General features: G+C 49.1%; 3 protein-coding genes and 2 long non-coding RNA genes across 8 annotated transcripts; 3 read left to right on the plus strand and 2 right to left on the minus strand.

Moving 5' to 3' along the window:
- The first annotated feature begins 201 nt into the window (after positions 1–201).
- On the plus strand, positions 202–32,412 carry arid4b (AT-rich interaction domain 4B). Of its 3 annotated transcripts, none has more exons than XM_072709484.1 (24): positions 202–419; positions 2,854–2,898; positions 11,886–11,996; positions 14,074–14,139; positions 14,923–15,013; positions 15,105–15,184; positions 15,617–15,705; positions 17,141–17,282; positions 18,479–18,558; positions 19,835–19,911; positions 20,607–20,755; positions 21,751–21,823; positions 21,919–22,013; positions 22,104–22,201; positions 22,691–22,889; positions 23,364–23,587; positions 25,222–25,401; positions 26,365–26,449; positions 26,578–26,779; positions 26,919–28,019; positions 28,192–28,413; positions 29,020–29,208; positions 29,528–29,674; positions 30,083–32,412. In XM_072709484.1, the coding sequence occupies exons 2-24, from the start codon at positions 2,893–2,895 to the stop codon at positions 30,211–30,213; spliced, it is 3,837 nt and encodes a 1,278-aa protein (XP_072565585.1). In that variant the 5' UTR covers positions 202–419; positions 2,854–2,892; the 3' UTR covers positions 30,214–32,412. The 3 variants fall into 3 exon arrangements, with proteins under 3 accessions (XP_072565585.1, XP_072565584.1, XP_072565586.1); XM_072709483.1 differs by having other exon boundaries at positions 203–419; positions 26,901–28,019; XM_072709485.1 differs by lacking the exon at positions 25,222–25,401 and having other exon boundaries at positions 203–419; positions 26,901–28,019.
- A 2,496-nt stretch (positions 32,413–34,908) lies between these two features.
- Positions 34,909–38,016, plus strand: LOC111835675 (mitochondrial import receptor subunit TOM20 homolog). Of its 2 annotated transcripts, none has more exons than XM_023796215.2 (5): positions 34,909–35,154; positions 36,009–36,055; positions 36,297–36,378; positions 36,751–36,893; positions 37,273–38,016. In XM_023796215.2, the coding sequence occupies exons 1-5, from the start codon at positions 35,031–35,033 to the stop codon at positions 37,315–37,317; spliced, it is 441 nt and encodes a 146-aa protein (XP_023651983.1). In that variant the 5' UTR covers positions 34,909–35,030; the 3' UTR covers positions 37,318–38,016. The 2 variants fall into 2 exon arrangements, with proteins under 2 accessions (XP_023651983.1, XP_023651984.1); XM_023796216.2 differs by having other exon boundaries at positions 37,276–38,016.
- Positions 38,017–62,495: 24,479 nt separating this feature from the next.
- On the minus strand, positions 62,496–70,484 carry LOC111835739 (uncharacterized). Its single transcript, XR_002836279.2, has 3 exons — positions 70,294–70,484; positions 63,598–63,704; positions 62,496–63,423 (listed from the first exon to the last, which is right to left on the minus strand). It is a non-coding gene; the product is annotated as an uncharacterized lncRNA (long non-coding RNA).
- A 111-nt stretch (positions 70,485–70,595) lies between these two features.
- LOC111835738 (interferon regulatory factor 2-binding protein 2-A-like) lies at positions 70,596–73,114 on the plus strand. The gene is made up of 2 exons (XM_023796346.2): positions 70,596–71,663; positions 71,986–73,114. The coding sequence occupies exons 1-2, from the start codon at positions 70,850–70,852 to the stop codon at positions 72,699–72,701; spliced, it is 1,530 nt and encodes a 509-aa protein (XP_023652114.1). The 5' UTR covers positions 70,596–70,849; the 3' UTR covers positions 72,702–73,114.
- A 42,862-nt stretch (positions 73,115–115,976) lies between these two features.
- On the minus strand, positions 115,977–127,043 carry LOC111835685 (uncharacterized). The gene is made up of 3 exons (XR_002836273.2): positions 126,703–127,043; positions 125,288–125,590; positions 115,977–116,282 (listed from the first exon to the last, which is right to left on the minus strand). It is a non-coding gene; the product is annotated as an uncharacterized lncRNA (long non-coding RNA).
- Positions 127,044–142,614: the final 15,571 nt, after the last annotated feature.

Consider the following 142,614-nt stretch of genomic DNA (forward strand, 5'->3'; position numbering starts at 1 on the left):
TTGCAGCAGAGTTCTCGCTGCATATTGCCGTGTGTTGGAATACATTTCCCAGCTTGCATTAACGTAACGTTTCTACAGAACTTGTTGGAAAATAACGTAATTGTTTTCTAAGGCCGGCCAATAGTCTGAGGCAAAGGGCGGTGACACAAATATGGTGACCAATGAATGAACATATTGAGAACTGGGTGGTTTTGTGTGTCCGTCAGTCAGTTTCAGAAGGAGATAGGAGCACAGAGAGAAAGGGAGTCCGAGAGGTTGAGTGGTTGTGTTGGTCTCGCACCCTGACACCGACCCGGAGCTTGCGAAAAAAAAAGTCAAAACCATTTAAAAACGCCGATCCTACTTCGAATGTTTTATGGATATTTAAATTGTTTTACGAACTTGGAGGAAAAAGGGATTCCGCAACTTGACTTTCAGAGGTAAGAAATTTGCGGAATTAGTTATGTAGGTATTCAGCTTGTCATTTTAAAGACAGAGAAGTGTTTTAAAAGGTCAGCGCTTTGATAAATAGCCAGGGAAAATGATTAAAGGTGCTGAGTTCGGTCTTCTAATAGCGTAATGGGAGAATCAACATACTATTGGGTTCCCAGCTCCGTGCTCCCATTTCTATTTTACCCCCCATGCCGTTTCACTTTTATTTATTCTCCCCCTATTCTCCCTGATTTCCATCATCAGCAGATGTGGTGGAATTCAGGAAATAACCCACATAAGCAGTTTGGTGTCCGTGGTACCAAACGCTTTCTAGGGGTGGTTGTTGGCAGCCCGATGTTGGGGGAGAAAAGTCTTCGGGCAGGCTTATATAATGCTAAAGTGAGCCACATCGTGATTGAAAACGGGCTTGCGATCGAGCGCGGCGGCCGCAGACGGACCCTGCCGGACGTGTTTTTCGCCGATCGGACCTGTAGCCGGGCTCTTTAATATTTTATGGTTTTTGCGTGTGACTAGCCGCAAATGGTCATATTGGTTTCGTGGCTGCCTTGCGTGTTACGCTTATGCTGTTTGTTTCTTCCCACTCCATCCTCTCACGATCGCGCTGTATGGGTTTTTTTCGTCGCTGTCCTTCCTTGAATGCTTGAATCTCGCTTTTAAGTCGTCCACTTTAAGATCCGTTGTCCTTTTTTTCCTCCTGTAGTCGGCATAACAGTAGAGTGGCGAGAAATGTGGACAGTTAGCTTGATATTACACTGTCTCAACAACCTACCAGCAACAATAACTAGACCAGAGCCGCCAGTCGGCCCGTCACTTGCTTGTTGTCTGGCTGTATAATTCAATCTTTTAATTTTCTGTGCCAGCCAGTCCGGCAAAGTACGACAGGCAGCGCCTGGATTAAATAGTGTGGGGTGACATTGTGCCAACGAGCCGCACTCCGCCGGATGATGCGCTGCTGTTTTTTCCTTCTGCGCTGAACAAGCTAATCGGTTTTGCGAATTGATCGCGTTTTTGTTTGTGATGGTTGTAGGTCCGTAGTGTTACTTTGTTCAGTTTGACCTTGTTCAGAGCGGGTTTGTCAGTTCCCCCCCCCCTCCTCCTCCTCCCCTTCATGGTTATAGTGACAACTCGGTGCACTCGGCAATTTGCCATCGACAGATTTCTAAACGACATCTTTGCAGTTACGAACGGGCTGACACCTCTTATCAGATAAGTTGATTTCACGGAGAGAATCCGCGGGGGAAAAGTCCCGTTTTCTCTGCTGTAACCCCGCCGTGGTGCAAAGCGATCCGTGTAAAATGTCAGCGCACATTTCCCCTCGATCGCATCGCCGACTTGCCTGGAGACTTGGGGGTCGCTTCTGGCCGTGCGTCTGGGGCTGATCTGGGGCTGTGGCTGTCCGTGTACTCGTTATTTTCCGTCTGCCAGTGCCGTGCTGCCGGAGTGTTGATCTGTTTCTCCGGTGTGTGTGCATGTAGTACAGAAATGGCGTCATTCACTTCACTGTAGCGCAGCAGTAGATATCGGGCGTGCGTATCGCGCTGACCTGTTCCTAAATAGTTTGGCTTCACGGATTTTTCTTTCGCTGTCCTTGATTTATTATTATCGTAAATATTTCACTATTTAACTCAATACGTCAGCGAGGACGCCCCTTTTGCCCGTGTTCTTTCCACTTTAAATTGTTTCGGTCGGAGCGCCCTCCCCGAGCCCGTCCTCCCGGCGGTAGTTGCTTGCGAACATAGAGCCGCTTTTTTAAATCCGCAGCTCCACCGATCGGTTGCATTAAACGTGTATTTTTTTGCCCTGTAGGCACAATCTGGGCTTCCTGGGGACACGGAACAAGCGACGGTTAATGTGCGACAAGTCCGATTGCTTGGTTGTCATGTTTGTGGCACATGAGTGTCGCGGATCGGAGGGAGGGAGGGGGGGGTGGATATAACGTCGGATTCGGCATCGTATTTACATGCTGTCTGTTTGTGCTATCTCATGCATTGTTTACGAATAGAGAAATTTCCCCGGTTGAATAATCGGACTCAAAACAGGGGCAAAGCGTAGAGATACGGTTCAGATAATGTTTTGCAACCAACTACTTAAGGCGATTAGATCTGAAATCCTTGCGCCTTCTCTGCTGTCTAATATGATGTTGCCCAGTTGAATAGTTTTTGAACGATGACACAATTAAATTTCGCATGGCAATTGTTTTCAGCAAAACGTGTTACCGTACGTATGGCGTTTCTTTGTGAATAATTCAGTTTCTTTTGACATAATGGCCCGTTAGTAGTTAAAAGCAAAACCGTGATTCATTGTCCTCCGTGGTTCCTAAACAAACCAGACATGCACGACTTATACCGTTAGCCATGCTAAATCAAGACAGTTCTTGTCCACGTTAATTTCCTAACACCGTTTTCTCTATTTTCTGTACAGCTTCGTCTCCTGCAGCGGGACTAGGAAACCTGGCCGGATATGAAGGTACCGACCCGAACCCTAAACCGAGCTGTACGCGCTTCCGTGAGCTGATGGGATTTCACCGTCGAAGGGATGTGGAGAATATTTTCTGTGGCATATTTTATCCATGAAGCGTTTTTTTACGGTTTGCAACCTTTTAAACTACTACACAACTAATGTCTGTGGTCTAGAAGTATTAAGGTTTTTTTTTGCATCAAAGTTGCTCCATTAAAACGTTCATTTAGATGCCCAACTGTATATAACAGGATACCATAATTAAACAACAATAAATGGTAATTTATAAGAACAATAAACAAAATTGTTTTGGCCTGAAGTCACACTCAGCCTGTTTTCCATTTAAGTCTGCGTTGCAATGAATCCCATGAATTCATTGCAATGCCTGAATATCATAAAGATGTAAGTTGCAGTTTCTCGTATTTTATTTTTCTGTATACCATTTAATTTTGGGCGAACTGGTCAGGGTTTATGTTGATGTCTTTGCACTAATGGATTCAGGAGTTTTATTTGTTTTAATAAATTATGTCATAAAAAGGAACATTTTAAAGGCTTGCATGGCCTGTTCCTGCAAAGGTCTTCATGCTGCTCTGCCTCCCTACAGAGTAAAGTTAGAGATTCTTATTTGCTACTTTCTGTCTGGAATGTTGCAGAGAGCTTCTGTTTCCATGGTAACCTACTACTGGGGTATTACCTGAAGGATTTGTCCTATTGGCTGTTGGACTAGCAAGAAAGAGGACAGGAAAGGGGAGGTTGACAGACTTTTTTATTTGTGATTTGCTGTTGCCTGTAGATATCTATCATATATCATTTTTTAGCTGGGCTCAGGTTATGCTTTCCGTTGACTCCATGTAAGTTTTAATGTCGCTTGCTGAAGTTTTGCAGTTCTTTGAAGAGAGTTTGGTAAGCTCTGTGTTTCTGGAGAATCTGTAGATCTGTGTAGAGTACACAGCCGATACCAAGGGGCTTTGTTTTTTGGGGGGGAGGGGTGAGGGTGGGGTTTTAGGGTCTTGCAAACTCAGCATGGCTTTGAGAATCTCCACAAAGGAACAGGTGGTTTTAGCTAAAACCAGCAGCATCACTCTGCCGTTACCGCTGATTCCGCCAATAATGACCAGCTCATGCAGTGCTCTGTGTCCCCCGTGGGGCGCTGGGGCTCTGTGTCCCCCGTGGGGCGCCGGGGCTCTGTGTCCCCCGTTCGGCGCTGGGGCTGTGGGTTTCGAAGAGGTAAGCAGATTGCTGTGTATGTAGGCACTGGTATCGCTGCAGTTCTTTTTAAAATAAGTTATTTAGGGAAAATTTTCAAGACTTTAAAAGATCACTGACACTTGAAAGCTGTGTGCTGGTTCTGTTTTTTCCTGCAAGTAGCTTGTAGAGCAGGGGTGGTGAAATCTGTCATAGTCTTAGGATGTAACTGGCTGAGCTTCACCTTCAGATTCAGTCACTGCTTAAATCAGGAGTTGGGTGTTGCTTTGAGATCCAGTTTATGTGAAATCGACAGCCCCTGTGTGTTATTGCTGGGTTCTGTGATTTGTTATTTGTGCTGGTGTCAGATTGCAACTATATCTGGTGGTTAAATCTTGTTTTTATTATTTTTATTTGTATTTCCCCCCGCTCACTGGTGGGGGCGCTACTCCACAGTGGTCTCACTGGTTAGCCTTCGCCCCTCAGATTGTATACCTCTCCTGCGTTCTTCTGTCGTGGCACCCCAGTCACTCCCGGCTAATGAAAGGCGTTGCCCCCCCCCCCCTCCGTGCCGCCTTGTAGCTCTCCTGAGTGCTGTTGGCCGGTGGAGCCCCGGGCGGCGGCTTTCGCTGCTCAGAAAGGCTGAAGTAGCGCAGGACAGCACAAAGGTCCGATTCAGGGCCGGATTATACTGTGAGCATGGAGTGGCCGATTCGCTCTCGCGTCCCCCCGTCTCTGCGTCCCCCCCCGTCTCTGCGTCCCCCCCCGTCTCTGCGTCCCCGCGTCCCCCCGTCTCCGCGTCCCCATCCTACTGTCTTAAATGCCCTGGAAATGCTGCACGTGCTGAGGGAGCGATTGCATTTTCACTCCACATTCAGGGAATACCACCATCAGTCACTCTGGCTCTCTTATAGCCCCTCATTTTGTTTTTTTGGTTTTTTTGTTTTTGTAAATGTGGTCTTATACACAATTTGCCTTTCAGTTTGCAAGTCTTTGGCTACCATCTGTGCTGTTTTGTGTCAAAATATCTTTTTTTGTCAATTTCAGAGATATGATGTGTGGGGTCATACCCTGAGGTGATTCTTTGTGTTCTTAGTGCAAAAAATATATTTATATATGAAAGGGAGAGAGAGACATAAGACATAGAAATTTAGTGACCCCCCTGCCTGGGAGGACAGATTGGGCAGCCCGCTTGTGCTCGACCCTTTGCTCCTTCGGCACGGAGGTGTCACACTGTTCCCGGGACCCTGTGGGTCCTCTGCGGTGCCCGACAGCGTCACTGAAGACCGGTCCTCTTTTGGTCCCTTTCTCACTGATTTCTCTCTCTCTCTCTCTCTCTCTCTCTCTCTCTCTCTCTCTCTCTCTCTCTCTCTCTCTCTCTCTCTACCTTCTCTTATTCTTTTGCTCTCTCTCTTTCTCCCCTCTCTGTGACTGTGTGACTCTGCCCCCCCCCCCCCTTTGAAAACAGCACCGCAGAAGGTACCAGAAGTGGTTGCTTGTGTTGAGTCTGTCACTTTTTTGATGAAAATTTTAAGACGGGGAGCCCATACCCCCCAGGCGTCACCTGCGCTGGTGGGGAGCAGTGTTCACGGCCTGGAGGCTCTCTGTCCGCCTGCCCAGCATCTTTCATTTGTCTCTGAGTCCATCGTTACTCTCCTACTCGAGTAAAGCAACAGCCTCGTCACCAAATGAGGAAGTATTTCACAAGATATGGTTACTACAATTAAGGCTTGGCAAGAGACCTTCCATATGTTTCCAAGCTAGCCGCTGTTTCCTGATTGATAGAAACATGCCACTTCCTGTTTGGATTGATAGAAACATGCCACTTCCTGTTTGATTGGTGCCCTTATTGGCTTGGGAAGCATTTGCATACGGATCTGAACATTTGAACTGAGCTACAGGCAGCAGTGAAATCTCCACCCAGGAACCCCCATATGCCCCCCCATCACCCATGTGTCTATAATCAGGCAGCAGCGTATCTGGAAAAAGTTTCACAGCCCGGCGTTGGTGAGTCTGGCCCAGAGGAAAAGCTTCAGCCCATGCTGGTGCTGGATCGCTGGTGCTCATGGTTTCTCACGAGAGGAGAACGATCGATTTCCCTCGCTCGACCAGTGCCGTTTCCCTTACATGCCACACGGCTGAACATTCTGGAAAAATGCATGTGACCGTCGCTGCCAGCAAGGCTGAATGGATCTTTTTCTGAGAGTGTTTAAAAAATAAAAGAATAAAAACACCAAAGAATTGCAGGGGGGCTCATACTGTAGGGGAGACAAACTGTTGAAAAGTTTTCTTAAACCCGCAGCATGTAGAAAACAACCTGAAGTTGGCACAGCTTTTCATGGCGGCTTCCCTGCTGTTTATCTGTCATGACCCTGAGTTTGTTGGTTTAACTTCCATCGCCGCCTTTAATACTATGAAGAACCTAACGTCTTTCTGGTATAATAATATCAATATCACTACTCTAAAAAGGGAAATAAACCAAATAGCGTAGTAGTGTGTAAATGCTAGAAACATGGGCTTTGATTGTGTGCTGTCAATAATCTGTTCAGTCATTTTTCATTGGTTATATCGTCTGTTCAGTCATTTTTCATTGGTCACGGTGTTTGCTCAGTCACGTCTCATTGGTCGCATCCCTAGGTCCCAAGGGGTTAAAAAAGGTCCGTGATTGACAGTATGTTGTAAAACCCACTTACTGTAAGTATCAAGGCTTTGTTTTCCCAGCCAGCCACGGGACGCTGTGTCGGGGTTCGATATTGAGCGACGGCCCATCACAGCCATTTGAGCAGTTTTTGTGGGGATGATGTCACCCAACTACAAGTGGGTGAGGGGCTTTTCATCATAGCGTTGCCCCTGCAAACAGTAGTGGTGACCTCAGGCTTATCATCGCACATGAGAAAGCTGTCCAAGGGGATGCCTGATGCTTTGTTAAGTGGGTTTTTTTTTTTTTACAGTCTCTCCTCTTTCTTTGGGGGATATTAAAAATCAATGCGCAAGCCACACATGGTTCAGAAGACCATTCAGCCCCCCCCCCCACTAGCTCAGGCAGCAAATGAGGATGTTTATCCAGCAGGCAACAGTGAGGACGGCTCCCGAGGTTTGGAAGTGAACCATGACTCGGAACTAAAACACAGTAGCGCAAGATGGGCTGTACTGAGGTTTTTTTTTTTCCCTTTTTCTTTAAACTCACTTTAAAGATGAAGATCAAACCACCTTGGTGTTCTACGGGAGTCCAGAAAGGCCATGCATTGTATTATTTTACTCCCCAAAAGTTGTTTTTTGCTAATATTTTCACTTATTGTCAGTTTCTCACAATAACATCACGCATCGTTATGTTGACTTAACCCTCTGCTCTAACCACTTTCTGAAAAGTAATGACGGGAAGTTTCATTGATGAAATAGCCTTTGCTGTTTAGTCTGCATTGGTTTGCTGGAGGGTTGATTGTTTATTATTATTATTGCCTGTTCAAAGTAATATGGAATGTGCTGATGTCGCGTTTCCAGCGAAGACTCAGCCGAAAAGGCTCGACAGCAAGTCAAGGGTAGAGTCACGGGGACGTAGGGGTCAGCGAAAGTGCACAGCGGGTGTTAAGTGTCTCGTGGGGTCCCGGGGGCCGATCGCTGAGGAAGTGTGCGTGGCCTTCTGTCTGAGTGGGACATCATGGGATGAAGGGCGTCGGTGTGAATCCCAGGGATGTCACACTGACGTCACCATTGGGCTCCTGAGCAGGCCCCTAACCCCCCATACCTCTTGGGCCTCTCTGTACCTCCTTTTCTGAAGAATGTTTGTAGCTCTGGATAGAAGTGACAGAGCATCACATTGAGCCAGGGTTCGCAAGGAACTCATGATACAATTTACCAAGCAGGGGGGAGGGGTCCCCCGCAATAACTTCAGAATACCGCGGTATACCCAAAATACCATATAGCCTATTATTGTAATAACAGCCAAGCCCAGCTTGGTCTTAACATGACACATCCCCCCCCCCCCCAGATTGAGGGAAAACTGGATGGTATAAAGCATCAGCAGGTGTTTCGTGGGGGGATGAGCTTCTCAGCGGGAATGTGATCCAAAGCATCATGGAGCTCGAGAAGATCTGTCAGAAAAGACAGGAAACGGCTTCATGCTCATACAGGGTTATACTCTCTAGGAAAGTTAAAGAAATAATCCCCCCCCTCTGAAAGTCACCAAATATTGAGTTTATCACCTTGCAAAGTTTACAGTCAATATATATGGTGTTTTGTCCCATCTAGAATTTACAAATATTTATCTTGCCTTTGGATTTTATTAGTTTGAACATTTTTAACATTTAAAAATAAAGTACTGATTCAGGTCAGCACCACAGTTCAGGCTTCCGGGTCGCCTCTGTGCCCCCCCCCCCCCCCCCAGGCTGCTGCTCTTCACGTTGTAAACAGTTGGGGTGGTGTAATCTGAGACCTACACTTCAGGAGTTACTATTAGAGAGAGAGAGAGAGACCGAGAGAGAGAGAGACAGACCGAGACTGCAGAGTATGGGGGGGGGGGGGTTGAGGGACTGTTATAGCTGCCTGTCTTTTTAGTTGGTACAATTGCACCCACCCCCACCCTGGCTCGTTCTCTGTTGCAGTCCCACAGCTTAGGCTGAGGTTGTCGTTCTCTCTGGCCCCCAGGTCCGGTGGCTTGGGTCGTTTGATGGTAACGCAGTCACGGTATTTTAAAATCTTGCCAAAAATTTTGCTGTTTGAAGAAACATATCATGGGGACACCCCACCCCACCACTTGCCGAGTTTAATAACGGGGGAACCCAGGTGGACAGGGTGTCACCTTTGTTTTTCTGAGTGCTCCGCCCTGCCTGTTTGGGGCTCTGCATCTGCCGTCTGGGGCCCCTTTACTGCCAGGTAACCGTTCCCTCATAAAACAGTCAGTGGCTCTTGGCATATGAAACACAAAAGATCCCAGGCTTGACAGTGTTTGAGTGCATTTTTTGTCACTTAGAAAGCACTTTTTCCCCATGATGCACCAGTGCAGTACGGGTGCATGTAATAACCACACAGCCTCCCAGGAATTATTGATTCTAAGTATCCAAACTGATTTGAGTATGAAGAAATCTCATTTGTTAGGGATCTGTTTGTTTCAGCCTGAGGTTGGCTGTGGCCACAGGCATCCCATCCTGGGCCGCCCCAGACATCTGGGATACGTAATATAAACACAATACTAGTCGAGTTTGGACTCCCACTAATACTGTGAGCATCAGCTACGAAATGAGATGTATGACATTTTGAAGTGTTAAGCCAATCAGAACTTGTCTTATATTTTCAATGATTCTGAGTAGCCTCCTCTGCCTTCTTGAAAGCCTTCATCAGGTGGTCACTTAGGATGCCTGTCCAGTAGTATCCAGCGACGTCCCACCAAAGCTGAGCTCTTATTGGCTGTTTTTCGCTCTCCATTCCAAGTGATCCACACCCATTGGCCACTTTACCAGGTACCCCCTACATAATACCGGGTAGGATCCCCCTTTTGTCTCCAGAGCCACTTCATTGGTTGGAGAGACATCTTGTACTTTAGTGTTGTAGCGAGCTGCTGTTTTTGCACTTGTGGCCATTCTCCCCTGTCCCATCATTACCAGAGAATGTTCAGCAACAGAGCAACGAGTGGCTTCGCGTTCTTCATTTACTGCGCTATCCTCTAAACTCCGGACCCCAGTTCATAACAATCGCTGCACTGGGGCTGTTTCTGAGATGCCTAGTTTGACATCGACAGTCAAGGCTGAGTGTAAAGTCACTGAAGTCGTGCAACTTGGCCACAGTGTAAGTGAACCTCCTGACTGTCAGTGGGCGGCATGTGCTCAGGTGCAGCCACACGATTGGCTGTTTGGAGAAGCAAGCTGTTTGCATTAAGGAGCAGGTGTATCTAATAAAGTGTGTCTCAGCGTCTGCCCTGAGCTGCCTGGGATGTGCACCTGGCCCCCTTGTGGTCCTGACCAAGATAAGCGCCCGACATGGATGGATGGATGCTGTTTTTGTGTTTACGACAGATCAAGTACAGACATGAAACGGAAGATAGCCATCTCGTACTCCAGACATCTTGGTCTAAATATAACGCAGTCGCACATTGTCTGCTCTTTGAAAGTGAACCAAAGGGCCTGTCGCCGGAGGGACACTTAATTCCGCGTTTTGGGATGGCAAACTGCCCCTATAGCCCCCTGCTTCTAATTGCCTTCAGTAAACAGGTGATAGGCGTTCATTCGCGGTTTGGACTTTGTTTACCCTTAGGGGATGACTGTACACATACCGAGTGTTAAAATGAGGGTTTGACCCCCCCCCCCCCCGAAGTTAATATATTCATGAGCATATATACACAGGCGGGCACCAGTGATCCAGATACTGTCCCGCTTTGTGGTTTGTATGCCCGGCACACAATTAACCAAAGTAGCTGCGTGTGGGATATATAATTGGGCGGTGTGTGGTTCAGTGAGTTAGGGTGCTGTGCGTATGATCGGAAGGTCACGGGTTCGAATCCTGGAGTCAGCAGAGTGATTTTACCATTGGAGCCCTGAGCACGGCCCTTGCTTCACGGACTGTCTGATAAAATCATATGTTAAAGTGTAATGTGACGATTAAACTTCTAATCAGAACTGATACCGGAATTAAACCCTATTGAAAAGGACCGCTGTGTTTCAGCAGTGTTCAGGATCAATGCTCAGGCCTGTTGTTTGGTTGAAACTCCCATTAAAATGACTGAACTCTCTAGGACTGAAAATGGCTCATAGTTAATGCTGCAGGGAATCAGAGAACCATGCTGTCTGTCTCCCTGACCCACCCCACCAATAATACCCCCAGGGACCAGCAATTATACAACACAGTATGTGCGGATTTGTAAACACGCGAGCACATGGCAGCTGTCGGCGGTGTCGGTGCTGAAAGCCGCCCTGCACTGGGATTTATATGTCCGTCTGATCAGCTCAGTTACATCTGGATGGACTCGTCTGCTTAAACAGAGGCACCGGACACAAGAGACAGAGAAATGTAAGAGTGAAGTCCAGAGTTCAAACTGGGACAAGGAAAGAGGGTTTTCCCCCTCTGTGTGTCATCCCTCCTCCATATTTAATTCTGTTTCATTTTAAAAGGCATTTTCGCTCTCTTTGACTCACACACGTACAGTGTTTCACTTCCGTATTTGTGGGAGGTGCCGTTGATTCTCACCACCGATGATTTGGCCTCGTCACAACTTTTCTAAGTGTTTTTTAAGACTTGTTTTTGTGGGATCACACCAGCGGGTGTTTGTTTTTGAGGAATCGCTGTGGTGGGGGGAGATGGCGAGGGAGGGGGGGTGTTTGTGAGAATATTTAGCCCCACGGAGATGTCAACCTTGAGTTTGCGCTTAGCGTTTGACTGACGTTGTCAGTGAGGTCAGTGAAGGGGACACAGAGGCACTCATTCTGGTGTTTGTCTTCTACGCCTTTTACCGTCCAGCAAAAACAGCCGTCTGCAGCATCCCATGGGCAGGAGGGCTAATGGAGACGGGGGAGTGGGCGTGTTTAGCCACGGTAGCGCCTAAGTGATGAATAATCTCTCCGCTGGGCTCTCTGTACTGCACTGCCTTCGTTTGAGGAAACAGGATTCCTCACAACTTCCTGGAAGCACTGAGACGCTTCCTTATTTCCTGCTCTGATGAGCGAGGACCTCTTAATTGTACACATACTAATTAATGTGGCTGCATGTTTTGCTGATTCTGGTGCAGGTATTTGACCGTAGGCTGTCTCTGTGTGTGGTGATGTCTTACCATACACCCCCCCCCCCCCCGCCTTTTATTTACTCCCCTCCCCCTTCCGTTTCAGACTATAGAGGAGCCGCCTTATTTGACCGTCGGCACTGATGTCAGCGCCAAGTACCGCGGCGCCTTCTGCGAAGCCAAGATCAAGACGGCCAAGCGGTTGGTGAAAGTCAAGGTAAGCCAGCCTGACTGCGGCTTGCATCGCCGGTAGTTGGTGGCGCCGCCCAGTGGATTGGAGGCTCATTTTGCATGGATCACACTTCAGCTGGTCACACAGGAAGAGGCACACAATGGCATCTGCAACAGCCTCTGGTGTAGTGAAACCCAGACCAGTCCCATCATAGCCAACTCCCAGATGCCCCCCCCCCCCCCCCCACTGGAGATTTCCCTCAGGGCTGGAGGAAACTCGATTATTATTATTTTTCCCCACTGCACGGCTGACAGTGCCTCAGATGAAGCTCTTTCAAGCCGTGTTCGATTCGGGCTCAGAACGGCGCTGCGTAATTACGGGATTACGAGTAACTGAGCCCCAGAAATGACTCACGCTAATTCTGTAATGAAATTGCCAGGCATTAATAAGGAAGGAATGGGAGTTTTAAATAGTTGGCAAATGGGCTCTTTAATGTCCTTCCACAAGCCACAAAGCTGTCCTGTCCCTTTCTGAGCATTCGGGGGTGTTACAGAAGGGCGACTGAGGTCAGGGATCGTCACTGCGTCCGGCTGCTGGTTTGGGGCTGTTTTGGCTAAGTTAATTCCCCCCCCCCCTGCCGTGATGTATTGATCTCCCGGCCATATGCTGCAGACTTTGTGTGTGTTTGAAGAACAGATTAAATAAATCTACACACTCTGTGTCTGACAGGGCTGCCTAACTACTCTAAGCTCTGCGCAGCCGTTATCTGGGGGAGGGATGTGTCGGGATGTGTCGATCACCAAAGGAGAAGGCTCGGCCACTTTTTTTTTTTTTTTTTTTTGCCAAATAAAAAATAAAAAAAAAGCCAAGCATCAAAGCAGGGATACAACATAAATCAAAGCAATGAGTGCAGAGATTCAACATAATTCAGGGGGATTATTGATAAATGCCACACAACTGGGCTGCATCCGGCTGTTGATCCGGTTTGTCAAGGTGATCCAAGCCCTTTTCTCGTACACGACCCGGTCCCCCAAGGTTGTGGGCGGGGGAGCTCGTCGTCCCGCCGCTTTATCGAGCGTCAGGGAAATGTGAGACGGTCCCTGCAGCCCGGAGTGTACGGGTGGCTCCTCACTGCGGCAGGCTGGGCAGGGCAAGACCCATCTGGGGCTTCGACGAAATCTGTGAATGTGACCAATCCGGAATGGAAAAAATGGCATCCACATGGGTCACCTATTCACTTTTCTGGGTGGGGGGCAAAATTAATAAAATAAACGACCTTGTTTTGACTGTTCTTAACTGTGACGTTATGTCATGAAACTGACTATTCAGCTATTTTTAATGAGAATTTTTGTGTGCTGGTTTCCATTGTCAATGTTTAATTTACTGATGTTTATGTCATATAAACACATTTATTTTTAGCTTCCGCCCGCAGTTGTTGTGTTAGGAGATGGCAGCAGTATGTTTGTGGGCGGGATTTCGCTCTTCGGGTTGGGAATCGGTGCCCTTGGCAGCAAGGTTGTGGGATCTAATCCCAGCAGAGTAATGGTGCCATCGAGACCCTTAACCATGAGATCAGCCCCAGGGTCACCGGCCTGCTCTTATTTAAATGCCGAATAAAAATATCTTAATCTTTACTCGTCACTTTGCTTGAGAAACAGCTGCAGGGGCCAAAACATTCCTCTGGTTCAGCACAGGGGTGTGTGCCCTTCGATTTGCCAATCGTTCCCTGCCCTGTGGGATACATACGGCCCCAGTGCTTAGGTCTGTGGATGGCAGGCCCTTTTAACTGTGTGGTTACACATTCTGGCAGGCTGAGGGGGCCCAGCACTGTATAAGGGCCCCAAAATGTACTGCCAGGGCCCCCCTGGTTGGCAGAAGTTTCTGAAGGAACCCCAAATCGGCAAAATTTACTAAGCGGGACCTGCATTTCTTCAGATTAAAAGAGCCAGCCCAAGCAGGGGGGCCCAAGGCGTTTTGTTTTGGAGCCGAGGATTTCTAGTGACGGCGTCGCATGGCGCAGGCGTGGCGAGGTTCCGGGTGACGCGGGCTCCGCCTTTATATTCAAAGAAGAAACATCACCATCCTTATTTATACACTCGCTCTCCATGCTCCCATCTCCCAGGTGACCTTCAAACTGGATTCGTCGACTGTTGAGGTTCACGACGAGAACATCAGAGGGCTTTTGAAGGTAGGTTTTCCAGGGGCCTCTTCCTGTTACCCTTTGACTCCTTCCTGGTTTGTCATTGGCTCATGGTCAGTGGGCAGCTGGTTCATCATTGGTCCATCTCCTCCATTCGTCCCAGTTCATCAGTTCTGCCCAATAATTTTAATCAAGTGTAGAGTATTTCATACCATCATATCTTCCATGCACTACACCCCGATGTATACCACTTTTTATACTTTTTTTTTTTTTAAAGTAAAAGCGATGCTATATTGATATTGCATATCGGTATATTTAAATCTTGCCCATACTGAGTGGGAGGGGGTCAGTCAGCTAATTTTGTCACCACTGTTTCAGATTTCTTATGACAATTTTGATTCCTAAAGGATTAAGTGTTGAAGATGAAAATCTGTCTTTGGCGTTAAATATCAACAGAGCTAACTGAAAATGTGTCTCACTTTAGCTGTAAAATATGCCCCAAGCGGCATCCCTGAGTCATGGACGAGCCCCGTCAGGGTAACATTGGGTCCCCGCTGCCGGTGACCTGCCTCGTTTGGTCCCGTCTTTCCCATAATGCCAGCTGGCACCTGCCACCCTTCCACAGCCATGACAAATCCCGCGTGTGTTTTTTTCTCTCTCATTCTGACGTCCTAAGCAGCGGAGTTCAGGCTCGCCGGTTTGTATTTGGCTCCGGCAGAGCGGCGGAGTGAGCCAGGAGATTACGGCGGCTGTCAGGCATGGAAACGCGGTGCGGTGGGCGTGGCCTCCTTTCTTTCCATTGATTCTCTTTCTCACCGTATCTTCGGACAGGTAGGAGCGGTGGTGGAGGTGAGGAACCAGGACGGGACGTATCAAGAGGCCACCATCAACAAACTGACTGACGCCAGCGTGTACACAGTCGGTAAGGGGGGGGGGGGATTCTCTGCCGGTATCATGTGACCATGCGCTCTTAAGGCCGACACCCTCACCCATGCGTCTCTGCCCCCCCCCAGTGTTTGACGACGGCGATGAGAAGACCCTAAGGCGTTCCTCGCTGTGCCTGAAGGGAGCCCGCCACTTTGCAGAGAGTGAGGTGAGCTTGTTGGCGGGCAGCCCCCCCCCTCCCCCCGCCCCGATGTTTACGAGGCTTACGGGGGCCTCGTTAGCATGTGGCTGCGGGCCGCAGCTTCACGCTTAACTGGCTCTGGAATGTTCCGCCTCTCAGACGCGCGCGAGGCGCGGACGAAGCCTTCTAAAGCCGCGTTGTCATTGGTTTTGGTGTCATAAAGCATGTTTCTGTTATGGAAACAACTGCACAGATTTGCTGCTTGAGGGGGATGATGTGTAAGTGACATGAGCCCAAAGAGTGGCTGGTCATCATGTGACTGCGGATGACTAATAGGAACTGTGATCCCATCTCTCAGCTGCCCCCCACTTTCTTGCAGTAGCACCCATTAGCATTTGCCCTAACTTTAGTCTTCCAGCCAGTGACAGTGTCCCCCCCCCTGCCCCCCCACCATTTCAGACGCTTGACCGACTGCCCCTGACGAACCCCGAGCACTTCGGAACGCCAGTCATCGGGAAGGGCAGCCGAGGCAGGCGCTCCAACCCAGTGTGAGTTCTGGGCCCCCAGTGCCCCCAGTCTGTCTCCTTTGGCAGTGCGGCCGCCAGATTGCATTAGATCCTGCTGCATATAGTTCATTTTAAATTTTTTTTCAAAGCTTATATTATAATTTTATTAACAAACGTGAGGATAAAAAGGCAATGTTGGAACTATGGGGAGCTGAAAAGTTTAGTGGAGGGTTTGGGGGGGGGTGGGGCGGGTTAGCCACCTGCTAGCTGAACGTAGCTATGGTGATTGGGTGGATTTGCTACCCCCCCCTTGGGCTGGAGGGGGTCACAGCAGCTGGGTTCTCTGTGGCCATGTGTGAGGATTCTGTGGGGACACATGGGCCTTCTGGGAAATACGGAGGGCGTTCAGTGATTGGTCCATCTCCCCGCGGGGACTTTGAACACAAAGCACATAGCGGCCTGTGAAATGGTCCTTCCTGCTACTGGTGTGTCAGATGGCTTATTTAAAAACAAATATGCCCCCCAGGGGTGGTCTGCCAATTCTATTAAGGCTTTTAGTTCCAGATTTTTTTTTTTTTGGTTCATCGTATTGTTAAAAAAAAAAAACACACAAATCCTGTAAACTTTATGAAATTCCATCCAGGCGGACAGCCCCCATCCTCCAGCCCCCCCCCCCCCCCCCCCCCCCCCCCCCCGCACAGTGGGGGGGCATGAGGGACAGAAGCCGCGGGTCTCGTGTGTTAATGGTGGCCAGATGGTGTTTCGGGGGCAGCTTCAGTGGTTGAAGCCGTTCTAGCGCCCCCCCTCCCCCCCCCCCAGTTTGGGGGCTGAGATTTACATCATGAGGGGCAGCTGTCAGCTGACGGGGCGCGGGGACTTCTGCCAGGGGGTCGTTGCCAGCAGGCCGCGCCTCGTCCCATTACGCGGATAATTAACGGCGGGATCTTCGCTGGCCGCGCCGCAGCCGCTTATTAGCCGTTGTTTACACGAGTGCCGAGCCGTGACTGCGGGGGGGGTGGGGGGGGGCATCTGCCCGGCCGGCTGCGAGCGCACTGCCCATTAATTGAAAGTGGCTTGTGAGTCGCCGCTTAGGAATGGGCCAATTGGGAGTGACTGGCCACAGATGGGTGTGTGGGGGGGGGGTTGGTGCGAATCGGTGTCCTGATGAGCGATGAGTGTACAGGATGAGCCTGACGTGCCCCACAGCAGTGGGAGAGGCTCTGTTGCATCGATGCCAGCAGATGAGTCTTTGGGACAGAAAGAGGGCGGGGCTGGGGGAGGAGCTACTCCTCAGCATAATCAGAATTGATTAGGCCACGCCCACCAGGACAAGCCCCCTCCTCGGCTGTGAGCCTTGGTGCTTATAAGATACAGACAGATAAGTAAATAGGCTGCGTACTGTACGGTGGGCCAGCTATGACGAGGGGAGCAGCCATCTTACCCAGCATGCCCTGCTGTCTCCGATCTCCCACCCCAGTCAGGAGGATGAGACCACGTCATCCTCCAGCGAGGAAGAGGAGGCCGACCAGCGGCTGAATGACGAGCTGCTGGGGAAGGTGGTGTGCGTGGAAGGCGTGACCACCGGCGACAAGAAGAGGACGACGTGGTACCCGGCTCTGGTGAGACCGGCGCCCGAGCCAGCGCTTTGAAGCCGTGGGAGCTGTTAACGGTGCGGGAGGATCGCGAGGTATTAGGCTCTGTCGTGCGTCCTGACGAGGCCCCGCGGGCTGGGCTGTTTCGCGCTCAATTTCGGGAACCAGCCGCCGCTGCCCAAGCCAGAATTTTTATTTTTTTTTTGCCTGTCGTGACATTTTAAGAGTTTTTAACTCAAAATGGCCCACACACACACACACACACACACACACACACACACACACACACACACACACACACACACACACACACACACACACACGCGCGTGCTCTCATTCCTGATCGCTTGTCTGTCGTGTTGTGGGTTTATTTGATTTGAATTTGGTGGGTGTGGGGGGGGGGGTGCAGGCTGCATAAGATAAATGTTTATGAGTGACCGTCTCCGTGGAAACACCCTGCCTACTGATACCAGCATAGCGTGACAGCGGCGGTCCTGGAAGATTTTCCCTTTGTGATGCGGTGGTCTGGATGGGACGTCTCTCTGCATGTTGTGCGTTTTTCTTCCTGGCGATCCTCAGAAGTTCGGATTTCACACTCTTTATGCAGCCAAGAATCTCTGAAACGGCTAATACAGCAGCAGCTTCCCTCCTCCGAACTTCGCTTCCTACTGCGGCACCTGTTGGCCTGTATATGATGTATAACATGATCCCGTCAAACCCAGACGGTAACAACCAAATGCTGTCACTTGTGCAGAAGGTAAAATGATCTTACTGGTTTTCTGGGCGCTGGATCTGCCCGCCGGGGGGCTGCCAGCCCTGGACGACACCCTTTCTGGTTAATCGTTCCGCCTGTAGCTTGGGGCTCCCTCTGGCTTGTGTTCTTTGGTATTCTCACTCTCCCACCCCCGACCGAGGCCGGGCCATGGCGTGGGGGTGCTGGGAGAGTTGTCGGGTGGCATTGGAAGCCTGGCACAGGCGGGCAGATGGCTGGTGGTATATTGGGGGGGGGTGACGTCAGGACCTTAATTAGCATTTACCCTAGTTAGTGGGATGGTGGGGTTGTGACACCCTCTGGTTTTAGCATCAGGATGGGGGGGGGGGGGCTTGTATCTGGGGAGGGATTTGGGCTCCTCAATCTCTTCTTGTTTACATGCTGCTCCAGTTCATTGACAACAAATGTTCCCCCCCCCCTTCCCCCCCCAAAAAAAAAATCTCTATAAAAGGTCGTCTCCCCCGACTGCAGCGAGGACGTCTCCATGAAGAAGGACAGCGTCTTCATCCGCTCCTTCAAGGATGGCAAATTGTGAGTCCAGGTGTTTTTAACATCCCTCTGTCGCCCCCACCTGACCGTTAGCGGCCCTGGGGGAGAATCGCGTCGGAAAGGAGGGAAATCACATTACTTTTACTAACAGGGTGTAACTGTAGGGGGGGGGCACTGTCTCTGACTCGACAAAGGCTTTGCGAGATGCCAGCTGTGTGGACGTGGCGATGCCGGGATTTCCTCTTGCTCGGAGGGGGGGAGGGGGCGCTCTGGGCCTTCCTAGTACGCCGGAGGCCAACTGAGACGCCAGGTCTGGGTCTGTTTAACGCTAAGGCCCGGTGTGGGGGGTGAATGAGGCAGGGTCCTCACCCCCAGCCCCTGACAAATGGCTGATGGTCACACTATTTGGGGCTCTGATATCCCCAGGGTAGATTTGAGTTACAGGCCGGACAGTCAAGGTGAGCGATCGAAATCTGTGCGACCGTACGTGTCAGCTACAACCCCCCCCCCCTCCCCCCCACTCTGATCTGCTGTTTTAAGGAAGAACATAACAGCCAACGCAGGCAGCTGGCTGTAGTGGCGTGTTGGCATTTCCTAAACTAGTCACCTCTAGCGCCACCTGCTGGGATGATAAAAGTATAATATCAGATGGGAAATATGGGGCTTTGGAGCTGAAGTGCATGTTTAAATTGCGATTCTTACAGATATTAAAAAGAGAGGAAGCCGTTGGTCCTGCTTTATGTAGGCAGTGAGGTTATATTCAACACCTTCTCCCACCTGTGGCGAGGTCATCACACGACGCCGGTCGTGGCTTTCCGACCCCGAGAAGACGAAACCGTATCCCTGCTGCCGCAGCTACGTCTTACTCCATAACGAGAGTCATTCCCAAGAGCTGAAAAACGTGTCCTGCCGTTAATCGTGTCTGTAGTGAAACTGAACAGAACCAGTAGGTGTCTGAATGCCGGACAAGGCGCCCTTGGTGTACTTCAGCACTGATATGCTTTGAGAGCGGATGAAATCCCTCCTAGTGTCACGCTTTCCACTTCAACATATATTGCTCTAAGCTGAATGTTATAAATGTAATGTGAGTAGCCTTTGATGGAATAAAATGATATTCAGTCTTACTTAATTAAACCTCAGTATAATGAAATCCAAATTAACATTTTAACATCTCTCAGTAGCATTCTGTGTAAATTAATGTTTTATAATGAACCTCACTTAAAATAGTTGTCATTAAGTCTGATGGAAGGTGTGTGTGTCTGTGTGTGTGTGTGTGTGTGTGTGTGTGTGTGTGTGTGTGTGTGTGTTCGCGCTACAGCTCCGTTGTGCTGCACAAGGACATCCGTGAACTGGACAGCGAGTCAGTACCGAAAGCAGACTCCGGGCTGAGACAGGGTAAGAAAGGCCGCCCCCTTGTGGTGGGATTTGCGTGGCTTGACGGAGAGAGAGGGATTATGGGATAGCTGTGCTGTGTATGTCCAAAAAGACCACTGGCAGAATCTCCATGTCTGTTTTTCACATTCAGAATTGTTCTCTATGTCCAAAGTCTAACTGTTAGGCAAAAATGACTAATACATAGCAATAGATACTGAGATACGATAATGTAAAAACTGATAAAACTATACTTAAATTCGCAGAATGTTGCCTCCCCTCATTTTTGGTATGAACTGAAACTCCTCAAAGTGCCTATAATTTTTTGCACATCTGAGCTTAACATTATGAACGTGTTGAGGCTGCATCCCAGAGAACCGGCTCCGGTAGGGATCCCTTTCAAGACCCATTTCTCAGGCCTAAAAGCCACTCTCCAGAAAATGATGAATCCAGAGCCGTTCATTGTCAACTGCCACGGTCTATTAAAAAAGTGTCTCATTGACAGCCGATATTCACCGAGTCAGAACAGATCCTGCTATTACAATGTGGTCTTATCAGGTCGCTATAGTTACTTTCTCCGGTTAGGCATCACTAACACCGCACAGCCACCAGGGGGCGGAAGTCACCGTATCGCCCTCTGGGTCACAGGAACGGCATGTTCTGAGACTTCAGATGTACCGACTGCGATGGTGTAATGCAGCTCTCTTCTTTCGCATCAGCCCTGGACGGGGCGCTGGCCTTCCAGCGGTGGGGCACGGTACCCAACACCTGGAGGACGGAGGTGAAGGATGAGAGCTCCAGCAGTGAGGAAGACGAGGGTGACGAGGAAGAAGAGCGTGAGGAGGACACCAGCAGCGAGGGGGAGGAGGTGCTGTCCGGCTTGCGTGCTGTGGGGCGTCGGGGCCCAGTGGTTTTACAGAAGTTGTATAAATTAGTGTAAAACTAAGCAGCAGCAAAGTTGAAGTGATTCTCGCAGAACTCGACGGCGAAGAGGCGAATCGCTAATCCCCGGCGGATACGGCATTCTCCCGGCCGCCACGAGTCTTCAGTTAGAAATCTCCTTAGCGGCAGTTCAGCTGTGTTTTTACGGCATACAGACGTTCTGTGGGGGGGTATTTAAAAGTTCTCGGGCAAATTTAAAAACAAGATTACAGAGTTCAGTCGGCTGAGCTCCGCAGAAGCTGCCCTGGTATTCCCTTCTTTGGGGAACCCCGGCACCGAGGCGTAAATCTGACATCACGCTGTGGGGAATCCCCCTACTCCCCCTGCTGGTGTAATTTTGGCCTTTTTTCCCCACACTTTCAGGAAATGTTTTTTTTTTTTTTTCCCCCCCCAAAAAAAGACAGCATCTTTAACAGAACACCCCCCCAGCCCAGCTTCCATAGCCTATTACTTATTACACAAGTCAGCAAGTAGTTAGATCAAAGGAGGCTTGTGGAGCATTTCTGGGTGGGGGGGGGGGGGGGGGGTTAGATGGGAGGATGGTGGGACATTGACGTCGGCCCCGGCGAGGTCATGGAAAGTGCTTCTGCAAAAAGAGAAGGGGTTAGGGTATCAGAAGTAGCACATTCCTCATTTTGAAGTCCTTCACATTACAACTCAGCACATCATTTTCTGCTCCAGAAAAACTTCATGGTCCTTTTGCACTCGCAGTTCTATAATTTGCACCCCCCCCCCTCCCGCTGTGTGGTTAAATGACTGTAACTCTGCCAGCCACTTTTCCTTTACTCGTGCACATCTGTGGGGGGGTTGGGTTTGTAAACATGCCCACTGCCTGATTCATTTCCCAACCAAGGAGAAGGGGCTGTCCCTGGAGTGGGGGGGGTGGCCCGAGGTCACCTGCTCTCCATTTCCTGTCCACAGGAGGAAGTGGAGCCCTTCCCTGAAGAGAGAGACAACTTCGTACAGCAGCTGTACAAGTTCATGGAGGACCGGGGTGAGTCTGCGATCTGATTGGCTGTGAGTCGCCCGGGAGATGTGTTGCCGTGGCTGCCGGATTTGGCACCTTTAACCACGTCTGTTTGACTCTAGGTACCCCCATCAATAAGAGACCTGTGCTGGGCTACAGGAACCTCAACCTATTCAAGCTCTACCGGCTAGTGCACAAACTGGGGGGGTTCGATAATGTGAGTGTCTGACCGCTGGGGTTCTATTCTTTTCGGCCAGTCCTGGGCCCTGCAACGGACCTGAAGTGCTTTTCTCCCTCCCCCTCCCAGATTGATAGTGGTTCGGTCTGGAAGCAAGTCTACCAGGACTTGGGGATACCGGTGCTGAACTCTGCCGCTGGCTACAACGTCAAGTGTGCCTATAGGAAGTAAGCCCCTCCCCCGCCCCCCACCCAAAGCCAGCACTGTGTGTTATACAGTGACCATGGCCAAAGTCTGCCCCCCATTTAATGAGGGTGATGCCTCTTTGGAGGAGCGATGTTGGCATTAGGCTGGTGGACGGTCCCCCGCACTCTGGCACTGTAAACCAGCTGCATGCAGACTGTGCCGCCAGTTTTCACCCCCCCCCCAGCGACACACACACGCGATCCCAGCAACAAGAGCCCCTCTATGCCTCAATCCTCGCAGCAGCTCAGCACCAGTCGGAGCCGGCCGGCAGTGCTGGACGGGGTCCCGTCCCGCCGGGTGCTCCCGCTTCCAGCTGGCCGGCCCAGGCGGCGGCTCGGAAAGCTGCCGGCACGTGCCGGGATTCTCCCGCAAGCGTCGGCACGGCATGATTCATTCCCTTGATAAATGAGGTCAAGTTAGGAGGGACTTCCTGATTGGCTGCTTTGTCTGATTTGGTCTTTGGTCCTTAGGTACCTCTACGGCTTCGAGGAGTACTGCACCTCCGCCGGCATCTCTTTCCGGATGGATCTCCCCCACAAGCTGGAGCGGAGGGCGGAGCTGGAGGCGGGGAGTAATGCCCCCGCGATGCCGAGGAAAGAGGCGGAGTCAAAGGAGCAGCGGCCTATCACCGAGAGCCAGACCAGCGAGACACAGCCTACTGTATGCAAGGTAAGCATTCCCCCACCCCCCAGCATCCCCCGTGTTCGGTTAGCTTACCGTCCGGTTAAGCAGTTTGAAGTTTAGTCGGGCAAAGTGTGGCTCAGCAGGTTAAGATTCTGTATCTTTGCCGACTGTAGGATTCGAACTGGTGACCTACTGATCAGAGTGACGTTACCGTTGGACTCTTGAATAGGGCCTTTAATCCACTATTGCTCCAGGGAATGTCTGACCCTGCTTTCTCACAAAATGTACATCGCTTTGCATAAAAGTATCTGCTAAAGAAGTAACGTGGATTTTAGCCGTTTCCTTTCACAGACCCCCATTTATACAGCATTATTATATTATATATCTTATATTGGTTAAACGTGCTCCTTAAAGGTACAGCAGCAGTAACCTCATGGGACACTGCCATAGAAAGTAAGTCCACTTGCTCTAATAAAGAGAGCATCACGTCTGTGAGAATCACCCAAGCTCCCCCCACAGGGCGAGACGGAGGCCAGGCCGAGCCAAGCGGGGGCCGACGAGGACGAGGGCGAGAGCCCGAAGGCTGAGGAGGAGCAGAGGGGTGAAGGACAGGTGGGGGGCGAAGAGGAGGATGAGGAAAAGCCTTTGGGCCCCCGGGAAGAAATTGTCAAGCAGGAGCCTTTGGAGGAGGAGCAGGAGGAGGAGCAAGAGGAGGAGCAGGAGGAGGAGCAGGACAAGTCAGGGTAAGTGGGTGTCCTGAGGGTCGCCCGGCCCCAAGAGAATCCAGGCGGCTCTGAGGGGGGTGGTGTTGGCTGGGGGGGGGGTCCTGCTTCAACTCCCCTTTGCTCTGGGCGTGCTCGACGCTTCAGCTTTCCATCCGCATGACGAAACTACTGACAGAACTCAAAATCTGGAACCGAGCTGGGCAGCGCTGGAACCTCTTCTGCCCAGATGGGTGCTGGCGAGTGCTAGCGGGGGCCTAGCAGGGTCTGGCTCCGCCCCCCCGTGGCCCTTCCCTGTGCCAGGGCTCTCTGCTTTGGCCGCCGGCCCCCGTCTTTGTCCCCCCCATCCGTGGGCCGAAGCTCCGTGATCTCAGCCTCTTTCCCAGGCTTCTGTCTCTCTGACTTAGCTGGATTCTGAGCTCCTGCTCAATACAAAGGCTGCACTCTAATTGGCCGGCTGGGGTCCTTTCCATTGGCTGTCGGCTCGAACCGCGCACGCACTTCCGCCTTCTTGCCGAACCAGCCCTGAAATCGGTCAGTGTGGTGAGCGATGTTTCCGTGGTGATTGCCGAAGGAGATTCTGCTTAGTAGATTATGGGATAGGCCAGGGGCTGCAGAAGACGGCGATGTGGCTTGTTGCCGTGTCAGTAGTGAGATGTCTAGATGTGGGAGGGAGAGGAAATCGACTGTCTGCAACGTCTTCCGGGTCATCTGAGGGCCAACGATCAACAGGGTGACACCCCGCCCCCCCACCAGTACCCGTTTCTTGTTCTGGATTTAGCGGCGACATTTCAGTTCTCGTGATGGCTGTGTCAGAGTGTGCTGTGTGTGGGCAGGGGAGGCTCTGATTGGTTCATAATTTATGTGCATTGCTTGTCCAAACAACAATTTGCATTTAAATCCACTCAGAACTCAGAACCCTCCAGAGCTGCTTTATGTTTTTGTATTTTGTACAATTTACTGGTGGACAGTATATTAGTGCAGGACAAGGGCTACAGCAGAACTTCTGGGACTCGAACCTGCAGCCACAGGCTGGCGCGACTCGTCCTGTGGTGATGGGGGGGGGGGGGCGGCTGTCTTGCAAGTTGATCACAGGCCTTTTGGCACAGCTAGCCTGTAGCAGTGAGGTCACCTGAGTGAAACGGAAGCTGTCACACATCCTATTTTTGTTGATCTGCCCCCCTCCCCCCCCCCCCCCATTGGCTCTTGTTGCTGCAACTGTCACGCTTTGCTTTGTAAAATGGGTGCAGAGTGTTCCCTCCCACTGCTGGCTTGCTAACTCTCCATACTGCCCCCCCCCCATGCTTTAACTTTGAAAGCTTACAAAAGCACCCCCCCCCCCCACAGTAGCAATAAAAATGGATAGTATATGTTTAGCAGTTTATATGGAGGTATTTAAAAAGCAGTCCATAGACCTAAGTCATGAATTTATATAGGAAAAGTGTAGCGTTGTGGGAGTGAGAGAAAGTCAGCCAATGGGGAGAAGAGGAGGGCGGGACTAGGGTGGAGCTAGAGCAAGGATAGGATGCAGGCTGATGACCCCATTGTGGCCTTTTAGACAGGGAGTAAGGTTGGGTGCCATGAGGGTGGGTTGGGGGGGTGTGGGTGTGCCAGAAGGGGCCAGATGAGGGAGTGCCCAACTGTCTTTCTTGCAGGGATGACAGCAGTCAGGAGGGGGAAGGGGAGGAGTTTGAGTGTTACCCCCCAGGGATGAAGGTGCAGGTGAGGTATGGGCGAGGCCGCAATCTGAAGACGTACGAGGCCACTGTCAAAGAGTCAGACCTGGAGGGGGGAGAACTGCTCTACCTGGTGCACTACTGTGGCTGGAACGTCAGGTAAGGCAGCACCTGGGGGTCTCTTTACGCTGCTCGTCTTTGTGCACCCGCAGGGGTTACCTTCAGACAGGACCCCCCCCCCCCCCTCCCGCCGTATCACCGAGTCACTGCACACCTCCCTTAAGCACTTCCTCGTTTCCTACTGAAAGCAGGCTGAAATTAATCCCTGTTGCCCTCTACTGGTCAAAAAGGAACATTGAAAAATGGCTGACTGGTGGATCATTATTTTTTTTCTTCGTCTTCATTAAGAAATCGTGATGCTTTCACTTGACCCCTTCAGTTGTCATTGTATAAGGAAAGCTTCACTTCATTTGAGCATTTCTCCGCAGTTCTGTACAGAGAGGCCACCCTTCACGCCTTTCACATAGTTAGAGGCAGTACTTGTGTCTTGGCAGATGACTTGGAGGCGAGGCGAGGCTGTGTGATGTGCGCTGTCTGTTGGTCAGCTGTCTCTCTCTGATTCGGTTACGCTGCCTGCTTCTGTTCAGAAGTATTGCTGGGAATTGGCTTCGCTGCTTTGTTGTCTTGTCGTTGTCTTGGTCTTTCTGGTCTTAGCGGTTTGACCAAATGAGGTTATAAAATCTGACTTTCCTATACATAACTCCTAAAAAGATTTAGGGTAAAAGCTTTATTGCGCTTTTTCCTTTGAGTGGGTGGGTACCTTACTGTTTACTTGTCCTACTTTCAAGGTACAAATGAAGGTCCCTTTTAAAGATTGGCAAACTTTTGGTTGCTTATACAGCTCCTTAACAGCTAGGTGACTCGCTGTTCCGGACATGTTTTCGTTCCTTTCACAAGTGCTCAGTGGTCTGGACTGGACCATTGAACCACTTGATTGTGTTCCTTGGCGTGTGACAAGTTTGATTGCATGTACTTGAATTTGATGCATGGGTCGATTTCCGCCACGGAGCATGTTTTGTCGTGTTGACTGATCCCATCCTGTGCCTTCTGTCCTCCAATTAGATATGACGAATGGATAAAGGCAGACAAGATAGTGCGGCCAGCCAATAAGAATGTGCCAAAAGTGAAGCACCGGAAAAAAATCAAGGTAGGCCGCCTAGAGGTAGACTTTCATTTAATGAAAGGGTTTATTTTGCATGTTCAACAAAATATCAGTCAGCCGTTCGGTTGGTCATGGACCTGATGCGTCTGCTCCCTCCATGGGACCCTCAACAGAACAAAAGTGAAAGAGACAGGCTGGAGAGAATGTCCGACAGGGAGGACTCCGTTCCCCCCAAGCCCAACCGATCCCATCGCTCCCCCAAGCCCAGTGCCGCCCACGATGGCTTCTCCAAGCCAGAAGCCAACTCTGAGAAAGGGGCGGATTCATCTCCGGCGAAGGGCGGCGACACTTCCTCTGCCTCCAACGGGCTGCACGGTAATCTCCATGGCCGGACGCGGTGGAAATATGTCTAATGAGGCACGGGAAGAGGGCCAGCTTGAGTCGCTTGATGATGGTTTTTAATGTATTTTTTTTTTTAAATGTACATCTGTTGTAGCCTCTGGAATCTCAACAGATGAGAGCGACCGAGAGGATGAGGAAGCAAATCAGGAGGAAGACGGGAAGGAGGCCCTGCAGGACTCTGAGCCCTGGGCGGGCGGGCCCCCCCAGGAAGGGTGCAGACCAGCTGGCTCTCCTGGACCGGAAGCCGAGATCTGCACCCGGAAACGGAAGGCAGAGAACCCTGGGGAACATCTACAGCGGAGTCATTCCAAGAGCAGTGCCAGGGGCCGGACTGTGGAGTGGCTGCCCACTGGCTCCCCCAAGAGACTCGAGGACAGTACTGCAGCTCCCGGAGAGGAGGGGGATGCTACATCCAGCATAAGTAGTAGCTCAGAGGATGAGGGGGCTGCTCCTTGTGAGGCCCAAGATGGGGAACAGGCTCGTCCCAAAGCCAAGGTCTCACCATCCAAGAAATACAATGGGCTGAAAGAGAAGGTGAAGGCCAGCCGTCCCTCTGGGTTCTGGGAGGTTCCGGAGAAGCGGGCCAAGGTGTCACAGAGTACAGACGAGAGGGTCTCCGCCGGGAGCAGGCCTAAGGGCCAGAAGGATGTCTGGTCTAGCATCCAGGGCCAGTGGCCCAAGAAAAAACTGAAGGAGCTGTTCTCCGACTCGGACACAGAGGTAGCCAACTCCCCCCCAGCGGCCCTCCCCGCACCCGAGGAGCCAAAGGCCGACCGGGGGCAGGTGAACATTCCGGCCGGGGAGGAGGAGAGGCAGGAGCCGGAGAGGACCCAGGAGTTTCCCAGCAGTGGCAGCAACTCTGTACTCAACACCCCCCCCACCACCCCCGAGTCCCCTTCTCTGGCGGCCAATGGTGGTAGCGATACCACGGAGGCCCCCAAACGGACCCAGGAGCACGCCCCTCCCCCGCCACCCCCGCCTCCGCTGGCCGCTGAGCCACCCGCCGTCCCGTCTCCGTCGCAGCCCACACAGGAGGAGAGCATGGGGGGGCGCAGCGAGACGGACAGCACGGTAGAGGTGGAAAGCCTTGGTGGGGAGCTGCAGGAGTTGCCCCGGGAGGAGGGGGCCGGGTCCCCCTGCACAGCCTTCGATGGCAGCCTGTCCTGCAACAGCAGCAGCAGCAGCCAGCTGGAAGGAGAGCAAGAGGTCAAAGGTCAGTGTGGAATCATGCTCTTGGATTTACCTCTGACTTTGTCATAATTTGAACATTTGTTAAAAAATTGTTATAATGAATTGAAGCGTTTTAGAATTCGTAATAGTAATTTGATTAAAATAATTTTAAAACGATGCGTTGATTTAAAATACTGATGTCGACGCATTTTCAGCATCGACGTCGTCGAGTACGTCGACTAACCGCGGCAGCCCTAAGCACGACGCTTCGCTGGTGGCGGGGGACGCAGTCTCGCCTTTGGATTATCTTCATCGGTGCCCAGTGGCGTCGGGGGGCCAGAAACGCCACAAGGACGCAGAGGAGAGCGGCCCGGTGAAGAGGCACAAACGCAGCCACAAGAGCTCCAGCGTGCATCCGAAGAAGGGCCGGAAAACGGGTGAGAGGAAAGGATGATGGATGATGGCTGCAAGGCCCAAGGTGTTCTCTTATGTGTCATGGCTGCCGCGTGTCGTTTGCGTACCTACGCCAGGAAGTACCGCTTCACCCTGGGGGTAGTATGGTCAACCTTTGTCATGGGCCTTTGTGATTATATACGAGACAGTTTTAGTATTAAAGTAGCATCTGATTTATTTTTAAGAACGAGTGACCAGCGGCAAAGTACCTGTACGAAGTGGAGCAGTAGATAGAATATAGAAAAATGCGAAATTAACAAAATTAGCAATACGCTGTGGAGACAGCAAGTGTTCAAAATTTTATTCCACGACCTCATACTAACAAGTACGACTGGATATGAAGGAGGCGACCAAGCTGGTTTTCACTTACTGTCCCCTGGTGGACATAACTTTTAATTCTCCATATTGATGTAAACTACACCTGCAAGTATGAGTAGCGACACTGCTTACTCAGCAGCAGCAGGCCTAAGCGTGTGTATTGCAACTGTCGAGTATTAATTGGCTCTAAGGAGTTGGTGGCACTTTGTAGTCATGCTGATAGGCAGGAGACCAGTGTCAATCATACTTATTCCCTTCTCATTGGCCCACAGCACACAGCAGTGACAGTGAGGACCAGTCCACCAATGAAAACGGCGCCAAATCTCCCGCCTCAAAGGCTCCCGGAAGGACGCCCCCTTCCGGTCACAAATACCACAAGCATGGGGATCCGGATCACCAACATCAGCACCGGGAACCTCAGAGTCGCTCACCACGTGTGTACAAATGGAGCTTTCAGATGTGTGAGTGTCACTCCCCCCCCCACAGTACCCAGCTAGTCAGACAGAACAAAACTTATTGTGTTTTAGAGCTTCAGGATCTGCTAGTTACAAAGCCAAAGATCGGGCAGAACCAAAGTCCAAAAGAACTGAAATGATATCACGTCAGGTTTAGTGTGTAGCTTTTTTTCCCCTTTAATAATTCTTGATGGAAATGTAGTACTTGATCATAATCATAAAGTGACTAGCAATTGATTGTAGGTTCACTGCTGTACCCCGGTAGAGGCAGAGTTGAGGATGAGGCAGGGCAGTCATGTGACTTGTGTCTTATCCTCCACCCCAGCCGACCTGGAAAAAATGACCAGCTTGGAGAGGATCTCCTTCCTGCAGGAGAAGCTGCAGGACATTCGCAACCACTACCTCTCGCTCAAGTCGGAGGTGGCGTCCATAGACCGGCGGCGAAAGCGTTTAAAGAAGAAGGACCGAGAAAGTGAGTCATCCACCCTTCCTCTGTCCTGATTGGCTCTTCGCATATCACTTTTATTTGTTTTTCATTCCTCTGGATAGCCTATTCTTTCAAGATCTTTCCCTGACTGTTTAGGTTTTAAGGGAAAAGGCTATATTGTGAAAAGCTTCGCGTCGTAGGCTGTTTACCCGTGACATACCTATATACTTAAAAATTAGCTAAACCAGGTTTGACACTGGATGCCCACGTAGAAATCCGCTACCATCAGAACTTGCATCCAGGTTTTTCTGCCATCCTGCATGCCAACAGTAATATACCAGTGTTTCCTTCACTCTAGCTATGTTTTATTTCTGAATTTTTTGGCCTAATTACAAATTTATAAGGTGACAAAGGTGATAAGTGGCTTCCCGCCGATGTGTCTGCGTCCTCCAGGTGCCGTAGCTGCCTCCTCGTCCTCGTCACCCTCCTCCAGCTCGCTGACTGCGGCTGTCATGCTGACTCTGGCCGACCCACCCGTGGCCGGGCCCGCACAGAACTCTGGGATGTCGGTGGAGTGCAGGTGACACAACATCCGGTGACCCAGAAAACTCAGCAAATGAACGACAGGCACTATATATATATATTTTTTTTTTTGTATTGACAACTGTTTTTCTTTTTGGCAAGCTAACTGCACTTAAGTGCACTTTCATGAAGGGAGCTGGGAAAACGCAACAATGGACTTGCCGTGTCTTGGTGATAAAGACATTAAGTTGTTTTCTCAGAGCAATAATTGTTTTCACCTTGATTTGTGTTTTGAGGTCGGGGGGAGGGGTACGGTCAGTGAATTCTGAGGGGTCCTTCCTGTAGTGTGTCCATCAACTGTAACGTTTTGCGTTTACCTGTGACGCGTTAAATGTAACCGCTAAAGTCTGCCCCCTTCCCCTGTTCAGTAGCTTATCTTCTGAACATCCCCGTGTCCTGTGAGTGAAAGGTACACCCCATGTCCATCAAGCAAAGCTGAGCTGAAAAAAGAACAGGAATACCCCCAAAACATTCCGGGTGGTGTTCCCCCACCCGGCCATAGAGGCTGTTGTTGTTGTTATTATTATTATTATTAAAATAATAAAGCTGTAAGACCTTGAGCCACAGAGGTACCCTGTAACCTCACTGTCAGCTGAACTTCAGAGTGATACTCTTGTGCCTTGTTGCTCTTCTCGGGCACATTGATAGACGACACAGTCCACCTGGTCCTGTTGTGAGCGTGTTGGGTCCGGCGATGGCGGAAGACTCCCAGGAATTTAACTTCCTGTTTACAGATGACAGAAGATCCTCGCGTCAGCAGCTGAGAGATGTGAAAAGGGCTCTTTAAAGTATTCGGTGACGATCTGTATCTCTCGGAACATGCCTAAAAGGGTCATTGGTGATGAGGCTCACCTTCGAAAAAGAAATGGAAAAAAGTTGCACTTTAAGAAATGAGAGTAAATGTATTTTGCTACTGAATATGAATATACCAGTAAGAGGGAATTTCAAAGAGATGTCTCACTTAACAGTGACTGTAAATGCACTACAGTGGAAAATAAACGTAATCACGGTTCGGTATAAACCCTAAAATGAAGACCCCAGTTTTGTAGTTTCATTGTCTTCCCAATGATATTTTCGCCCCATGTTTTGCTTATTGGCTTGCCTTCATGCAGCCTAACAAATGTGTATTATTACACTCGGACACTGGCCAGGCCGATATCTGTCACGGCAGGGAGGAGTTGTGGGTAAACAGCTGTGTAGTCAGTCTTATCAGTATCATGCAGAAGCTGATGTTTACTGCAGCTGGTGGCATGAATGAATTGTGGGAATTCTCTTGGCGAGGGTACAGATTTAAAAAATAAAGGATTATTTAAGGGAGGAAAACGATGAAAGGCATGTTGTTAAACCTAGGAAACCTAAGTTCATCTGTACACTTGGTACTGATACATCTCACTGGGAACATTGGCTGTTGCTTTGCTACATCTTATCGGAGTGTGTGTGTGTGTGTGTGTGTGTGTGTGTGTATGTGCGTTGGAGGATCCATCAACCAATGAGCTTGTTCACAGGTCTGATCGGGGTGTGCCCTCTTAAGTGTCTGTGTCTGTGTGTGTGTGTTTGTTTTTCTTTGAGTTTTTCCAATCAGGTAAAAAGTTACAGTTTTGCAAACATGCATTTATAACAGAGATGGATGACATTGGTGCATTCAGTTCTTAAGAGAACTCAAGTCTGTACAGACTCCCTGTTGTATGATACACCGAAGCCCTTTTTTGGTTTTGGCACTATGTAATTGTATGCCTTTGTAATACATTTGTATATCAAAATGTGTTTGGAGTCAAGCTATTTAATATGTTGCACTGTTAATACTGTGTATTTTTCTGTACAGACTTTTACTGTTTTAACTGTAGTTTCTCTGTACATCTTTAGAGGGTTAAAGCATGTTTCCTTTGTTTTATGTCTTTGCCTTCCCTGTGGGACAGTTTTATCCAGTTATTTTTCATACTTTTTCTAGAAAAGTCAGCATTTTTTTTTAGTTTGCTGTCATATATGAAGCATTGTGTTTTTGAAGGTGAGTTCAGAAGTATTTTCCAACCTGTACATGGGCTTGTAAAGTTTTATCTTTACAAATAAGTTCAGAGAGAAGGGGTGCAGTGAAAGCTCTAAAGTATTTATTAGATTCCTCGAAGGATGGACATTGTGTAATTTATTGTACAAATGTAAGCTAAAAGAAGCCTCTGTTTGAAATAAATACCATAGTTTGTGAAGGTCTTTGTCTACTGCTGTTTGTTTTCGTTAGTGCTGGCCTGCATAGTCATCCACAGGTGCTAGAACACAGCATAATATTTAGGTAACTTTCCACATATTTAGGTCACTTCAAATGTTGAAAGCCAGTGTAATTACATCCTAATAATGCTGCTTATTTTATATTTATATGTGCTGTGTATCCTAATGCAGAAAAAAGGTGGGGAAACACTGTCCTAAGGGAAACTTCCATCCATCCATTTTTGCACCCACTTGTCCTATTCAGGGTTGTGGGGGTGTGGAGTCTATCCCAGAAGCTATGGGCACAAGGCAGAGAGAACCCCAGGATGGGGCACCAGCCCATCGCAGGGCGCACACTCGCACCATTCAGTCACGCACGCACACCTACGGGCAACTTGGAAATTAACCTCAACATGTTTTTGGACTGTGGTGGGGACACTGGAGTACCTGGAGGAAATGTGGGAGAACATGCAAACTCCACACTCATGGAGCCATGGTGGAGATGGAAACCCTGGTCTCAGAGGTGTGAGACGACAGCGCTAACAGCTGTACCGTCCTCCTAAAGGAAATGTCATTTCTAAAAACAAAGGAGCAATATTCATATTTTTCCATAGCTAAAATTTAAAGGCAAAAACTGGTTGCAACAGCAGTCAACTTATTTTTTTGTTTGCCTAAGTCGCCTATTGAGCGGGCTAGCTCTGGTTTTGTCATCTAAAATGGTTTCTGCGAAAAGCCAATTGCAAAAACATGATCACAACAACCGTTTCCATGTGAAACCAAAAAAGTGCGATAGCAGTACCTCTCCTAGTCATTTTTATTACACCTGTTCTTGTGCTTTCTTGATCCGCCAATGACTGACCATTCAGAATATGAGTCAACAGGCAAAAATGAGCCCATTTCTTGAGTAATTTTCCTTTTTGGTTTATGGACAAGGCATTGATGTACTCTAAGCGAGAGCCACTTATTTCCTCCCTTATTTCTTCAATTTGAAAATGCCGACTTTAGTAAGGACAGATTGATCGACGAAGACAAACGCAACTACACAGTGAGGAAAAATGGTAAGATCCCGAAAAAAAACTGATTGATGCAATTTCATTTTTGGGCCGACAGGGTTTGGCATTTAGGGGACCTGATGAGAGTGATAACTGACAATAAAAAAAAATATAGGGAGGTGAGAGATGTGTTTTGCTTCTACAAAGATGTTCTGAATCTGTTAGTGCATTTCTGTCATCTACTCGTACTTTAATCAAATCACTCATTAATTTTACTTGTAGGCTATTTCTATGATGGCTGCATTTCAGAAAAGTGTGCACCTGTTGAATGCTGTTACAAATAATTTGAAGTATGAGCTCATTCGTGCTTGTGATTACAAGGCTGTCCTTTTCAGGACACTGTAAAAGAGCTCAATTTGCTGCCAGCGCATTGTCTCTTTCTCCACGTCTGGCTCGAGTAGACGCCACGATATTCTCCCGCTGCTACGAGGTCGGCATTAACATGCTGCCTGTAGCGCGCTGCTTTTCTGTCCTTGTTAAAGGCATCTAGGCAGGGGTACCTCTAGAAATTTTGAGTCTTTTAGCTGTTAAAAACAGACTGCTCCAGTCACGTGATCATGGATCCTGTTAAAGATAACCCTCGCAAGGACCTTAACCTGCACTGTGTCATCCCCCTGTAGTTGCCACAGTGACAGTCCAGCTTGGAGAAGTTCACCCTGGACACCACAGATCCCTGCAGCCTTCCGTACCTCTAGCTGGTTTATCACCCTAACATTCTCAGTGAGACTGGGTGGTTCACAGCTAATCACAGGATCAGACCAAAGAACTGTAGCCCCAGATATGTCCAACTTCCTAGCTGGAAGGCCAGCCTTACACATCTGCTCCAAGGAGCCAGCCCAGTGAGTCATAACTGCACCATCCAGACTGTGACCATTATGCAACCATTTGTTGAAAGTGTGCGAGTTACAATTTCACGTGGCTACATCTGTGTGAGTGTATGATCATCATTAGGATGTTTTGCTCTGGCTTGGGTACTGTGTTTTGTTTTTTTTTTTTGTTTGTTTTTTGGCTGAGTTGAGATGTGAATGCCCATAAGCCTGTCCACTGCCTTGAAGCTGTGCGAGATGTTTTTGTCATGGCTGGAGTGCCAATCTCGCCACATTTAATGCACATGAAAGACTTGGTGTCGGCGATGCCAACCTTGGTATTTGAGGACAAATTAGCGGCATCGCCCATCCTACGGTAAGGCCGGTAAACGGGGCAACAGGCTGCGGCTACACAAAGTTTACATGTTTATGGGAGCCAGGTTAACAGCCCGCTGTATCCATATGATTTTTTGGAAAAAAATGTGTTCCACATATGTCACAAAATAAGGACAAATACTTATATATAACATATTTAAATTTGCAAGCATTCGTAGATTTGAAGGTGAATGCGACAAAACCATTTCTGGTTATTTTCATCGTTTTCCGTCAGGCGATCAGCGAGGGCAGCACAGCTGTCATGTTCTCGGGTCCTTTTAAAGCCACGGAAGGAACTCGGTCAGCCGATATGCTTCCAATAAGCTTTTGGAGCGGCTTGATGTATAATCTCTCCATGTAACGGCAGTGGTTTGCTGTTAGGAGGCGATGATGGGCAGCAGAACAAGCGCCCTCGCCGCCGGGGTATGCGCTGCTTTGTTCATTGGCTACTGCGTCTACTTCGACAGGAAGCGACGGAGCGACCCTAACTTTAGGAGGAAGCTGCGGGAGCGTAAGGGCTAGCGCGCCGCGGGGGTTTCGGGTCGCATATCTGTGCTCAAAATAAAGATGTGGAATGTCTGCCACCTCGCTGTATGGTTTGGCTTATGAATGATGGTGGACTCTGGAGATTTTCCTCATCTAAATTCTTCATAGAGGGTCGCTTATATCATTACAGCCTGTAACGTGGGCACAAGTCAGGATTCGGGTATCGTGAATCAATTCCTTGCTTTCAGGCAAGAAGTTATCAAGATACCCAACAGCCTGTTCTGTTGCATACAACTCCAGTTATGAATTATTGCATTAAAACAACAAGGGATCGTTAGCATTGAAAAGCTAAAGTAGGCCGGTGTGGTTAATATACATGACAGTTAGTTTTATAATACGGATCTGATTGTAAGGATTTTCATTTTTACTAGTTGTATTAGTTGTCAAAGATTAGACGACAGGCCAATGTTGAGGGTACGTGGACACATTAGCTTCGTCCAGAAATGTAACGTACCTGAACTTGTACCTGATACATGTTTTATAACGAACGTATATTACAGAAAACCTGCCCCGTGATTTGTTGCATATTTGACTTGCGCCATCTTTTAGGGCAGGGGTATCAAAATCAGCCCTGCACATTTCTTGGATTCACCCTCATTTAACACACCTGATTCAACTCCTTGTGCTAATTACCACACAACTCTTGAGCTGAATCATTTTGGTGGAATAGGGAAAGAACTAAGCTACACAGGGCTCCGGCCCTCCAGGACTGGAATTTGACATCCCTGCTTAAGGGGGTCTGATAAATCTGGACTTGATCTCTATGAATCTTTTTAGAACTGTTAGAATTGATTTCTTTTTTAAATGTTCATTTCTTAGGACGACGAAAGCAGAAGACTGCAGAGGAAAAATCAGATCTGTCAAAGGTACTTTTTTTTTTTTTTTTTAACTTCATTGTAAACTTGAAATGCTTCAATCCAAACCAGTAAAGTGGCGGCGCCTTTCTTCTGTGAAGTTCAATCTGCCTTATATGTTTTTCAAAATATAGAATCATGAATATGCAAATTTATGTAATTTATTGACAACTGAAGATAACTGTTTGTTATGTTGTGTCTATTGGAGATGTTGTATATGGCTAATCCAGTGTGCCATTGTGGGGATCCTCAGGTGCTGGACCTGAAGGACCCTGAGAAGATCCAGAAGTTCTTCTTGGATGAAATCCAGCTAGGAGAGGAATGTTTGGCTCATGGTATGCCTTCTACTACAGCGAAAACGTATCATCTGCAGCGTGAACTGTGGATCACGGAATAATGTGCCATTGTTTCCAGACCTCAAATTAAAAGTAATTGTTTCTTAGGAAAAGTACTTGGCTACTAATTTTTGCTTTTCAAACAAGGGTGCAAGAATGATAGTTACAATAATATCCTGTCGGGTTTTTATTTCATTGCTAGTCTGGAACATTCTCCATTTAAGGTCTTGGATGTGGGTTCATTACATTATCTGTAAACATTAATTAGAAAGGTGTGGGTTGCAGTTTGGGAACATAAATTCTTCTTGAGGTGTCCATCCTGTTTATTTCTGAGCCACATGCTGCCTACTCTCTCCTGCCCACCCACCACAGGGGACTATGAAACTGGTGTGGAGCACCTAACCAACGCCATCGCCGTGTGTGGACAGCCCCAGCAGCTCCTTCAGGTCCTGCAGCAGACCCTGCCCCCACCTGTGTTTCAGATGCTCCTCACAAAGTTGCCCACCATAAGTCAGGTAAGGTCACAGTTAGTGTTCTGTGAGGTTCAGTGTAGGACTTCAGGAACCTCTTGTAACAAAGTCGCTACCATTGACCCTTCCACTATCCAGTTGTTCATACTTCCGGGACAATGTACAAGCAAAAATTATACCTACTTTTTTGTTGTGGCATGTTATCATGTAATTTACATATTCCAAAATGATATATTTTAAATTTCAAATGTAATTTTAATAAATGATTCATTGACTTTTTTTTGACAAATTATCCTGCCATGTACTTGAAATGTTGGTTAGGCTCACGTGTGCCCTCTACTGGGCTGGTGGTTTTACTGCATCTTAGTCACCTTTGACCGATGGCAGTTCTCATTCACCATCATCCTGTGTTCTCCTCCTCCAGAAGATCATCAATATGCAGAGCCTGGCTGAGGATGATGTTGAGTAAGCCAGTCCCCTCCCCACCCCACTGTCCCCCCAGGACCCTACTTCTAAAATGAATGTGTGGCCATATTGGTTCCTTTTGTTGCCAGTCCTAGAGTTTTTGCATTTAAAACCTCTTGGATTTACTAATGTGTTAACCAAAATTATTCCTGCCATTTGTTTTTTTTTGTTCTGTATTTGTACATCATCCATAGCTAACTTACCTGTACATGAAACAGAATAACCAAGAAAGATGACAAACAGGCACGTTTCTCACACTGTGGATTTCATCCCACAACACATGGGCATTAAGGTAGAAGGTGCAAGTGACGCGGCTCCCCCTGTTTTGTTTTCTTCTTGCAGTCTGTAATATGCACTAAATAAGCAGCCCATGATGGTCATTAGAGGTCGCTGTAGAGTCACAGCAAGACTGTTTAGAAGTTCCATAGATTTTTATGGATGAAATACAGCAAATGTGTGTAACAGCCGGATGTGTCTTGGAATTCCTTTGTATTCTGTGCACTGTGGGTTTGAATGGGCTGATAACACATGCCAGCTCTACTGTAACTCATCTCAATGGCTCTTACCTTTTGAAGAGTGAGTTTGATTGGGGAGGTGGGGCAGGCTCACCTTTTCAGTGTCTTTTTAAACCATTAACTCCAGTCCTCCTGAAGTGTTCTGTTTATGAAACCGTTATAATAAAATATTGGATAAAACAACTTAACACCAGTCATTTCCTGTCCCCTCTGTCTGAGTTTCTTCACTCTAAGGTATCTGATCTGATTGGTGCAGCCTCAAGCGTGACAGTGGCATCAATTAAATCAACTGTATTCAACAGTGTTTCCCAGTCTGGTCCTTGTGGACTGTCTGACAGGGAGCTTGGAGGGAGCAAAAACATGGACTGGCTGAGGTTCCCGAAAGACTGGATTAGGAAAACTGGTATATGATATTTTAATTGTACAATATACCATAAATGGTGTCTATTTGCATAATTTTTATTGGGGTTGACTGCCAGCCCCTGGATTAAAACAATAAAACTCTTAATGAAGGGTTTAAAAATTAGTATTATTTTTAGCAATGTTCCAATTGTTTTAGAGGTTGTTTTGTTGCATTTACACTCAATTGCTGCTTTATTAAATACACCTGCTTGTCAATGCTGAAAAGCCCGCTGCTTCAAATGCCGAATCACGCGTCTGCGACTGAATACATACAGCATGCAAAATAACCAGGGGTGGCTCTAGGGTCAGAGGATGTCCAGGACTTAATGACAAAATTGTCATGCAACGTGACATGGTTATGGTGATTAAAAAAAAAAAACTCAGGCTTTCAATAACATTTGGGGCATGGTGGTTCCACCATCACATAAAGAAACGTCTTCCTGGGGTGGTGACTAGAGTTTACAAAGAATGGTGTGTCAAACATAAAGGTTCAACCAATGATGTTTCCCAAAAACAACTTGCACTAATTAGGTCAGCGAATGGTTTGTTAAAGTGAACAGGAGAGACACAAGTGCAGCTCAATACAACACTGGTGCACAGGATGTCTTCTCCGAATTCTGTGATCTCGTCTGACCTTGAAGCGGTTCTGGAGGTAATAGTGGCTCCTACCCAGTACTAGCTATATGTATCGAATAAAGTGTCACGTGATTACCAATGGATGGAGGCCCCTGGACACCGCAACCACAAGGTGGCAGTAGCACTCCGTGGAAAATCGCCCAACAGTAAAGCAAGTTACACCGAACTTCCTAAAGTGCACGTTTGTTTTTAATGATCAAACCTTATATTTATCACGCTGTTTTATCACACAGAGATCTATAAAGTTGGTATGTAAGCAAGAGGAAATGACAATAAAATGACTTTACTTAAAAAAGTGGAGAATTTCATGTGGACGCTAGGTGAAATATTTTCCCGTAACCGACTGTTCAGACGTTGACAGCAGGGACACGAAATCCCGCCAGCACCTGGAAACGCTTTAACCGCCGGTGACTCACTGTACTGTAAATTTAAACCACTTCTTCAGCCCCCTCTTTTCTGGCAGACAAGGTGAGTCTCGCAAACGTTACCAATTAGGGAAAGTGCTGTCTGTAGCCCCAGTCTTGTCCCGGCCGGGAGCCCAGTGTGGCTGGACCGCCGGCTTGGCTGTGAGGGGAGATATTTCTCAGGAAATAATTAAAACATAATGTCGTCCCCACAATAACTCTCTGTTCAGTATTTGAAATGGATTTTACATTTTCCTGGACTGGGACCGTCAGCAGTTCCGAAGTCAGGTGTGGTCGCCGTTGATGTTGTATAGTAACGTGTTCCCTATAATAAGAGGTTAAAAAAGCAACCCCCCACCCAGTCAAACCCTGTCCGGCGCAAACAGAGACGCAGTCGGATGGAGATCACTCTTGAGCAACCTTTGACGGTTGTGAAATAGATATAAAAAGACAAAAAAAAAACAAAAAACACTGAGGCCCAGGCATGCTGATTTGCGCCAGCCTTGTTTGGGGATCACGGGCAGGGGGCGGGGGTAGGGTCGGGCGCGGCAGATGTCGAGAGCAGAAGTCAAACGGTGCCAGTGGGTGATCTGATGTGTCCTGTCACTTTGAGCTCCTCTTATCTGCTCAGCTTCCCATCTTCAAGGAAACAACAACTCTCAGCCCAGTCCTGGACACGTCATAAATGGCTGGGGGGTCTGGATGCTCCTTCGCCAAAATCTGATTGCTTATATGTATTATTAATACGCTCCCTTTCTTGCTTTTAGCTCCTAATTTGTCCTTTTTTCCTCATTATGCTGCAGCCAGTCAGGATCAGCACCCCGTTCAAGGGTAAAATGGCAGTTGTCCTCGTTTTTAAACCTGCAGACTCTTCTGGTTGTAGTCCCAGTTTTTTTCTTTTTCTTTTTTTTACTGCCATGCCACTTGCTCCCCCCCTAGGCGGGAAAGGGCTGACAGTGTGGGGGTGTGTTTGGGCGAGCTGGCAGGGGGGGGTGGGGCGGTGGTGAGTGATGTGTGTCCTGTGAAGGTCACGTAGGCTGCCTGGGCTCCGGGCGACAGCCCGGTGCAGATGGCGGCCTGGCTGGCGGGAGTGAAATTTCACCCTCGGCCGGTTCCCGTGTCGCACGGCTGCCCGCCCGCCCTCCTGCCTTACCCCGCCAACAGCTGACGGCGTCAGTTGCGTGGAGTGGCCGGCTGCTTTTGGACACACGGCTGGACGTTATTGGGCCTCGGGGGTGGGGGGGTTGCAGTGGGGGGCGTCACGCTGCAACATGGATGGCACCGGAGCCCAGGTCTTCAGCTCTGAACTAAGCCATGGGTATACAACCTGCCCCGGTGACATCGCTGAGTAAACGCCAGCAGTTTCCCGTGTGTGTGTGCGCTTACGGGGGTTTCCAGCATGTAGGTAACGATCTGGGGGAGCAGGCTGCGGGGGTGGGGCTGGTCACCGTGGGGGAGATTATCTGTCTGGCCTGTGACCTATCTCATCACGGCTTAGTGTGGCGCATCTAAGACACAGCTGCCGGTGGAGGACGGCCAGGCACGGGGGAGGTGGTGACGGGGGGGGTGGGGGGGGGATTGCGCAATACCCAATTCCCGGCATGTTGCTGAGCCGCCATCACACCATAACAAATGCCATTGCCCTGGGAATTAATTGCATTTAATATTTCAGTATGCTGAAGCTATGACTTTTTTTGCGTTCACTAGCCCAAGAAGTGGCTTCATTCCCAGTTGCCGGAAGATGTAAATTGTCTGACAGGGTGTTTCCGTAAACTGAATGGAAGGACAAGCTCAGACTCTTTTGTTGGGGATGCATTTGCCTACCAGCAAATCACTAACCCATAGGGCCCTCCCCTTGCATATCCTTTCACACAAGGTCATTAGGAAACATGCGATACACTGCAGCCTCAGGTGTAGCTCCTGTGTAGAGGTTTCTGGTAAAGACTAATCTGTGCAATAATTGCTGAGCCCTAGCCCCCCACCCCCACACCGCTGTAAGATTGCGTCAGGGCTGCCGCCGCCTTGGTGCTGTGTTATGTCTTCGTACTGTGGCGCCCAGACGCCGCCATAGCGTGCAGGATGCGGAAGGAGAGCCGTTTGCAGCGGTTGCTGAGTCAGCGCATTTACTGTACCCTGCGCGCTGACTCGCGTCTGCTCCCCGGCTCCCATTCATCAGAGTCCCCGCTGTTACTACCACATGGTCCGGTTGCCATGGTTTCAACGTCGCTGGGGAGACCATGGCGACGCCCCGCGGTGTTTCCCCAGCGACGAGGAGGGGAGCGAAAATGTGAAGCAGAGGCTCGTGTTCTCTCAGGCCGTGGGAGAGCCTTCGGCACCATAGATGCGTCGTGGGTGCTGGTTTCTGGGCCCGGCCGCATGCAGCCTGGATGTTCTGCACACTTAGCGCAGGCCCAAACCACACGAGTCATGCTCCATCTAGCCTGTTGCGTGTTCTGGAGAGCTGGTGAGCCGGGAGTGCGTTTTATTTCCCCGCTCGCATCGGTTTGCCGGCCTCCCTGTGGAAGAAAAGTAGAGGTCTAATTATTTTTATCCCCGCCTGCAGCTGGCTTTTTTACAAGCTTGGCAGCAGCATCCTAGAGGCGTGGGGCTGCCAGGAGACAGGAACTGGAAAATACTTTGGACAATAGGAATAAAATATGAAAGCTGAACCGGCGCCCAGAAATGTCAAATGGAACCGAAACGGCAGGCAGCGTTTTCCGTGAACTCATACGCTCTCATTCCTGGGCTTGTTATTAAGTTCCTCGTTGTTTTTTTTTTTCCCTCTTTTTTTCCATGGCCGTCAGGAGAAACACACATGGCATGAGAGAGGACGGGGGGGGGGGGGGGGCGGATAGCGTAGAGGTTTCCAAAGTGAAGAAGCAGAGCCTTGTTGTACAGACTCTTCCAGGGGTGGGGTTAGGAGGGCAAGTTGGGATGGTTAAGCCAGTGGGGTTGGGGCAGGTATGGCAGCTGGGTTCAGGTCTGCTCACAGCTCCCATGGAGCCCTGGACTGGGGTGGGTTAGGGGGAGCTTTTGGACGTTCCTCAGCTAGGCCTTGGGTTCTCTGGTAAACAAACATCTCATGTTATGTGTGCGTGCTGCCTTGTGACCCCCCACCCTACGCAATCCCTTCCCGATCCCCAACATCTGCTGCATGCTAGCATGTGCCTATGACTCACGTGGGGTGGGGTGGGGGGGGGGGTCAGTAGGGAGTTTTACAGTGAACCAGGACTATGGCTGGCCTCGTTCAGTAGGGGTAGCTGGCGGTCTGCAAAGCCCGGCAAACTCATCGACCCCAAAGGCCAAGGGAAGAAGATGCCCCCCCCCCCCCCCATTGTGCTGGAGCCTCACTGCGCTCAGTGACCAGGAACAATGGAGGAAACATAAGGAAACCTCTTATCTGAGAGGGTAGCCAATAGTGTGCCTCCCTCACGGGTTGTCAGCATGCTGACACTGGTACCCAATGGGAACACGGATCAGGTGCTGCAAGCTACTGCAGGGGACAAGTCAGGCCTGCACTGCGACAGTCTTTAGTCCAATTTGGCATGTTTTAGTCTGATTGCTGAAGCACTGCTTGGCTAAGAGGATCTGTAGCACTACGCTTCAGGTTCTGCTATTTGAAAATTAAATTCTTTGAATCGCAGACTCATGCCGTCTTCCTGTTGCAACATACCTCAGAATCTAGTGAAGCAAACGTCGGTCAGATCCGTCAGTGACATTGGTGACAGCTCAGTGGCCGTCTGAACCGCAGTGCGGACACCTGCAGCATCGCCTGCGGAGCGATCCCCTTCGGGCCAACGTCAGCGAATAGAAAGGAATGGTCGCCGTTCGTTGAGCTCAGTGTGCAGTGCAAAGCACGTCACCATTCTGGCACAGAGCGGCCCATTAACAGGGTTCAGCACGCAGGGAGCTCAAGTAGACGGCATCCGTACGATTTCGTCAGTGCCATGTCAATCCAGGGAGAAGGACGGAAAATGAGACGTCGTGGTGGAGGTGCCGACCTCACCTTCTCCTTGCCAAACCCTAAGGTGTCTCCAGGAGACAGGGTTGGATATAAGGATGGAGACAAGAGGCAGGATTTTTCAGACCCGTGTGGTGAGCAACCCGCCACAATTCATCGCTAGAATTCTCGGCGAGGTCCTAAAAATACGGCTGTCTGCACACTGCCTGCCTGCTAACTTCCACTCGGGTGACCCATTTTTCTTTTCAAAGTGTCTGGATATGCGTGTGTGTGTGGGGGGGGGGTGGTGGTGGTGGTGGGGGGGGGTGCTGCCATCAGAGCCGTCATGTGAACGGGAAGCAGCTGACGAATCTTCCCGGATTGCAGCGCGCTGCGCAGTAATTCAGCCGTGCCTATTTATAACTCCCCTCCCCGACTGTAATTTAGCCTTTCCGTCTCCCCCACCCTGCAATGCACCCCCCCCCCCCCCCCAATAAACTCTTCCTCAGGGGCCCAGCCGTTTGTTCAGGTTCTTTGTTTACATTACCTCAAGGCAGCATTAGCCAAGGGGTGCCTCCCCAAACCTGATCCTACCCTCCCCTCTCCATAAAACTTTACCTCCGGGCTTCGCTGGCGGAGGCTGCAGACTGCAGATGGAGAGATCTGACCTGCTCCGCTCACCGCTTCAAAATAGTTACTATTCAGCCGTCCCTCCCCCCAAAGAGACGCAGGCTGCATACATACGTTCTCCTGCCACCTTTGTTTTCCTTTACTGTTTGGGTTTTTTTTTGTCTTATCCTCTTTCGTTGATTTATATTGACGCAGTCAGGTCACGACTCTGCGGAGCTTTGCCAAGTCGGCACTGCGGCAGCAGGAATGTGTGTTCCACCAGGGGACCCGAAAGCCCCCGGGGTGGGTGGGGGGGGGGGGACTGTTGGGAACGATTTCTCCCTTTTTTATTTTTCAGATGGGAGCTCTGATGAAATAAAAGTTAGCAGATGGTGTTTTTTGCCAAGTCATCAGGGTGAACGGGTTCATCTGGGCTGGAGCGAAATACCGCTTTTGGTCAAAAGCAAAAAGAAAAACACAGATCCCTGGTGGGGGAGGGAAGGTGGAGGGTAAGGGGGGGGTTGTGGTCGAGGAGTATGGGGTTAAGTAAGCAGGCTGTTTTTTAAACAACGGCCTTCCGCTTGTGGGCGGGGCTAGCCAGCCGCTTTGAAATCGTGAGACAGGCGGGATTGTTTAGCATTCCGGCAGTCTCCTGCGTCGACTTGTAGCAGATCCCAGCAGCTGCAGACTAGGACTCACGTCCGGGTGGGGGGGTTGTGAGGGATTATCGGAAGGCCGAGCCCATTGCCAGCTTCCCCATTGTCACGGTTTGGCTGCTCTGTAGCAAGTCACATGGTTGTTTGGGCGGGGGGCTTGCCTGGGCAAGGATGGAGAGTGTGTTGCTGTTTTCCATTTGGCCTGCTTGGAACTAAAGAAACAGATGACTGGATGAGCAGCAGTGGGGAGAGACGGGGGGGGGGGGTTTCGGGAGGGGGCACAGCGGGTGGGTGGACAGGAAGGGGGCCTCACTTTTGCACAGACAGACGCATTCTCTGCTCTGGAGAGCCCTGGTATTCATCTGTGAGCTTCGACTGGAAAAAGAGCCCTTTTTTTTGGGAGGAAGGCCTTTCTACTCATTGTGTCTGAATGTGAACTTTAGCGGCTCTGGCTGTACTTGCAGAAATGCGTGCAAAATCACTCTTAGCCCCTGGATGAGGTATTTTACATCCACATATATTTTTTGGCTTTGGCTTTATCGTCAACCTGAAGTATATGCAGGAATTGAAGGGCAGTGGGGGATCTATAATGTCTGTTATTTCATAATGTAGGACTTCACTTCCACTTTAGCCTGTGCAACTCGGTCTGTGGAATACAAAACAGGAGGTGCTGCTTCTCCTTGTCCCCGAAGCCCACTCCTCCGCCTCCCATTTCCTGTTTGGGTGGCCAGAGGCATTGAGATGATGATGCAATGCACCACCACCCCCCCCCCCCCACCCCCGCTCCCTTTCATCCCCCCCCACGGCTCAGACACGCTACGCTCCCTCCCTGTCTTGCTTTCTCATCTTTTACCCCTTCATTTAAATTTTTCCTGTTTGATGAGAGACTCATAGGGGTTGAGAGGTGTGTGCAAGGGCTTTGGAGAGCTAAATGAACCCGTCCAATTTAGCTGTAACACCCAGCCAGGAGTTTGCAGCCTCTGTCCCTCAGACACGCGCAAGCTCACTTTACACAGCAGCCCCCCCCCCCCATGTCCCCGCAGCCTGACACTCTGGCTTGGGGGAGCCAAGGAGGAGCACAAGGGAGGAGGTTTATTTTTAAAGCCCTCGACCACGACATATAATTGCTGGTAAAATGTCACCACGCACCCCCCTCCGCCCGGTCCTCATGCAGTGATGGAGGATGTGTCCTTTTAGTGCAGCTCTCCGCATGGTTGGGGTTCTGGGCGTCCTTCGGTGGCTCGGATTAGCTTGAGCTTCGCACCTAGGCAGTCGGAATCTGACTAGGCTCATGTGGCAACCTGGGATGCGAGCTTGTTGCCAGGGCAACAAAGTTCCTGCACCTCATTACAGAAACCTCATAGTGGGACATGGTTCAGCGGCCCAGACAGGCGGGCCCGCTCCACCAATTCTTTGTGGTGCCTTTATGGACGTGGGAGGGGTCCCATTGAAGATACCACGCAGGACACTTCCAGAGCTTGGGTGGGGTATGGGTTGTGTTTTTCACAAGGGGACGGAGATGTGCGCTGTGACATAACTAGTGATATTTATGGCCTTTAGTAGTATAAGCCATTTTCCCACATTTATTTAATGTGCCGAACATTCGTCGTCGATGTTCATGAGAGCAGCAAGGTGACAGGAGGGGTATTTACAGACAACAGGGGGGGACATTTTTAAGATATGACGTGCAAAAATGATAACTTTTCATAATTTGCTGCATAGCATACAAGCCAGTTGTGCTGGAAGGCATATTTAGAGGATTGCTGCTTTCTTATCCATAGAGAACCTACAGTGTAAAGTCTAGGCCGTCCTTCTGGGTGCTTGAGGGATTCTAGTGCAAATGTGCACAAACATCTGGATTTGTGCTGAGATTCTCCAGATCCAGCTTTTTCCAGTGAAACGGGTCCATAGTCTGAAGGAATGAGAACCATGTGGGCCTTCAATTTAGCAAAAGTTAAGAGTTGTGTTCGGATTTTGGTTCCCTTAACCAATAAAGGGTCTTGTTCCCATTCCTGGGTGCATGATTATGTAATGATATCGTCAGGATAAAAGTTTGTGTTTTGTCCTCCCACATCTGAGTTACTCACCATGATGGAATTTTTGTATTGGGTCTAAGCTTCCTTTAGCCTCAGGGTCTGGTCGTTGGCTCACTATCCTTTTACTCTAGTTTTAATCTGCCGTTAAATGGGTTGTTGGAGCTCGCTCCTTTCCCACATGGTGTGGACAAGGGGCCAGCAAGGCCCCCGTCCTGCGTGCTTCCTGACCGAGATGTTATGCCGGGAACCGCTGAATGATGGAGAATGTTACACCAACATCATCAAGCTAGGAATCTAGCCTCAGCAAAAATGCAACTCATAGCTTCGAGTGCATAATAGTATCTCCAAAATGCCTTTTGAAAGCATCATATTGATACCTCATTCCATGGTACCATCTGCCCACATATGGAGCCTTTCCTGAACGTGCGCGAGACTCCTGAAAGGTCTGCCGGCTGTCTGATGTCCACTGTCTGCCAGCTGGTTCTGTGAGTGTCCTCTTCCATGTAGTAAAGGCCTTTGAACTGGCAGTGAAGCTGGCGACAGCAGGCCTCTGCTCCGTCTCCAGCATGCAGAGCCATGACCGTCTGCGCCCCCAACAATGTAAAGAACTCACTCCTGCTCTTGCGATAATGTCAGATTGTGACAAGCTCTTTGTGTTTACCTTAAACTATATACGGTTTCTGACTTTACATATACAAATACTGTCATATCATTCAGGGCTTTTTTAGCTTATAAATATACCCATTTCTTCATTGATACTTTCCTTTTATGAGAGGAGGGCCAAACTAAAAGCAAGGAGACACCTAGCATTGCATCGTCATCCGGGATCCATCCATTTGCCCATCAGCTCACCCCTGTCAAGGTCGCAGGATTTTTCTGGTATTTAATTTCAGTTCCTGTTATATAGTTTAAATTTAACAGATTAATGAATGTGGTTCAGTTTATTTAGAACATTTTGTTTTCTGGTGAATGCAACCAGGCAGTTGACAGATTTTAAAATAGAGATGGTATAAATATATTTCTCCTTAAAAATGAAATCCAGTTAAGGGAGCAGATTCTCATGCAAAAGGAAGTGTGTGATTACGAAGATCTGGTTGTTCCATCAAGTCAGTTCTGGAAGGGATGAAAGAGATAGGATTCCATTAAGGCTTGGCATCTACACCAGCTGATAGAAATACCAACTCACCATCCATGTAATACTAGAGCAAAATGGATGTGAGTTCATCATCTTGGAGGGCAGTGCACTGTGGCATCCTTTGCCAAGTTATCGCCCAGGAAGTCAGTGACCTTTAAGTTCTCCATGGCCTATATCACTCTCCGACTCTCCCCCTTCCATGGTATCAGCCAGCCTGCTGGCATCTCTTCAAGGGGTTCCCGGCATCCAAACCAGACTTGGGGGGAGGGTAGGCGGTGATGTCATTTCCAGAGAGAAGCCATTGAACCAGCCTGGCAATGACATCAGCTGTTTAGTATCAGTTTGATTCATGATAATGACTATCTGTTCTCTTTTTTTTTCCCCCACCACTGCATGTCTTGGGGAGTAGCTATCGAAGACCCCTCTCTCCCATAATACCTCCCTTAATGGCTCCCACCACACAGGTGGCTGCAGGGGGAAGGGGGCGCTGTTATTTGATAGAGAGATTGGATAATAGTTTTTGTATGCCGTTAATGCCCTGCTGTGGAGTGCAGATCCCGCGGATACGAAATTGGCCGGCTGTGCCGCTGAGGTGCCTGTTCCTGCTGAACCAGCACTGATCCCTTCAATTCACTGCAGGAGCACGGATCCTGGTTATTCCGGCTGTTTTCACATACAGCAACATTCAAGGACTTTTTTTTTTTTGTTTAAACCAAGGATGTGTAAAACGGTGCAAAGGCCCAACGGTCGACAAATCCCTCAACATGCATCATAAAATTTGAGAGGATTCTTTCACTCGTGCGTCCTACAGATGAAGGGCACGGGCCTCCACTTCAGCGCTCTGCTGCGCTGTGCAGTGGGACGTTTGCAGAAAGAGATGCGGCGTTCAGAGTTCCCGGGGAGGTGTGTGAAGCCTTTGTGTACAGTCAACAGTTGGAGATGAACAGCATTGACCTTATGCTGCTGGAAAGGACATTTGCCATTGAGAAGACCATCGCCATCAAAAACTTCCCTCCAGAGCACAAATGTCTCCTTTGAATTGCCTCTTTCTCTGTTCTCTCTCAGTCCCTTTGTATAGTTACCTGAGTTTTGTAGGTGCCTTGGAGAGGATCACGCGTTCCCTTTCTTTGGCGTCTGAATAATTTATGCTGTGAAACTGAAGCGAAGACGTGGACTGGAAGCAGAGAGAAAGGGCAACTCATTTGATATGGAATCAATTGATCCCTCATGGAGGAAAGGAACTGGGTAGCCATGACAACCATTTCAGAACTACCAAGCATTTTGGTGATATGATGAGGTTTGATGCATGCAGTTTCCTGCCTCTAAAAACCTCAAAGGATTGTTGAAAGGAAGGTCTTGCAAATCAATATATTGTAAAAAAATTAACAAAAATATGTCCATCTAGAGGCTGCACTATTCCATATAGAGGCACTTAAATTTGAGTGTCAACAGTAGCCTTGTTTAAGTGCACACAGCATTGCTTTATTTTTAAAGAGGGAAGCATGTTTGGGCTTATTGTAATGTTAAGCTTATTGCTCGATGTGCTTGAAAAGCCTTAAAAAAAAAAAGTTCACAACCAAACAGCAAAGACTAGGACGTGGGTGGGGGGACAGGGGAGGTGAACGGTGTACATGCCAGATGCACATAGTCATTCTGGCTCTTCAGAACATCCGGAAGATCAAAGGGGTGAGGCGGGCAAAAACACTGGCACATGTGTGGACCCAGTTGCCGTGGCAACAAGGTGTTCCTGACTGGGGCTGGGTTGCCGAGTAACGGCTGGGTTACGTGCGTGGGAGCATGAAGGTTGCGAACGCATGGAAGAAGAAGAGCAGGTGGGGGTAGTGGTGGGGAGGCAGATCATGTGTGGAAACAAAGAGAGAGTCTGACACATGGAGTGAAAAAGGAAAAAGGCATCCAAATGTGGGGGGGGGGGGGGGGAGAGCAGGAGGCTCTTTGATCTGTGACTCTCAGCATGTTTGTCTCTCGCTCATGTTAATCACCAGGATGTGTTCCCCCACGTGGCCCCTGTGACACCATCGCAGGCAGAGCCCTGACACCAACAGGAACATCTCTGGGCCCCGGGCCTGCAAATCCCCATCACTGCCGCGTGGTCACATGACGCGGCACCGTCACCCTGCCGGGACAGGGACATGAAGATGGCACTGAAAGGCTCGGTGCTCTTCCTGAGATGGATTGTGCCTGCTTTTACCAATATGGCTGACTTGGTCTTTTTCTACAGCAGAACACAGTACCGCAGCTAGACTGTTGATCTTCAGCAATAATGCTGATTATATTTCAAGTAATCCGTGAATTGCAATTAAATTTGGTTGTCATCATAAATTTATTTTTCCATTACTCAGTAACACACTTTATGTTTCTCCCTAAAAGTAGGAAAAAGCATAAAATATTGTGACATAAGCATCACATAAAATGTAAAATATGGTCCTTCCATTCTCTCCCAGTAAATGAATCATTATCTCAGAGAGGCTGAGCTTTGTTGGCCACAAGCACAGGGGAGCACATGATCAGCCCAGCAGCAGGGAAGGCACTCGGCGCGTCTGAGAGGCATTGGTCACCATGGGGACGGGCCAGGTGTCTGCTCGGACCCTGCGTGGCACGCTCCCCTGCCATGCAAAGCCGATGACTCACTTTGCCGGGCGGCAAGAGCTCCTTGGAAACCGGTTAGAGGAGACCTGGAGAAGAGCGGGGAGCAGCGTGGAAGGCGGTTGTGACGCATCCCAGATTTCACAAGGAATCTTCACCGGCGTCCGTGTGCATGCGGCTGTTTGCTCATCTCAAAAATCAAATGTACTCATCAGGCCAAAATACAAAACAGCTGAACTGTAAATGAAATTTGTAGCTCATGAGGTTTGCTAAAAAAAGTTAGATTTCTCTGTTTACAGTAGAGAGCTCACAGGGTAGTTGTTACTGGTTAGTGTCTTTTTTGTCCAAATTGCTGTAAAGTCGCTAACTGTACTATCCTCAGAAATGGTTAGACACCACATCCCTCTGTTGTCTTCGGAGCGCAGTTACTGTGTACATTTGGAGGGGAACCGGAAGGATACTCAGGGCTCTGTCTGCCCTTGCAAGGATCTCCTTGTCCCAGTGCATCAGCAGGCACTGCACCAAGAACACCTTACATAAGACCCGTGTCACAGTGATGTCACCCCTCCACCGCAGAAAAAGTGGGACATCTGCCAAGGCAGATCAAACAGGAGGTGTTTCCCGGAATGTTTTCCCATCGTATGCAGTACGACAAAAGTTCATAGGGTGCCCAGGTAGCTATACGGAAAACATCGTTCATTGTTGACGCTAAAATTCAGCAGGGCCGCCTCCTGCAGTGACAACAGGCTTCTCGGACCCCACTAACCATGACTGGTGTTTAGGGAGCCCTGGCAGACCCAACGAGGGCTGAAGGTTGTGCGTGTCACAGTGTCCGGTCAACGGGAAATGCCAGCGTGCTACGGAGCCTCAGCTAATCAGCTCAGTCTGCAGATCATTGACATTGGGGTCTTCTGTACACTGTTCCCAGTGTCCATTGTCTCTGTGTCTCCTACAGAAGAACCCCAGTTTGGTGCAGTACTGTCTTTGACAAAAAACCTTGCTTTACTAGCACTGTGAAGAAATATGGGCTGTGGGCTCCTCAGCTTTTGAACATCAACACATACCCAAACAACAGCAATACATGCATTGTAAGGATGTGTAGGAACCTGTTGCAACCTTCTGATTGCCTATTTGAACTTCTCATTTTCGTTTGGCCCCGGTTCAAGTGACACACGTAGTTGGAACTAAACGGTCAGCTGACTCAAGCCCATAACATTATGGAACTGGACGTTACGTAAGCTGATCTGAATAATGCATCCGTTGAGCAAGAGCAAACGCAAAGCGCAACGCACTGGTCACTGTTCACAGAGTTAATATTTACAGTCTTTGCCCTGTGACGAATTTCATTTTAGGTGGTAAAGCAGGATAATAAGATTTCCATTATATTAATGGACATTAATGGTGTTTTTGTTTGGTTTGTTTCACTTGCATGTGTCCGGATTATGTCGCTCCCTTTCCTTGCAGTCTAAAAGGGCCCTTTGTTCCTTAATGTATCTTAAGTGCTGAGCAGTGCAGAGTTTCAAACTGCAGAATGCTCAGCTACACAGTGCAGTGGTAGGTGTGGAGGGGTCAAAGGTCAACCCCCTTTCGGGGCAGTGTGCCCCCAATCACCTGCTGACAAGGATGGGGGGGTGGGGGCTTTGACCCACACTTCCTGTAAAACATTTTAGTAGATGGAGGGCGTTTCTGTGGAAGAGCAAAGGGTCTCTGGAGCTTGCAGGAGACGCCCAGATGAAAATGGGCTTCTGTTTTCAAACGCACCCTGGGGGAAAGGAAGGGAGAGCTACAGGGTGTGGGCGTGAAATGACAAGAAGTTTAGTCTGGAAGTTGGCTCTCAGTCCAAAGACCTGACTCAGTGCTGAAAGCTCAGGAAAACTGGTGGATGTAAGTGAGAGGGGTGTGAGCTCAGTGGTGAATAGATTCTCTCCATAACGAAGGGGTTTGCATCATAATGAGCACCGGCATGTAAAGAAGAAGCAGATCCACAGCACACCAGCCACAGCAGCGTATCTGTGTAAAACATGACGCTCTAATGTACGGATCCACTTCTCCCATTTTCCTGTGATAAAATCCAGCCCGTTCATCCAAGATTGTTAGCAGGATCTTCAACGAGGCTTATTGACTGTAAATACTCAAGGCTTTTTGCTGTTGTTTTGTAGGCAGACTTGTCTATGTGTTTGATGGTCTACTGGTGTGCCTGGGCCTCTCATTCAGTGCCATTTATTACTTGACAAACATATAGCCATTTCGTGTCAAAATAAACAGATGCATACGTATTTTCCCTTCAGAAATATAGCGTGTCTGACCGCATATTGGTGTTGGCTGGGTTCGGTCAGTATATTAAGCACCATCTGGCGTAATTAGCGGAGGAGTTCACACACGGAGCGGCATGGATGTCAGGAAATGAGTCCCGGGGCTTTCATTTTTCTGCCACGGAGTTTAATGTTCCGCACATCTGCTCGTCCGCGTCCCTTGCCGTCCGCGTCCGGGCCTTAGCGGCTATAGGGCTACAGGAGCTGGCGAGCAGAACGGCGTTGACGTCCGAAGCTGCGGGCGCGCTTTCGTTAATCCCTCCAGCGAACAGTCCAGTTTGTTTGCCGGCACACGTCCAAGAAATAATAATGAGTCTGTCCCTGTGAAGCGGGGAGGAAACGCGTCTGAGGGTTGTGTGCGTCGTGGGCTCCGGCACCGGGAAATGCCAGGGGCGAAGGTGGAGGCGGCGGCAATGAGGACAACAACAATGATGGCAACTCGTTGACCTCATGTAAATAGGTTGCCATAGGTGACTGCATTCGGGTGGGGAGATAATATCAGGCTACGTGGTGCCGGAGTTTCCAGCCGTGTGCCTTGATGAAGCAGGTATGAAAAGATGCTTTACGTTCATAAATCAGTGGGAGCTTAAAAGAAGGAGAGGCAGAACAAGGCATAAATGGATGGGCCTGACTGGGCCTGACCCAGCTGTAGCGAGCGTCAGCTGACTGGGTGACCTGGTGCTGGCCCCGGTCTGCTTGCTGATTTATCAGCTTTCATCGTGACCTTTCAGTCTCTGTGGGAGTGCCCCACCTCCGCCCTCCAGCTCCCATCTGACCAAGCGCCGACAAGCACCTTATTCCCTGTCAGCGGTTTATCCACTTGGTGTTATTTAAACTATAATTTTTTTTTAAATTTCCACCCACCCGGTGCTACCCATTTATGAAGATGCATAGGCCGGTTTGTTTTCTCCTGTCCTCGGGGAGGGGTGCGGGGGTGGGCAGCTCTTTCCACAAGAGGAGAATCGCGTCACAGGCCGGTGGAGGGCGAGAGACCCGTGTGATGCTCGCGCTTGTTGTTAAACCCAGACCCCTCAGCGGCCATATTTAATTCAAGGTTCCAGCCTTGACTGTCCTCACATGGCGGTCCTGTGCACTCTACCTCCCTGAAACAAAGACTCGTCCATCTTTTGTTCCTACTTCAGTATGATCTTGACAGCACAAAACCGAGATCATAAGGCGTGATTCCAGTTGGTGCATGAGGGTTTTTAGATTTTTGGCTTACAGGGAATGAGCAAAATTTTAAACAATATATTATTATTATTATTATTATTATTGTTGTTGTTGTTGATTTGTTGTTTTATTATTAAAATCATGAAGCATATTATTGAGCTGACAGGATAAGCTGAAGAATGCTGTGGTGTTTTTGTTGTACAAATTTTGCGTCATGTAAACATTTCATGATTTTTAATATAGCATGGTTTCTGTCTTCCTTCTGTCCTCAGTTCATGACTTCCTACACCTCCATACATAACAGAGGTTCAAATTAGGTTCAGATTATTCATGCCTTGGTGATTTTTGTAACTCGCAGCTGTACGTGTGTCAGATGACACACTCATGAGACCGGTGAAGCACTCAGTGTCCCATGGTGTTCAGTCTATGGTTTCTGCCAGTTATTGTATTGGTGGCTGAACTCCGGCATTGTGGAAGAGTGTTCAGGGTTTCCTGTGCTGTATATACGAGAGACAGGTCCTTTCCAATGTGTCGATCTGAATCCAAGAGGAAGACAGGAAGTAGGACCCGCAGCATATTTATTATAGACTTTGCAGCTTTTTTCCCCGTCAACTAAATGGTATAATCATTGCCATTATGATCATAAACGTCTTTTCCTGATATAGGAAGTCTTCAGGAGATTACCGTAAGTGTGCGAAAGCACGGCATGATTTAGAAACTGCCGGACTGCTTTGGAGGGTAATTCAGTGCACAGTGAAAGAGTAGTGAGCGCCAGCAAGCCTGCTTAGAGGATCTTGCGTCATCTTTATCCCAGCCTCCATGCCACAGTCTGGGAAGGAGCTCGGTGTAATTATAGAGCCCTGTCTGGTATCTCTCCCGCCTCCTGCATTAATATCCAAAAATAGTCCCATCCCGTCCACTAGAAAAGGCAAAAAGGGTGTGACACGAGAATGCCCCTCCCCACCTCTGAACCACCACCCAAAAGCTAACCCCTTCATGTTATCCTCAAAAAAAAAAAACTCGAGCATGTTGCCTCATGATCTCATTGGTCGGTGGAGGCCAAAAGAGGGTTGTCAAAGTGGGAGTGGCGGTGGCGGTGGCGGAGGAGATCCAAGGGACCGAATGTCTCAGAAGGTAGCAGGGGGGCTGTGGAGGTTCAAACCCCGCATCCCTGTCCTCCCTACTGTGAACAGGTAAATAAACCATCTCTTTGGAGGGGGGAGAGTCTATTTGTGAAAGGTCAGCAGCCTTTGCTGTGACATGGCACGGAGGGGTGGGGGTTGGCCTTATATCCGCCCCCTAGCTGTGACCATCTGCAAAGCGCGTCTGTCAGACCATTTTCATGAGACAGCAGGGCAGTGATCCAACCTGTCACCCAGATAGGATGGAAGGAGCAGAGGGACACAGGTATCTCTCTCTGGGACTGGTGTAGCCTCCAATATACAGCCAGCGAGCTTAACCCAATCTACCGCCGTCAGTCAGGCCTGCTTTGGTGAGATCTGTCACCTGCTGGCACGAAATCACATATAAATGCTATGCTATTGGTTAATTAAACTATTTTTTATCTGTTTATGCCAACACATATTTATGCAATAAATGTATCTTAAATATATATGGGCCTATATATTTGTGTACATTTAATAGACGGACGTATGTCTGACTATCCCACTTGCTATTATTTTCTTCTTGTCATTTATTTTTGCTGATAAACAGCCCGTTTTATGTAGAGGGCAAAGCATCCACACCAGAGTCACTAAAGAAGCAAATGAAAAAGCAGCGGCTTGCAGCCGTCCGGTGGGCGTGTGAGCGGCGCTTTATCATTAGGCTGGAAAACGAGGTTCTGGAAGCCGTCGCAGGCGAGTTGACTTACCAGGTGCAGCCTCGATGCATGCGCCTGCGCCCTCAGACGCCTCCGGGGGGCGCCGCTCAGCCTCGCGGGGCCCTGTGAGGAAACAGAAAGCGAAAGTGCCCGGCACCCTGACTGAGCTCGCGCTGCCACGTGGAGAGAAAAAACAGGCCACGTTTCCCGCCTCTGCAGGTTTGACGCCGCAGGGTGGCCACTGTGGGGAGTACTGGGTCCAAAGCTGGGATTCAGAAGGGCCATGAAGGTATGAAAAAATGCCCCCACCTTTGGGCCCGCCCCTGCTGAGCAGGAAGCCCTGTGCGTGTGGCTGGAACCATCTTCCTTTAGACTGCCATGCCAGCAGGTCAGTGAGGGGATTTCCGTGAGTAAGAAGTCACTCCAGCGTCTGTGTGTGTCTGGTCTGTAAAATGATCTTAACGCTCTGCTCAGTAGACTGGATGGAAACAGCCTGAGGGCAAAGCAGCACCTTCCCAATAGATGGGAGGGTCAGCCATGTTGTCATGGCACGGCACTCTGCTTTCTCAGAGCATGCTCTCAGGGAGGGGCCTCCCCCCCCCCCGCCTCGAGCAGTCAGTGCTGCGTGGGTAGACTGTTCCGCTAGGTGTCTCTTTATCTCGCCATGTGACCTTCAGCGGGGGAGGGTGTACAGCGTCAGGCGAATGCGGAGAGGGGGGGGTACATCACATTGCTTCTTGGCACGGCCCACCGAACCCATCCAGGGTTGCACATGGATTCATGGCCAGCTGGGGGCGGGGGGGGGGGGTGTTTCCTTTTTTTAGCAGAACTCCGATACTGGCCAGTTGGAAGTAAACAAACGATGCCCTTTAGCAGCGATACCACGGTCCCTGACTCAGGCCGCCCAAGGCTGAGCTAAGCGCGTTGTTTTCGCGCCGCTGAACGGAGCAGCTGCACATTGGTGTCGGCCCCCAGTTTCACCGCCGTGAGGCTGGACCGGCCGGTCGAGCGTCGCTAATGACGCAAGACGTCGCGGCTCGGGGTTCGAGCCGTGGCCGGCCGGGAGCGTACCATTACAGAGAGGGTGGGGACTGAGCTTAGTTGTTAGACCAATATATATACCCCTACACCCCCAACTGGATGAGGAAGGGGGAGGGGACAATGAGGGCTGAAGGCTGGCATGTGTCGTCATGACAAACCCTGGAGAACTAACTGAAACTGACAGTCGGGAGCAGGAAAATGTCAGAGAGGAGGCCCTGCAGCTGCGAGCGGCTAATTAAACACTTTGCCTCCTTTTAAATTGTGATGACTTTTTTTTTTTTGCCTTTTTGGTTTGTCTGGCATATTGGGGTATTTTCATATTTCTCTCCTTGGCAGTTAAGAAAGAAAAAAAAGCTGATAACTCAAGGAAAGTCAAATGAGAGGCTGCTTTAATGGATGTGAGGGGAAGGGGAGGGGGGGGGTGAGGTGAAAAGATTAAAAAACAAATTATTTCTAGAAAGCCCAAAATAGGTAGTGGGTTTTGGGAAGGGTGGAGCTGAATGTTTTTTTTTTTTGGCTTAGAAGAACGAGGATTTGCATAAGCCCATTACCCTAAGTATAAGACATGGAGATTTCCACCTTGGACAGGTGGAGAGGACCACCTCACCCCCCCCCCCCTCCCCACCCCATCTGGACGGAAAGCCAGGGTTGGAGATAAAAGATGGGCGTGTAAAGACGGCCGCTTTCAGGGGATGATGAAAAGGCAGCGGCCTGAGTGAAGCTGCTGGTTTCACTATGGTCTGTCAGCTGAGTGAAGCCTCCTTTTCAGCCGGATTTATACAGCGCCCAGGTGTGCCGCCTCTATAGACAAACTGAAAGCCGTGAGTCAGCCTCGCCTGAGGCTGTATCCGCACCGAGCCAGGAGGCAGGGGCCCTCGGAGAGGGGGGGCCGGTCTGCCGGCGGCCCGAGCCTTGCTTTCTCAGCCGCCCGGACCCAAGCCGGCAGAGGGACTGGGAGGGAAGAGGCCCAGGGGGAGGGGGATGCGGTGCCGGTGCCTTGTGGGACTCCAGTGGGCCGGGTTTACCGTCATTTTGCGGCGTGTGTGTGTGTGAGGGGGGGGGGGGCGGAGGCTCAGATGGTGGGTGGCATGACTATAAGTGATGGCAGATGTGCAGGCAGGACCCACAGGCATGACCCACAGGCATGAATAGGTACGGCCCGGCTGACACATTCCGGCCGGTCATCTCGGCGAAAGCCAGCATTCTGACGCATGTCCAGGGAACAAGTCGATGTCCGCCCAAGGGGTGGGGGGGGTGTTCATGCCTGACGGGGGCCTTTGTGTGTCTGTCTTGCTCACACTGAGCCCAGACTTGATTTTCCGGCTTCCCTCCTCGCCTGACCCGGCCCGGTAAGACGACACGGCTCAGCCGACGAGACCCAGCTGTTCCTGTTCCCCGATACACACCGCGGTGCTGCCTCATGATGCCCTTTGACCCCCGCAGAGAACGCCCACCCACCACCACCGTTTTTTTTTAGGTTTTTCAGAAACCACTCTGGTACAGACAGTGTAAACAGGAGCCCCTATGTTAGAAAACAAACAAGGATATTATATTTATCACCTTGAGATGGGGGGTGGGGGGGTATTTCTGAAAACACAGAAGGGTGCCCCCCCCACATGTCTGCGGGTGTATATATATATCCCTGGGTGAGCTTGGAAGGTGTTACTGCCCCACCGCTGACAGCCCTAGTGACCCCCCCCTCCGTCATGGTCTCTGTGCTGGATGGTCTGTAAGGTGAGGCAGACTCAGCCCCCTGCTCCTCACTGCTGTCACCCAATCCGCTGTGAAGCCTCCCATCAGCCTGTCTCACAAGATCCGGTTGCCTGGATGCCAGGGCCAAGCGAGGCTTCAGGTTCCAGGACGTGACAGCCTGAAATGAGAATCCACATTGTTGTACACCAACGCCTCACCCCCCCGCCCTCCCCAGCCAGAGGCCAGGGGGATTCTGGGATGGATGAACAACAAAGGGATTCTTAGAAGCACGCTGAAGCAGAGAAAGCAGAGAGGCACAAAGGGAGCGGGCAGCTGAGCCGGCACCCCCTTCCCCCCCGTGGGTATCTTCAGGCTGGCGAGTCGAGTGCCGCACCCCCTGGTCCCCCGTGGGTATCTTCAGGCTGGCGAGTCGAATGCCGCACCCACTCGTCCCCCGTGAGTATCTTCAGGCTGGCGAATCGAGTGCCGCACCCCCTCGTCCCCCGTGGGTATCTTCAGGCTGGCGAGTCGAATGCCGCACCCACTCGTCCCCCGTGAGTATCTTCAGGCTGGCGAATCGAGTGCCGCACCCCCTCGTCCCCCGTGGGTATCTTCAGGCTGGCGAGTCGAGTGCCGCACCCCCTCGTCCCCCGTGGGTATCTTCAGGCTGGCGAGTCGAGTGCCGCACCCCCTCGTCCCCCGTGGGTATCTTCAGGCTGGCGAGTCGAGTGCCGCACCCCCTCCTCCCCCGTGGGTATCTTCAGGCTGGCGAGTCGAGTGCCGCACCCCCTCGTCCCCCGTGGGTATCTTCAGGCTGGCGAATCGAATGCCGCACACCCCTCAGCCCGTCACATGACATCACCTTCCCCACATGGTGCAAATGAAGTGTGCTTGTGCAGACAGAGCGACTGGCACATTTGGGTTTACCTGTGGGCCGGACGCCATTTCTAACATCACCGCTAGTCTGTAGTCTGGCTTTTTTTTTACATAGATTTTTACTACTTATAGTAGCTCTTACTCTCTTTCAAAGATGAGTAGCGCATATGGAGGTGCGCCTCCACTGCACCCCCACCCCTCTCCTAGCCGGACCCCCCCACCGGCCAGTCAGCTGTGCTCCCGGGGAGCCAACATTGCTGATGGGCTTGCTGAGTGAGCAGAGGCTTTCATCATCGCTGGAAGCAGACAGCGTCACACCCATGCATGACACCCCCCCCACCCCAAATGAACACAGCTCCTCCCCCCGCTGGCTTTCCTGTCCAACCAGTCAGCCCATGTTTATTTGCTGCAGAGTCCTTCCTGGCCAGATTAACACAGTACAGGTGCAGCACATAACAGACCAGGAATGGGGTGCCACAGCCTTTAGTCACCCCCCCCCCTCCCCCCTCAATCGTCACAGTTGGGTGACAGAGGACAGGTCCATTACATAAAAGATCAGTGCTGGAGACTCCTGCAGACTGCAAGACATGTTGCAATTAGCATCCAGCTGACATTTGACGCACAGTGAGGGGGGGGGGGGGGTCAGCAGAGAAGCTGTGGGTTTGCTAATCTCAAACCCCCCACCCCATCCCCCGAATGGCACAGTCATGGCAGAGAGGCACTCTCTCACTAGACGAAAAACAAGGAGCAGATCTACATCAGGCCAAACCTCAACCTCTTCGTTGCATCACTCTGTCACCAACGGGCCCACTCAAGGTCACCCGGCACCGACAGCATATATCTTCTTTTAATCCAGGCCTCTGAAACTAGCAGCCTGTTAGTTCTGTTTGTTTCTCTCTTTTTTTTTCTTTTCCTTTTCACAGAGCCGTCGTCAGAATGAAAAAGGCTGCAGTTTGCCTGCGGCCTGTATCCTTCCCAGGGCCAGACGGCCAGATAGCCCTGCTGACTCACGCGCCAGCGTCTGCTCCACAGACACGGCAAGCGAAAACAAAAAAAACACGCAGTGCTTGGCCTGAAGGAAAAACAGTGAAGCGCATTGGGAGAGCACGGTGGGGGGGGGGGGCGTGGGAGCGAGAGAGAGAGACCCACGTAGCGGGCTGCAGCCACGCCTCATTTGGGAGACGCTGTCTGTAATCTACCTAACCCTGCTCTGCATAAATGCCTTCTCTCCAGTGGTACTTTTCCACAGAGCTCTGTCCCCGGTGTATGGGCACACCCGCGTGGCACAGAGACACACACAGCGCCTTACATTTCCCAGTAAATTCTGTTATAGTCTGGCTCACACCACCACCTGTAAAACTGCCCAGTCAGCGTTAAAACAGACGCGTAGCTCTCCACACTGGGGGGCCCCCCACCCTTCCCCCTCCAGCCTCCTCAGATTCAAACCTAAAATGCGAGGAAACCAAACAGCCCGGCTACCGTCGGCACGGTCGCTTGGAGCGGGGTGACGTTCGACTCCAGGAGCTGCGAGTCTCACAGAGGGATGGGAAACATCATTAGAGCGGCTTCCAGAGCCTGTATGGCTCAGCGGGGGTGGAATGACAGGACTGGGGTGGGGGGGGGGGCTGGTTCTTCTGAGCCCTAATGACCTGAATGAGGACCAGCCTGGGCGCCATGCTCGACTTCCTTGGTGCGTCTCTTGGCACAACAGGAGCTGCCCCTCATTCCTCAGACTCAAATCAGACTTAGGGAGACGCAGCATTACCACAAAGTTGTTGGCCAGCCTCTCTGTATATCCCCCTCCCCGCCTTTCGGGGAATCATTAGCCGCCAATCCGGACCCTTTTGGTTCAGCAGAAAGTTGCTTACAAGACGAAACGTGGCCCATTAGCCGGTCGGATGGGAACCGCTAGGCCCCATTATAACACGTAGCACGTGCCAACATCACGGATAATGTGCTCGTGTCCTTCCTCAACCCTGCGTCCATGGCGGCAAGGCCGTGCCGAAGATGATGCGGTCGCCCGGACGCCGGCGTGAGAGCACGTTTGTTGTTTTTCCTACCGGTCCCAGTCGCGGATGCCCATCAACGGATCTCAAGAACGGGTTCCTTGTTCAGGGGCCCTTCAAAGCAGTTTGTGCAGAACAAGGTTCATCTGTTTTCAAAACGAGGTGGAAGCCATTGGCTAGGACGTGTTTCCCGCTCTCTCTGTGCCAACAACAACTCCCTGCATGCAGAACTCCCTTACAGTTATCTTCACACACCTTCACACCGGGGAGCAGGTTAGCCACTGTGTATTTTCCTTGGAGGATAGACTTTGTCGGAGCATGCAGGGATCACATGCTTAGGCACCACGCATTTCTGCAATTGGCCCTGATTACAAAACCTGAGTCACTCATGCAAAACACGCTTGGCTTGGTTTGTTTGCCTTGCTGAGTCATGGCTCCACCCTGCCTGGACACACATCACTGCGAATTAACTGTCTGCCAAGTACGTTGACGTCCTTGGTGCTTCCATGCTGAGTTAAGGGGGGGGGGGGCTTGAGCAATATGACAGGGTCTATATGAAGGGTGCGCAAAAAGAAAACAAAACCAGCACAAGAAAAGCACCAACCTCAACAGGAACAGTGCTAACTGCAATATTAATGACGAAATATGGTCTATGTCAAGATTAGCATGACCAGGCAAAAAGGAACACGTGAAAATGCCAGATGTTTTCACATAGCCGTGTGTGCGCTCCACCTGATTAGACAGGCATGGAGGAATCTGGAGCTTGGGAGTTAGGTGGATGGGCCGGCTTGTGGGGGTTGGGTGTCAACCTTTGGTCAACCTTCATAAGCCCCATGGAGAAACCCGGAATAATTTAAACAATCCTTTGACTGACTTTTAAGATGCAAGGGGTTTAAAATGTGTCAACAGGATTTGAGTGATTGAACGGCAAAGTCAAATTGTGCTCCTTGACAGCCAATTTGTGATGAAGTGTGTCTGTATGGCATCGAGAGCTGAGCAAGGTCCACCCACCGGGGACCTTAAATGACCCTTCATTCCAGCCAGGGTGCAAAATATGCACTGCGATTTGCTCATACACTCTGGCTGAAGCATGAGGGGTGATTCCATCTAAGGACTACTGGTTGATCTCCTATCGTTGATTCCATTGAATACAGACTAGGTATTTAAGCTGGGGTCCTTCTCTTTTTTTGGGTGACCGGCACAGTGCCTGATGCAAAATATCCTACTGAGACCCAAGGAAAAAAGTGTCCTTGAGTTTTAGGATATTTGTCTTTGGAGGAAATAAGACATCTTACAATTTAGATTTTTTCTAATTTATTTTTATTTTTAATTTGACAGCATGTCCTCTTTAGTGTACAACAGGAATAAATATGTTTCCTTACATCAGTGAAAAGATGCAAAAACAAAATGTCCACTACAATGGACATAAATGAATGGACCGGGTCTCAGGGGGATAAAGTCCATTGTGGATCAGAACTGGATGGCTCCTGAGCCCGATCCCTCTGTACAGAAGCAGATAGTGAAATACACATTCGGCTTTTTCTGGGCACACACAGGCTTGAATGCCATGCAGGTGAAACAGGTTTCGCACCTAATAGGGTGTGACCATGGGATTTCAAGCGATAAGAGAATACAGCACACAGCAGGCCTGTGCAGGAACCCCGCTCGAGTGTTGACACTGCGGCACACAAGTTCGTTAAAGCTGACGAAGGGACCCATGAAGTGCCAGACGTGAGAGCGTGAAAGTCACTGGGCCTGACTTCCAGTTTGCGCGATTCTAAGAAATCAGTGGGAGGATCCCTGCACGAGAATGCAGGCCGTGGAAAGCGTGAGAACATTCTGCTCAGGAAGTTGTTTTCATTCATTTTTTTCAGCTCTGTAAAGTCTTTCTTTCACATCTGGTCCCAATTATAATTCAAACGAATAGTTTAATCGTGACGGCAGCACTGTGAGGTTATCGTAGTGAGAGGCCTGCTGAAATGGGGGGGGGGGGGGGGGCGATAAACAGATGCTCAGATGGGCTTCAGGAATTTGTCCAAAATATGTAGCATTGTTGCTAAAGGGGGTCAGTGGGTTTGCCTCTAATACAAGAGGACGCTGCAGGCCGCTCTGCACACCTGTCACTCGTGCTGGAGCAGCAAGGATGAGGCTTTTCCTGCAGCCCCCTGGATTCAGGCCCATGTTGAAATGCATTGGAAGTCTGAGTAGAGTGAGTGTGGAGCTGAATCCATTGATGCTCTCTCTCTCGTGATCCATTCTGTGTGATATCGTAGAAAAAAATGTCACTGAGACGCGCAAAGTTTTATCATACTTTATGCAAATGAGCTTACATCATCAGAAACCTTCTGGCACGTAAACACTGCAATCTGATTTGATGGGGGAGGGTGGGGAAAATCAGTAAAGGGAGTATCGGGATACGGAAGAAACCCACAGGAAATGCCACGGCAGCATGGAGTTTGCGAGGAGTGCTTTTCCATGTGGTGTCATGTGCGGAAGCTGCCGGCATCTGGGAAAGGAAATCTCCGTTGCTGGCCAGGGCTGGGAAGAGAAACGGAAAATCCCAAGATGGTTAAGAATTGCCGAGTGGAAGATGGATGTGCAGTGCGACTGGATGATGAACCACAGACACGTATCGCAGTGATTCCCCCCCCCCCCCCCCATTTCGGAACAGCTGCTTCCTCTGCCCACCCAGCCAGCTCCGCTCACAGACACGGGAGCAGAAAGGCAATAGCCGGCTGTTGATTAATCCGTCGGCGTGGTGACAGAAGCGACGGTTGTTAGCAGTAAGTGCAGCGGAAACTGCAGTGGGGGGGGGGGGGGTTTCTGAAGGACGAAGGACCAAGACTCAAAAGTCACTTTCAGGGTGATAATTAACAGGGCTGCTGTGTCACCACATCCGGTGCTGTTTTTCTCACCTGAGCGTGACATCGACTTGGGGACACGGTGTCCGGTGACAGCTGCACGACAGCAGGCGGGGCCCACGTCCCCCACCTAACGGGGCCACCAGCATCAGCACACACGGAGGTGACACATCAGCTCTCCCATCTCAGAGCGAAGGCCCCCCCCGGGGGACTGTATAAACGGAACGCGGTGACGTCCCCTCTGTCCCCACCCCTGACCCGGTCCCACTTCTGAGCAGAAGATGTCACTGCTAGGTAACTGGCAGCTTAGGGGAAGTAAGCAGTGACCTGTGGCATTAAGAGAGATCTCAGACAGAACATTAACCCTCACCTTGCATGGAGACAAAGCTTAAGCCGGTTACATAAAGTATATATCATCCGGGGGAAACTATTTTTAATATTTTTCCCAATAGTGCTGTAAACATCAGGGTTTCCGCGCCTGGTTTATCCCCTTTTGCGGTGGCCTTTTGTACGCGAATGTGGCTTCACATATAATTTGTGACGTGAAGCGCTGCTTTCTGGACTTCATGTCCTCGGTTCTGTTGTTCCAGCTCCTGAAGTGTCCGGCTGTGCCGTCATTCCCCTTGGCAACCAGGGCCTCAGATGGTCTGGCTTTTGCTGCGCTTTCAGACTGTCGAGACGTGCGCACAGCAAACCCTGAACAACAAAGCACTAAAATCCATGTCCCCATTTTGCCTTTATTAATGGGGTGTGTTTGTGTGGGGGAGGGTGTCTCTGCTGCCTGATCAATATTGAAACTGTCCCAGCAGCTTTGGCTAAACCACATAATTTGCAAATGGCTCTTGGCCTTATTTAACATTGTCACAGAAGGGATATTCTGGGTGTGTGTTTTTTCTTCATAATTTGTGCAAAACTGATTTTTTTTTTTCAGTTCGGTGCTGATTGTCTCCCTTGACGGGCAGCTGTGTGCGAAGTGGATCGTTAATCCTCACACATGTGGCACATCTGGACCCAAGCCTAACTCGTTACTGTTTTTTTTTTTTTTCCTGTTCCAGTTTCTGCTGCCATGGCAACCCCTGCATGTTTGGCAGAGGGCCTTTGAAGGCTGGGAGACAGAAAGGGGTGGGGGGAGCTCAGGGAGGGAGGGGGAGGGTGTGCGTGTGTGTGTGAGAGAGAGAGAGACCGAGGGAGCTGGCCTCCATCCAGAGTAATCATACTGCAGGGTTGAAATGCGGCCTTTGGCTGCACACCAGGTTTCAGAGAACAAAGATGTGAGCGTCTAATGTTGGCGGCGAGGCTCACTTGGCACTCTCTGCCGTTTCCCATCAGCCCCTGTGCCTTGGCTGCCTGCCACCTCCCTCATTTCTCCACCCCCTCACTCCAACACCCCAGGGCTGCAAAGAGGATTAGGGAAGAAAAAAAAAATGGGGGGGGGGGGACTTGTTTTTCTCTAGCCTCCTAACCCTGCCCCAATGACATCACCTCTCCTGCTTCCAGATGCTGGCCGGCCAGTCGCGACCTCCCCCCCGCCCCCCCCCCAAAAGATTCTTCCCCTTTTTTTTTTTCTTTTTTCAAATCCGTCTTCCATTTTATAATTGCTGTCAGGGGCTGCGTTTTTCCGTGAAGGCCGTGGCCGTCCTCGGCCCCCGCGGAATGCCGAAAACGGAATTTAGGGTGTCCCGCACATTCTAGCATACTAATCCCCTGCGCCAATTTGCCGACCCAGAATTTTTCACGCTGTTATTTCGCTATCTTTTTTTTTTCCTCTTCTTAATCTCCGTGGTGGTTGCAGTCTGAGCCAGAGAGCTGTCAGTGCAGCACAAGCCATTTAGGGACACAGTTATTTTCAGGGAAGGGCTGTCTGAATTTTTTCCAGCTAACAAAATAAGGCGGCCTTTCAGAGCAGAAGCTGCGGAGCTCACATGGTTGGAGATCTTGCTTTTGAAACATGTGCCGCCCTTGCATGGCGTTTCAATGTGACCCTTTGAAATCCGCCTGTTCTTCTCGCTCTCCCGTTTCCTTTTAAAGGACTATGAGCGATGACAACGTAAACTGGAAGGAAAAAAAGAGAAACTAACTACCCAGTGTTGGCTCATGTGGAGGCCTTATGAAATATTGAGAGCCAGAAAAACAGGCATTGCGGTCTAGTTTAGATACCACTCAGGAGTGGGGGCTGGTGCACTGTGCTTAAAATAATATTAGCAAGCATGCACTATGTGTTACTTAAAAAAACTGTATCATACGTGCATCATTTCACTGTTTTTACTGAATGGGAGTGGTCTGAGAAATCGAACTTCCTTATTTGTGTGCAGATCTCAGAGTTGTAAAATAAGGCCGGGGGGGGATGTCTACAAAATCGCATCAACGCCATAAACAGGATGTGGTTTGTCACTTGGGGTATCCTGGCGAGAATGAGATCTCCATGGTAACGCCTTCCTGTGGCAGATACAGTCGATGATGAGGAATAACAGACCAGCATCTCTCATGACACTGAAAGGGGAAGCGTTCGTCGGCAGCCCGCTTGCGACATCGCTTGAGGAATGTGGCCGTTTTCCTTTTAGACCCAGCAAGCAGCCTTTTGATACTTGCAGCTTTCATCATTAGGCACATCGTCCAAAATTCGATATCCTCCTGCCATATAAATATCTGATGCTTCTTCCTGTCCGTGCAAAATGCGTATCGGACTCGGACGGGGACAGGGGGTTAGGGACGATGGCAGCACAGATGCGATTTGCCTTCGAGTGCGCAACTAATGCGAGCATGCATTTCTCTGGCGGGGTCTAAGGGCTGCAGTGCTGGAGGGGATGTAGGGGCATTAGCAATCTGAGGAAGCAGCAGAGGTTTGGGATGCACAATGACCCACCTGGACCGCTAGGGCGCCTGTGTAAATGTATTTTTAAAAATAATTAATTATAAAATGATAAATAAAAAAACATTAATAAAATCATAAAACTTGGCATTGCAACAATGACATTAATTTGTTATTAGTATTAAGTTTTATTCAACGGGGATTTAATAGCAAGATATCACATGGTCCTCGATCCAGAAATATACGTCTCTCAATTAGGATACGGCTTGCAATCCCTGTGTTATACTAATTATACAGGCCTCTGGACCACCAGCAAAAAAAAAAAAAACATTAGAAAAAAGTTTTTTCTTTCAATTGCTTGGTGGCACAAAAAAATGTATCCCCACATAATCGTTTGCATAGAGGAGTATGTCTTTGGGGAAAAAGAGAAAAAAATCAAAATATATCTGTTGTTGTTTATTAACATTTTGCTAGCTAAATTTGGCTTCATCAAGGAAGCGCTACAGCAGCAGTGACAGGCAGCATTATTAATCATGGAGACAGGGCCGTTAATTATAGTATTAATTCAAAAAAGTATATAACTATATACATGTATTGAGAAGTGCAGAGGATCAGAGCCTACACGCGATGCATTAAACGTGAGAATTGCATCCTGCAGTACTTTCCTGAGATTTAATTTCTGTCTAAACAGTTAAACGACTGTATTGAACTGGATGGAATTTGAATTACTGACCAATATTACAAGGCCTGACTGCTTTTTTAAAATCCAAAATCGATTCTCGAAGGTGCAATAGTAAGCGGCATATAAACTTCTGCTTTCCCTGGCGCCAAAGTCACTTCCAAAGGTGCCTCCCTGTCCCCACCCACGGTACCCAGGGGCTGGTCTAAGGGAACCCTGCCGCCACAAAAGGCTGAGCTGTGGAACACGTGTGAACGCATGTGGTAGCATAATGCTAGAGGTGAAGGAACCGCACAGCTAGTCTTTCATTTGCCCGTTTAAAACAAGGGTTTCTCTTTCACTTATTAACTACTCAAAAGTCTGACAGACAAATGATTCAGTCATTTCAAACCGAGAAAGGCCATTTCACTCTTTATCGTCGTATCGGCACAGCAATACAACTCAGGAATCACGCAATACCATTCTGATACCGTTTAGCTCATGATTAACCACATGCACATAATAAACATATATGTTTTCTTTTAAAAACAATAATCACATTTAAGTGATTTTTAAAAAGCAAATACTGTAACAAAAAAAATACATTCACATTCTGATTACCACCGGTGAAAATGATAATTTTAAAACGATTATTTCATCAGTGACCTTCCAAATTAAGAGTTTCTTTCCTGTGTCCGTTAATAAACTTGTAAACGAGCAGTCCTGTAGACAACGCTGCACAAAATGTACCCATACTCGTATACTTTCATTAACCACTGCATTTATGCACTTGTAAAAGGAGCTTTAAGTTAGCAGAGAAAAACACAAAAGTATCAGAGAAAGTGACACCGAGAAGTGGGAGGCGGAGCATGAGGTTTTCAAATATCTATTTATGAAATTCGGGTTCTGGATCTGCACATGCCCTTGAATAGATGGCCGCCAGCCAACAGCTTTAGTTTGTTGTTCTAGGGATGGGCGAGGTAAGAAATGGGTACGTGACTAAACATCTAACTTCCTCTTTCAAACGTCGTCACGAGGGCTTGCAAAAACAAATCCCGCTTTGTGTCTGCAGATTTCAGACGCATTGCCTCACCCGAGGAACTGTACGTTAAGCTGCAACCGCTTGGACCGAGTCCAACGCAAACAAATTATGGATTGTTTTTTTTTCCTGCCCCAATTAAGGTTAACGTACAAAGTATCCAAACGACTACTACCGAAATGTGCTGAGCTCAAACAGTAACCATGCGATCAGACTTCCCTCTCTGTTGGGAAGAGAAAGGAAGGGTGTTTGTGCTGTCTGTACACTGGCTGCATATTTCCCGTGTCGGGCTGACAGGCTCCTTCTGTCTGTGCGCCATTTGTAATTACACACGTGTAAACATCCCAAAAGTGCGCTTTGAACTCCGCAGCAGCTCGAATGGAGGCGATATGACGGATGCCGGCTGTGAAATGTGACCACGCTCGGCTCTGCTGCGCTCTTACACATGCGGACATGCAGTGCGCATTTGTACTGTTTCGGGATCCTGGGTTTAAACGTTAATGTTTTCATAACCAAAATCTTTACGTCTATCCCAAATCAAAGGCAAATAATGCGTAGGTTTTTTTTTTCGTTTTAAGGTCCACAATTCGCATAGCTATCAACTAACAGAACTATTTCTTAGACTATTTTACTTTCACAATCATTCAATTATGCATTATTTTGCATTCTGTCGCATGGTGACACGGTTTCGGCGGTGACAGCCGTTAAGTGAATTTGCGGTAATCTGGAGGACGCATGTGGCGTTTTAAAAAAAGACCATCTGGAAATCCCCACGTACTTCGGCTGGCCGAAACCATAGCTCTAAATATTTGGCTTTTCTGTATAATAAATGCGGAAAACATTTTCGGTATATGGAGGAAAACCGCCCACTTGCTTTTCAACGTAACCAGGGGTGGGGTTTTTACCGAAAATGTCCGAAACATACCTAGCCAGCTACTTAGACTAACTGTTAAAACTACCAAGTGACAAATTACATTATTTGTTGCCACTATAGTTTATCGAAGAGCGTAGTTTTGCTTATAAAATAAACTCTAACTTACAGATAATATAATGCATCCCAAAACGTATACTTGGGAATAAGCGCAAAGCTAAACTTCTGCCTTAACAGAATGGATTCGGTTTAAGTGTCAATTGATTAAAAAACGTGCTGAAACACAACAAGACACTTCTCCTTTAAATATCCCGAAACGGTTGAAAGGACTGAATCTGCCTTGGTAACATGAGCTGTTTAATGCACGGTTGGCTGGGGGGCAAGTATAAGGTGTGACGCAGCGCTGGCATTCTGACTGGAATGTGGATTTGCTAAATGGGGTTCGGAGTGCCAATTACTTACAGTCACGTATTTTGTGAGCATGCGTGTTGCAGCAGGGAGCTGGAGCAGGTTGGTGACGCCACCAGCAGGCTGAGACTAGCCGATTAAAGGGTATTAACACCTTGAGACCAGGAACAAATCGAATCGGCAGGAGTTTTCATTTTTGCTTATTTTAAAATGATTTTCTACTTAAATTCGTGTATACAGTGTGACGCCAAAAAATTAGCCACTTTCCCGGCTACATTCAGAAATAACAAGCCGAATGTAATTCCACATAAGATGTAAGATTTCCGCTTACACACAAAAAAATTAACTGAAATAACATTCATGCAGTCCGAGGGTAGCTCTTCCCTATGCATAAACCTCCACTCTCATCCCTCTGAGTGCGACAGGAAGAAAACATTTTCCGTCCCAATTGCCAGTAGTTAGCAAGTAAATAAGCACGTACTCAGATGAACATCCAAGATTTTACTAAATCTTCTCCGTCGCGTCGTCCATTAAACGGTGGAATATAAATAGAATATTCATTAAACGTCAACATAACAAGACACGATAAAATAATAAACGCATCCGGACGTTCCCAAACCGTTAAACGAGTATTTTTTTTAAATCTTGGTCCGAGCTTGCATTCCTGGCACAAGTTCAATTGATTTAATAAAAAGGGGGCAGAGTCTGTGTGAGTGAGCATGCGCTGGAGGGGGGCCGTCGAAGAATCAAGTAAATAGAACCGGAGCTGGAACCGCAAGTTTAGTGTGCGGCGATGACGTCACTGCTCCACATTGAGCTCGCCGAGTAGTAGTGAGAGAGATAGATAGAGGCGCGCCGTAGTAAAGTACACACTGCCATGAAGTTCTGTTTGTTAACTACTTAATTGTTGTTGCTAGCAGTCAGGAGAGGAAGGCTGAAATATCTGAACTTGTTACATTGGTTTTTTGCTTGTGTAAGAGTAACACAGAATCAGTGGGCATTTGGGGGAAGGTTTTTTAATATTTTTTGGAGAAGCGATGTCGTCCGCGGCGGTTGCTGCTTCAAGAAGGCAGTCATGTTATTTATGTGACTTGCCCCGCATGCCGTGGGCTATGATCTGGGATTTTACCGAGCCCGTCTGCAGGGGATGTGTCAACTACGAAGGAGCAGACCGAATTGAGTTTGTGATTGAGACTACGCGGCAGCTAAAAAGGGCACATGGCTTCCAAGAAGGTAGATCTCCGGGACCGGGTAAACCTCAGCTCTCGGGGAAAGAGATTCAGTCCATCAACCATACGACGGGAGATCCCGGATCACGACCACCACAGCCCCTGGACCGCTATCCCCTAACCTCTGATCGGCCGCCAAGACTTGGTCCAGAATATCCGTCTGGGAGGCAGGCTAATGGAATTCCTATTCCAAATGGATTCCCCAAACCTGACGATCCCCCGGAGCTGAACCGGCAGAGCCCTAACCCACGCAGGACAAGCACGGTGCCCCCAAATTTAGTGCCTTTGGTTAATGGGAACATGCATTCTGTACACGCTGTCAACGGCAGACCCGGACAAATGGGACTCCCTTCTGCGTTATCGGCTCCGAATCCTAACGAACTGGGCAGCAAGAGACCGGCCTCTGTCTCCAGCACGGAGCATGAGAGGGAGGTGAAGGACAAGCACAGACCAGACAGCCTGACACCGGAGATCGAGGGCCACAAGAGCAGACCGGACGATTGGATGAATAAGGGCAAAACCGTAAGGGACTTATTACCGCTCCACCCTTTCGACAACAGGTTCAAAAAGGACCAACAGAGAGCAATGGGCTACGACACGGGCGCCGTCCCCTCAAAACCAGGTAAATATTTCAGTGATAGACTCCCAGAAGTGACAGCATGGCTTTCGTTTCTAACAAAACCCTTCTGAATGAGACAGACGCACTATGAGTCACCCCCCTCCTTTTCAGACGTGCTAACGGCTATTTCCGCATATAATAGCGATCCAGCTCATGGTGTATTGCATTGTTTCACACATATTTTAGTTTCGATTCTTATTTCCTGTCTATTTCCAAAATGCACTTATGTGGTGTTCTATAAAGCTTGAGTATGCATCATAAACGTTACCTTTAAGTGGTCCTTCGTCTTTTATTAATAAGCTGTTTTGCTTCCTGTATAAACCAGACCGAGGAAAGCATCCCCGGAATATGAAGAGAAAGCCCTCTCCGGAGCCCGAAGGGGAAGGCACGGCTGTGAAGCACAACGGAGAGGGACAGTGGGCACAACCGCCTGCCGAGGTCCTGAAGATGCCCCCGGTACCCCCGCCGACCTTCGCTTCACAGCCCTCCACCATATCGCCTCATTCCCGCACCACCCCGCCGGAGGCTGCGCAGAACGGACAGTCTCCTATGGCGGCGCTTATTTTAGCCGCTGACAACGCTGGTGGAAACAGCTCACCCAAGGACGCAAACCAGGTGCACTCCACCACCCGCAGGAACAGCAGCAGCCCCCTTTCGCCGTCCTCCATGAGCCAAAGGAGACTGGCCCAGAGGGACGTGTCCAGTGCAGGGACGCCGCACGTGCCCGGCATAGACCAAGTGCACCCCCAAAGCATTCCAGACTCGTCGGTGCCCAACAGCATACCCCTCTGCTGCACCCTGTGCCACGAGCGCCTAGAAGACACGCATTTCGTCCAGTGCCCGTCTGTGCCCTCGCACAAGTTCTGCTTCCCGTGCTCCAGGGAGAGCATCAAACAGCAAGGCGCTACCGGCGAAGTGTATTGTCCGAGCGGAGAGAAGTGTCCATTAGTGGGCTCGAATGTTCCATGGGCTTTCATGCAAGGTGAAATAACAACCATCCTTGCAGGAGATGTTAAAGTAAAAAAGGAGAGGGACCCCTGATTTTGTTTTAATGATTTTTTTTTTTTGAAAAAAGAAAAAACTAAAAATATAAATATATATAAATATGTCACTTGCATACCGTCAAAACAAAACTAACGGACTTGTACATAGCCTATTGGACACAAGGGAAGTGTATACTTCGTAAACATGGCTGTATAATTTTTGATTTTTGAATACATTGTGTTTCTATATTTTCGAAGATAAAGGTATGTACTCATTATAATGGACTACTTCCTTTTGTTGATGTTTTAGCAGTTTCTGATGTATTTTTAGGTTTGGTGGCAGTTCCTGTTAAACGTAGGTGTGACTAATGCTACTCATCGAGCACTTGGCAAAACTGAAATGCTTCTAGCTGTACTTGTAATGCACTTGTTAAAAATTGCCAAATACAGTTTCTGACCTTGTAATAATAACTTAGTGTCTGTGATTGCTTATTTTTGTTGTCGGGTACGTGGAAGCAAGGTTTCCCACGTATTTCTACATGTTCTTAATGCCCCGATGCAATACGCTCGGGGTAACGTGCCTATTGCGTTCGTGGCTGCAGTTACTTCAAAGTTACGCAACTTAACATATTATCGACGTAACTACAACGATGATTAAATCACTTAAGTTGCTCTCAAAAATGTCTTGCGAAATTTGCTTTTAATTTCTGGAGCAATAGGGCGCCAATGGTTCAGTTCAATGACTGAGTTCATTTACAAATTTGCTGTCTGGGTCAATTTGATCGTGTCTTGATTTAGGGCGTTAGGAACACTGCACTTATCCGAGACCCAGTTTCTCTTATCGGCTCAATGATTAATCATCTTGGAGTTTATCTACACACGTCTGTTGCCAATGTATAGTAAGATAATACACGTAATAGTACAGGGTAAGGTGAAAGACCGCGTACGACCTTGTAGGGATCCTGTTAAAACCGCAGAGTCAGGTATAATCGAGAACACAAGTCACAGGGTGTCAGTTTAACTTACACATAAAGTGACCTACGTAGCTTGCAATACAGTTCTGTGAATATTATGCGTCACGTGGTGTAACTTACTGAATCAATGCGTACCGCCTGCAGCCCGCTGGACTCTACGGCAACCAAACAAATGGTGCATATTTTTGTCTGGACAGAGACAACTATGCAGTTTATATGCGATTGTCTTGCCTGTCACGTTTTGTTGGGAATGGGTATAGTTTATTATATAAACAGAAGAACATGACGGTTTCCATCGAACATCTAGGCTACAATGTAATCATAACAAATGCAACGGTAACAACATAATGTACCACAGGGAGTCTATCACGTAATATGCACCACGTGTCTGTGGTTAAAATAGCTAACATATAACCTTCTGTATCTTTGATATGAAGATAACAGGCTTAACTTTTGAAGCATACGAATAAATATTTATATGGAGTATTACGTCTTTGAACAGGCGTTTTAAAATCTAACTGATATTTTGCTTGTTCATATAGTAGCTTTCGAGGTAAAAAATTGAAAACATGCAAAAACCAATGTAATCAAATTAAAGATGTAAACGATATATTTATATAACATGTTGAGATATCATTCAGATGAAATCGTCGTACGCACAATGCGTTTTTACCTTACTTTTATGATTTTAAGCGGCAATTGGTATTTTAGCAGAAGCGTATGTTTATTTGCCCGATCGAGCTGAAACTCGAAGGTGAAGAGGGCTGAAACGTGGGAAGGATAAGCACCGAGGGGCGATACGACGCACACGCCTCCGTTCACAATGTTTACCTTGGGGGGTTGCAAAACCTGATATGCAAGAAACAATTTCCGCGGCCTTACGAAACAGCAGGATCACCGGGAAGGCGAGGCGGTCACGTGAGCCGCGGCGGAATTCCTGAGTCACCGTCCGCTGTCTGCCCTTGTGCGGGAGCCGCGCAGGATGGATCTACAGGCGAATCGAGCCATTACGCACCAGGCTATAGCTTTGGGCACGGTTATGACCACCGGTTAACTCATCAGTAACCAGTCAAGAGATTGGAATGAGGTCTAAGGAAGAAAACATCGCATTAAACTTACATCACTGACCATTTTTTTTAACTGTTCGACCTACATTTGGAAATCTGTTTTTGAAACGTTGTATTTTCACCGATTCTGGGGGATTCTTTCTTGATGCGACGTGACTTAAAGCATAAATAAAAATAATATTTAAAGAAAAGAATATGTATGTATATGTAAGTTGTATTTTTTTGGACGAGATCCACATGTTTTACATAACGTATCACAGTCGTTGTCGCAAAGAGGAAACGCTGGTTCCGTTTAATGTAGGATAAATGTCTGTAAATGGTTTAGAGAGCGATTAGCCTCACATGCTATCATCTACGGGGGAAAAAACGCGTGTAATTCTTGACTTCATGCTAGCGAACGTGTTAACCCTCCCGACATCTTTCAGTAGGATTTCCCTGTGGTTGTCACAATCTAGTAATAGCAACTACGCGGGTGGCCACGTAAGTTAATAGAATATACAGCACAGTGTGAGTATATACTCAGCCTATATATAGGCCTATTGCAGATTAATAATTTCCCCTGGATATTCAGAATGGCTCTTTATTATCAGTCGCGTACATTCTTGCTAATAGCAATACATCATATACAGCATCGTAGTAGATAAAAAAACAGTTTGTGGCTTAAAGAAGAGACGACTTGGGGGCTTTTTTTGTTACAAGAACAGGTCAGCGGCATTGCCCGCGAGGCAAATGTTTGAAATTCCAGTCCAGAAAGATCATTTCTTTTCTGAAACACCTCTGCAACAAAAAACAGCAGCCACCACAAGATTACTAGGTTAACACAAATTATTTGGAAAAGTCAAAAGCGATTAGAAATCATTTTCACCCGGCATTGTTTTGCGTTCTGTGGTTTTCACAAAGCATTTTGTGGATTTGACGTTCCATTTTACTTGTGCATGTATGATGCTTTGTGAGCAAAGGATGACCGTCCTATATTAATGTAATATGTTATGTATCCAAACACACGAAGTGCAGACGCATTGCCTTAAGGGCTACTGCGGAAAGCAATTTCCGGACGAGAGGGGGAGACGCACCAGAATCGCTCAGCGTCATCATACGAACCCCCTTAAAGTCTAGTGCAAACAGATTATATTTAACTCTATCTCTGCTGTGCCTCACCCGATTATAGTTTATACCATAATGTTAGTGTTTCAGTTAACAGCAGAAGGTCCCCGTTTCCCCATATACTTAATATGTAATTTGCTCTGTAAAATCGGCCAGCATGAGTCGTTTCTCAAAACCATGACCGTCCCATAAATAATTTCTCCGACGTGTTGACTTAAACATTTTTTTTCTCAAGCTCACGGTAAGCGATGCATAAAGGAGACCAGTTCTCCGTTTGACTGCCGCCCAGTTTGCACACACTCTTTTCCAGAATGTCGGCCTTTGTACTCTCAGCCCAGCGTCCTCCTCCTTGCCAGACATTAAGCCATTTGCACGCCCTCACTTTCCAAACCACCCGAGAGCCTCGCATAACCATAACAAACTTATGTAAATATGGAACTATCAAAGGGTTTTGTCGTATCAGATCAGCTGTATCGTTTGGCAAATATAAAATATTACAGGCCTACAATTGCCCGGAGATTTAATAGGAAATGTTCTAAGTTCTTATGGATGGATATTTTATTGTGACGTTTATGGACCAAAACTACAAGCTACTGAACAAAATCCTAATACGGTTTAATCAAAAATCGGGTGCAGGAGAATGATTTGGGAGATTCTTTTAAGTTCAAAACTCATTGGCGATCTGGTAGGTCTGTGCAGGAACGCATTTCAATAAGGATACGGTCATGTCAATTATTTGCCTTACGCATGTTTTGACTATGGGGTGGGGAGCAAGTTCATGGTGAAAAGGGGCTGTCACACTGGTGAATCCGAAACAGTCCATTTCATTAGTCTGTGGTTCTGCGAAACGCCTCGTAACAACCTGAAGGAGTGAAAACGTTCCTTCCCGCATTCCAGATCTTTGCAGCACCGTCAAAGGAAATCACCAAGAAGGACAGGGAGGGGAGGGGCGAGAGATTCTCCAGCCTCACTCCCTATAATTAGACAGTAAGCAGGCGAGCCCCTGCCGCCATTAATCACTGTAGCCAAGTCCAAGAAAGGAATTTGTGTTCTGTTAACAATAGGTCTTTATCTGGGTAGGTTTATGCTAATCCAAATATAGTGATCGGATCTTTGGAACCCGGATATGTCATAACAAATTCTGGTTGCCGGGTAACTTTCAGAACAGTGTACTGAAGGCGTCTGGATGTACCGTGTCAGTACAAAGACAGGGGACGCCAGCATTGCCTGTTTGGTCTGTCCTTTTCGAAAGGGCAGAAATGTATACAGATTTTTTTGTTTCATTTTTACCTTGGTTTGGAGAAATTGTACTCCTGAAAGGTATAATCATATTAATTATTAACAATTTTGTAGGGGTAACTCAGCTATAGCAGCACCAGCCTACTGAATTATTGCGAAGATTTTATAACAGTGTACGGCGACAATTATTAATGAGGTTCCTGCGCATAATCAAAGATTAATCGAGCGATTTAAATTAAAAACAAGTTTTTTTTCCCCCAGATTTAGACAGTGATTGAACAACATGCAAGCGTGGCCACTGTAGCATGGCTAATTATTTAACCAGTTACCCAATAGGAGTACATGGACAATAAATTGCATCATGATTTTTCTCATTATTTCGAATACCGATGTTGTCGTCCATGGAATGAGATAACCTATCAAAATACAGATTATGTAATACTATCTGATGCACGTGTTGTTGTTTTTTTTGCAAACCATCAAAGATTCGTCATTCTTGTTTGAATTAAAATATATCACAATTAATCAAGTTACAGTTAAAACTTATTTCAAAGGCTAAAAATTACGAAACTGGTAATCAAAAGTACAAGCAGCTAATTGTCTTAAAGGACCGAGCGACGCTAACCTCACTTGTTAATATGCAACTGGCCTTCCTTGACAGAGCGAATGTTTGATTACCAAAGCACGATCCCCAGTTATTCCTGGGAGAGCCTTTGGACCCTGGCGGTCTTCTGATTGGAAATGACGGGGGATTGTGAAACTGGGGCTGGGGTAATTCTCCTCCCGGCTACCTGAATAGTTTCAGTAAGGTGCTGGAGAGGTCCCACGCACCTTGTGTGCCGTGGGCATGATTTGTATAACCAGCCATTTCATGAACTGCATTAAGGTACTTCAGGGTACACGATGAGAAATCTTTCCCTCATAAAGTCTGCGGTCAGCAGCAGAATAATTAATTACGTCCTGCTGAAACAATAAATGGCATCCAGACGCAATGAGGCATTTGTCAGTAAAGCATTTTGTGGCGAATGCGATCATCATCACCTGATCAGGGACGTTTGTAATCACATGCTCCACACCTGCTTAAGTATTTTCTGTGACTACAGTTTAATTCACCTTACATTTCAAACTGCTATGCTAGTTTTCCCCATTAGTGTGATAAAAGGGAAGCCCTCACTGGGGCAAATTGTAGTTTACATTATTATGATTTTTTCGTTTCTGGGTAGATGGTTTTGTTTAAAGTGCTTAAAATATCCCAGGGATCCACACTGCTTTGGCAAAGGTGAAGAAATCGGCCCTCTGATTGAGACTGATGCTGGAAAACCTTTAACTAGAGTTCATCTGCCATTTAAAATAAACCGGGGCCCAGTTTACGGTTCCGCTTGGCGATTCTCAAGTTCGCCGTAGTTCAAGTTGAGATGGCTTCTGCTGATGGCTGATTTGTTTATTAGTGTTTCTGCTCTCGCTGCGGGTAGTTGGGTTGGATCAAAATGCACGCCCACGCCGAGCATCTGATCGGGACCCTGCTGACCACGACCTACAGTGACGGTGAGTGAGCTTATCGTCAGATATCGTGTTGCCAAACTCTGTTGAAATGCACGTTTCAGTTCCACTTCGTCAACGGCTCCTGATGTGCTGATTAATCAAATCCTTAACGAATCTTTGTCTAACTGATGTTTCTTCCTGGAGTGCAGACATTGCTATTCATGCCTTCTGTACATTCAAACAGCATGGTTCTTCATTTAATGCATTGGTATAATGTAAGTATTGACGCATTTCCAACTGAGGTCATAATGAAACGTGATGTGTCCTCCGGAGCTTGTGTGTGTATTTTTAAATTTTTTTTGCACATTGCTGGCATGCCAATGAAGCTCACGCATTAAACAGCGATGCCAGATGTTAAACATCCCCAGACGCTTTTGGAAGGGTGCGGGGCACTAGGATAACTATAAGGGGGGGGGGGGGTTTACGTGTGCATGCTCTTTGGTTTATGGAGCAGAATGTTCCCTTTCGCCAACATCCTTCCCACAAATTTTTACATTTTTCTTTAAGCATTGGTGCTCCACTATTGGTACTTTGTCCTGCGGGGGAGGGAGGACATTCTGTTTTTAAATTTATAAATCCACAGATGAAAAGCGCGTACTTGGATAGCAGACTTGCCTTGGGTCGGCGGTGTCACGCTGACACAAACACACGGGCCTCACTGCTATGCGAGTGACGATCTGGAAGCTTTTAATCCAGGGGGGGGGCAAGGTTGGCTTATGCCGTCGGATCTTCCCTTCCTTCGCTGCGGACCAGCTGCGGGAAAGCAGGCCTGTGCTTGAAGAGCAGACCATGTGATGTGCAGAATTTTGGAAAGTGGAACCTGGACTTTATTAATCATATCTCTCCTTTCCAGGGGGGAGGGAGGACAAGGAGGAGGGTGACAACGAAAAAACGGGCAGACAAAAGGTGCCATTTTGCCAGGGAATGGAAAACTGAGCAAAAATGGCTCACAGCAGGGCGATGGGGAAGATTAACCTCAGCTTGGGTCTGGACTTAGTGGCTGGTGAAAACACAGACATGCACACAAACACACACACAAACACACACACACATGTATACGTCTGTATTCAAATCCTAATTGCATCAGTGACACCTTAACCCCTATTCAGCCCTAACCTTAACCATTAGTAACCGAACAAAATGCAAGACTTTTGGCATTTTTATTTTTTGATTGCAGTCACAGATTTGTTTTTTTTTTATATATATAAAATTGAGTTTCCCTTTGTGGGGAATGAAAAAATGGTCCCCATAATGTTAAAATAACAGTTTTTTTTATCACATTGTAGGACCATTTGATCCCCATAATTTAATATATACATGACCCACACACACTCATGCACTCATGTATAACCTGGACAAAATATGTTCAGGTGGGAATGAATTGATGTAAAGCGTTGTGATCACATGACTCACCCCCACCCCCCAAGCCCAGATAGTGCCCCCCCAGCTTTTCACCAGTCTAGTAGTCATCATCTGCAGGTGATTGTTATTGGGCCACAGTCTGGCTCTTTTTTTGTAATATTTATACATAGGGATTTGCAGCATTAATGGAAGAAAGAGGGTCTGCCAGAAGACATGCCTTTCAATGGTCTTGCCCCATTAACTGGGACTGACAGAATGCACACTTGTGTAATGAACCAGATAAGTAAGCAAGCTGCCCCCCCCCCCCCAACCGCTGTCCCTCCACCCATGTTGATGTGAGGTGACTAGTGGGGTTCATGTCATGGGGGGCATGCTGGCCGTAATCGAAAGAATCGAGCCTCTGGTGTCTGTTGCCCATCCGGTGCGCGACGCGTCTGGGGTATCTGCCCCTGTGAGCCCCCCCCCCCGGCTCCCTGGCTGTGGGACAGACAAGCAGGAGTTTCTGCTCCATCTGCCATTGAGAGTGTGTGTTTTGGTAAGAGGACAAGAAGGCTTTGTGTTCATTGTACGTTTGTCCAACTTGCGTTGGGAGGGGGGGGGATTAGTTTTTTGCTTCATTTTTTTTGTCCGTCTCGTGAAAGCAGTGTTGTTTCATGACCGAGCCCTCTATGTCCCCCAGACGACATTTCCAACTGGAATGCAGATGTTGCGTGAAGTTTTCCAAAGATCTGTCGATGGCAGCTCGCCCTGGTGGGGGGGGGGGGGGGGGGCTGTACTGAGGGAGGGGGATGCAGCCTTGGCCCAGCTGCTCCCTTACCCAAAACAACCCCACGCGCTGCACTTTAGCTGTTTAGCTGTGACAGAAAAATCCTGGCTTTTGGACCATCTGGCCAGGCGGGGTGAAGCTGCAGCAGCAGAATGTGGATGTTAGCTTAGCACTTAAAGGACGGTGAGACGACGAGGGATTAGGGCGGGGCTTTTTTTCTCCCTCCTGAGATCCTGCACAATCCCTATCCAGCAGGTAGAGAGGGTCTTACACGGTATAGCAGAAACATTTAGCCTGACGTCCCTGAGTGTCTTGCTGCTTTGAGAGGAGTGTGATGTAATTACAGCAGTGTGATCTGTCTGCGGGGACGATCCCATATGCTGGACTGTGTGTCTGTGTGTGCGGCCCAGGCGAGGTGGCAGGGGGGGCAGCCGGCTGTGATTACGGCAGCGGCCTTTACAGTCCGGTGCTGCCTTCTCCTCTGTCGGGGCTCAGTGGTGCATCATGGGAAACAGGAGTAGGTGGGGCAGAATATGGGCATGCGAGAGAGCACAGGCTCATCTCTTATATATAGGGTACATTCTGGGCACTGACCCCCAGCCCACTGCAGCCACCCTGGAAGAATTTTCTAGAAGTGGATCTTCAGCTAAAACCATTATAAGGCAATACAGTAGATAATTATCTTCAAGAATGACGCACATGCATCAAAAAGGGATAGCTGTGTTTGGTGTTCGGTGGAACGACAACAAGAAAGCATCCTCTGACAGCCCCCCCATTCTGGACACCTGCCATGTTGCATCAGCACTGAAGCTCCAATGGCGTGAAGTGTTTTAATGGAACTGGGGCTCTGCGTATAAGTGGAGCCTCCTGATTGGCTATAATATTCAACCTGGATTCCCTGCCAGAAAGCAAGGCGTATCTTCCCTGACTGCATGCTTTGGCACTTACACCTGCCTGTACGTAAATATGCACGCGGTCTATGACATCTTTTAATGGGAGCACGTTAAATTGCCGTCGCCTCGGGAACAGACGTCGTACCGGCACGAGGAACCAGATGCATGTCTTCGGCGATTCTGAATATTCGGCCTCATAAATCACGAGGCACGGATGCCACCATCGGCCGCTCTGGGGAGGGGGGCAGTGGGGAAATTGGGTGCGTATGCATCTGATCCGCTTTTAGGTCCATCTGCCGTCTGATCTGGCACATGGGGGGTGGGGCGGGGCCACAGGGTAACCTGCAATCCTTAATTGGGAGCACATGAGAACAGGGACTCCCGCCTGCAGCCAATGAGCAGCAAGCACTGACAGATTTCATCATGGGAGGGGGCAGTGAGATTTCTTGTTTCCCCTTTGCCCCCCCCCCCCCCCCCCCAGATTGGAACGTGTGCCACCTGCCGCTTAAATACCAAGAGGTAAAATATATAGCAATCATATGGGAAAGAGGCAAAGATCTATATTATATATATCTATGTTAAATGGGGGGGTCGGCCTTGTAGAGAGAGCGAGTCCCTCTCTGCGTTTTCCGCAGGATGGAGGAGGTTCCTGCTAAAGGCCCCCTCCTCGATGGCGGCTTCTGTTTAAGGAGCCTTATCAGATGGAGGCTGGTTCCTAGGGGATGTCGCTGCTGCTGATGTGGGGGGGGGGGGACATCTCACACGATGGATGAAATCACTGCGCAGCTTCGAGGGCAACCCCCTTGTCCTCCACTTTGACAAAAAAAAACTGGGATAATAAAAAAACAAATGAGATATTATATCCTGCTCTTCTCCCACTCCCTCGCTTCCTTTGTCATCTGCCTCTGGGAGTTCTCCCCCTCCGCTGCATACGCTCGCTCTCTCTCTCTCTCTCTCTCTCTCTCACTCATATCACTGTAAATCGAGTCTGTGAAATGGTAAGGAGGATCCTTTTCTTTCCCCTGAATATCGGAACGAGGCTGTTTGTGCTTCTGGAATGTTTTCCTTTTGGATCTTGGAGTGCTGCCAGATCACAAAACTAGAGCGAGGAGAGAGAGATAGAGAGAGAGAGAACAACGGAGGGGGGTTATACAGTGAGGGAGAGAGAGAATAACAGGGTGGAACGACAACATGGTGAGACAGGCGCAGTGAGAGATGAGGGGGAGAGAATAGAATGGACACAAAGACGCTATTTTTTTCTTCCAAAGAAATGCCCCTGACACAATCACCTTTCATACTTTCAGATACTGTCCAGTGCCTGCAGCTTTTACTTCAGTTAAGACCTCAGCGTTCTTGCAGCAAACATGATGGGTCTGCATCCCAATATAGTGCCTCGGTCTCTGCAGTGTCTGAAGTACATAGCTCTCAGGCAGGGCACAGACACCTGTGCTGGAACTGGAAAGGGGTCCTCTCATTTCACGCAGGCACCTGACTGGATGCCTCGCTTCAATCTGTTCGTCTTTCAGCCCCTTTACCAGGAACGACATGGAGGCCATGGTAATTAACAGAATCCTTGCTGTGTTCGCATGTCACTCTAAAAATAGGCCTGGATTTTTTTTTTTGGGGTGCTGTGACAGGGCTAAGAGGCAAACCTAATCTGTGGTTTTAATAAGGACTGGAGGGCAGTGTTCAGATGAGGGATAAGCAGTGTGTAACCTTTACTGAGGTACAGCCAAGCCTGATTTTCAGATTTAATCTCTGCGTAGCATTGAGGGATGTGTTTATTCTGGATGACCGGCGAATTACCTGGATGGAGGCTTTATCAGATGCCACGCTTCAAATGTCAGGATGCGCACGGTAATAGGAAACAGCCAGAAACCACTTTGAAAATTAAAATAGGAAAAAATCTGAATAGAGGAATAAGACGGCCTTTTAGCTGGAGTCCAGGAGGCTTCATTAATCACAAAGCCACACAATATGGAGGAGTTACCATTGGGTGACGGTAAAGAATGGACCACTGCAATGGTCCCGAGTGACATTGTGGAAGAGCATTGAGGAACAGCGATTTTCGCATCATTCGCACATCCTGCATGATCATTGGTCAATGGTAACCAACCATCGACCAATTAGTGTTCAGTCAGTAACAGGTGCATGATGAGCTTGATCCCAGCCTGACCGTTCCTGCTTCGTCCAGACATCACCCCTGTTTGTTGTTTGGAGAAACTTCTGGGCTCATGCAGCGCATCAGTGTGACACAATGATCGACTCTATACCAGGTAGCATTAAACTGCCATATTCCTTTCTGGGGTCACTCATGTGCTTTTGGGTGAGAGATCTATTTTAATGTAAATGGATCTATTTAAAAATTTACCCTGGATATGGGTGTTGGCCTTAATTAAAGGTAATAATAGTAACATTATTAATATTTCAGCTGGATGCTTGAGGAAGATCAGAAAATATCATAAGCTGACGTCAGGTGACTTGGTTTTCCAAGTCCGGCTGAACCCTTGGCAGATCCTTGGAGGATGTCAGGAGAAGTTGCCTCACAGCGGCGCTACAGGTGCCTCCTGGTGTCCTCTCCTGCTGGATGTACAGTCAGGATCAAGAGGGATGTGTGTCACAGGGAGATTAATCTCCAGGGCAACCGCCGCGGCCTCTCGGAGTAACGGCAGCGATCAAGGCGATCGACCTCTTCCCGCTCGCCCTTGAGGTGTCGTCGTGGCCTGCTTTTGAGTTGACGGATTGTGCTTTCGGGGACTTATGGGAAAAAATAAAGGTGCCACCCTCCCTCCTAATACTTCCAGGCATCGCTTTCCCCGCCAGGAGGAGGATGAGGAGGGTCAGGCTGGTTGGGGGAGGGTTTTACAGGAGCTTGGTTGCGATGAGTCACCCGTGCAGCTGTAGTGGCAGGACGAGCAGCGGCTGCTTAGGAAGCTGTATTCCGAATCCCCAGAAGGACGTCGCTGCTGTGTTCTGGAGGGTCGGATTTTAGGCGAAATAAATATCCAGCCTCACTGACTAAGACAAAGGAATGCAGGGCCGCCTCCGAAAATAACCGAGGTCCTCAGCGCCCCGGGGCTCGCCTGGGGAGGCGTTCGGGACCCTGCACCTGCTGGTTTTACTGCCCCCAGTTCTTTGCGTAAGGGTTCCAGGAAGCATCTGGAATGGAATGGGGGCCGGAGCGTGGCCCCCGGCTCCTCCCCAGCAGCTGGGAATTTGGCCGTGAGGGCTGGATGTCAAATGTCAGGGGACGAGGGGGCTCCGGGCGGTGATGTCATAGCAGCATCGCCGGCACCACCTGGACGAGTGTCCGGCGTGGAGCTAAAAACGCGACGCTCTCACCGGGTTCTCGCGCGTTACGTAAGCGCGCGAGTGGGAGCGCCGCTTCCGGGGGAATCCGCCGCTGCGGCGCATCAATCGGCCCGGAGCGGCTCTCACTTCCCCCGCCGACGCGCTGCACACTCCAGTGCGATTCTCAGTACCCCACACCCAGCCTGGCAAGGCGGTTAACGGTGATTTATGTAACGCGTCTGGCAGGTGGCGGCCGCGTTCTGTCGCCCCCCCCCTTTGCTGCTGCGTTGATGTTTTTTTCTCTCTCTTTATAAATGCGGATTTTTGATCTTTGATCCCCTCCGCTCACGCCGGAGGAATACCCAGGCCTTCCACATCCAGGAAGATGCTTAAGCTAAACGGCTCCCCCTTGCCTCTGTGCTCAGCCCTGTAATGAGATTTGGGGCGACCCCTCCCTGCCCTGGGGTGGTGTATTTCTGGTGGGAGGGAGGGCTGGGTGGGGTGGGGTAGTGACGAGTGCGGGAATCGACCCTGTGGCTACTAATAACAGGCTTTGCCTTCATGCTCTTCCTTACTCACATCTGGTATCCTGTAATGGAGGGAGTCAGAGGGGCCGGGGGGGGGAGGGGGGGGGGCAGCTCGTCCTCCCACTTGGCAGAGGCGACGGGGCCATCAGGGCCATCCAATGTCAGGGGCTTGGAAATCACTCTGCTGAGCCAGTCAGTTGTGTTCAGCTGGGGGATATTTCTGTTTGGGAGGGGGGAATGTTCGAGTTGGCTGGGCGCACCGCCAAAGGTAGAATAGAGGAGAACTGGGAGTCGGGGGTGGAGGGGGCAGGGGTGTCTGCGGGGTGGAGGGGCAGATGTAAGGGAGAAGCTGTACGCTAGACTGTTTCGAAAGCATACGGCAGCTTCTGGAACCTTCTGCTGCTGAGGCCCGGTAGACCGGCAAGTCGATCGTGTACATTGTAGTGCTCAAGGTTGGGCACAAACACTGCGGTCACATGGCGGCAAACGACGTGAATGAAACATTGAAAATGCGGCTGTTTATCCGCCTGCCTTGCCTTACAGGTCCTTGCTGAAGCCGGCCCAGGCCTGACCGCGCTCTGGAAGGATGATTCACACGTTACGCGCACGTACGCCTTTCCGGCCCCTTGAATAATAAAAGCAGGATCTAGACTGGTAATAAAACAGGAGAGTCCTGCGGCTGGGACTGAGGTTACGGGATGGGGTCACATTGCCAGGGAAGGAGCCCTGACCGCATCAGTTCCGATTGATCCGACAAACACGTGGGTTCAGATTTCTGATTTTGGGATGGTGTGGAAAGCGGGGGGGTGGGGGGGTGGGGATAGTGGAGTTTCTGGATTGGTGCAGTAACCAGCCAGACATCGACTGATACCCTGTATAGGTTTGAATCCCTGGGGGCGTCTTTGGGCCTGTCTGTAGGTGCTGCCATATTCCGTGTCATAGGTTCACAGCCCAGAAGAGAGGTGCTTACTCACCGTCGTTAAAGTCGCTGTATCTAAGCCATCAGACACGCTTTTAGCGGTGATAGCCAGTGCCTGCGTTCAGTCGCGTCTCCCCAGGCGAGGGGGGGGGGGGCGGTAAGGAGTGGCTGGAGGAGAGGAGCTCTTTGTGGGACCAGTGGACCCTCCACAGGAGTTAATCCGCCCTGTCGCATGCCGCACCCCCCGCAAGCAGGTTGCATCATAGCACATACTGAGGGGAGGCATAAATTCTTGCATGCTGAGTGTATCGATTGTGCTGGAGATAAGAAGCAGATGCATGACTGACAGGGAAACGGCTCCCAGACTCGCAGATGGATGCCATGACGGAACCCTGCTTTTTACAGAAGAAGTGGAGCAGGGAACCCGAAGCAGGACAGCATTCTTCGGCGGGAGACGCGGCGCGACGCGAACGCTGGCGGACTTGGCAGTGAGCGCGAAACAGGATTCCGTGTCTTTGACTGTCAGGCCTGGGGGTGGAGGGGGGGGGTGCTAACAGCGTTCTGTAGACAGGCAGCAGAGAGAAGAGAGTCATGGTGATCCTGTTTGGGGGGGGGGACCTTCCGCTGGGCATGGTTATGTGTAGGACCAGTAAAGGCAGAATCCTTATAGCACCTGTGACACCAGACATTCCTGTATTGGTGGGGGGGGGGGGGGGCGCCTGGATTGTAGCTTTTATTTGACAATTAATTCAGTTGATTTTGTTTGTAAATTGCATTTCTGCTGTGAATGACGACACTGCATGACCGGACTCATTGTAAAGTTCACTCTCCTACCCCCCAGCCCCCCCCCCCCCCCCCCCCACCCTGGAGGGAGTATAATAATAAAAAGAGTATGCAAAGGGGGGCTGGGGGTCATCGTGTTTGGAGTAGCACAGTGATGAACTGTTTCCAAAAAATCAGCACAGAGTGGGATGTGGGATTAGAACAGTGTTTAGGAAACTGGGGGGGGGGGGGGGGCAGCGTGGAAATGTACGGAAGGAAGGATCTGGAGTGATGCTTCTCTCGGAAAAAGAATGCGTCGGACCAGCTGTTGCCATGGAAACAGCAGCTTCGCATTGAGTGTTGAAGTTCTCCGAGAACATGAACACACACACACACACACACACACGGCGTCAGATGCCACTGAAGGGGAAGGTGATGTCTTTGGCTGTCTCCGGGACCTGTTAGCTCGGGATGGGTCATCACGCCACAGAAGGTACCGGAAGGGTCTGCAGGATGAGCACGACAACTCGGCTGTCATGGTCTGTTTGAGGATCTGGGAACACTTAAGAGAAAAACGGTGAGAGTTATTGTTCTGGGGCTTCAAACGTAATGAATTTTGATTTTTAAGACGGTGCCCCCCAGTGGTCACGGTGAGCGTGTCAGCCCGTGCCTCGCTGTGTTCTGAAAATAAAAGAGTCTGCCTTCTGATTCCGGGTATCTGGCTCCCGGCGGAGCCGTCAAAATCGCTTCTGTCCCCCGGCGAGTAATAGCGACATCTCGCTGAGCTTCGGGTTGGGCTGTAATCACCAGCCGCGTATCCGTGACTTTTGGCAGCTCTGCCCACGTCCCCCCCCCCCACCCGCCCACAGTGTGCACACATGTCTTGTGCCCGACTATGATCTGGCATCTCTGAGATACCCTCTGCCTTGAAGTCTGCACCCTGATTAAATGCATTCATCTCCAAATATCCTCCTTTCAGACAGCTGAGCTCGGCCCTAATTAAAATTCCATTCACTCTTTGGCAAAACTGGGCCAAGGTGGATCTCTTTCCATCTTCCTCTCCCTCTTTCCATCTTCCTCTCCCTCTTTCCTGCCATCATATGTGCGGGTGATTTTTTTAAGCACGTGGAGAGTCGTAAGAAAAGAAGTTAGCGGAACCCTTCGGAATTATGCGGATTTCTGCATGAATGGTTCTGAGAATCCAAAATGTAAACAGATCTTCGTGTAAGACAGGGTCTCCAACCTCTCCCTTTAACCAGGGACCGAGAAATAAAAATAGACCAGAGCAATCAGTAATGTGTGATTTTATAAATAACTAAGAGCTCAAGGGTTATAAATCCAACTAAATGCTTTGCAGTCTTATGAGGTTCACAAGCGCCTCTTCTGAAATCCTCTGAAATCGCTGTCGAATGGGTTATATTGCACTTAAAAAAGAATTTTCCTGTGAAAGGCAGGTAACCAAAACTGTTTTTTTTGTAGGGCAAGGCTGTTAAAGCTCATGCTTGAATTGATTACCTCCAATTACCGTCTTTTCAAGTGGTCGTTATCCTCAAGGTTCATAAAGTATCAACGGCACGACGTCGTTGTAGCTATTTGTTCAATAAAGTCGGGGGAATGTAGAATGTCGCGTGTGTCCGTTAAATTAGATTGTCGTTATTATTTCAACTTAGTTGAAGATCAGATCACATTTCCGGCGCGTTCACAAACTTTTTGTTAGAGGTGTTGAACGGGACCTTGGTTTTGGGGAATGTGACTGGATTGCAGATAAGGTTCCTCACGGTAAACTTCTTGCCTATTGCATAACAGACTGAACCCCCCCACCCCCCCACCGTCCGCAAAACACGGCACACACAAACCAGTGAGATTAAGTGCCCGTAGGGAGTCTTACTGGATTAACTGTTTAACGCTTGTTGGCTTTCTGGGCTCGTCACCCAAAGGACACCATCCTTACTGCAGCCTGAGGGGGGGGGGGAGTGCTGTCAAGATGGTAAGTGGTCAGGCGTATTTGAATGTTTCAGCTTCTGTACCTGCCTGTAGGGCAGGGTTATTCAACTCACAGTCCTCGAGGTCCGAGCACTGCTGGTTTTCCAGCCTTCCTTTACCTGTCAGTCAGGTGTGAAGCCTCTGACCAATCAGAATCTCCTATCATTATTAAACTAACTACCTGGGAGAACTGAAAACAAGGCCTGGATTTCGAATCGAGGTCCAGAGTTGAAGAACTCTGCTGTAGGGGAACGTGGTCCTGCTGGGGAGGGGGATTCCTTTGTTTGAAGTCATCCATCCCCAACACCTTCATTGCAAAAAAAATCACATTGCAGCTAGTGTTGCTGGGGGGGGGGGTGTACAAAGTGCTACCTTTGACACCACAGTGACTGACCTGAATCTCACCCTATACTGCAACTGAGTGTGTTTGGTCTTGCTGCTTATTTCTCAGCTGAGAAATGAAAATGTTTTTCTTTTTTTTTAATGACTATCAGGTGTTTCGTCTGAAGACTTGGCCGTTAGAGGTCTCTCTTTACGGCTGCTCTGTTGGTTAGCTGTGACTCATTTTAATAAGGCTTCCATGAAGCAAGGAATCCATCTTTCTTCCAGCTGATTGTCAGGGTCATGTGAGCAGAGGCTGTCCCAGGCAGCACTGGGCACAAGGCTGGGGTGCATCCTGCATGGAATGTGGGTGCCACACAGGACACACACTATGGACATCTCAGAGACAACATGCAGCTGCATGCCTTTGTGAGGAAACATACCAACTTCACACATAGAACAGAGGCGGGATTCGAACCCCAGGTATGTGAGGCAACCGTATTAAATACTGAGCCAACTGTACCGCCCACACACAGGAAAAAATATCTGTTTGTGCTGGTATTCATATTCATGAACCAAATTGGTTCCCAGGAATCTGAGGTCAATTTCCCAAGACAAGCCTTCTCCTGAGGCTTAGAATAGGAACAAAGGCTCGGGGTCAAAGGTTGACATGTCAGGTACTTCCTGTCTCTTTCATTGACTTGACGTTAAGGTCGTTCCAGCTTTGTTCCGCGATGATTATGCCATACATCAAGGCAGAGGGGTGTGTACTTTCTCAGAGTATGGTTCGCCCACATAGCTAGGGGCCTTCATGCAAGCTCGTGGAGTGATTTCAACATAGTCAGTGTTGTTCTCACCCCTGTTTAGGATGGGGGGGCTGGGGGGGTGAAAAGTGGTGGTGGATTTGGATGCCAGGAGTTCTTGGAACGTTCTGGAACGTGGCCCCCCTGATGTCTCCTGCGAGTGGAGCAGCGACAGCCTCCATGCCTGGACTTGCTCGGAGATGCATAGCGGGGCAGAGGCGGCCAGTTATTTTTGGATCTGTGTTGCAAACAACTTTGGGGGGGGGGGGGTTGGGTGTTACCGGGGGTGATCTTGTTCCCATGGCTTCCTAAGCCTCAGTATCACACCAGACACCCCTGCTGTTCATTCGCTGTATACTTCTCTGAACATCAGAGCATGGAACGTAGGATGGTGAAAAGAGATGGGGGGGGGGGTGATTTCAGCTTGTCAAAGGGGACTGTTTGGAATTGCTACATCAACGATATTCCTGGGTGTTTCCTGTTTTCATGATGCCTGTACTCAGACCCCAGAATAGCTAACCTTACATACATAACCTTATGTTCTTTGTAAACAGATTCTGTACTGTGCCGCTTTGAACAAAACAGCTTGGAGCGAGTGTATATCACGCGCTGAGTGAGATACTGCAGCGCCCGTGCGATCTGACAGGTCGATGGTGGCCTGTTGGGGTCTGAAACCAGCTCTTTCCCCCCAATACAGTCAGAGTTCCGCGCCAATGGGCTGTGGAGCCACAAGCTACATAGTTTCACTTTTGCGACCTGAGCATTGCGAAATCTCTGCGTTTCCCAGAGCCTGTGTCACCTCCTGGATGTGCTTACACATATTATAGCTGTGTGAGCAACGATGAGGTCACATGGTACTAATGCACGAATGGCGTTCGACCTTGTCATTGTTATATATATGTGTTTATATGTTTGTATATATAGCTATTTCAAATAGTATGACTACTAATTAAAAGATCCTTGTTAATCATTATGTCTCAAGGGCAGGCCGGTTCCCTCCGGTTTTCCATGTGTTTTTCCTGGTGTTTTCCCAGCAAGGCCATGCTGGAATGCTGAGAGAATTTTCCGCTGTATGTTTAGCTATCATATTTCATCCTTGAGGCAACGTCAATGGTTACTCTTCGAGAAGGATTGTCGCAGTGTGTCATTAATTGCACTGGAGCCATGCTGCTGTTTATCCTGTAATACTGAGGGCGAATACAGGCCGACTGGCTGTAACTGAATAGCCAATAAGAGCTGGTTTTGGTGGGACGATTAGCCAAACAGCACAGCCGTGACATATCTCATTTTTGAAGTCGTTGGTCACCTCGGATGAGGTGATGTCGTTCCTCCGTCCGTGAGAGTGTGTCGTCAGGCTGCCCGGTCGACGAGGAGAAGAGCGCTGTTTCCGTGACAACGTCGCAGATGCTGACGTTGCATCACCGGTCGAAGTCCTCCTTTCAGTCCGTGGCAGTTTGGCTAATTTTAGCCCTCAGACGGGTGTCCTTGCAGAACGAGGATCTTGGTGCTTCGCTGTGCTGCCGCCTCGACGTTCATGTGACCCTTAACCCCCACCCCCCCCACCTTTCCTTCCCCCTAAACAGGGATGAATTGTTTATAGAAACAGAACAAGCATTTAAAAAGAGCACCCCAAGTCTTTTTTCTGCCCGCTGGATGCATTCTGCAACACAAACAAAACAACTGCTTTGTTACTGCTTAGACAAAATGCCTTTGTTTCTTTCCCCCCCCCCCCCTGGCTGGTGGATGACATCTCCCCGGCCCAGCCCCATCAGCTTCCATCGATACGTCATGCTCTGGCCGGGTTAGATATCATCATTTGGGGCCATGGGATTTTTATTCGACTTACTCAGTTCATGGCTCAGTTCAGGGTTAGATGTTTACTGAAGTCACTCAGTAAATACTATCGATCAAGGGTCGGGCAGTTCGTCTGGGTTCCGTCCTGGTCTGTGACCCCCCCCCGCCGTGCCACGTGGACGTGCTGTGAGGCACATGGATGCTGGTGCACGCAAGGTTAAGAGTAAAGACCTGTATGCCTCACCTTGCCGTTACAGGCCGGTGTTTATTATCGGACCGTCTCGCCACCGCGGCCATGGCGTGATTAGGATGGGGGCCAAGGGTCAGTGCCAGGAGCAAGGCATGATGGGACAGGTCTGAACGGAGAGGGGAAGGTATGAGGAAGGGACGTGTGAAATCGGCTGCCGCAGGGACATTGTCTGTTAAATCTCTGCAGGAGCCGGGGTGGGGGTTACTGATTTACGGGAACTGGAGTGAGGAGCAGGGAGACACACGGGGGCCATTTTCTTGTCATCCTTGGAACGTCAAACCGAGACTCTGAACAGGAGTCTGTCAGCTTTGGAATTCTGCATTTAGCTTTTAATAGTGTGGCTCTCACCAAATCCAGAATGGCGGCTTCCTGTGGTTTGTAACAAAGCCGATTCCTCTCTTGAGCTCTGAGCCCAAAGAAATATGTGTGTGTGTGAGTCTGTTATTTAGTTCTCTCTCTTGCTAACGACTCTGTTTCTTGGTGTTGGTCATCTTGAACGGCAGTGGCCCCCGGGGAGAAGTTTTCTGACCTGTTCCTATGGAAACGGACCTGGTGGTGGCACCCAGGCTGCCTGCTGAGGGCTGGTAAGATAAGGCCCCCCCCCCCCCCCGTCACCAACAGCACTGTACATTATAGTACAAATCGACCGGGGGAGTGGTGGGGGATCTCGGTTCCGCCCGTGACCCGGGGAAAGGTGATCCCCAGCGCGGAAGGGGAGCCAGACGGCCGGCTGAGCGAGGCCATTCTGGGGACAGTCTCGGAATCCTGGGCATTCCGGGCCTCTGCTTCACCGCCAAGGGGGCATCAGAGCGTAGGGGAATGTGGGGGGGGGGGGGAGCAATGCACATTCCCTCGGCTATGTCGCGAAAACACATCCAGGGGCCTGGGTACCGAATGACGGTATCAGCCGATAGGCTCTGACACGCCACGCATGCTGAGACTGCGCGCTCCGCCTGATCCTCTTGGGACTGATCTCCATTTTGATAAAGCCTCGGAATTCGTGCCGCCTTTAAGTCGCTCGGCACTAAAAATGCCAGCTGTCCGACGTAGGATGTGTTTTGTGAGCGCGGAAGCCCAGCCTGGGTGTTTTCTGGGTTTATGCGCTGATGTCACGCGGCCGCTGACAGAGCAGGCAGGGATTTGTATCGCTGCCTTTCCTGCCTCGGTACCTGTCCTCAGGCTGCTCTGGGAAGGAGTCTCCCACATTTCCTTTGTAAGGCCTAATCCCTGCTGAGCCCTTTAATCTACACTCAGCTCCCGCCCCTGCGCCCCCCCCAGCTGCCCCAGGCCTGGGGGTGAGTCTCGTGGATGTGATGAGGCTGCAGCTTGCTGAGGGCCCTCCCAGACTTTGACAGAGAAGGGCCAGCCTTCAAAGTCATTCCCTCTCACCCCCCCCCCCCACCGTTGCCGTGGCCATTACAGCTGCAGGATCGGCCACACCCCCGCACTTCGTTTCAGCAAGAGGACTCCTTCTTAGGGGCCATACCTCTGCTGAACATCTGCTGCGTTACCTACTCTGACCTGGCCTGCCTGTGTTGACTGTTTTGAAGCCAGTTGCCTAGGGAGGGCAGAGATGGAAAAAACCACAGAGGAGGGGTGGGGGGCGTAGCTGCAAGTTCATTGCCCCCCCCCCCCCCCTCACTCAAGAGTTTCCTGGTGGTTGGAGGTGGAGCCTGAGGAGGGCGGGGGGAGGGTGGGGCAGGTAGCCATCTGCACCAAGGCATGACCATGCAGTTGAACCTTTCTGTTGCCGGAGGGCAAATTGTTGCTGATACCGAGTTGACATTTAGGGAGCCCCTCCCACCCCACCGGGTTCTGTTCAGTGAACTGTACACCAGGGGGGGTTTGGGGTTTCAGTCCAGGGCATTGAGAGGGAGACCAGCAGGAGGTATGTTTGGGGTGGGCGTGTTGGGGGGGGGGGGGGGACTGGGGACAGGTGGTGTGTGGACACTCGCGTTTTTCCAGGAACTGGGCCTGGAAACTGGAGCCCCTCAGGGTGCCAGATCCCAGTGGGCAGGTGGCCGGCTGGACCCCTGAAAATGGAGTGCCCGCCCGGCCTCAGTCGGCAAAAGCCCCCCTCCCAGAATAGCCACGGGGCGTTCCATGGAGAGGCGGGGGCCCCATGGCAACCCAGACCTGTTTGTGTGTAAACATCTCCCCTGGCTGCGCTCTGGAGGGCTGCTCAGCGGTCTTTCCGTCCCTGTTCAGTGGAGACCTGCACGGTGACACGCTCTCCAAAGCCTAATGTGGCTGCAGAGAGCGTTACCATGGCGCCTTGGCCCGAGCTCTCCCACCTGGCTGCTTAAGTCTTCTACAAACAGCGCAACTGTATTAAATTGTTCGGTGGTCTAAAATTAGTTGCTCATCATCCAATAATATGGGCATTTTCTTGGCAAATACTGTTTTTACAACAAGGGTGCACTTTGCCAATGGCCTGACTTAGCTACACACCCGAAACCTTTGTGTACATTGTGGCCAGCTAAGTCTGAGGGGAAATTGGCCCCTTTAAATCTGTCCATGCTCATACGAATGGTTCACTTGTGTGGAGTTTCGGTGACCTAACCTTTTTCGTAATGACTGGACAGACCCATTGCAGGCTGGTTGGAGCGATGCTTTGGTCACTGAGGCCTGGGATGAGTCACAAGCTAAGAAACCCCCCCCCCCCCATTCCTCCAAATTTGAAATGGGCCTCTTTTGGCTAGTGACATTTTCAAATGCGCTTTGGAAAAGGTGTCAGATGCGAGAAATTCCTAGAAAAGGGAACAGCATCCATCTGTCTATGCGGAGCCCGTGACTCACTGTGTAGCGTGGCCACAAACACTGGAAAGTTGTGTGACTTTAACATTTGTGTCCCCCCTCCAGACACACACACACATTTTCCAGAAATTTCTGCCCTGCTGCGTTCCATGATGTTCTAGTCGTCATCAAATTTCTCAGTGATGCGAAATGTGTTGAGGAGCAGAGTGATGAGCTTATTGCATGAAGGGGACTGCCTCATTTACTCTTACCCTATAATTTTATTTTCTGTTGCTAGTTAGTACAAAGCTGGAGGGAAATGTAGCAAAAACGTATCATTTATTCCATGTGCAGTGAATACTTAAGATGTATTTAGAAGGATTTGTAAAGGTACAAGCTATGAAGCATGTGCAGGGGGATGAGAGAGGCAAAATAAGTAATGAAATGCATTTAATCCTCTTTTATCTCTCGCGTCCCTGCTGGAGTCTCCGCAGTAAGGTGCTGCTTCGGGGGGCAGCTGGATCATGGGACACGATAGGCAGGGAATCGGGATCTGCGATCTGTCGTCTTAATTCCCCGTTTGATGCCTGTTTTAATAGATAATTCATTAAAGTTGTGCCGCATAGGGGGGCCAAGCCAGGTGTGCGATGGGATTTGTTGTCGGTCCGGGTCTCTGACAATGTGGCTGCCCCACCCCCCCACAAAGCCAGCCTTCATTACGGGGGGCAGTGGACTGGATAGGGCTCATTTTTAAATTTTTTTCCTTGGAGGTGACAGCCAAGGGAGACTGATCAGCAGACCTACTGGCGCTCAACCATCTCTGGAATACGAAAACTGTAGGTGAAGCCAGGGCACCAGCTTTGCCGTTAGCTTATGCTAATAGCATGAGTGCTGACGCCGCTGTAGAAAATGTCACTGTATGGGGGAAAAAGTACTGGCTAAGAGTGACTCTCGTATGACATACGGCTCATGCATACATACAGTCACGCGCTGAAATATTTACTTATTTTCAGGTTCCAGCACTGGGGGTTTGGGTCTGGAACCGAGTCCATAGAGTGAGATGCTTGTGCCTGGTCCCGATTTGTTGTTTGAAATAATGAATCACAGAGGAGCCGTGAAAATGAGAAAAGCAAAAACGGACAACAAAAGGATTCCGCGGAGAGCCACCGAAGACCTGAGTCAGTGGCAAAGCTGCCACTGGCGAATCTCACGGCACCCATGGTGACGATTGCCTGTCCAGTTCTTAGGAAAGTTAATTACGAGAGCACCGGTATGGGGTCTAGGTTTACCGTCACTGATGGCGCAGTGGGATTGTGAATTAGGAACCTTGCTGGTCATCAAGAAGTTACGATTTCCAGGAAATCTGTGGTCCACTGGCCAAATTGTTTCCTCAAATAATGTTGTGCGTTTAAGCGGCCATCTACGTGACCTAGAAGCTCCTCAAGTTGCCATTGGACGAAGACATCTGCTGAACGCATGGCCGCTTTAGCCCCAGCATGCTTCTCGTTTCTTGTGGCGATCCAGTTGAGTAAACTCTAGAAAGGCAGCTTTGAGGATCGGGGGGGAAGGTGATCTTTTGCTCTGCTTAAGGGCTTTCTCCTCAGACACCTAATTAGGGGATATGTTAGAGTCATAACCTTTCCTTGAAATGCCCTAGGATTTAGCTATCGTTGGCCATCACAGTCACTGTCTATTTATGTTAAGGGTTGAAGAGCGTGCAGAAGACCATAGCTGCTTATTATGTCGGCTGTAATTAGCATCTTTCCACATTTTTCAAATGACTTTAAAGCTAGATCCACCCGCTAATTTGCCTACTTAATTCTAGCATGTTACTGTGCAGAATCTTTGGGGGCTCATAGCTGGAATGCCATGACAGCGGAGTCTACATTTGTCTGTGACGTCTAGCCTGGGGATCTGGCCTAGAAAGGTGACAAACAAGTTAGTTGCTCTCTAGGGGCCCCTGTTTTTGGTTTCCATCCCCTCGTGTGCTAATTTCCTCGGCCGCCGAATCGACCGGCAAGGCCAAAGCATCCAATCAAAAAAGGTCGAATACCCGCCGCCCTTTGGCCTCGGGGACACAGAAGCCTCTCTCTCTCTTGTGTCAATTGGGTTTCCATCCTGGTTTCCATGCTATCCGCTGCCTCCATCAGTGACATTAAATCTTGCCCTCCGGGTGTCTCTGATAAGACATCAGTGCTCAGCAAAGCTCAGGTGGGGGTAGAGGAGGGAGCGTGTGGTGACACCGTTTCCATCGTGATTCTCCGCACGTAGCTGAATCCTCTCCCTCCCCGGACATGGACTGACCCTTTATCCCCATATCATCAAGCCGATTGAAAAGCACTCCCTGTTTTCAGTGAAGTGTTCACCACTGGTAAGGTTTCACAAACCCATTTCGCTGCCAATCACGGTGATGTCAAAGAGTGAGAGTAGAGCTTCACTGCAAGACTGGAGTGATGTGCACAGTGACATCATTCATTCCGTTCAATCCATTTGAATCCTGTTGGTGTATTTTCCCAGAATGCTTTGGTTTGGAAGCAAATTATAGCTGAGAGATAACAAGAGAGACACTCGATTAATTCTTGAGGGTTAAACCTCAAATCAGTCAGAGATACCTTCTTGCAGCAGTGGCTCCTGACTGCCACCTTATCTCTTTGGTATTCCAGACTTTCCACCTTCTGTTTTTGTGCCCTACTTTCCTGGAGGTACCAGGAAAAAGTACCCAGTACCACCACAAAAAGCATTATAATGCACCAAGTCAATGGGAGCCATATATCTTCCTCTCACTCAACACATTTTGAAAACCAGTATGTCCCTAGTCAAACCTCCCCCCATCTCTGTAGCAAGGTGTACCCACTGAACTTCCTCGAATTTTTAATTTTGAAACCACCGATCACACTTTGGGCTGACACTAAGTTCTAAGCAATATATCTATAGCTCTTATTCTCAGAACTATATCACATTTGTTACAGGTCACTGGTTGGAAGGTCAGCCTAACAGATATTTGGTTGTTAGGTATCATTTGTCTCACTCGTACGTTGCTGTAGATGAAACCTTCTGTCAAATAAATAGATGTAAATGTAAGCTAAGGCTGAGGTTTGGTGTGACGCTTTCGGTCGGGGGGGAAGGTTTGGACGTGTCTCTCAGAACGTCCAAACATAATTGGTCAGCCCTGCCATAACGGTCAGGTTCAAACCCGATGTGAGAACAAAAAAAAAATTTAAGAAAAAAGGGCATTTAAAAACATCAGTACTGGCAGTACGTCAATTATTCATGGGGAGAGAAAGTTAAAAATCACGCTCCTCTTTAAGAATGCTCTTTACGGCCGGAGATGCTACTTTTCAGTCCCCTGATGGATTTATTTTGCACCAAAGGAGCAACTGATATGAGGACTATCTTCATGAATGAAGCGTGACATGTCCTGACAGAGCAGCCTAGGCGGGAAGTGGGAAGTGCAGCGCTGAACCTAGGAACTGGCAACACCAGTAACACCAGTGCAATCATCAAAGCCCCATCCCCGAAGGACCAGAACATGGGGTACCGACAGAAGCTCTGTTTCTTTGCTAATCCCAGCCTGGCATGGTTGCATTGCTAGGAACCATTATCAACAGATAAGAAATACATCCTTGACCAGGATAAGTGGTTAGTAGATGGATAGATAGATCGATCCATGGCCGGGATCATATGATCGTGTGGTCTGGCTTCCTGGTTAGGGATGGGGAAGCAGGGGTCAGGAATGTCCAACTGCATATTCCCTGTAAAACTCCTTCGCTCGGATGAGCATTGGAAAAGGCAGGTAAAAGGTCAAAGGTCATGCCTTTGAATGTGCTGCTATTGCCATACTGGTATTTAATCAGAAGTGATGAGGCAAACTGGGAGGCAGCGGGTTGAGATCCTGCCATAAATCAGCTCTGCCACTCCCCTAGATTCCTGGTTGACTGTACTGGAGATGAGGTCACCTTGTCACTGAAAGGAGTAGCTGTGTCTGTGCCGTGCCCCCCCCCAGGCTATAAGAGGGCGTGTTGGGGCGGCAGTGCCGGTTCTAACCTGCTGACTGGCAGCTCTGCGATGACTGTTGACGGGATTTGTAATGGCTCTGTGATTCATGCTGCCTGTTCACTAGGCATGCCTTTGCAAACATTCCCTCTTGCAGAAAAACTTCTGGCAAGCGCTGCGTCCGGCTGAGTGTGCGAGCTTGTTGTGGGTGTGTCCGCGTTTGTGTATGCTGGATCGCAGTTTCACTACTGGCGAACTCACACGTTGACTCTTTCGTCCTCACTTGTCTCACCCGCCGAGCGAGTCTTCTGAGTTCTGTCTGCACTTAACCTGCTTTTTTTTTTGTTTGTTTTTAGGTCCTGTTTTGCATGCCGTCATGTGTAATTTCCACCTCGCTGAGCTCTGAAGGGAGACCAGGCCCCGATGCTGTGACCTCTCCCCGTTGTCTCTGCCAGAGTGTCCACTGAGAAAAGGAGGGGGTTTCAGGTGAACGAAGAGGGGGGGGGGGGCACATGGTTGGCCATCACATGCCTGATTATCGAGGGCTTTTAAAAACACTGTCTTGTTTGTTCCTCCTTTGACACAGGCGGCCCTAATTTGCCCCAAACAATGAGGCTTTCATTTGCCTGCCATGGAGTGACCCAGACCTAAGCTAATGCAGAAAATTGGCGCTAACTCGCTAGCCTTGTCAAAGGCCCATCAATCTCGGAAGGAGCGTTTGCGTTTGTCTTTTTCGCCTGAAAAATAACCCAAGCGTGCATCAGGCACAGGGGTCCAAATGGCCCTTGTGCTTTTAGCAGTGGGGGTGGAAAAACCAGGTTAATAGTCTTTGTTTATCATCGAGTGAGATCTAAATATGTACCAGCTCGCCGAGGCTATTTTGAGCTTGTTTTTACAGCTGTCCACAGAACCTTCTGATATTGCCCAAAAGCCCTAAAATCCAGTTTCAGAGGAGGTACAGAATGCAAACTGGGGGAGACAGGCCCCTCCTCAGGTACCGGTGTGGGTGTCGGGGGATTGTGGTCACATTTCACCCTAGTGTATGACTCCATCTGCTCTCTCTGTTTGGGGGAATTCCAGGAGGAATCCCCCCCCCCTGTTGGAGCTGGAAAAGTGGGTTTGGGGAAGGACATAAAAGGACACCTTGGCTTAGCAGAGTGACAAGACTTTGAAGGGCAACATGAAAACTCGCTCGTCCTTCACAAAAAGTAGGGGCATCTCTGTGGTCCCCTGGAGGTTCACTGTGGAATTTGGTTTGTTTGGTCTCTTCCCTGCTGCTCCTCCTGCATCTCTCTCACTGTTACCCCCCTCTCCCCAGCCCAGACCCCCCCCCCCCACTCTTCTCGCACTAGCCACTAATTTTACAACATACAGAGTAGATGTGCTGAGTTGGGGGGGGGTGGGGTTGGGTCGGGGGATGTCAGCACAGGTGGATTCAGCGAGAACATGAGCTGATGACATCCTTGCGGGAAAGAATACAAAGAATGTGGCTGACAGGCCGCTCACACGCTAGCCCACGAATGACGCACAGGCCAAGCAAGCGAGGCGGAAGCCGTGAGGCAGCAGGTGTTCGACGTGTGACCGATTCCAGACCTGTGACGGGGAAACTGGCAATTTGTACTGGGTTAAAGGTCAGGCAGCCTGGCTCTGTGTCATTTTGTTCGCCACAATGCTAATGCTACAGAGGCGTTGCGCTTCAGAAAAGTCAGGCAGTGGCGATGAGGTTGGGGATGGGGGGGCGGACGCACCAGACCATTTTTGACCTGACATTCGTCGGTCTGGGTTTTGGGCTGCATGGTTCGAGGGGCTGGCTTTGATCAGCCTCGCCGGCGCCCCCCCACAGTGCTGAAGAGCTTTGTGTTCTGTTTTGACAGCTTGCACTGCTGAAGGTTCCCACTGGATGCAGTGCCGACTGCCAGCTGCTGTCCTTATTGCGACACAGCGGAAAACGTGGGGCGTGTCCAGCAGCCCCCCCCCCCCCCCCACACTCTCTTCCCCAGGCTGATGTGCATATCCGTGAGAACAACCTCAGGGTTGTGGTGTGTGTGGAGGGGGGGCACTTGAGAGTGATGAAATGAGAAAAAAACGGAACGAGTGAATCACGGTTGAATTGCCCATGAGTAAACAGGACTTCTCATGTTTTATGCCATGAGTATACACACACACACACACACACACACACCCCAGCCCCGCAGGGGACAGCGATTTAGGGAGGGGGCTTGCAGGAACAAACCAGGGAGGCGTGAATGTACAGTGCCGAAACAGCGCGAGGGAACACGTATGAAACGCGGATGCTTTTTAGTTAATGAATCATAACGAGTACATGTGCGCATTTGAAACCTGCGACAAAACCACTGAAAAGACTGACTCGCGAGAAAGCATGAAGCTCTCTCTCTCTCTCTCTCTCTCTCTCTAAATGGCGAGGGTTTCCTCTTTAAGGGGAAATTCCCTCTAGACAGTGAGCATGGCTCCGAGCAGAACGGGCCGGCGCATGGCGCTCTCCAAGCCCGATGTGCCGGCACATGTTCCCTCCGAAGGCGTTTCTCGTAGATGCCCGTCAACAATGCCTCTCTGTTGTCATGGCAGTTTTTTTTTGGAGGGGTTGGCCTGTGAAATGCCCGTGTGAAAATATTGCGCGGCAGGAGTCATTTGCGTTGCATAACAGCAAAAAAAAAAGGCAATGGCGGTGACACAGACGCTGGAATGCCAGGAGTCATGGGTCACAGTAGCGTCGATTTAACCCTATTATGATGCGGGCGGCGAACTGGACGGACCTGAAAAGCCGTTTCTCTACAAAGGATCCTCCTGTAGGACCTTTCATGCGACAGCAGAAATCATGGCAGGGCGCGTACTGCCCGATGCCAAGACAATGCATCGTCTGGTTTCATATCCCCGTCATTGTTCTGAAAGTCCGCTTCCACCCCCGATTCGGAGGATTTTAAAAAAAGAAAGGAGCGAGGACTTCCTTGAACTTAAGCGCTGGCAACCTGAAAAACAAGAAACAAAAGCAAACAGGCCTGCCGGTCTGTGGCAGTTTAACCGAAGAGTATGAGACCCTGGCAGGCTCTCAGTGGAAGGAGGAGACTGTGAGAACAGGCATTTTCACGCTTTCACACAAAGTCAGGTGCTTCTGGGTTGTGGGGGGGCATCCCTGTCTGGCTGATGACACCACCTGCTGCCGTTCCACCTCCTCAGCTACGTCCTGCATGTCTGTGGCCTGCAAGCCCCATCTTAACTGATGGGAATGTCCGTTTTGAACTTTCATACCCGTCTCTAACATTGGGATAGACCTGAAATTGTATTTTTCTGTATATTTTTTTACTTCTCCATCCATATATCATCTAAACCATTCAAATAAAAATATATTTTTACATTCAAAATGGCTGTTTCAGATGTTGTACACGTCTGACATTATTTCTAGACCTATTGGGTGCCAGATGCCGGGACTGACGGACAATTGTGGAAGAACAAACAGGTTGTTTTTCTCGGTACTTGCATGTCGTCGGTTTTACAGTACAGACACTTGAAGAGTCGCCAAGATGCAGAAATGAAAAAATGCAGAAGTCCCAGAACGCCGGCACGAACGCCACTGCCCGAGTCACATGACTGACCCCAGAGCGGAAGTGTAGTCATGCTGCGGTTTGTAACTGATTCTTGTTGATTTTTTTTCTTTTTTGCTAGGGAGTCATGTCAAGCAATGCTGACGGATGGAAAGATTTTTTGAAAAGGACACAAAGAAAAGACGGATGGGGTAAACGATGCGTGTGCCCAGGCTTCTTCGTGGGAGCATGTGGGTTCTGTGGCGCAGAATCAAGATGTGAACTTGCCACAGGATATGGGCATTAGCGTAGGGGGTACCGATGTGCATTTGTGGGCTGAAATCGATCCGCTGAGGTACCTGGGAGCAGCGACCCCTATGGTGCCCAAATAAAATCGCACTAGTGATAGCCCTGCTAGAGAGTGACATTCAGGTAAATACTGGGTCTCCGTATTCATCAGTCATGGATCTAATTGGCCTTCATCGCGGACATGGACCCTGCCGCCCTCTAAAGGCAGACTCCCCTTAAATAAATCCCTGTCTGCTTAGTTTTTGGACAGAGAGGAGCGGCAGGTGGCAGATGGGTTAGAAGGGCGAATGAAGGCTCCTGTTGAGATGGATTGTGATGAGTCAGCAAGCCACAGGCCTGTCTTTGGGATACCTGTGAATTGCATCCTCATTAATCAGTTATGCAAATAAGTTTTTAAATGAGCGCCCCTTCATTCTGTTTATTTGCATTCCGTGGCAGAGCATTGTGGGTAAGTGCACCGCCATGTTTATCGCGTGGCCCGCATTAAGCCTCACTTTATCGTGCACGCAGTGCCTCTGGTGCGTGTCACGGGAACACGTGTTCTGAACACTAATGACCCCCCCACAGGTTAATTACGCAGTCGGAGGACACCATGAGGATTACGGGTGGCATCAGGAGGCATTGGGGGTGAGGGGGGGGGGGCGTCAGCGTGACACGTCAGTCCCGGAACCACAGGTTGACAGTCTTTCTGTGTTCGCCGCTTTTAATTGGTGAGGAAATGAGCCTGACCCCATTTACACGGCTATCCAGCTTAATCCTCTCGGTTGGTTCTTAGTGTGACTCTACCGCCGCCATCCTCGCGGTGTGGATTTTAAAAGCGGAGCACGTGGCATCAGAGCCATGCGGGAAGAATAAGGAAAAAAACACCACTTATGTAAGCCATTTTGGTCTCCATGGCGACCCACGGCACTCCAGCACTGGGGGTGTTTGATCCGCTTAAACACCCCCCGTGGTGGGCGGTTTCTATGGCGACATGGGGAAAACGCTCCCTGCAGTGACCCCCGCCGCTAACACCATGGCACCTCGAAAGCTTCAGATGACGATCTCAGGAGTGCAGGTCGCGTGCTTCCGGAATGTTCTCCTGAGCCAATCAGAGCACCGGCTCGGCATTTTTAGCCAATGTCTGACCTTGCCTTGAAAGCCTCTTTAGTCTGAGCTGTCTCTCTGCGCATGGATGCCCACCGGTGGGTTTTAGCACCTTGGGGAGACTGGGGTTGCCATAGATAACATTCAGCTCACCGCTGCTGCAGAGCATCACCTTAGTGACGATTCGAGGCCGTTTAGCACCCAGCTACCCATGTCTGGTTCTGCCCAAGGGTCACTGCGGTCTGCCCAGCGGCCATCGGTGCTAATTAGCAGACCTCGTGTCCTCCCCTTTGGGCTGGTTTGCCTCCCACTGGCTCCTCTGCATCGCCCCCTGTTGCCTGTTTATGCTGACTGACCACATTCTCTTCCCTTGTAAGTGAAGCCCAGAACTGTAGCAGTAACTCATTTTGACTCACGTGTAGCAGCCGTGGAAACGGTGCCATGTACACAGGTGCAAGCATGTCACTTCCTGTGGGTGCAAGCATGTCACTTCCTGTGGGTGCAAGCATGTCACTTCCTGTGAGTACGTCTTTTCGACTGCAGCGAACCATCCAAGGCGACCATCCACCTGCCAATTTTGCTGCCTTAGCGCCCCCACGTTTCGCTGCCGCCATTTTCCTTCTGCACTTTGGGCTACGGTTTGTTTACGCAGAAAACGCCCAGCGCGGAATGAGTCGGGCGCGTCAGTGGGCTGAGTGGTCCAGCCGCGGGATGGCCGGCCTAACCGGAGAGCGGGATGTTGAGGGCTGGCTGACTCACCCATCTGGCAGTTTCTGAGGTCATACCCTGTTTGCTCTCTCTCTCTCTCTCTCTCTCTGTAAGCAGCTGCTAGTCGTCGCTCTAACATGGCTGCTCTCTTGCTTTCGATAGCTGGTGTGGTAACTCACTCCCACAGAGAACAGAAAATGAGACTGGCACCAGTAAGCGGATCAAAGCAGTTGAGAAAGTGTAATTCCCAATGAGTCAAGTCGAGCTCTGGGCGGGGGGGAAGTGGGCGGGTTATCGTGGGGGGGGGGGGGGGGCTTGTATGATAAAATATTGTTTCATCACCCTACCTTTTAACTACAGGAAATTTTGAAACCGTGTGCCCCTCTCAAAGGGCATTTTTCGTTTTGACTTAATGAAGTGCCCCCCCCCCACGCACAACACTGCTGTACTTGTTCCACCAAAGTTCCCGTCACGTCACCGGGGTGGCCTTGTATCGCTGTCTGTGTGACGCCAGTGGAAGGCGTCACAGCGCCTGTCTTTGACCGTTGAGTGCAGCCGGAAAACCGCGGATTAGCTGGGGGGCCGCCGTAGCTCAATCGGAAGCGGCCATGCCGATATATATGTTAATCTAGGACCACAGGTATATCTGTCACGTGTGTGCACGCGTGCCAGTCGTAACACATTCAGGATGTCTGTGCAAAATTGGGGCTCCACACAATGGGTCAAAAACAATCGATGGAGGAAGATGCCCCCAACCCTCCGCCCCAATCCCCCCCCCCCCCCGGCCTACATCACACCCGTTGGTGTCCGATTACGGCCGGGCCGGCTAGCGCTCAAGGTATTTATTTCATTACTAGTAACTGGAGATGTTCCATTTATTCACAGGCAGATGCAGATGAGAAGTCCACTGCTGTTTTTTGTTCTTGTTTTCTTGAATTACACTGGAAAACAAAGGGGGGGGGGGGAATTTTTCATGTAACGTGCAGGTGCCAAGTGGCCCGGTTCATCTAGAAGTCACCCGCATGTTCGTCTTCTGCAGCCTGGGTGTTCCCTTTAAGGTGCAGGGGGTGGGGGCTCGGGGGCGACGGCAAAACAGCTGATGAGTTGAGTTGTGTGATGGGGGTGGGGGGGGGGGGTGCTTGGCTTTGTATGACAGAAGTAAATCAGAACCGGGTCTGAGTGCAATGCCGGCGTGAGCAGGATGTGTGGCCGCGGGCGCTGATTTAGATGAATGGGTTTAAGAAGCTGAGGACACATTCTTGGGGGTCACATGACCGACCCAGGAGACTTCCGCGAGTACGGCAGTCCTTCATTGCCATTGCTTTGCCGATTCGGCTCGACGTCACAGCCTGGTTAGCCATCGGGCTGCCACCCGAAGGCCGTGAGTCTGATCCTTGGAAGATGGGCCGCGCCTTTGAATGAGAAGATTATTAACAAGCTGCATTTTTGCACCTTAAGCTGGGTAATGAGTCACAGAATGCTAAACGGTAATATATAAGTTTGGGTGGGTGGGGCTTTCAGATTATACACTGAACCGCAGCATACAATCAAGGTAAACCTCGGTCCGACTGGGCAGATCCACTGGTTGCCGATGCCTGCTTTGCAGTCTGGCCTTTAGCTTCTGACGGCAACAGTCATAGTTTCCCTTTGTGAGCTTCGACTGGCCTCCTCTCACATTGCATGTGGTTTTTATAGTGTCAGATTAGAATAAAACGCAGTGCGACCTTTTGCCCCAGTCTGGTGTCTGTACTCCCCCAGCGTATGGGAAAAGCTGACCAGTCTTCAACCTGTCATTTCAGAGAGTGGCTCGTTTTCAGTTAGTGCCAGTCACCCTGAGCTTTTCTGTGGGAGTGGGGGGTAAATTGCCAGTAATCCAGATGAGAACTGGAAGCAAGATCACGCCCAGCGGGGGTCAGAGGTCACGATGGGGCCTGGGCCTTCGCTTTTGGCGAGAAATTAGAGCAACAGCGACAAAACAAGCCGGCTGTTTGGCAAGCGAAGATGTGCAGACGGTGTTTCGGTTGCGTACTGTGTGTTCGGCCTCGTGCCCCCCCCCCCCCCCCCCCCATGATGTTCCCTTTTCATAAGTCTGGCATATGCCCTCGTTTCCTGCACATCGTAACCCTGACACGCAGGCTGCTGAGATAGGAACTGAGAGCGCTGTAAAAGAAGCGAAATTTTTACCCCAGGGGGGATTTCAATGACGTTTTGTTGGGGGGGGGGGGGGTGTCACAGAAATCTGCACTGTTTCCTCATGCAGAAATTCTTTCAGAGGCATGGAAATCCTCATGCCTGCGTTCCTCAAAATGATGACCCTGGTCCACACCAAAACCAACAGGAAGTGTAGCGTTCCGTGAAAAATCCCTCTTTAGAGGGCATCCTAACGGCGGATTACAGTGACATCGAGGCCTCCTCTTCTGAGTGTTCCTTCTGCGGAACGTGGAAGTGTGCTTTCTGGTTAGCGATATCTGCTATGGAGAGAGCGAGATTTTTTGGAGAAGCTTGGGGTAGCTGGGAGAGGAGGGTACAAGGGCGACCAGACATGTGCAGAATTGGTTTCCTCCCGTATTAAGTGGAACCTTTATTTTTCAAGGGTTATCGCTCACAGCACCTGAGAACCAGAGAAGGGATCTTAAAGACACAGCGACCGAAGGTGGATCTGAGACGCGAAAAGGAGACCCGGTGCAAAGAGGCATCCATCGCCCAAACCATTCACTTGTCTGCCAACTCGGTGGGTGACGGTGGGGGGCAGGAGAGCGTCCTTCAGAGAGGGCACACAAGCAGTGGGCATCTTAGAGATACCAGCTTTCCTAGCTGCATATCTTTGGCCTGTGGGACCAAACCAGCATGCCCAGTGGAAACTTCACACACACACAGCAGGAGTGAAATTCAAACCCCCAGCCCTGGGGGGTATGAGTCGGCATTGCTAATCACCACAGCTCAATTCCCCCCCCCCCTCCCCACCATGTATCCCCACCATTAGCTGCAGGCCTTACGTGGCCTTTTTTTCCTGTTAGTGGCTGATTTTTCTAAAATTCTGTCTGTGTGCCTTTTATGAGCGCTGAAGTCATGAGACACTGCTTCACTAGCACGGTGATGTATTTGTGCAGACTGCGGCATGAGTGAGTCGTGGTGGTGTGCGGCCAGTCATTTGCTGCGTGTCCTGTGGCTGATATTTGCATTCCCAGATACGGGACTTATGTTCCACTGGTCTATCTAACGGAAAGATGAGATGCAAGGCGAGGCTGTGGGGGGGGGGGTACCAGGCGCTCCTGGAAGGGATGGCGCCTTGGATTTGGAGCACCTTCTGCACGACGCTGGGTTTTCTGGGTTCCGGAGGGGTTCCATGCCATGCCGCTGCCCTACCACTGTGAAGATGACTCATGCCCTCTGCCCTTCCGATGTGTGTGACTTATCAAGAGCTCGACTGTGTAAACAGATTAATTAATCTGAGTTGATTCAGAGAGAAATCTCTTCTGCACGATTAATGCTTGATCCAAGTGTGTCATTAACGTTATCAGAGAACTTTCTGCACGGCTGCAGAGAGTGGAATCGGAGGCGGAGCCGATCCGAAACCGTCCCTGGGAGAGATCCAATCGATGGCTGCCATGGTATTAATGGACTCGCGAGTTCAAAAGCTTTTAATGCGTGACATCGTTGATCCAGAGCCTGACGTCGCTTCGCCGCCTCTTCGACCCACCGCTGCCTCTCCCCGAGTGCGAGGGAGTCTGGGAAATTGCAATGAACTTCTCTGTTGTTGATTGTTTGTTTGTACATACTGCTTGTGTGGGTGTGATGGGGTGGGGGGGGGGTGTTTTTTGTGGTATCCTGGGGGTTAGCATGTTAAGGAAAACCAAGCGCGGTTTAGTTTCATTTGTGGTTACCGGTCACCCCGATGGCGTTGGCCAGTGTGTTTACTTCTGCTGTCTTGTTTAATCAGTGTGATGGTCTGGGGCCAAAGGCTGACACGCGGTTTTTAAATGTGTTTATGTACACATTCAGCACCGTTTGACTCAGCAATGGCACAAAGTTCTGCTTTATAGGAGCCATGTTTATTGCCTCCGGCACGGACAGAACAGCCCCCCCCCTCCGCCCCCCCGGCTGAATCGAGAGGCTTAGGGACGTGCAAATGGGCACGGAGCGATTCCTGCAGACTTGGGGGGTTGGCAGTGAAGCAGCTCGACAGAGCAGGTAATAGAGGCCTGACAGCAATGACTCAGCACTTCCGTTTAATTTGAGCTGCGCCAGTCCCACTGTAACCAGGTCCCTCTGCCAAGCTTTGCGGACTTAACCCCTTCCTGCCTGCCCCGCCGCACTCCGCAGCAATGACACTCTCCCTTTCCCTCTTTCTCGCTCTCTCTCGCCTCCATTCTCACTCTCTCCTTTTTCTTCTCCGGCTCCCACTGATATACCCATGAAGGCAAATTCTGAAAGTTGCCTTTGTGGTCCGTCGCCGAATTTCAGTAGTAAGTGGCAGGACTTGAAAAAAATATCAGGGATTCTCTTTGTTATTTGGGGGCTATCGTAGCCTCCCACACCCCAACACTGTTGATCATCAAAACATTCTACAGAACCTCATTCAGCATCTGGGGGGGGGGGGGGGTCCAAGGGCATGCATTAACTTCTGTTTGTTATATATTGACGAAACGTTATTTGCTTAGTAAGAGCAGTACTTGTGCCATCCTTACTGCTTAACTGTGTCCAGCCTGTTTTCAGCCCCTGTGTGTGATCCCACCTTTGGTTGCGAATGGAAAAGAGAGGTCAGTAAATATCTTGCTGCCCTTGCAGTAACAGCGGGGCCTGCGTGGACAGGAAAGACCCCCGCCGCTGCTGTTGGGGCAGAGGCTGGACAGCGGGGGCGAGTGTCCTGACCGCTGCGATGAGCCGACGGCTGCAGGAGACCCAGATAGGGGAGGGAGAGCCGGCAGGAGGGTCTGAGCGAGCCTTTTCCTTTCTGCTCCTGATCCCTATCCGCGCAGTGATGCCGTTTGAGGACCAGACCTGAGGAGGCACCTTGGCATGTCACACGCACACTGGTGCCAGGCCAGTGACCTTGGAGCCACAGGACCTGAGCAAGCACAGTGCCCTCGGCCAAGCTGTTTCCGTGGCTGGTTGCCGTGGTGACCCGGTGCCACATCCCCGCCCCCCCCCCCCGAAATGTCTCTGGGTTAGACTGGGGTGGTGGGATTGTAGGGTATCGCTAAAGGATACAATGACACCCAATTACGAGTCACATCCGTCTGATTCCTCGCGCGAGATGCGGCAGCCACATCATAATTAAGGATGGTTTTAGCCACCGAGCGCTCCTGAGATTGCCTCCGCTCCCTCATTAGTGATCGTTTCCGCCATTTCCTGTCACGGCTGTGGGGGGGGGGTCACCACTAACGCTCACGATGTCCCCCACCTGCCCCCAGCTTCTCTGCAGCTGTCCTTGTGATGCTCTCGGTGTCCAGGCGTGTCCTTGTTTATGAAAGCGACGGGCCTGCTGTCGTCATCGTCGTCCCCCCCCCCCCACCACGTCCACCCCGCACCCTTGTTTTCTGGAAAGCCAGGTGCAGAAGGATGAGTCAGAGATCTGCAAAATTCCTTCATCCCCCTCCTTTCCCAGAACAGTGAAGCAGCAGGGTCCCAGGACTGTGTGTGCATGTCTGTATATGTGTTAATGTATTATTTCAGCGTGTGTGTGTGTGTGTGTGGCGGGGGGGGGGTCTTTCAGTGAATGCCATTGCCCCCCTTAGGTCTGTCATTCCCTCCCAGCCTCACTTTGTTCTCAGACTCTCAGACTGTGAACCCGCTGACCTCAGGAAGAGGACGGGTCACTCTGGCCGCCGCTAAGCTTGACATGCATGAGGATGGTTCTGACTGACGACATCCACATCAGCTGATCGTCCTGCTCCTGCTTTGTCAAGATGCCCGAATATGATGGCAGGAAATCAAGGCGAACTGAAATTACAAGAACTCTCAAGTCCTTGAGGCACCCAGATCGTCATAAATAAATTCTCAACAAATACGGCGGCCTCTTGTTGGAAATGCCATTAATTTCCTGCTGCATTTCCAGATGCACACGGCGAAAATGATTTTCCAAGGCAGGGAGAGAGCCGGTTAATGAATGGCCGATCAGATAAGTGGTGGGCCTGTTTTGTCATCAGCGCGTACCCTTGACCTACCTGAACGGTGCGTCCACACACACCTCTCTGGCTTTTCCTGCACAAACAATGGCACTCGTGTCAAATAAAAGGTCTCCTGCTGGCTGGTTTCCCACAAGCTTCGTCTGAGCCGGATTCAGCCGGCCGACACCCAGGTCGGGTCGAGAAAGGGGCGTGTCGGCATGATGGGCGGAGAGAAAGCGAGAGAGATACAGATATGTGTCAGCGTCCCCAGCTGAGTGGATTCATTCGTCTGCTCCACCTGAATGTGCACCCGAGTGTGTCGGTCACAGTCCCGGAGACCAGACCACTTAGGACTGGGACTGAGGGGGTGGTGTCCTCCTAACCTCAGGAAAACGCTCCCGACTGTCACCCGCTTACGACAGAATGTCATAGCAGACATACCCCTACCCCCAGCACCGGTTAAAAGCCAACACCTTGACATATTTTACATAATAATCTCCCCTCCGTCCTCCTCGGCGCTCGTAGGAGAGGACGATGCGGCAGGTGTTTCTGCCGAGAATGAGGGAGGAGCGGGAGGGAGCAGGGCGACGGGACTGAGACTCCGTAGCCACCCACCTTCCTTATGGAGTGGGTGTACGCAGTCTGTGTGCTGACATATAAAAAAAAAAAAACGCATAGAGATTAAGTGGAAGTAGACTAGCATGAGATCATGCGAGCGCTGGCTCATTAACTACACTTAATATAGGCTGTCGGGGGAGCCATCTGTTCCTGGCCGTCTCTGCCAGCGACGATGCGCTTCTGGCCTCCATGTTTTCCCTGTTTATCTCTCATTTTTAAAGTTCTTTATATATATTTTTGGAGGGTTGGATGCTGATTTGATTAAATACAAGGCAGCCGTGTTGGACCCTCTTTGAGTGACCAGAACATGGCTATTTGGTCCCTTTTTTGACTTTTTTAAAGCCCATCTATTATGTTTTATCTTTATATTCCTTTATTGTTGGGCTATCAGAGGGTCCATAGGACTCCGCCTTCTATTCGGTGCATTACATCATCACACGAGGCTCCCTGCACCGTCATAGCTCGTCAGTATTGGTACGTAAGCAGATATACTTTATTGGTCCCTGGGGGGGAATTACTCACATACTCATGTTTCTCACCTCACCTGCTTGCAAGCTACAAACGTGCATGATTGGAATAAATTAATTGGATGTAATTAACGGCGGTGCGTGTTCAGACCAAAGCGAAGGAGACTGTAGACTGACTGAGACTGTGTTTGCATGGTGAGGCTGTGCTTCTCTATCACTCGCCTTTCCCCCCTCACGTTCGTCTTAAAACCGGTTTTATGTTGCTTCCCTCTCACCTGAAGTTGGGTTTCGACTTTGTGTATAAAGCTACTTCGACTCGACGTGATCAGAGAGTCTCGAGAACCTGTCTTGGGTGCCAGTGAGCCTTGCACCAAAAACCTCCGTTTCAGCCGAAACTCGGGAGAGAAATCGAATGTTTACAGGTAGTAGCTGTGAACCCTGGACCTGCAGTGTTTTGGGCTGCTCTGGGAAACTCCCCTGGTTGGGAAAGCTTAGACGCCACCTGACTGAGGTCATTTAATGGAGCAGGAAAATTGATTTACTGTCATATTTAGAGTCACAGACTGAATGCATCTCTGGCTTATTCTTTATCAGCATAGACCAGTTATCATATCAGTTGTCTCACGTCGGCCAGTGAAGTGTCCCTTCCCAACCGTTTTTCTCATTCCACACGATATCCCAGGAAGACGTACACTGCCTAGGAATATTCCTTCCAGTGAAGGCCGATGGGTCACTGTAATTTGAGGGTTTTGCTTACAGGTATGGTGGTCTGCTCATTTTGTGCATGGGGTTCTGGTCATGGTCAGTAGTACCTTTCCAATATTGAAAGCCCTGTGGAAGTCTTGTGTAAGTAATTACATGGTTATGATAGAGTTCATTATGTGTTTTATTTGCTTGTCTTGTTATATAATTTCTGAATTCATGCCAGTCAGGCATCTCGATCAGATTCTGGTTAGGTACATGGCACCTTCACCCCCTTACTCTAAACCCCAGGCTGCCAAGACACCCCCCCCCCCCCATCACCAGACAACTTGCTCCTACTTTATGGAATCCTGAGTAAATGCCGTGGATACTAAGGCGTTTAGCTGTCCCTCCCTCCAGCCGTAATCCCTTATTTCATAATCCAGATACATTAGCATTTATTCAGTTACTTGAGTCATTGAAAAAATTATTGTCTTCAGTTATTGCTGCCTAAGACATGTAGAATTGAGGCAGAGCAGTACTCAGGGACACAAATACAGAACGAGTGTTAAACCGGGAGCCGAGAATGATGTTACTCAGTTATAGGGGTTATGCTGCAGTGTTACTGGGAGACACGCCGACCAAACGTGGTGTGATTTTTAATAAGACACTTTGCTAAGCGGCGTGCTGAGATCCGCTCGGCCATGTAGGGAGACCTGGAGCTGCCCAGAAAGAGGCCGGCTAGTAATTATACACGAATTGCACGTTATATAAATTATATACAAGCCGAAATAGATGCATGACGTAAAAGGGCTTCTGATGTGCGCTACAAATCTTCACATGTAAATATAAGTAAATATAGGGCAGGTTTTTTTTTTAAACCCCAGGGTGCACTTTGACTCCGCCATCAGTGTGGTTGTGAAGTGGCCTTGCCAGGCTCACGCGGTTGGCCAAGTTGGAAGTTGTGCTCTGGAAAAGGGTGGGGCCCCCGTGAGATTCTCCCACCCCCTCGGCGGGGAGGCAGGGAGCTTTTCTTGGCGGGGGTCTCCTCACTTCCTCCTGCGCTGAGCATACCGAACGTGTCATTTGTGAAAAACCAAACAAACAAACAGAAAAGGGATGGACAGAGTTAATTATAAGGTGAAGGTTCACAGAGGGAAGGGCCAATATTAATGAGAACCTTCAGATGGTCTGTGGTTGGCCACTCTGGCCTGGGTGGAAGATCTACAAAAATATAATGAAATGAATGTGTTTTTCTGGCATGAAATCGTCCCTTTATGGTTTAAAGGGAAGCATGCCTTGGATTAGTTCAGGTTGACTTCTCAGGTGGGTATTTCTGAGTGCCGTTTAATCATGGTTGAGCATCAATGTCCTCCAGTGTGCTGCAGAGCGAGCGGCAAGTTTAATGCAACTGAATATAAGCATGGTGGCATCATACACAAGCACAATACTGTCTCAGTCTAGAATCCTGCTGTTGCACATAGGCTTTATAATGTCTTGGAGGAGCTCAGTGATGTCATATACAGGTACAGTGATGTCACACGCACAGTGATGTCATACTGAGGCATCAGGCAACACCTCCTGGATGAGGTCATTTTTTTGCAGGAAGGGAGTCATACTCCTGCTCCTCCGTTCTGGGGCAGAACTGAGACACACTTGGCTCAGAGATATTGGGTCTACCCAATATTTCTTCCTCCCCTGGTCTTATGGGGGTGGGGGGATATCTGGGGACTTCAGTTGCAAGGACACCTGGAATAAAGTGTGTGTAAAGGAGACCCTTAATGAGGAGATTTCAAAATAACCTGCGGAGGCGTTATATATAGAACGCTGATGAGACCAGAGGCTAGACGCTTTCCAGACGGGGTGCAGAGAGGTCACACCAGAGCTGGGTGACCCGCAGGTGGCCGATGGATGAATTCCTCTGCAACTTTTACTTCAGCTGTGTGTTTCTCCCAGGCAGTATTCAGATCATTCTAGAACAGGAATGGGACACAGAGGACAGTGACAAACAGCTCGAACGCGAAGGCAGGTCAGCCTCTTCCCAGAGTCCCGGGAAGGAAATGGCTGCGAAGACACTCCAGCCACGTGCGCCAACGTTTATCGAAGAGCAGCAGGGTTGCAGGAAACGGTGTAGGATCTCCTGTCGGCCAGTAAATGAGTGGAGAGATCGTCGTCCTCACCGGTCAGGAAGATGCAACGGAGCGCATCCCGTGAAGGGCCACGCAACAGACCACAAATGACAAAGACACAGCCTGCTGGGGGGGTGGGGGTGCTGGCTTTGTGGGTCAGGGTGTTCAGACAGTGAGGCTAATTAGCCGCTAGCTTGGAATATTAACATCCCACTATAAAAAAAAAGCTAAACCCTCACCACTGAAAAACCACCTAACGTGTGGACTCTGTCCACCATTTTAACAGCATTCGGTTTTTATTACACTTTTTAATTACCACCCCCCCTCCCCTTTTAAAGCCAGTAAATTGCAGTTTGAGTGAGGGTGTGTGTTGTTTTGAGGTTTTGCTACAGCCTGGGCTTCTGGGCTGAACCTTCATCACTTTGTGAGGATTTATCTCCCCGAGCCTTTGGGTAACGGTGTTGCTACGCTACATCCACAACATTCCAGCCCTGACATGCAGGGGCCACCAAACGCAGTGTGTTTACACAGCAGGCCGGCTTTTGGGAGTAGGCGGCTTTGGCTTTGATCGTCCCCAAGCTCCCGCTGCCACCTGCACGGCTGCAAACGGGGCTGGATAACGATAATCGGAGAGCGACTCGCTGGGAAACGTCACGCAGGAAGCGGCTGCTCAGGTGCCAGGAAAACCGCAGCCTGGTGACGCTCGTGTCTCATGCAGCCGGGACGGCCGACGTCGACTGGCATCCTGCACCCATGAATGGACCAGGCCCTCAAGCAGGCTATCCGGCTGCGTAAATAATGAAGCATTGAGGTTTTATACCTGTCGACCATTTGTGCAAAGCAACCGAATGAGATTAACTAACGTAATGACTTTTTACAGGCTGGCGTGGCAGATATCACTGTTGGCTCAGACCTCCAGGGCAAAGGGTCCGACTCCCTCTCCCAGCTCTATGTGTGTGGAGCTTGCTTATTCTCCCAGCATTCCCTTGAGTGTACTCCAGGTACTCTGGTCACCTTCTAGGTTGCAATTTAGTTGATTTTGTATCTCTGTATTGGAGTAGCCTATGGAGTGTATGTGGCCTGCAATGAAGTGGCATTAATCCAAGCTGTCCCCTGCCCAGTGCATTCTGGGATATGTAGTCCTTTTCAACACCCTGCTGAGTATTGATCACATGCACCTCTCCCTTGGCTTTTGCTGTTGCGATAATCACATCGGGTGCATGTGGCTATGCCGTTTGAGCAAGGGCGATGCTGTCCCCATTTGGGTAGAGTAGAGCACGACAGGAAGAAGTGACATTTAATTAACAGAGGTTTATTCAAGTCAACATTCATACAGTCGGATCAAGGGGGGGGGGGGGGGGCGTCCGGCCGGCCACCGAAATGCATGCCGTACCCACGCTGTCACCACGGGAAGGACAGGATTACGTGGAAGTAGATGAAGAGGACGATGAGTCCCAGCAGAATGGCGACGAGCAGCCGGGAGGACTTTGTCGCAGGAATGCCGGTCCGTCGTTTCCAGGGGCCGCCTTTCTTCATAGTCCGACCTGTAGGCTTCGCTAAGCCAAGAAAAGACAATGGGGGGGTGGGTTGTTTCTTCTTTTCCAGACGCGGGAGTTTTTCCCTGGTTCGTCTCTCCTCGCCACTCTAGGCAGATGAGGACCCTGCCCTAGGGGACAAGGCTGAGAATAAGTCTTTGGCTTAAAAAGGAGCGTAGCAGACAGAACAGACAGCAGCACGCCCAGCTCTGTCCAAAGGCAGGAAAAGAGAGGCTGATGAAGCCACACCCCACCCCACCCCCCCGCCCTTGACGAGCGGGGTAGGGAAAGGAGGGGTTCATTGCAGGGGCTGATGCAATCAGGGACCCAAAGCACAAGGCAGGTGGAACAACCTACTCAACTCATCTGGGTGGAACAAGGACTGTCCCTGCCAACACCCCCCCCCCCCCCCCCACGCTGACAAGCACATCTCGGAGCACCAGAGAGGACCAGCTGAAGAGCTTGTCCTTGGCATTTTGGCGGAAAACAAATCTTTTTTCTTTCGGTCGGCTAGGAGGTGCCGGGGGGGGATGTGTGTGGTGTATCTAATGCTAATTTGGAGGCCGTCGGATAAAAACAACAACGAATGCACAGGGACGAGGACAGTCGCAGCAAAAAATATGTGCCGTTCATTGTAGAGTGGCAATGATGCTGGTGCTGCCAATGGAGAAATACAAGGACATTCTAGAAGCTTCTAAAATGACGACAATGGTGGTGTAGCTTTGTGCTAACCCAAAAACGCTAGCTAGGTCTCGACAAACATGATCGTGATAGTATATTCATTGTCCCACAGAAAATTACACTGCTTTGATCAAAATCAAGGATGAATATCTCAGTTAAGATACGTGTCTTTAGGCTGAAGTGGTCTGTATTTCCATGTGCAGACCTCTTACTTTGTAAGGAACATGGAGCGTAAGGCTTTCTCCTCTACTGCTGGCACCACTGATTCGTTTTTTCCAGAGTTAGTACTTATTATAAAATGTCAGTAACACCTGTCTAAAGGTCAGGTGTCCTATTAACTTAATAAGCTTGACCGCCTCTTCTCGAAGGGTATTTCTCTTTCTTACATGTTGTCATCCCCACTCTCGCCCACAAAGGAGCCGTGTAGTGCTGCTAGGGGATCCATCTTGGAGCCCATGTCTCTGCCACAGCGAGCTTCCTGTTTCCGTGCTTTCACACTCTGGCCGCGGCACCATCAGCGGCACTTCTCAGGCCCACTCGGGGCCCCCTAAAAGTCTGGTTTGGGGAGAGACAGACTTTCTCCCAATTTGCATTTCAAGGGCAGTCCAAGCTGTGTGTCATTTTCCACTTACGGAGGTCCTTCACAGTCAGATGTGTTCTATAAAGACGATGTGCTAATTGCTTCCCAGGTTGCTCGTTGGACACAGTGATTGACGGCACAATGGCTGCGCTCCTGCCGGGCCCTTGAGGAAGTGTCAGGTTCACAAATGAGCCGTTTTCCATACCGGAGGAACTCCTGTTTGAGTAGACATGCTGTCCTAAGACTACTGCAGTCCTGCAAAATCGTAAATGAACTGGAGTTAAAACCACTTTTTTATGCTCCAGCCTAGATTTATGATTTTCTTCTTCATAATATTTTAAACCCTGTCCTCCCATCCTGCCAAGACCTCAAGCACAGAGTCGGGCATTTTGGCTGAGCCCAAACCCAGAACGTCTTAATGTCAACAGCCATCAAAAAGTGACAGCCGCTTGCAGGTGACAATTAGAATAGAATTTACCGGATGACCGGAGTAGATCTACTGTTAGAGCTCTCGGTCCCAAAGAGCCTCACCTTTTATGTGGAGGAGGATGCCCCAGATAACATGGGAAGGCTTTTTGGCTATCTAGGCCAAATCGGCTGCTTGGGGGAGAGACCGCAGGGACGAGCACCAGCAGGGACGGTTTCAAAGAGCCCAGGAAACTAGTTCACGTTACTGGGACCTCATTCTAGATGACTGCACCCTCAGTTCATCTGAGCCTCGATGTGTCTTAGAGTTACAGTATGCTCCTGATACAAGCCCCACATACTAATTTAGTCCTTGGTTCTTATTGGTTTTGTCCAGCAGAACATGTCCAATGTGTTATTTAGCCTTAGTTCACTCTTGAGGCATCCCCGAGGCAAGAGTCAATGTCAATGTTTTTGCTCAGAATTATGTTCAATGGCCCCTAGCATATTTTGATAGGACAATCCTCACATGACAATGCTTTGATCACAAGGTTTGGCCTAGCCAACACGTCACAACATCATTTTGCTTTAGAACTCTTTGGAACTTGAAATGCTGCAAATGCTGCAGTCGCGTTCTGCTCTGTGTGGGCCGTTGCGTGATTTGTGTGTAGGTGTGTGTGTGTACGGGTTCTCTGCAGCCCGAATCTGATCTGTGTACTCTTTTTTCGAGAAAGCAGCTCATCCATCTCTTCACCATAATGCTTCTGTTGTGGCACCATGGCGTGGTGCAGGCAGGAAGTAGGTGGGGAAAAGGGTGACGATCCACCTGCGGCTCCACGACAAAAAGGGGTTTATTAAGGAAACTGGGTAAATCTAGAAAACAGAAGGGACCAAAACGGGGAAAACAACAACTAACTACAAGGAACCACAAGGAAACAAGGTCCAGGAACAAGGCAACACTGGGATCAAAAACAGGCAAGAGAACAGAGCACAAACTCAGTGACTCACTAAGGATCTGAACACAGGCAGGAACCTAAACACACAGGATCACCAGGGCAAACAGGAACAGGTGCAGAGTATAGTGAAATTAACAAATCAGAGAGGACTTGGGACAATAATGAACCGGTGGGGCAGATTACAATTAAACTAGCATGAAACTAAGGAACCTTACAGTAAAACACAAACAGGGCAAACCAAACAGAGAAGCAAAATAGCTACAAACACTAAGAACAACAGAAAAATCAATAATTAAATAAAGCAAGGGAGGCTGACTTTAAACCCATGGTTGTAGGGCTACAGCCTCTGTGCTGCACACTCAACCCCTTGAGCCATGCAGCAGTCCGAGGAGCAGGGGAACACACAAGGGTTAGACAGGAGTGAAAAGGCGGGATGGTCAGCGACACCTGCTGGCCAAACAGGGTAGAGACATGAAGGGTAGCTGCTAACCCTGACAGCTTCAGCTTCACATTTCAAAGTCCTTCAACTAAAGCAATGAAGCAGTACCTTTTCACCCGAAGGGGTACGTCTAGCCGATATATTTTATGTTACTGCCTAATTAACTTAAAATTTATGTCTACCTGGATTTCTCTCAGGACGCTTTGGACGCCTGACATGGTGCCTACTAGGTCACTGACAGCTGTGACACACATTTTTGAAAAGAACCTTGTAGCCAGAACTCATCAATAAATAACCTGTGAGTTTCTGTCACATGCTTCCTTAAAATTGTTTTCTCATGCCTGACTGTGTCTGAAAGAGGATGAAGGCAATAGTAGAAATTGTGGAAATACCAGTGGAAATGCTGTTTAAGCCATAGGACCCGGTGTCTTGGGGACTGGGGCAATTGTGCAATGGCTAAGAGAGTGGAATATAGAACCTTTGAACACTTACAAGTAGTTACGCAGACCGGGATGAGTAGAACAGACTACTGTACTGTACAGAGGGCAAGATAATGTAGGTTTGGACAAAAGGATCATCTGAACAATCAAGTTTTTGTGTGTCGTTTGAACAAAGATTAAAACGTAACTCTGTGCTTATTTTGGACTCTGTGCACAGTTAGGTCATTGTTGATGGGATTTGTTTGTTTAGTACTCGAGCTGCTTGTGGGGATATTAGTGCACATGATGCATGGGAAGGCATTGTGAGCAGAAATAGCACACAGCTCTGCGCTCTGTGACTTTAATGCAGGCCAGAGTGACACGGTGGGCGGGGGGGAAATCCTGGTGTGATCTTGGGACGCTTCCATTTTTAGACGTGAGGCCTGCCCTCTGGGAGATGGCGTGGCGTGACTCTCGTCCCGGGCAGAGTGGCTGGGGGGGCATGGATTAACTGGGGGGAGTGACTAGCAATATTCTCGCTTCCCCTGTCCTGGGATGCCTTTGCCCTGGCTAGCAGGGTGGATGTGCGTGGGTGTGGTCAGGATCCAGCAGGAAAAGAAAAACACTGCACCACAAAAAAAGAGAGAGAGAGCGAGAAAGAGCGAGAAAGGGAAGTCTGAGCAGGAGACTCGGGGGCAGAGCGGGCGATGATGAAAGTGATAAACAAAGCTGAATCAGTCACATGCAAATGGCCCCCATTTCCCTGAACCGTTGCCGCAGTTGGGGCTTGCCTGCAGCCCTCGTGCGGTCACATGGCTGCCCTCATTTCTCTTCCCTTGGTTTGGCTCTGTCCCTGCAACCCCCCCCCCCCACACTCCTACTATTGTCAGGTCATCCGCTTGCTTGTTCAGATGGTGCAGTGCAGGATATGAGGGGCCTGAGCTTTAACCCTTTGCTGGGACCTGCCACCACAACACAGAACATTTTTTAGCGTTTTGGGCCGTAAGTACAGATTATGCCTAATTACTTTGCTCGAATGTCAAGTGATTTTTTTTTTTTTGCCGAACTTCAGCCTAAAATCTCCACACTGATGGCTACATCCTAAACCCCCATGATGCAATGCAGTTCACCGTAAAGTTCACTGTTGCAGTTCGAATAGAGCTGCCACTTAATGACCTGAGAAACTTTAACGATCGGGGTGGACCGGAAATGCATCCCAGGATGTGACACGGAGTGGGCATCCCATTAGTGTGTGACAGGCTGGCTTCCACATGGCCATTAACACATGACGGGGGAGGTCGAAGAGGGATTTCTAAGCAGCTGGAAAAGGCTCAGTTGAATCCATATTAGCAAAGACATGATAAAGGCTACGTTCACTGGTGCTTCCTTTGAGGTTGATGCCAAGGTTTTCCAGGACTGAGGTGTAGTGGGATAGCACTCAGGAGACACACATATAGCCCTGTGAGGTTTGGTGAACGTCAAGGCTTTGGGGTTTATTTTGGGACTTTAAATGCCCTGAACCGCTCCTAGGATCATCCTCTACAGCATGTGTGGGGGCTACACAGACCCCCTTAAAGCCATTGCAGTTCACTGCGACACTGGTTCTGATGCCCTCCAGCCGGTTGCTAAGCGCCCAAGCTCCTGTTAAAGACAGCTGGCGGGGGGGGGGGGGTCCTTTTTATTTTAACTTCGCTGCTGCTGCCTTCCAGCCTAATCCTCTTAACCTGGAATCTCACCGGCGTCCTTCTACCTCCCACGCATGCATACCTTCCTGTGAGTCACATACTGTGGACAAAGCATAACCTCCCACTTCTGTGTGATGCCAGCCAGGTCTGCAATGCCGCCAGAGAGCCTCCAATCCCGGGGTAGCCAATCCTGATCCTGGAGCGGCGGTAGCCAGTAGGTTTTCCATCCTACATGGTCTCTGATGAACCACACCTGATCTCAGGCAGATAGTAACTCATCCGGTAGGACTGAAAACCTGCAGGATTCCGGCACTCTAGGATCAGGGTTGCCTACCTGCTCTAGTCACTCCAGCTGTCTTTGCAGGCCCCTAATTGTAAGACCCACATTTATAATACTGTGCAAAAGTCTTAGGCAGTCAAAGGAAATGTTTAAGGCTCTTCATCTGGGCAGTAAGTGTCAGTATCAGTATCAGCTTCATCTGGGTGGAGTGATGGCTCCTAGGCTAAAGGACCCGTGCCAGCAAATGGAAGGTGGCTGGTTCAAATCCTGTGAACCCCTGGAGTGATTCTACTCCGTTGGGCCCTTGACCAAGGCCTTTAACCTGCAATTGCTTCCTCCTGGACGTGACTTTAATCATCATCAAGCCCTATAAGGAGGTTCTCCAACTTACAGGGACAAACTTTGGGGTCGGTGGCAGGATTGGCACTCCAGCCACCAGAAAACAAACCACATGACTGCACTCAGGCTCTCGTCCCTGAGGTGGTTTGTCATGTGGTGGGTGTGGCCACGCACTGTAATCACTGCATGCTCCTTACACACTGTAATCACTGCATGCTCCTTAGCTACCTCCATCTGGGATGAATGGAAATAACATGGCACTTCTTCTCAACAGAGACCTTTGTAAATACTTTCTGTCCATGAGAAGGCCTTGTATACACCCCCCCCCCCCAACACTACTGAAAACATGGCATTGGAATCAAGGAAGCTGAAGACCTTAAGCAGACTCACTTCAGGATTGCCAAACAGCGTTGATGTTACAATTACTGACTAAGGTTCACAACCCTCCCTGCACCATCAGGGAAGCCAAAGAAATGGAAACTCAGGGGGAAGTTGGGAAAGATTACACGTGTTTACAGACATCTGTTTTTCCAGTTTGGGTTCCAAACAGTGGTCACCAACTTAACAACCTACCTTGGAACCAGTATTGACACAAAACGGCTGTCTGAAAATGAAGAATTTTCAGTTTATACATATAGGAGTTTCTCTAAATCCGAAGGTGCTTTAAATACTTGATTGGTCACGGTGCCAGAATGTACTGGGATAAACCAGCAGAACCCTGTTGCAGTTATTTACCAAAGTGATTAAATCTGTAATGCTTTATTTCCCAGCTACATTAAAATCATCTGACTTGATGAAATGGGCTCATTGTCCCCAGGGCTTTGTTGTCCTGACTTTAATAACTCTCTGTGACCTCAAGAGTCAGCTGGAACCTCTGGACTTTGCTCGCAGGATGTGACGTGCGGACCAGACTCCGAGCAGCTGGGCCCAAAGTACTTTCTCGAGATAACCGGGCCAGCGGCTGGCTGCCTGACAGAAGAACGTCCCGTTTTGAGGCAGAACTAGGAATAGCGTTTTATTTATTTATTTTCTTACCAGGTGCTTTGATCTGAAGAAACTTGCATAGCATGCAGTGTTATACTTAAAAAATCCATTTATACAGCAGGTTGTTTACCAGTGGAATGTTCTAGAAAGTCTCAGCTGAAAGTTCACAGGCCCAGTTCCTAAATCTGTGGCATGAGCTTTGAGTCAGCCTGCTCGGCCTCATTGCTGGACACATGATAGCTGTGATATCTCTGGGCAGAACTGACCCAGCTCATGAATTTACTTTGTTCTGCCATATTCCAACAGGAACATGGATGTTAAATCATTTGTCTGAATAAAATGAGATAATACTGGATACTGGTCAATTGTACTTTTGAATTACTGATCTTTAAATACCATTAGCATGCAGACTCTCTGACCTCCACACGACCATTAAGACTGTATTAGTTAAAGAGGGATTTCTATGCAAAACTCAAAACCTCAAAACTGGATAAAATGGGATCGTGGTCAGTTGTCCTTCTGAAACATGCAGTTTGACTGCACGTCTAATTTCCATAAAGCTGCTCTTTCCCCCGACCTCCTGCGAGTTCTTCAGCTCCGTGTTGCACCAAACCCCCCCCCCCCCCCCCAACCCAATGCTTGGGAAACTAAATCATTTCCCCTTGGCTCGTAAATCACACTCGGTAGATAAGTCATTAAGGATGTTTTATAACCGAATTAAATAAACAGGATGACCTCGGGGAGTAAACAGACGGCCGGGTGGGAGGACTGGACTGGACCAATCCCAAGGCAGGACCACAGGGCCTGTACGGTCTGGGCATGTAAACAGCCCCTCCCTCCTACACGTCCTAGTGGGGCTAGCTGAGGATAAGCAGTGTATCACATTTTGGACAGCGCCTGGCCTCCATCCTAGCCCGCAGTGGGCGTGTTTGTTTTGGGACAGCGTGATGATCCATGCCCTGTAGACGTATTTACCTGTAGCTCTCCTGGAAAGGGACAGCCCTGTAGACATGTTTACCTGTAGCTTTCCTGGAAAGGTGTCTGCTGACCCCATTTTCATGGCATTTCTCACATTTATAAATGTGTTGCAGTCCAAGTGGAATCTCAGTACTCAGTTCATACAGAGAGGCCCGAAACAGGCATTCTGGGGTTCTTGAGGGTTTAATGACGCTGGAGTCCTGTCTCTGTTGCCTTGCCAAAATACACCGCCCCCCCCCCCCCCCATTCCTATCCACGAAAGGAGCAGCCAGCGGGGTGGAGGGGGAGACACCGATGGCGGGCGGGGTGAAAGAGGACAGCGGCAATGACAGCAGAAGCCGCAGTGTCTCAAGCCCGGCGCCCCACGTTGCCCGTCGGAGCGGCTGGCCTGGTGAGGGAGGGTTGCCATGGCAACATCCAGGCCGGAGCCAAGGAGTGGGAAAACAATCATTAGGTGAGCTGGCCTGTGAGAGGCCTCAGGATAGAGACTTTGCCAGAACACTGTGTTCCTTCTTCTAATGACACAGGGTGAGCTCGAGGTCGGCCGTGCTGCACGAGGCTGCCGCCGGCACGTGTGCCAATCCCGGCGTCAGACAAAGGGGCTTTTAATTCTGTGTGGAGCTGTCGAGCGATTGAAGGGGTGGGGGGGGAACGAAACGGGCCGCGTGATTGACAGCACCAATACTGCCGTCTACCTCCCTCTTGAACTGTGCTCATGTTCCTGTCGATCAAAGAGGTCTACCTTATGGGGATATACTGATATATATATATATATACACACCGATGTTGCGTCATTCTTACACATCAAAAATCAACCTTATTACCAGGAGACTACAGAGTACAGAGTAGTGCAGTTAAGTAGACCATGGCTGACGGCTAACAGTGAGATCTTGGTTGACCCCTGTGCGTCCTGTGAAGAGCAGTGGTGTCCTCAAGCTGGCTAGATGTGTTGAGTTGTTTACCCACACAGTAATACATTGTATGTGGGCTCCTTCAACTTTGTTACCTTGTGTAGAATAGCCCATCCTTCCTTCCATCCATCCATCCATCTATCCATCCATTTTCTGTACCCACTTGTCCTATGCAGGGTCGTGGGGGTCCAGAGTCTTTCCCAGAAGCTACGAGTGCAAGGAAGGGAACATCCCAGGAAGGGAACATTCCAGGAAGGGAACATCCCAGGAAGGGGCGCCAACCCATTGTAGGGTGAAGACTAGTATTTTCTTAAAATTGAATTTGCAGTGTGCATGATACCTGTCTTCCACTAGCTCTAACTCAACCACGCCCCTCGTTGCCATCCAACCTCCGCTGGAGGCAGGTGGTCCCAGTGGGACCTATGTAAGCAGACGGTGGTGGGTGGGGGCGATGCGCTTTGTAGGGCAGATCGGTTTACCTGACATGTGATCTTTCTGTGGCGCTGAGAGAGCCGCTGGTGGTGAATGAAAGGCCCCGGCTCATGGCTCTCTCAGGGCCGGGGTGTTGGGTGTCCTCCCCGGCCGGCCTGCCTTCTCAGGGCCGGGGTGTTGGGTGTCCTCCCCGGCCGGCCTGCCTTCTCAGGGCCGGGGTGTTGGGTGTCCTCCCCGGCCGGCCTGCCTTCCCCTTCACCGTCTCCGAACACTCCTCTGCCTCCCGGCCCGCTGCAGCCGTATCACCTGATTACAGAGGCTCGGTGTCCTATGTCCTTGTTCTGGGACATCTGAAGAGAGTATCGGTGCATGATTACACAGCGTAAATTCCTTTTTTTTTGCCTAGTTGACCCTTTTTCGCCAGCAGGCCCTTCTGTGCATGTTATACTTTCCCAGCTCACTGTGGCTGGTGTCTTGTGACCTTTTTTTTGTGTTCGCGATGTCATGGGCTGGTTTCCTTACCTTCTGACCCCTGAAATATACAAACTCAAACCTGATCGGCATGTGGCAAATGCAGGGGCATAGGAACCATGGAGGCCCAGGTTGGGGGGAGGGGGATAGGGGGGCGCTGAGAGAACATAGACCTGTGTATTTAAATAATTTTATGTCTTCCCCAATATCACACCCTTTACGACCTGGGAAGTTTAAACCTGTAATCAGCTCCAATTAGTGTGGGATCACCAATTAGCCAGTTTATAGAGATGCCCGGAGATTAGGCTGGGTTATTGAAACAGATGCTCACATACAGTATAGGGGTCTTTGCAGCAGCAAGCATTGAGGTGCTGCCTGCAATCAAGTAAAATATTAATGGTAAAATATACATTCAGATCACATGATGTTGAGCTATTTGCTTGAGGTTGATTTGATTGGCCCTTATATGACAGATCTCCTCCATTACTGTATGTGTGCATTTATGTGTATGTGTGTGTATGTGGTCATCTATATATTACATTTTGGGATCCAAACGACCCCACAATGTGATAAAACAGGTTGTCATTGTTGGGATTAGAGTTATGCCCATAGAAATGGATGGAGAGTCCCCACAAAGATATAGATACATAATGTGTGTGTGTGAGACTGTGTTAGTGGTGAAAGGATACCTAGCATTTCAGTCCATGTTTATCATCATCTTCAAAGATTCACATGTATATCATGGCAACCACAAAGACTAGTACAGGATACTTCTTTTTAAGCAGACATAAGATATGTAACAACATAATTATTTACAGTGGTGGACAAGCCAAGAGGCTCAGTCACAGCAAAGTAATAACTAACACTGACTGCTGTTGCCTACTGGAAGCAGTTGTCAAAGAAAACCCAAATACCCCCCTCTACCGGTTGACTTAAGCTAGCCTCCCCTACCATTGATGGTGGTATCATGGGTTAAATGCTGTTAACTCACGATTCCGCTGAGTCATGGTCATTGGGAGACTGCTGGCATGAGGACGGCAGCCGCTTTGATCCAGCTAGGCCAATTTCCCATATTAATCACTTCCTCGACTGTACATTGTTAAGAGAGTTTACCCAGGGCCGCCCCTTTCGTGTTCCATTCCCTGAGGAAGCTTCCGTTGCCCCAGCGATCTCCATTGTCCGCTCAGAACGTGTTATGTGGTATTGAAACATAATTCCATTTAAAGGTCCTGGCAGCTCTGCTATTGCCAAGGGAGCCACAGGATATCGACTCAACTGAAATTCTTTCTGTTCCCCTTGGTGACGTAAGTCTACTGTAACCTTTCCGTTCCCTGCAAGGCTTGAGTCACGACAAGCCTTAACTCTTGGTGGAGTCTTGTATGCAATCAGAAAACATGGGGGAGTTGTACTTTCCAAATTTAGATTTGAACATTCTTTGAAATGTTCTGCTGTGAATAGGGCAGTATTCTTTGTCGCTGTAATTTAAAATAGCATTTTTTTCAACAAGGCATTTTATTTAATGAGTGCATATCTGCATAACTTCCCTCCTTTCAAGCTACAAATATGAAAGGTGGCCCTTTCAACTCGGAACTTTCTGATTGACTACAGACCCTGGCCATTGAATTTTCGAGCCGTCAGCGCACTTCATCCTGGGAAACGACAGATGGGGTCACCGCAGGTCAGATTGTGTCAGGAGGCTTTGTCGCGTGGACACAGCTTCTCCCGGGCACCGTGGGTAAATACTAATGGAGATGTTTCTGATTCTGATTACCGATGCCCGTCTTTCACCGCTGAACATGCAGATTTGCGATCTTAAGTATTACATTTGGCGGCTGGTTCAAATACAAAACACATATTTAAAAAATTATCCAACTGTATATATCCCAGTCATCCTAAAATTATTATGTAATATGCACAATGACATCAGGATTCTCTTGTGCTGTATGTTATATATATTATTTACATTGCATATATATGTCGGAAAAATTCATGCGTTATTGATATATGTATTCTTCTCTGTTTAATGTGGTATTTAATGTGGTCAAAGCACATAGGGACAGGCCTTTTCGAAACCAGGTAAACCAGAACATTAAAGAATGCCTTCAAATGTTTGCAGAAGCTTCAGAAGAGCTGCAATCATAATGCCGGTGAAATCAAGCATTCGCATTGTCACGTCGTGCCATTTGCAGAATCGCCACAATGAATTCAGAACATCGCCCCGGTAGAACATCAAGTACGAACATACATGGGATGAGTCACCGATTCCATGTTGTTCTGTTGGCCACCTATTAGTTGATTGCTACCAAGAACAAGGACACTTGCGTGTACATATAGCGTTCCTGATCAACGAGTGCGTCAGACCAACCAGAAACCTTATATTGGAGTGTTGCCATGGCAACCGCATTGATCCTCCAAGCGGGGATAAAAAAGCAGCTCTTTTGGATGACAGACCCTCATATACCCTGTTCAAGCGAGCGTGTCTTCCCCGCCGTCGCCCCGGTGAAGAACCGCAACGTGGTATTGCTGAGTGGCGCCCAGAGGTCAAAGGTCACATTGTCATGCTGTGAATCCATCAGACTTGTAGCAGTGCAGCTCAGCTGACAGAGAAGGCTTTGCTACAGGAACTGACAGAGGGGTTTAAGCAGGAGGGAAGAAAGGAAGATATAATTGGTGCCATTAAATCTCTCATTAGCAGTGATACTGCAGGGCGCAGACATAAAGAGATAAAATCCCACCTTATCGCGATTGTTAAATGGCTCCCTGTTTCATCAGCAGTGCACTGCTGATGAGTTACCACCAGATAGAAATATAGATATTTATTCTGTTAATGATGGCATTGCCTCCTTTTTTTGGCACTTGACTTTTTACTTGGGACTGTAGATCTGGGACACCTTTGGCTAATTTGGGATGGCATCAGACGGACGAGAGACTGAGGGACGGGGCTCACTTGATGCATCCTCTTTAATTAGCAGTGTGGACTTGTGAAAAACGGCATCCGACCTTAAAATCAGCCGCCGCGTTACGTGTGTAAGTCATTTCTGTGTGTTATCAGAGAACGCCCCTCTTTCATTGGGCCTCCATTTAATCTGCCCTGTCAGGACAGCCGGCCGTTTCTGGCCTTTGTGCTCCTGTGATTGATACCCGTGGGACATGCCCCCCCCCCCCCCCCCAATTTGGCTGGGCGTAACTCAATTCGTCTGAGGACAACAAAGGAGGAGCCGGAATGAGAGTACAATGGAGGACATCCCCACGACGGGGAGGAGGGCAGCGTGCGCTGCTCCGTTTTTGGACTTCAAAGCGGAAGGAGGCCGATCGCATCCCGCACTTGATGATTAGTAAAGAAGCACGGACAAAACAAATGGCTGAAAAAGAACTTTGTACATCATATTGGATGGAGCGGTAATCAGGTTCACCTGACGTCTTTCCAGAATGTTTTTGTACGAGCTATTATGGGATAGACAGACTCAGTTCATAACCACATGTGTCTCAGTTGGGTTGTAAACACAGAATGGTGTCAAGTGCACACTCACATTCCTGTGTCTTAATCACCACGGAAACCGACCCGTCGGAGAGTCATGCGATGGATGAGAAATGACTGGAGTCCTGCAGCCCCCGGCCACCTTGCATCATCTGCTGCTTCCGTGCCTCAGCTAATTTGACGTGACAGTACCGTGCACCAGTATTAAGGTTACATCCAGCGCCTCTCGCAGGATGATGCTCTGCTTGTTGTGTCTTCCCTGACACGCATGACTGGGGGCGGAAACCAGACAGAGCCAGTGGCTACACACACACACAGACACACACAGTGGTGTAATTCAGCAATTACAGAGGGCCAGCGTCAATTTTACATGCTTAGCCTGGTTTTTACTGTATGTTCAGTTTTACATTCTTGGTCTTTTTGACAGTGGTCGGAACATAAGCATGGTTTTGTGTCATTCTTGGCTTAATTGGTTGACCAGTGACACAGAACTGTTTATAAGCAGTTGGCTTTTCTGGAATTTTCCTGTAACTACATATACTGCATGGTTACACCCTGGAAAGTACAAGACCCTCATTCAATGTAAATATCTGCCATGCCGTTTGAAGAAAGCTTCCTTCATCATATAGACTGATTGTAATCCAATGCTTCTGATTTTCCATACTGTCTTATGTATGAAGGCCACATTTCAGCATCCATTCTGAACCTCTGTCTGCTTTTTTGCTGCTTGCCAGTGCTGTCCTACTGATCCGGAACCGGAAGATGGTACTGGTTACGCTTCTGTTTTTAATAACACATGTAAGGTCACCATGCACATGAAGGCTGGCATCCCAAATAGCCTTGAACACATGTTTTGTTTTGATACTGATTATGTTCTGTGTTGTCTTCTGGTTCGCTCTCACATTAATATTTTTAACGCGGTCATGTTTGTCTGATATGGTGCTGGGTCATGCTTGTAACATTGTTTTTTATTCTTTGCTAATCAGTTTACCGCAACTTTGTTGCAAAGGGCCCTGTCTAAAAATATACTGAACTTAGCTAAATTGAATTGACTACTGTATAGTACTGTGTGATGCATTGTGGGAAATGGTCTCCTGGGGACTTTGTGTCAGGTGCACTGGGCTGTCAAAGGAGACACGGTAGATGGAGCAGACACTGGCTGTTATATCTTTTCTCAAGATATGGTCAATTTTCAGGCCCTAAGGGCCGGCCGGGCAACTCTTGGGATCTGTCAAGGCAACCGCAAAGGAGGGGCTAACAAACATTGCCAAAATAAATCCCCACCAACCCCCAATCTCATAATATGAGACATGAGAAGTTCGAGAAGCTTTTTAGTTGCATTGGATAATGTAGGACAGAATTCATACCCCAAAAATTTGAAGTCTTGAAATCATCAGCTACTTATTACCATTGACTAAATTGAAAGGATGCGGCAGAAATATTTCTGATGCAAGCGCTGTTTTGAATGCATTGAGTTATTTTGCCGTGTCTTCATTGTCTTATACACACAAGATAAAACTTTCCTCTTTATTTTCCATTTCAAAGGGAATATATCACACTTGAGCAGAGTCGGTACAGACATCATGCAAATGTAAATTGACTCACAGCTTTAGAAGTCCTTTTGCTAATCCATTAATGAATATTAAAGCAGGACTATTTTTGCTTTCCTTAGTTAAACACCTGAATTTTTAATTTGTATCATCAGCATTTAAGCTGATTTGCGTGCCGCCCCCGATGTCGCTGTGCTGCACCTTCGTCTCAGACGGATCGGTAAAATCGAAGCACTTAGCAATCTATCATTTTTTTTTTTTTGGTTTTAAATCCCTGAAGGTGCATGTCCCAAACAGAGACGGGGTGTGTCTTTCCTATTTATGCCACCTTGACTTGTTGCAAAATACTTCCATCATTTTTGCTCCATTTTTTCGTTTCCTCCGGCTTTTGTACGTATCGGGAGATTTTAGGTGTGGGATCTCACCTTGCCGGAGAGGTGGTTCAAGGTGGAGCTGCAGTTGATAAACAGATTGGAGGCACAAGGCAGGAGGTGCATTAAGAGGCAAATCACTCCCCGTCCGTGGGGCGAGGCATGATATTACCGTAAAAAACGACACGATGTCGTCTTGGAATTTTGCCGGCGAAATCTCGTGCTTCGTCCGTGAGTTCCCCAGAGCCGTGGTGCCAGACAGCGAGCGCCCTTACCCGTCTGACGCACACACCTGTCCCCACGCATCTCCCCTCCGCGAGGGGCATCAGATGCGCTCGGTCTGCTTCCCCCCGTCGCCATGACGACAGTCAAGTTGAATCAGAGAGATGGGAAAAAACCCTTGAGAAACAGGATGGAACGTGGGTGAACGTGAATGGCGGGGAAAGTGAAAGTCAGATTTTATTTTTTTTTTGTTTCATTTATTGTTTTGTTCAATGAGGTTTTCGCTGGAGTTGTTTTGTCTGAAAGTATAGCTGAGTCATGTCGTGTTTATCGCCGATGGGGTCGGAGGTGCCAAGGAGCGCCTTTGTTGTCTCGGGAGTCCATCTGAGTGTCTAAGGAGCGAGACCAGCCTCAGCTCTGAAGTGCTGTGTGGCCCATATGACTGTTTATGAGGCCTGGGGGGTAGCTGGACACACAGGTCGCTGTTGATCCCATATGGCATAGAAATCTGCTTTTATTAGAGATTATCATAGCGACTCAAGCTCAGGAAGATCACTTTGAGTCCACGCAAACGGCTTAGTCGCCTGACTCTTTCTTAAAGATAATCACCAATCAGGTATTAAAACTCGCTAAATGCCAATTTGCTGCAACCTGGAGAGTCATGCAGTGATAGGATGGCTCCACCCCCGTGGAGATCAGCCTGCTGAGAAGGATATCTTGATGCAAATTCCACAAGAGCCTGTTCTTTAATGACATTTCCTCAGAAATACCCCCCCCCCCCCACCCACCACTGACGGCGCCCTTGAAACAGGCCTGGGCTTCGCTGTGAGGGGGGGTGTCTTTGTGCCGGGCATTCCTGGAGCAGGTCTTGTGATTGGGCGCGATGCCTGCTGGCACCTCACTGACTGATGCCGGAGCAACTGGGGATGCTGGGAATAGGGGGCTGGGGGAATGTTAATGACGTGGCCACAGGAAAACGGGGATCATGCGAGATTCGGCGTGAAGGGAGGTGAAAATGCCCACGTGTCTGTTTTTTTGTACGCCTCTCTGGACCGAGGCTCACAGACATTCGAAGCACCTGACCTTCTGGCAGAGACAGGCAAGCTGGATGAACGATCACAGCACCGGGTCGCTACAAATATAATGAAAGCGTGGGGCGGGGGAACGTTTCTGTCCAGACTGATTCAGGAGCCACTGAGTAAAAAAACTAGTAAAAAAGTCATTGATATTATGGATGTTCTTCCGAAACAATGAATGATCACACCAAAAGCAAACAGATTCACTCAAACACTTGGAATTGTTCTTATACACATCATTATTTTTAGATATTTTATATATATTTGCTCTCTGAAGAACATCAGATTAGTTGGCCGTCCATTACTGATATGTTGCAATCAGGCAATAATATCTGCAGATTGTCCCCATGACAATTTGTTCAACATAATTCGAGCCTATGGGATGTTAAAATTTTAATTCTTTGACCCAGTTATTTCTGAATCACAATCTGAATTGAAAAAGAGCTTTTTTTTTGGTCCCCTTGAATTACAACAGAATGAAAGGTACTATTTTTGTCTTCCTGTCTGGAGGAATTAAGACAGCTGGAACACTATTTGGGGAAAAAAAAAAAAACACGCTTTATAAAAAAATAAGCGTGTGAAATTGTCACGAATAATGTGTGTCACTTCAGCTTTAGAAGTGCTGTCTTTTTAGGCTCCTGATGTTGAATGTCGCCCAGGAAATAAGCTGTTTAGTGTGATAAGAAAGATCAGGCTGGGCTGGAACGGTCATCACCGATTTCATGTCATGCCATTCGGACTGACGCCGGCTGCCGCAATGGTGTCCCACGTCTAAGAGGATGCGGCAGCGTGTGTCCCACGCCATGTGGGCTCTGCTTTGATGTCCCGCCGGCTTATGTCACACCTAGCTGTGTACCAGATGCATAACAGCACCCCGGCTGTCCATTCGTTGACACATTACCCCACAGGTTTCCCTGCCACTTCCACGCATGACCCTCATTCCCTTGCGGGGCGTCACAGAGTCCCCAGAAGCCATGCTACGAATTTCAGAAATGAGCCCTGAAATGAATAGAGTTTTGTGTATGTGTGTGTGTGTGTGTATCTGCCATGGAGCTTTGAGGCTGGTGACTGCCGTCACCATGGAAACACCATCCTAAGGGGCAAAAGCAGCTGCAGACAGACAGCTGACTCTGGCTGGGCACCACCTCTGAAAAAAAAAACAGGGGACGTTGTCATTTTCCTTGCAGGGAGGGGGGTGAGGCAGTGACTCACTTTGCTGCCATCTTGTCTGCAGCTCCGGTTTGTGGATTTTCCCATCCGGTCGACGCAATGAAAGTCAAATGCTTCAGTTTAGCTGACAGAAGTGCATTCCAAGGTAGCTATTGCGTACTCAAACCAACTGAAGATAACCGTATGAAATTCAGTGAACACTGCGCCTAAGCTCATTGCTCAATGAAACCGTTAAAAGTCCTCATGCATTTCTCTGAGAAGGGGGGGGAGTGGCTGTTTCAGGCCTGCGTCCTTCCACCTGTGTCCTTCTCATTCCCAGCCTGACTCTAACATCATCCTTGACTCCCGATTTGGTTAAAATTCTCGACACTTTCTTGCTGCTAATATTGCTCTCCAGTTCTCTTGCTGTTGTGAAGTAACTGCGAGGTCTTTGCAAACCATGAATAGTGAACTGAATAGTGTTCCTCCATCCCTCGGTACTCGTGTCACATTGTTCAATTTGCCACACCGACAGGTGTGAGTCACACATCCTCTGAAAAGCTGCCAAACAACTACCGTGCACAAGAGACACGCAGAAGACGTTGAATGTTTTTTTTGTTTTTTTTCCGCTGTCAGAGGTTGTATTGTGGTTTTTTTCGGTTTCACAGTCTTGCAGCGTAAACACGTCACTGCATTCTATGTGTGTCCTGCCCGGCCCGTCACGGTAACCTGCACCATCCTGAAACGAAATGTAGTCCGGCCTGTCCGTTGCCTTCTCAGGCCTCGTTAAGCAACCGACGCCTGGCGCAACGCAAACAAAGCCTTTGATTTCAGGCCAGGAAGAGACTCTTTCAGCAGCGGTGAGAGATAAAAGCAACACAGTGAGCCTCTGCTGTGTCAGTTGCATTCTGGGAAAAAAACAGGGGGGTAACAGTTGGCATGAGTCATCACAGAGTGCGTGTTTTTTTTTTTTTTTATCAAAACACGCCTTGTTTTTGCAGCACTTGTCTTCCCACCTGAGACAAACCCGATCAGCTCCTGCTAAAGGCAGCGATGATTTTTAGATCGAACCATGCAGATTGTGAGAGGGGTGCAATAACATGCAGGTCTTCCACCATAGATTTATTTGCGGTATAATTTCCTTTGCTGTAGCTTTCTAGGCCCCCACTCTTTCTTTGCGGTTCTGCCTCCCCCCCCCCCCCACCAGCTCCAAACTGCAGTATTCATAAACAAACGCCAGACATGCTGCTGATCTTGGTTGCGTTCACCCTGACCGTTGGCAGTAGCTCCTCCAACAGGCTACATCTCGAAGGAGACCTGGTCACCATGCATCGGGAGCAGTCTCCGCTGAGGTCATGTGGGGTCCTGACGTCCATAGAGCCCCTGCTGTCACGCTTTCCGAGATCCTGCTAATACACAACAAAAAGTGCTGCCAAGGCAGCTGTTTTTTTAATTAAAATAAATTTACAAATGGGATGCTGGTTGGCTGCCACAAATCTAGCCAACTGCATGACAGCAACTGAAGAATTTACGTGCTGTGTTGTGCGGTCACCTGAGTGCTTTCAGGAATTTTCTTAGAAAGGAGCCGTGTGCAGACACGCATGCACACACACACGCACACGCAAACAGACGTGCTCCCAAATGCTTGTGTTTTGCTGTGATACGGCCTGATAACATCTCAGACAGTTAAGTCATGGTATTGCTGCAACCGCATAATTTTGTGCAACGCCGATGAAATACTTATAATCAACTGCCACTATTTAAGACCACATTGGTCTGCAAGCCCAAAAGCACCTGCCCCCCCCCCCCTTCTTGCAGCTTTGGCGAAGAGCCAAACCCCACCCATAACCTTAAAAGGCCCAACACTTTGGTTTCGTCCAGTGCCCCGAGTTCCTGGCGATGACACAGTAAAGTTGCCCAAAATAATAGGGGCGGCTCATGTATTTTGGGTTTGCTGGCACTGGACGCACACATCGTAGCCCACGTAATAGGGGGTTAGGGTGCCATGTGTTTTATTGGTCACGTCCTTCGTCTGAGGCATGCAGACAGCGCCAGGCGATGAGGTCAAGGCCCAGCGGTCCGAACGCAGTCTCAGGCATTGCAGGACGGGATTGCTGGACTGAGACGGCTTCAAGCTGCGTGTTTCAATCGCGTGGTCGCAGTGTCTGCGGCGGGATTTACGAGGCGCTTAAACATCTCCTGCAAATTAAAGATTTACTCAGAAAAAATCATGCAAACACGCAGGATGGTCATTCAGCTCACGCTAGTGTATAGCGAACAGACACCACCTCTGCGTGAGCTCGCTCTCCCCCTTTCTCATCCAAAAGACGTATCATACTAAAGATTTTTCCCTTTGCGAGCTCTGAAAGTCGTGGATCATTATGCAAGAAGGGAAGACTTTGGCTGAAAGAGAGTCTTTATACACAAGCATGTGTCTTATAGCTTATAACGTGAGCAATGTGGAGGTGCTGACTTTTATTTGCAAAGATTTTGTGATGTTTCTTTATATTTCTTACATTAGCATCTATGGGACACTTGCAAGGGGAAAACCCTGGATTAGTGACTTACTTATTCAATCTAGACAGAAGGACACAAGTAGGTGTAAATCTTTTAATCTCTTTAACAGTCCATGACGCAGTTTGTCAGATGAACACAAAAACATTAGCAACCTGTGAGCCTCTGAAAGTCATTGAGTGACATCACAGGGCCTGTTTTCATAACATGACCTGGAATGACGCTTCTAATGACCCACTGTGTGCAAAAGGTCTCCCAGGCAGGAGGGGTGACATGTGACATCATCACTGTCATGTGACCCTGCAGCATAGAGAACAAGAACACTGAAGGTGAAAAGGTCACATGACTGGGATGGCTCAGGGCGCCTCACTTAGCTATTACACCAGTTCTTGGCAAGAGAGTGCGGGCGATAAACACAAGGCCCAGCCTCGTGTGTCACGTGACCCGGCAGTTTTCGGTGACAATGTCGTCCTTCGGGTTTCTCCTGAAAGACCGAGAGTATCCTCATGTGGTCACAATACATCAGACAAGGGAACTGCGAACGATGTCATGGATATTTTCAGGTGTTTAGCAAAAAGTGTTTTAAGGAAGTGTACTGGAGTTTTATAAGCAGGTCCCTAAACAGCAACAACAATCTGAACCAATCTGGTAGTCAAGAAGCATTTTCTGCACTCCCCCCCCCCCACCCCCGTTCACCTCAAAGCCTGGCACCAGTCCAAGCGATCTTAGAATGCTGTTATCTGCCATAGCTGCGGAAGCAGCACCGTTTCAGTTTTTCCTTTCCCCATTTCGACACGACGTACGAGCCAGAGCAGCAAGAGATGCTGGTAAACATCTCGGCCCTCAGATCCACTCCGCTTTTGTTTCTCAGAAGCTGACGCAGGGTGGATGTAAGCCGCATTTTACCGGTCGCATTCCCCACGGAGATCCACACGCATCCACCACCAAACGCGAATGGGAACCTGGGCACAGATAAATACGTTTGACTGACACTCGGACAGATATATTCACACTTCTCCGCACAATCCGTGAAAACGGGGACTCAAGATTCTAGATCTTAATCAGTCATGCACAACAGGTTCTCTGGAACGCCGACTTACACGGTTACAAAGAGATGCAGGTACAGAGACAGTGACAAATAGTACAGGGAGTCCGAAGAAGATTTGAACGCTTTGAAAAGGGCTTCTTCCATGTGTCTCTTAATGGCACACAGGAGTGGCGAGAGGTTGGTTTGGGGTGGGGGGTGGGGTGGCCTCTGGGGTGGGGGGTGGGGTGGCTTCTGGGGTGGGGGGGACTTTTTGCTGGCGTCAACGGGTGACCGTTGCGGTCTAAAAGAGGAACTGAGGATTTTGGCTCAGAAAGAGGAACCAGTGCGTCGGGTGTGGGAGGGGTGTGTGAGCGGGCGCAGTACTGCTGCTGCACGAACAACCCGTCGGGGGGGGGGGACCCCCAGTACCCCCCTCCCACGAAAGCCTGCCCTTGTAGCATAGCCGCCCCCCCAGCAGAGGCAGCAGTGCGGTTCTCATGAAATGAGATGCAGCAGTGGTTGAGGTCAGAGGTCACGGGGCTGTGGAACATCTTGTTTTTCTCATGTTTTGTAACGCCTCCCTGCTCATTGGCGTGGGCCGGGAGGAGATCGGTTTTGTGCTAATAGACAGTAGAACAGAAAAAGACTGTGATTTGCATGTGAACAGCTGTGTTGTGTTGTTCTATTACAGGAGAAGAATAATAGATTTAGTCACCAGTCAGGTTAGCGATGATAATCACTTTGTACTACGGCTACATTCTGGGATGCCTTCCCAGTTGTCTGGCTTTTCTGGGTTAGTTTAGTTACCACAGAAACCACACAGCGGGGTGGATAGACCTGGCCAATCAGGTGAACACTCACTAGTACGGCAGAATATAAGCCTTTGACCACCAAGAAGACCCTTTAAACCAGGAGCATGTTTTTCTGAATCTGCACTCAAACTTTTCAAAACGTGCCAAACCACGGTAAACCTGCCAGTTCACTTCAGTCACTCTCACTCAGATTCTGATGATGTGCTTCTTTTGTCCAGCTCCTGTAAGGAAAGACATCACAAAAACGGACTTTCCTGTGAATGCGTTGCGTGTCTTTAAGGGGAAACATCAAGGAAACAATATTGTGCGTAAGTAGAGCCGTGGAAGCAGAACTCATTCGAGCTGGTAACCCTGCAATATAGACAAATCTATTTTGATATTTTGGCATGGAGACTTACCAGATGGGAGGGTACGGACCTGGGGGAGTGATTTGTTCCCATTTGGCGAGTGTGAAGTAGGGGAGGGGCATTGTAGTGTCTGATAGCCAATCAGATTCTGAGCTATTTGCCAAGGTTTCTGCACACAACAGGAGGAGGCTTGTTATAAGGATTCATATGATATCTTTTCAATGATGTTACAGTTAGAATGGCTTAGGTGACAAATACAGAAAGTTGGTCACTGAGTAAGATTAGAAGCATTGCTGATATATAAATTGACTCATTTCTGTGCTCGAACGTTACCTGGTCATGACTCAAAATTCCACACATAATTAGACAGCAATGGCCTTGCTGCAATGATCTTATATTTTGAATAACTGCGCTGGAATGGGCTGGTTAACGGGTCCTCGAAGGATGCTTTCCATTCGCACGCGCCGGCTTCTTCCCCCTGCTCATCCACAAGGGCGGCGACAGAGTTCCTCAGATTTTGGCTCGTGCTATATGTTGTGCGATTTGCTGCAGACGTGATGGTGCACAGAACATGAGTAAAGATATGGAAGGAATAGAGATTTCATTTTTTTTTTGACCACATGGGACTGTAGAAATAAGAGATGGCCAACATTAGATTGTTGTTTTGGGGTCAGCAGAAGGGAAAGAAGAAAATAAAACAGACATTGGTTCTGGACGAGGCTAGAACTGTGTGAGGGATCAGGATGTTTTTACAGCGTTCTTGGTCTTATATAATGCTTCGTAAAAAAAGCACAGCTGAGGCCAGCGGATGTGCACCTTCCCTGTCTTCACCCCGGTGTGGGACGTCCCCGCAGTGATGCAGGCTTCGTTACCATCTGTTTTTTTTTTTTAAGAAATACTGTGACTGTCCCTTAGCTGATCTGAAAAGCAGGAGTCATTTTGTTCTATACTTCCTCACTCAGCTGCAGTCTGGGTGTTTTTTGTTTTTTAATTATCCTCATGTGGTGACTGTCCAAGCCTGTCTGCTTCCCTGTCTGAGTTCACCTCTCTGTCTTAGCTCTCCAGCTTGGGAAAATCTGAAGCCCTTTTATTCCATCCATCCATCTTCCCCGGGTGAGACTCGCTATCGCGTTATTGCTCAAGCTCAGCGTTTTTTCTGGTACTTTCAGCACAGGTATCACCGCCGTCATGATGTAATGCGGCCATTTAATCACATTAGTGCAGCGAGGCGTAAATCTCAATAGATGCATTTTCAGTTATTATGTGCAATATCATGTCATTGCTACCAAGAAAATCCTCACTGATGGGTCTCCATTGTAAATCACTTGTCTGTAATTGCTAATAACTATGTGTTACACTGTGTGAAGGAGATTTTCTTGTAAGAATTTGGTGTGTGCATGGGTCATGTATATATTTCATTGTGGGGACCAAGTGTCCCCCCAATTTGATAAAAACCTGTTATTTTGACATTATGGGAACCATTTTTTCATTTCCCACAACGGGAAACTCAATTTTATTAAAATCTGAGACTGCAGAAAAAAACTAAAAATGCCAAAATTCTTGTGTTTTGTTTGGTTACTTATTAAGATTAGGACTGGGTAGCGGTTAAGGTTCTCATAGTTGGGATTAGGGTTTTAATGGACGCTTCCCACAAAGATATGAACACGAAAGTGTGTGAGTGTGTCTGCACTTGTGTGTGCTTGCAGTCATGCTAAAGAGGTCTTGTTAAAAGTTACTGATGAGCAGTATGGATTCAGCAAGCCCTGTCTTCGTGAAGCTCATTCTGACAGAATGTTCTGGAAATTTAAGGCCGCTTTATCCAGAATTGCTTACAGTTCCCCCATAGTCTGGTGCAAACAGCTCTTCCTGAGTGTCACACCACAGGCATGGTGACACGAGAGCTGGACCTGAGTGTGTCTATATGTGCGTGTGTGTCACAGAGAACGCTAAGCTCCTACAGGAAGTGTGCTTGGTACTGCTCTCTGCTTAGGGCTTCCCATTCTGGTTGCACCACCAGCCTGAGATGTAAATCTTATTGGCAGAGCTACAGTGAAAAATTATTACTAAGGATGGTTATTATTACTGTACATTATTGTTTATTTTTCTGAGACGTCAATGTCAATTCAGCGCATGAAAAATGTGCACCGCAATACTGTGAACAAACACGAGGCTTTACATAACAGCGGGAACAGAAAACGGCGTTATTGTTTGTGTGAATAAATCAAAGCCCAGCTAATAGGACGTCACAGCCCACCCTAAGGAACACTGTTAAGATGGGGGGATCCTGCTGATTATTATTACGTAACTGTGATACAATCATTTTTCTGTCTCAACTGATAAATAGATATTATTACAATAAAACAGGCGTTGTGCAGGACAGTGAGGGTAGGTCTGGAAAACTTAGGCGTTCTGTCCAATGAGAAAAAGTGCAGGTGATTGTTGATCCAATAGCAGGAAGAACAGTTCATGGTTCATCCAATGAGATGATGCATGGAGCACAGGATTCTACAGCCCCTGATTAATAAAGGTCATGGTGTAAACACTGACCCACGGAATGTTGGCCAGTGCACTCTTAATGTGTTACAATGGGGCATCCTTTCTGCTCACAGTTTTCACAGTCCAGGAGAACATGATTCAGACATATAGCTGTGTGCATCTCAAGTGTAATTATTGCAGGGAATAATTTAGAGGATTAAAAAAAATAAACAGGCCAAAAGCAAAGATTTTAAATATGTCACCATGTGTCGGGTCTCCGTGAAGCCTTTCAGACCTGGAGTGAATAATCTTGTTAGGCAGCTGTTATGCATTCTGCCAGAATCTTGCTCAATTCGCATTCTGTGAAAGCTCTAGGCCAGTTTCATGGGGTGTTTGCCCAAAAACCAAACAAAACTGAATTTTATGACTCACAGACATTCTCACTTTGCTCAGGGGAATGAGGCAAGCTCTGTCAGTTTGGAAAGAGGAAGGACCGCATTGCTGTCAGTGTCTGTTTCAGGATTCGTTTCATTTCTTTAGCTCCTTTTTTTGACAGCAAGGCTTACTCTTTCTATATTATTTCGCCCTTGATACACATTGCTTGGAATGCGTTTAGTGCATTTTTTCCAAAGTAAAGACCAGGATATTTTTTTAAATGACAACCCTTTAATTTACTGCAGATTTTGAGAGCCTGGTTTTGCCAAGTTCTAGTACTACGTTAGTGGAAGATCCTAGACTACTCTTTCCGAAGCAAGACTCCAGGTCCACAAGGAATTTACCCCGTGTCATTTTCTGGTCCAAATGTCAACAGAGAGATGTAGTAATCATTCTATGCAGCCAATAGGGCAGACAAGGGGGGGATGTGTTGTTTCCAGTGCCCCAATTAAAAAGTCATTTTGTGTCCCCTGCTCCTGTAGTGTAGTGACTGTTTGTTACCAACAGGGGGCACCCCAAACCATAAGGCCTAAATCAATGGTTTGAGTGATGGCAAACACTGGTGCTGGATACAGAAGATAGCTGGTTGAAGGGGCTGCACTAACTACACCTGAAGCTCCAACATCTATCCATCACCCAGCTGGCATCTACATGCCAGTCCCTCATGGATGGATGGACCATGTGGAACCACTTCAAGGTGTCTCTGGTATTCGGCACCAAGACGTTAGCAGCAGGTCCTTTAAGTTCTGTAAGTTGCGAGGTGGGGGCTCCATGGATCGGGCTTGTTTATCCAGAACATTCCACAGATGCTCAATTGGATTGAGATCTGTGGAATTTGAAGGCAAAGTCCACACCTTTACTCTTTTTCATGTTCCTCAAACCATTCCTGTGTGACAGGCCATGTTATCCTGCAGAAAGAGGCTACTGTCCTCGGGGAAACCATTCCCATGAAGGGGTGAACTTGGTCTGCAGCAAAGTTCAGGTAGGTGGTACGTGTCAAAGTAACATCCACATGAATGCCAGCACCCAAGGTTTCCCAGCAGAACATCACCCAGAGCATCACACTGCCTCCACTGACTTGCCTACTTCCCGTAGTGCAACCCGGTGCCGACGCCCACAGCCGGCTATCCACATGATGTAATGGAGAACATGACTCCTCAGACCAGGCCACCTTCTCCCATTGCTCCATGGCCCAGTTCTGATGCTCACGTGCCCATTGTAGGTGCTTTCGGTGGTGGACGGGGTCAGCATGGCCACTCTGACCTGTCTATGGCTCCACAGCCCCATATGCAGCAAGCTGCGATTCTCTGTGTGTTCTGACACCTTCCTGTCATAATTAGCATTAACTTTTTCAGCAATCTGTGCTGCAGTAGCTCTCCTGTGGGATCAGACCTGACGGACTAGCCTTCACTACCCAAGCACATCAATGAGCCTGGGGCACCCATGA

Source organism: Paramormyrops kingsleyae, chromosome 3 (assembly GCF_048594095.1).
Source record: "Paramormyrops kingsleyae isolate MSU_618 chromosome 3, PKINGS_0.4, whole genome shotgun sequence".
Taxonomy (NCBI): domain Eukaryota; kingdom Metazoa; phylum Chordata; class Actinopteri; order Osteoglossiformes; family Mormyridae; genus Paramormyrops; species Paramormyrops kingsleyae.

Bases quoted from the DNA above. Each gene is read 5' to 3' on its own strand.
- arid4b (XM_072709483.1), top strand. The intron at 15,185-15,616 runs GTGAGCTTGTTG...CCACCATTTCAG, and splicing joins GCCACTTTGCAGAGAGTGAG to ACGCTTGACCGACTGCCCCT. The intron at 18,559-19,834 runs GTGAGTCCAGGT...TTCGCGCTACAG, and splicing joins TCCTTCAAGGATGGCAAATT to CTCCGTTGTGCTGCACAAGG.
- LOC111835738 (XM_023796346.2), top strand. From the start codon at position 70,850: ATGTCGTCCGCGGCGGTTGCTGCTTCAAGAAGGCAGTCATGTTATTTA. The intron at 71,664-71,985 runs GTAAATATTTCA...TGTATAAACCAG, and splicing joins CGCCGTCCCCTCAAAACCAG to ACCGAGGAAAGCATCCCCGG.
- LOC111835675 (XM_023796215.2), top strand. From the start codon at position 35,031: ATGATGGGCAGCAGAACAAGCGCCCTCGCCGCCGGGGTATGCGCTGCT. The intron at 36,379-36,750 runs GTATGCCTTCTA...CACCCACCACAG, and splicing joins AGAGGAATGTTTGGCTCATG to GGGACTATGAAACTGGTGTG. The intron at 36,894-37,272 runs GTAAGGTCACAG...CTCCTCCTCCAG, and splicing joins AGTTGCCCACCATAAGTCAG to AAGATCATCAATATGCAGAG.